Raw genomic sequence first — 111719 nt, 5'->3', positions numbered from 1 at the left:
AGTCAAGCAAAGAATTGAATTCCCTTTAAGCATTTCGAGTTCTCAGAATTTGAAACATTTGTATTTATGAAAATGCGTAAATCAAAACGATTCACACTCAACTTGAAGAGAATTTCATTTTATAGACTTTTGGCTGCAATATATTGTAAGTTAGGCATGATGTCAGGTGAGCACAGGTAAAAGATACAAATATAATAGAGGAAATTAAGTCAAGCTGGAAATTACTAATATTACAAAATAAATAATTATAAATTAAGTAAATAGTCATGATCTATAAAGGTAAACCTTTTAAATCTTATTGCCAACTTTGGAGTTCGAACCCGAAGCCTGCTTTCATTGATAAGCTCGTCGTCATTGCTCGCAAATATTTGTCAATAGATTAGGCATTGCCTCATTTTGACAATAGCTCAATGCAATCAACATTAGGAATCAAAATCACTTTGCTCATACGCAATTTTAATATATCGCCCAATTAAAGTTCAGTGTTTCAGTTGGCGGCAGGTGAACCGCAGGTGAGTCAGAGGCCCCGCAGCACATTAGTCAGCGGCCAAGTGCTTGCCAAATTCGTCAGTTCGAGGTGCATTTGAGAACTAGCTGGCTAAAGCTGTGCAGGTGCAAACGCCGTTAGTTGCTGGCCGGCTTTGGGGCGCGTCCAGGGACGCACCCCTGTCCGGGCTGACCTTGCTTGCTTTCCTTCTATCTAACTGTTTTCAAGGCCGTGGCATCATAGACTGCACACTTTGATGTTGCCAGGTCGCGTAATTTATGCCGCAGGGCTTACCTAATTTTCAATTTTCTCTCGACTTGTTCCGAGTCCCACGCATTTTTCGCAGCCCACCTTCTATTTTCGAGGCGTGTCGCAGGCGCAAATCTCCTCCTGCCGCACACCTCCTTCGGAAAAATGCGTGGGCTACACTTCGATTTTTGTTGCTCTGCCGCTTGTGTTGCTTGTGGGTGGATCAGGGGGGGGGGGGGGGGGGGGGGGTTGTTTGAGCGCTTAGCTGTATTTGCCTTTGCGTGGGATTTTCATTCATGAAAATATCTGTTTCGAGTCACACTTTTGCAGCTGTCGCCCGTCGCTGGGTACATAAAAAAGCACGTTGTGTATGTATGTATGTGCTCGTATGTCTACATATACATATACATATGTATATGTAATGCATGCACACATACGTACGAACACATGTATATAAGCATGGGCCCAAGTTTTGCCGCTCTGCCTTTCCTTTTCAAGGCAGCGCATGCGCCCTGAATAGCTGTGTGTGTGTGTGTGCGAGAGGGTGTGCGTGTGGTGGGCTAGGGGGTCTGTCGCTTGGGGCCGCTTTTGGAGAAATTTTCTGCACGCGCATAGGCATATCCTTGAAGTTCTCGGGCTTGGCCCTTGTTTCTTGCTGTTGTTGTTGCTGCCTTTTTGCAAATATCAGGGTCACGGTTATAAATTTAAACATTCTGCCAGTCTCCAAAAACGACCCTGCTGGCGACCATGTCCTTGTGAACATTGTGTGCGTGCTTGTGTGTGTGTGTGTGTGTGTGTGGGAGAGAGTTTGCTGAATGTTTCAACTTCATTGATGAGTTTTGGGCGCAGCACAAGTATTTTTCCCATGCCGTCTGCAAGCCGGGGCGGCTCAACATTAACGTAGTTGAGCTTCAGCTGCCCCCACCCACCGTCTCCAACTATTGTTGCTCCGATGGCTTCGCATTCATAAGCCTACTCACTGGAGTGTAGACTACATATATATGTATTGTATTTGCACATACTTTTGCACATAACTACATAGCATACATAAATTGTTTCCATATAACATCCCAGCGAGCACGCACACACACACACACCCATACATGCACACTCACCCGCACTGCATATTCAGAGTAATATATTAGGCAGCTAGTTTGCGCCGAACTCAATGAATCAACACACACATTCAACGCATACCAATGCACAAAAATATCAATGAACTTTACACAAACTTATGAGCGTGTGCTATGCGCACATGCGAGGTTTCTGCTGCTGTTGTGGGAGAGCCCGAGCAAGGCAAATGGAATGAGAGCGAGAGAGAGGCAGAGGCTGTAAGGTGAGCGAAGAGCAGAAGACAAATCACCAAAGAGGCAGGTTGGAATTTTGAAGAGGCTAAATTAAAAATGCTATAAAAGTAACTAATAAATATAATTTAATTTTAAAAATATTGATTTTTCAATTACTCAACTTTAAAAATAAATTTATAACCGATTTGGATCGCTTTCTCTTTGAATCAGCTCATCACAAGCGTCAACGCAAGGCAGATCCGATTTTCTAGCTAGCACATTGTGCAAACTCACCTCCTGTTACTCTCTCTCTGCCTCTCTCTCTCTCTCTGCTTTGTGTGTGTGTGTGGGTGCTGCCGCTGCAGGCGTCCGCTCACTTGTCGTGTTGCTGCCACAACAATGTTAACACATCAGGAAATTTGAAATGACTTTTGTAATTAAATTTATTAATATAATTGTCAATTTTAAGTATAGGTTATAAAATATTCCTTTAAAATGCAGCACTTGATGCATTTAACTACATTTTTCCACATGATAAAGCCCAAATCACCCATTATACATTACATTTTTTTGTCATGTCGCATTCAGTAGGTTTTTCGTACACGACATATCTGTTGGGGCTCGAAGCGTTCAGAGTTCCTTTTAACAGACTCGACAAATACACCCGCTTAACAGTTTGATAACAGCGCACGCTGAGCAAAACACCTCACTACAGAGTTTGAGAAATCATTTGCACAGTTTGAGATAACATGTGCGGCACAATGACCAACAAAATCGACCCGAGAAAGAGAGAGAGAGAGAGAGAGATAGACAGATAACAGTAGAGGAGAGCTTAACAGGAGCGCAACAGATTCATAACGTTTTGTGAGCTGTGAGTGTTTAACAGTCTGCTTGCTGCAATGGCCAACTGTAAACAATTTGTTCGTTTATTTTTTCATTCCTTCAGCGTATCTGTATCTTGTCGCTTGTAGCCCGCTCGTACGGTCTTCGGTGTTCGGTCAGTGCGCGTTTTTTAGGCTCTGTTTATTTCATTTGCTCAACACTCAACTTCGACATACACATACAGTTACAGCGATACATACACGGTAGTGATTTGGCGGGCTTGTGTGCGTGCGAATGGGGGCCTACAACAAAACATACAAAAAAGAATTGAAGTGCGATACAAAAGCGCAAAAAACACACAGTGTAAATAAAATTTCAAGCAACTTAAGCCAAATGAAAACAAAAATTAAACAAATGCAATTTTAGTATTAACAAACGCTCTTAGGAGAAACAGCAGAAAAGCGCTTGGGAAATTCTACACAAAACGTAGCTGGAAAAAGATTTCATTGTAAAAAATTGAAATTGTGTTTCGTTGCTTGCTTGCGTGCGTGTATGTGTGCGTGTGTGTGTGTATGTGAGAGCGAGAAGCACAACACAAAAAGGAAAGCAGAAGCAGCAGAAATACAAAAAATGTGCGCCAGGCAAATGAAGCAACAACAACAGCAGCAGATGATGTAAACTTTTGTTGTTGTAAAGTTGGTGAAAAACTTATCGACAAGGAGCAAAAGCAAAAAACTAGAAACGCTTTATTGAGTGTGTGTGTGTGTGAGCGAGTGAGTGCATTTGCCAAGAGCTTTTCAAGATGCCGGAAACGGAGTACGAGTGCTGCAGCAAAGAGTGGCTCCAATCGGAGCTGAGAGCCAACTGCGACGCCGCCAAGAAGCTGATCATACTCGACTGCCGCGGCTCTCAGGAGTACAGCGAGTCGCACATACGCAGCGCTGTTAACTTTAGCATACCCAGCATTATGCTGCGCCGTCTCGCCGCTGGCAAGATCGATTTGCCCTCCACAATCAAATCGCAAGAGCTTAAGGAGCGCATCCAAACGGGCTACAAGCTGAGCCTCTTTATACTCTACAACGATGTGGGCGTGCCCCAGCAGCAGCAGCAGCAGCCCCCTCAGGATGTGGCCGGAGCTCTTGCAATGTTCGGCAATGGAAACGATGCCACGATCAATGTGCTCCATCGCCGGCTCAAGCAGGACGGTTGTCGCGTCGTCTCGCTGCAGGGTAAGTTCCATAAATCAATCAAAACAAAAGAAATCGCACTGCTAAATTCCTGAGCATGAGCCTAGGCAAAAGTATTTCAGAAATTTACGCATACTTATACATACGCAAATAAATATACACAAATATTTCGCTCATTTGTTTTATTTTCGTTGTTGTTCGTTGCTCTGCGGCATTTTTAGCACGAAAAATAAGCGCACAATCAAAACAAAGTCTAAAAAACAATAATAAATAAATAAATATATGTATAAAACAAATCATAATAATGCATAAAGCATGCCATAAATAAACATTTGCTCGGCATTATGTATTATTATAAATGTTATTCTTAGTCGTCGCTACAGAAATAACAGGAAAGAATGTTGCAGTCAGAGTCCACCTGACTGTGATATACCCTGGAATTGCAATTCAAAATGCACTTGTTGACTCCAAAACTGTGCAATGACACTCAAACTGCGGGCATATATTTGTTATAGATTTATGGGATATATCGGAAAAAGTATAATCTAAAAGTATGCTCTATAATCTAACGGTAAACAGAGTAACGGGAAAATGCGAAGCTCTTAAATATTATACGTGAGAAGGAACTCGTCTATAAGGTGATAAGCGTAGCGCCGGGTTCTATAAATAAAAATAAAGGCATAGACCGACAGACAGTCCGATTAGTCTCTCTCTATATATATATATATGGAAGTATATATAGTTTAGAATGATCTTGCAAATGGCACGTTAGAAATATTTTCGTGGCGCCTATTAAACGATTTGATGCTTTGAACTTGTTTGGGTTTGGGTGGCTGAGCTCTACGGATGATACTTTGAATGATTTGAGTAGATTATCGCGAATTGATTATATTCGTATTATTCAAATGCTAGACGAAAGGTTAGTGGTTCGAGCCAATGTTTACTGAGATTACTGAAGATTTATAAGGCAAATGTATTCAGAAAACTTAATATCTTAGTTAAGATATCGCAACTTCAAAGACAACTGAATACTTGTTTTCATAATAAATTTAATTTAACACTTCAGCTTGTGCTTGTGCCTGTGTATATATTGTATGCCTATATAGATTTCGGAGGAATATATTATTATCTGACTAGTCTGTCTGTCTGTCTGTCTGTCTGTTTGTATGTCGTCTGACTCTGGCTTCATATTTATTTTTATCACTTCAATTTCCGTTCGCTTACAAGCGCCAAAATGTGTGTGCTTGTGTGTGTGTGTGTGTTGCTCCCCTTCCGTTGCCAGCTGTCTGTACACTGCCCCCCTCCTTCCCCCCTAGAGCACCCGCCCGGCTATTGTCAAAAAGCTTGCCGTAGCTGACGTACGCACGTTCCATTCAAAGTGTGCTAATATCGCAAATTGACAATAGGGCGTCAATAAATGGACCGGCTCTTTCGGTCGCCCTCATCGAAACTCCCGACACACGACGTCCGACGCCCGACTCCCGGCGGGCAGAGAGGTTGCTTTCTGTTTGTGCGTTTCATTTTGAAAATTGGGCAGAAATTAGCATAACATAAGGTCATCCAGAGGCCGTGACGTCAGGCCCTGTTGCTGCAGAAGCCTACCTGTGCAGCATACGCAGGTAATTTTCACGGCGCACAGAAACAGGGACAGACAAACAAACAGATCTATATTTTATATTTTACGACTGGAATTTGCTCGGGGCTTAGCAGAAAAACCCTCAGATGACATTTTGTCAGGCGGCTAGCCGTGAAAATTCTGGCACCTTTGTCGCCCATAAAAAGGATTCTTCAAGTGTGTCGCCCATTGTCGGGCTCTGCTAATGATCCCAGCCAGATAGCACTAAATGGTAAATGAATGCCTCTGAATGGTCCTCTGCGCTGCGAACAGCGGGCAGCTAATTCCATTTGTGCTGCCATTTTCATGCATTCATATTCTTGTGAATTGCCTTAGTTTTCATTTTATTTCATGGCCTGGCATGTATCAGCTTTTGTTTTTCGTCCGATAAGCGATTTGTATTGTAAACCATTATTCCCGTTCCCGTTCCCGTTCCCGGCTCCATTTGGCCAAGTCGAAAGTGGGCTTATCTTATCGTGCGAGGGGGTTGGGTCGCAACCGCAGTCGAATCCCCTTTTCTGTTCGTTGAATGCAAATGCCAAATGCCATTTATTCCGGTATCGGTAAATATATATATCGAAATGGGCGTTGATTAAAATATCAGTTGGATATATGCGTATATGTATTGATTGTGATAAGGAAACGAAGGAACTCAACTGAACTCAATTTAAGGTATATCATATATAGGCTTGTCAGCGCAGGGACCTTAAATAGGGAAATTTGTTCTAATTGCCCAACGACATTTGTATACTCTTTGCACAACTCATAGGCCTTTGTCTACACAAATTGAATAATATCCGGCAACAACAAATATGCGGCCATGACTTGTGGCCAAGTTGGCAAACTGTTAACCCGCCCTGTGTTTACCGTGCGGCAACAAAGTGATTCAATAGTTTCCCTTGCAGTTCATGCCGCTAATTAACCTTGAAATTCAATTAAAACGGGCAATTATGCGGCTCTGTGGTGTCTCTCGCTCGCACACTTCCTCACTCGCTCACTCGCTCTCGCCCTTTGACAGGATTGTGTGCGAGCCAAACTTCATTATGACAGCCGGATGCACTGAGCATAGATGCTGCTATTGCGAAATTCATTTTAATTTAATGCCACTTTGTATGCATTTCTCAGAATTAAAACAATTAAGATGGGGACCAAGTGTCACAGTTATGCGAAAGAGAGCCAATGCTTGCTTGAGTGGATGAGAGAGAGAGAGAGAGGGAGAGCAATTGCACACAGCCAGCACTTGTCAAGTTTCGTTAACTAAGCGCTTCCGTTGCATGAAATTTAATTCAATTATATTTAGCAATGTTTCAAACCCAACAATCAGTAGCATTTACGCTCCTTGACTCTTGTGCGCTCTCTCACTTGCGCTTGTGCTCTCTCCCGTTCTCCCTATGTTAGCCCTAGCGCACGTAAAGTCAACGAACGATGCGTTGCGGTCGTCTTTGCAGCCGCCGACGCTGACGCTGACGCTGACGCAGCCACCGCCGCCGCCGCTTTTATTGGGGAGTTGGAAGTTGAGTTAAAATTATAGACAGCAGCGGCGTCGGAGAACTTGTCTGACTCTTCTTCTTTCATTTTTATAGCCAGGCGGATACAAAGCTGCTCCACTGTTCAGAGTCTGCCTAGTCTGTCCGTCTGCTCGTCTGCCCGTCTGCTCGTCTGCCTGCGACGACTTCTCTCTGCAGCGTCGACCCTTTTATAGAAATTGAACTCGGCTGCTGCGCATGCGCAGCGACGTCGCGTCGTCGCCATAAAAACAACTCTGTGGTATGCATTTCCACGCGTCGTCGTCGCCGCCGCCGCCGCCGCATTCGCATTTTCCCCAACAAGCTCTCCAATACATTCATACATGCATATGCATGTAAGTGTACACACACACATGCACGCATCGATATGTATTTCTCTGCTTGCGGCTCATTGGAGAGTTGTTTGCCTCATTTGTGGACAAGTTGCTTTAATTTTGTTTTTGGGCCTAAGCAATTTTCACAAGTTTTCTACTAGTGGCGCGTTTTCTTGCTTTCCACACACAACACGTGGCATTTGACAGCCCAGCAATACATACAGCCTCCCGCACACACACACACACAAACACACACACACACATACATGCACTCTCTCCCGCAATCGTATTCGTATTTGTATTTCCAAGGCCGTCGCTTGCCTCATTACAATTTGATGATAGTTCATCAGAAGAAGCTGCACACGTCTCCCTTTGCCCCCCTCCCCGTCGCCGTCATCGCCCTCCCTCAAGCTGCCACAACAGCTTTCAACTGGTCTGCCTTCACCGAAAAACGCAAACTGCCAGCAAAGCAGATGCCTTTGGCGTTGGCTCATGTTGCTGTTGGGGCTTTGGGGCTGCGAACTTGCAGCAGGCATCTACATACGTATATCAATATACGTATTCACACAACCATTTATACTATATACATACATAACCTAAAAGTCGCTGGTAAAAATTTAAATTTGTTGCACTGTGTACTGAAAGAGATTGAACCCACTGTCAATTGGTGTAACAGAAAAAAGTCTCCAATGTACAAAAATAAATAACAGTTGTGCGATATCTGAGTAAAACTTACACACATTAAGTCGCATTAAACATGGTTGTTTTGGTTATTATTGATTTTTATTGCCCCGTTCTTCACTTCCACAACTCATAACATTGAAATATAGGTGACCATAATGTTGCCAAAAATAAAGAAGAAAAAGAAAAGCTCTTGATTTTGGACACTGTGTGCCGCTTTTTTTTTGTCGGTTTGTGTTGACACTAAAACACAAACAATAACAGCACAACCAAAAATAACTGCCCACATGCAAAATGGACGTGAACGTGTCCAGATGCAGACAGACAGACAGACGGACGGACCGACAGACAGACAGCATCTCTACGTTGGCGTCTTATTAAGCAATCACACACACACACATGCACATACCAATGAAGGCATGCCTGGCAAGCACTCGAAAAAGCATTTGACAACGTTTTGGAGACACGTTGGACAGCTGGAACGGAACAGTTGGTTAGGTTTGTTGGTCTGTTGGTCGAATTGGAGTCGGCCTACGGCCTGCTCGAAGACAAGAGACAAACATTTTTCTTGTTGTTATTGACGCCGGATTTGGGTCAAAGTTTGTGTGGGTTTTAATTAAGCAGCCGCCTAACGGCGAGACCCACATTGAGCCACCTGCGATGGCGGAGGCTGAGATCAACACACACACGCACACACACACACACACATATGCAGCGCAAATATGTGCAAAAATTGATGATCGACAACAACAACAACAACAACAAAAAAGATGATAAAGACGACAAGCGACTTCCGGTCAAAGCGTTGCGAGGGCGTTTCGTTGGTGTTTTGTGCTGCATACCTCGGCGTTCCTCACATGAATTCAACGGAAGTTTCCAGGGCGTGTGTTGCACAAAACATAAACCGAAAAGCGCAGAGACTGGAAAGAGTCAAAGAGTCGAAGAATCAGCGGCGCATTGCGAAATACAAACGATGACGATGACGACGACGACGACGTCGACGCCGACGCAAACGTCTTATACCCCAAACTCCTGCTTGCCTTGGCGGGGGAGCTGGACGCGTAAATTGTTGTATTCTTGGAATTAGCAAACAACAAAAATATCAAACAGCGACAAAGCAGAAAAAAAAGAAAAGAAGACAACGATTGAATTTTTTGCTTTGATTCCGTGGGGCGTAAAAGGAACAAAAAATATGCACATACACATGCACACATCTATACATACATACATACATACATAAGTAAAGGCGGCATCGAAATGAAATGGAGCTAAAAGCTGCTGTCGACGTCGTCGTCGACGTCCGCATTGCGCGCCTGCATGCATAAATCTACAGTAATAGCAACAACAACAACAGCAACAACATGAACGCATTTCATCAAAGTGCAAATTAGCAGCGTATTCCAAACGAGACAGCAGCGGCAGCAGCTACCAGAAGAAGCAGACAAACGGACAACAAGCGAGAAGAACGGACAAGGAGAGACAGACGGACAGACAGACAGGCGGACAGACAGAGTGAACGCAAGAGAGGAGCAGCACCCGACAATAATTCTGTTTGTCAGTTTTCTATGCATGTGTGCATGTGTGCATGTTGTGTGTGTGACTGGAAGGTTCATGTCTTCGCTTTAGGCGAGCAGCGAATGCAGTTTTGAGCTATTGTTGTTATGCGCAACATTAAATGAAAGAAGGTATAGGCTAGCTCAGTGTAGTGTGAGTGAGAATGTAACGGGAAGTGGAGTCAAGTGGGAAGGTGCTTTAATGTAGCGCGGATTAAAGCTGAATAACCTGAAATCTGCAAGAAAAAAAACAAAGAATATAATCAATGTCTTCAGCCAAAAGGCAGCATTTATTTCGATTGCTAACAATCTGCCCAAATTTAATCATTTCAATAATTGGAAATTCAAAAACGCAATTGATATTTTCTACGTTTGTGTGGTTTAATATTTTACCGTTCCATTCTCTTGTCCAATTGCTCCAATTTCGCTCGTAAATTCAGCTTGACGTACTTTCTATCTTTGAGCTTTTGCAGGACCTTTACTGCACATTCGTTTTCCCGGTTTTCATGTTTTTCATCTTTCTCGCATGCAATATTTATAAATGCCAGCCCTGCCCTGCCCTGCCTTGCCCCGCCCCCTTCCTACCACCTGTATTTTACGCCATTTCATTTCGAAATGGAATTCTGAGCACGTTGCCCATTGGCGGCGCATTCTGATTAACTGATAGGGAGCTGTTCTTCTTCTTGTTGTTGTTGCCAGGTCTTTTGTTATGTATTGACCATTGTCCTGCCTTAGCTGTAAACAATACAACTTTGTACCCAGCACTTGGTGTAATAACACGGTATATAAAGTTACCCACCTTTTTAATTATAATTGAAGATAACTTAATATATAAATTAGCTAGGTACATATATTGGAGTTGTAGTAGTATTTGTGCACACAGGATATTCTTTAAAGGATATCTGCTAGTCGATCAGCAACCACTTGTTACGCATTTGCTTCTTGCGCGTGGCGCTCTCTCCAACGGAAGTGTCCAACTGCGTCCAGTGCAAACAGAAAATCAATAAATTTGAAACCAAATGCAACTCCAACTCTATCAGTCTGTCTCTTTCTAACTTTCGCGCTGCACTTGTTGCATGCCCCGGCGGAGAGTAAATTCATCTGCACTTACTGTCCCAACACAGCGGCAGCAACAGGAAGCTGCACATTAAACTTGACCCCATTTTTGCGAAACTTCCAGACCAAACGGGAGGAAGTTCCCCAACTTCCCTGCAACAGCCGAAAATACTCTCAAATGTTTGCAGATACAGATTTACTGCTGTAAATAGATGTATGTATATTCAACAGTTACAGCTGTAAATATAATTACAGTTACAGATACATTTACAGTTACAGATACAGATACAGATACAAATATAAAGATACTGTAATTTCTCTCACAGATGGGAGCGCAGTTTCAATTATACCTCGTTTCTCTGCTCTTCTCTCCACGTTTTGATGTAATTTTGGGAGCCACTGTAAAATTGGTAGTGTATGTGTGTGTGTGTGTGAGGCTGACTGTGTGTATGTGTGTGAGCTTGTGGGTGTTTTGGGGTTAGACTCGACAAACAACGTTGCCAAATTTCATGAATTGCGTAGCCTAGCTAAATTATACATAATTAATTATTAATGTGCGGCAGCTTCTAGGAGGCAAACAAATAACGGATCTCTCCGGATACTTGGCTAATACCTTAAAAGCTGCGCGCGGCTTCTTGTTATTTATAGCTGGCCTAGAGAACGGGCAGGACTTACGTTTAGTCTGAGAGCCGCTGCTTATTTACATTTTGATTGAATAGCTTACGCAGTTTGATATTTTGCCAAGACAGCGACAAATTTGATTAAAAAAATGTATTTTTAATGGATTGTCTTTCGCTTAACTTACCTTTTTTAATGTAATTGATTATTTTGTGTCCTTCAAGGCATACATTTAAAATTCGCAACAAGTTTAAGCTACGTATACGTGATATAAGATGGCAAGTAAATGGAACTACGTATACGTAATATAAGGTCGCAAGTAAATGGAACTACGATAAGTCCGCTGCTTCTTCTTCCCGAGAAGTAAATTCAACATGCAAACGCTGCTTGCGTCGCCTTTCTCGCCGGTTCTCACACTCGTTTACTCGTCTGTCGATTAGCATGTGCAACAATGTAGAACGACCGCCTGGCTACTTAGTTAACCCGACTGACTAAATCGCACTGCTCAGCTGCCACTTGTCGCTTGTCGCATGTGGCTCTTAATGCGGAAGCCGTCGATGCAGCTATAGAATAGCTAAAAATTATGTCGCCCATCCGCTTAGTAGTTGCTCCCCCCCGCCATTTCGGTTGAATTCCCGCGCAAACTTGCTGTGCAAATTGCATCAAATTGACTAAAAATGTGGCAACGAATTCTATTCAATGCATGAATGGAATGGAAATGGAATGAAAAAAGAATTGAAACGGAATGAAAGAATCACCGAAAGGGTATGCTGGGCTTATATCCATATGAAGTAGCTATGTCTCTTCTAAGACATATATCTCTGCAAATTCAAATAGTTAATAATATTTAAATTTTATTATAGAATATGGCAGCATGGTCTTTATCGCATGAGAAAAGGTCTCCTTTTGTGTGCCGCTTAGAGTATCTCGCAGTCGCGTTAGTCAAGTTCTGGCTTGCTCGATTACAGCTATGTATGCATTTATTTTGTAACTCTGTGTCCGCGCGCGTGTGTGCGTGTGTGTGTGTGTGCAAGTCTTGTTTTCTGCTGTTTAACAAATAGTTGCGTGCTAAGCACGGCTGTTTCTATGTACGTACACATTCAGCTCTCTTTCGCTCTTGCGCTCGTTCTCTGTCTTGCTATTTCCGTTTCGTTCTTTCTTTCTTTCGCCATTGCGCATAGTTTTTCTACTTTCGCGGCGCATTCATTCATAAAAGCATTTGGCATTTTGGGCGACCAAGCTTGAAAGCAAGCGGCTTATGTAAAAGCAAACTCTTTCTTTCATTTTTTCAATTTATTTCGCGCGCTTCTGTGTGTGTGGGTGAGTGCTTGCATGTGTGTGTGTGTGTGTGTTTGTATAACAGGTGCACACGCCCCAAAGTCCAATAACTGCAGCAGCAGCAGCATAAATAGCTGTGAGCCGGTTCTTGTCTATGCTAAAATGTTACTCAACTCAGAGCTCAACTCTTCGCTCTCAATTCTCCGCTCTCAGCTCTTCTTGTTGTCCCTGCGCCTCTCTTCTCAACTTTCCATACAAAATATTTAATGCGCGTGGGCGTTGGTTTACTTAGAATTTTGGTTTATTGTTGTTGTTGTTGCTGTTGTTGTTGCATTCATTTTAAGCTACGTTCAGTTTCGGTTTTATGGCCGTAGGTGGTTGAAGCGGCTGTGGCTGTTCTCTTTGTTGTTGCTCTGCCGTTCGCGTGGGCGACGCTCTTGTCGGCAGCTTCTGCTGCCGCTGCCGCCGCAAGCTGCTGTTGTAACTGCGTTGTCGACGTCAAGTGCTCAGCCGCTGCACAGTGGGGCAAGTCCATAACAAAGCTATATTAACACTGCAGGTTCTTCGAGATGTGCTAGAAATGAATAATAAATGTATACTAAGATGCATTAAAATTCCAGGTAAAACTACACAAAAGCACAAATATATAGAAGGCAAATGACTAACAGGCAGATTTTGAAAAGTAGAAACCGCAAAACTGAAATAGCTGCAAGTCAATTAAAATTCCCATTTGAATTTAACCTATTTGCATTTTAGCGTTCTTCAATGTTATAAATTATGCATGCAAAATTGCGTTTTGTTATTTGTTATGATTTAGATGCACACACTTCTGGTATAATAACAGGCACGCACTATGAATTCCGCTAAATAAATTTCAAATAACATTTGATATGGGTTTTTTTCTTCGTTTAGCTGCGGATTTCATGCGCTTGTCCTGGGGATTTGTGTGGCCTGTTTTGCATTTTCGTATAAAACAAGGAGAGGGGAATTTAATATTACGCATACGCCATGTGTGTGGCCATGTTATTTTACTGTGCTCCGTCTTCCGTCTATGCGCTCACGCATCATCAGCACTCACTCCCCTCGCCACCCCCCCCACCCTGTGCATGCCCCATCCACCATTTTAGAAATGCAGTCATGTGTTGCACAATTGTCTGCGACGCGTACTATAAATACATATGCGTATACATACATATATCTAGCTGTATATAACTGGGTATATAGCACGTCTGGCTCCCAGCTCCATGAATGAAAAGACAACGACGACGACGACGGCAGTTCAATGCTATTTGTCAATGAGTCAGAGTCAGACGGAATGGCAGGCATTATATATACTTAAAATAAAAAACAACCCCACACAGATGCACATGTGTTTGTTGTATTTGTGTTCGCGTTACGAAAGCAATACAAAAAAATACAGAAAACAAAATGAATCAAAATATAAAAAGTAACAAAAAAAAAACATCCAACCCGACATGGCCCCATTTTGTTTACATTTCCACAGACGCCCCAAATTTTCCAGTTGTGGCTTCGCTTATTTTTGGAGCAACATTTTTTAGCTTCCCGCATAAACAAAGTGCAAGCGGAAAACGTTGGGGAGGCAAGAATCAAAAAAATTGTAGAAGAAGAAGAAGAGAACAAACAATATACTAGACGGGGGAAAAATGAAAGCGATTGCCAGCTAAAAGGCAAACATATTAATGACTACCACTTCCGCTTTTGATGTGAAATTATTTAATGCATTGCCCAAGATTCTTATTGGGTTGAGTTTGCTTTTTGACTCAAAAGTTGTTTAGTTTCCAGTTCTTTCTGGCATGTGAAAATAATGTCCTAAGAAATTGCCATTTAGCAAAGAGACCCAAAAGCTTCTTTTCGCCCACTGCCAGTTGACATTTTAAGGACTCGTGCAAAAAGGCAAGTTGATTGATTTCAACATGATTGATTGACCACGAGCCACAGCCCAAGCCCACATGTCAATGGAAAATGTCAGGCTTCTGGCTTCTGCAACTCCTTGAGCATCTTCTGGTGCCTGCTTGGACGGTTCCTAAGTTTCCAAATGTCAAAAGTGAACGCTGGCCTTTAAGGCTTTTTATGCTATTTAGAACTTTTAATTGAGCTGTGAAAAGTGTAAAGAAAAGAAAAGTTGTTCTTAAGTTTCAAAAACTTAAAAATTCATATATATCAACTTTTATAGTGTCTCTTTTTACGCAGATCTTCTATGCGATTCGCATAAGCTTAGTTATTTATAGAACAACGATTTGTCAATCTCGCAGTTGTTCTCCTTTGCTCTTTATATCTCTTAATCTTGTATATTGCCTTGTTTGAAACTATGTAACTCGCATAGAGGCGATTTTATATTTCCTTTGCAATTTAACTATCTAGCTCTTGCTCCCTCTCATGCCTTTCTATACAATTCTCATAAGCTCAGTTGGTTCATACAACGTTTTGGCTCCCTTCCATTTGTTCGCGTTTGCTCTTTATTTCTCTCTCACTCTCTCTCTACATTCTGTTAAACGCATTTCATTTCCTCGCAATAAAATTCTACAAGTGCAGCTATATTGCCTTATTTGACTACATGTCAACCGCTTAAAAATGTGTTATGTCTGTGTTATGTCCCCTTTGCATTCTAACTTGTCTCGTCTCTCTCTCTCTCTCTCTCTCTCTCTCTCTCTTTATTGCCTTTCTATGCGATTTTCATGATTTCGTACACCCAAGGCAGCGCCATTTTCCAGCGTTTACTGTAACCGAAAACAACTGTTGCGAATAGCTCAAAGGTCGTCATCTCTTATCGCACTCTGCAATTGTCTCTACTGCCAACCATTCATATCATTTGTCTAAATTCATAATGTATGTATGTGCGTATGTATGTATGTCTGTCTGTCTGTATGTATCTGTGGTTATCAAATCCACCACACCTGTGCCATTATTGCCTTAAAGTATTGCTACAAATGTGTGCGTGTGCGTGTGTGTGTGTGTTGTGCACACACCATATATGCACATATGTGTGTGTGTGTGTGTGTGTGTCGGGTTCTCTGTATTGTTTCATTGATGAGTTCACACAATAATCACAGCAACAATAACAATGACAAGAATCGCGTACAGTGGAAACGACCTTCAAAACGTGAAAAATGTAAACTTAAAAAAAAAGAACAACAAATACAGAGACAAATAACAAACAGAAAACGAAAACAATAAAAACAAAAAAAAAACAGCAACAAATGACACTAACAATTTGTGAGCCGAGCGAGAAGCGCAAACTACTTCAAATACATACATATCGCCTATTTATTGTCATTCCTATTGTGGTCTTTAAAACCGGATTTGAACTAAAGCTTTGCCCTCGCCCCGCAACTGGCCGCGGTCAGCTAAGCTTACAACTCCCTCTATGAGACACCTGGTTCCTCACACACACACACAGACACTCGCACGCACACACACACACTCGGAACAGCCACCCATGGCGAATGAGTTTGGGCTTTGGAATATTTGCAGCCACCGCCCACGGGATGTGCTTGTCATGCTAAGCGCAATATTTGGATTATTTATTTATTAAGGCAATAACAACAAAGCCGAAATAACATTATAAATAATACATGCAAGTTTTTACAACTGCCGCAAAAAGTCGTCGCATTTGTTCGCTTCAATACCCTGTCTGCAACAAATGTGTGAAGTAGGGCATGCCCGCCTGAGATCCCAAACGTGTTAAAACTTTGAATTGAATAGGATTTATGCGTGGCATTACACATCCGATTACAGGGTATCTGTGCGTGCTGCAGCCTCTACTTGGTTTTATCTGTTTCTGTGGGTTAACTTTTCCATTCATTGTTTTCGCCACAATTGCCATTGTCGCTTATTTGTTTTTTTTATAATTTTATCGCTTTTATTTTGTAAAATATTATTTTATATTGTCTTTTTGCCAGGCGCGCGGCTTATCTATCGCGCCTATTTGCCTGCGATGTGAGCGTGAGTTATAAAATAAATACATAATTTAACAAAGTGAACAAAACCATTTTTACCATTTTCGTACCGACTACGCAATGCCCTGTAAACAGTTGTTGAAGCTGCTGTTAATATTAAAAAAAGAAAAGAAAAAAATAAACTCCAATTTACTTTTTACTATTAACCAAAGCCAAACCATTTTTGTACTGACTACGCAATTCCCTGTAAACAGTTGTTGAAGTAGAGAATATTAAAGAAAGATAGATAACAGATTGATAAAATGGAAATGGGAATTTCAATTTCATTAAATCAAGCAAATTGTCCAAAAGAACAAATGGAACAAACCGAACCGAATGATATTTTAAAAGTGGGTTGGTTCTATATAAAAGGAACTTTCGAGGAAGACATCTTCAAAGCTTATCAAACAGCTGATTTATTATATTTGAGTATAAATCAAATTAGGCCCGTAACTAAATTGAATATTTTTTATAAAAATATTGAAAATGTTTGACAAACCAAGGCATAAATAGAAACCTTTATACATGATTGACAAAAAGCAGGTTTCTAAAAATAAAACTTAAGAGAGGAAAGCGATTCATCCAGATTGTAATATATACAATTTTTTGGTGGATTCGCTTTATTTTCGAGTAAAATTTAACAACTTTCTGATAGGTTTTTTTTTTTCAAATTTCTTTCGGAAGAGTTTGTTATTGTTGCGTAGATCCCAGGCAAACACTTGTGCGCAGGGTATTAAAACGTGAGTTAAGTAACTTTTAGCTCAATTTGCCGCTGCTTTAACTTGAGATACAGAAACGCACACACGGATACACACACACACACACACACACGCCCACGCCCACGTAATCATTGGAGCTGTCTATTCATTCCATTCACATTTACCTAGTTATTACTCCCCAATGCCGCCATTCCCCTGGCCATGAGAGCGGAAATGACGTAGGCGAGCTTCTGTCGCGCAAACACAGTTAGACAAGCGGTCGACTTGGTTTCCAGTTTGGCTGTGGCTGGGCTTCGTTTCGGACTACCCTTATGCGGGGCTAGGCTAGCTAACACATGTGTACAATTTGGGAGCTAGGCTAATTAATTTGCCGCACAATTGGCTCTGCGGTTGGGTTGCGCCCTCATCCCAGGCGGATGACGCACTGCACTCAAAGTGTGCCCTTTAGTGGAACGCCAATCCGTCGAACCGTGTCACCGGACACGTACGTCCGTCCGCCCACCCGTCCGTCCGTCCGTCCGTTTCGACTCTCATGGAGCAAAACAGGAAGCGCAACACGCGCAAAATTATGGCAAACAGCAAAACAACAAAGCGAAGAAACAATTGAATATCAAATAAATTTCTATTTATAAAATTTCTATTGTCAGCACATATTTTATGTGGAGTGGTCACAACATGTGTGCAGAAAGCACTCAACACGGCCAAACTGAAATATGGCAACGACATGCAAGCCGGCCAAGCAAACAACTGAATGCCCTTTCCAAGACTCCACATTCTAATAACATTTTGATCAGGTTTTAACCTCTCATTTTAGATATTTTGACTTCTGACACAAATATTTTCAATTTTTAATGGAGTTTGAACCCTAAATGCTCAGTGAGCCTTCAGCTGAACTGAAAGTGGCTCAGAGATATTTTCATTTTCGCAGCCACAATTGAATAAATAAAATTTAAATAACTAACTTTTTGATAATAGTAAGAGATAGTTTTTACGAAGAAGGTTCAAAATTGCACGTATTGCTTCTTGCATGTCAGTCGGTTTTTATTGCTTAGTGCTAGATATAGATATAGATATAGATATATAGATATAGATATAGATATAGATATAGATATAGATATAGATATAGATATAGATATAGATATAGATATAGATATAGATAGATATAGATATAGATATAGATATAGATATAGATATAGATATAGATATAGATATAGATATAGATATAGATATAGATATAGATATAGATATAGATATAGATATAGATATAGATATAGATATAGATATAGATATAGATATAGATATAGATATAGATATAGATATAGATATAGATATAGATATAGATATAGATATAGATATAGATATAGATATAGATATAGATATAGATATAGATATAGATATAGATATAGATATAGATATAGATATAGATATAGATATAGATATAGATATAGATACAGATATAGACATAGACAGATTCAGATACAGATACAAATTAAAAATCAGATATAGATACATAGATATTTTGCATCTAATAGTTGCGATGTTACAAAAGTATTTTTTGAATGGACAGATAAGTTCTATCTTCACTTCAAATATCTTCAAAATCATATCAAATCGAAGTTCTATATCGTAAAAATCATATCAAATCCAAGTTCTATATCGTAAAGCACCCATAGAAACAAGAGGTTGGAAATTAATCCATAAAAGCACATGTATGCCAAGGTTTACAAGGGTATTTCAACTTCGGCTTGGCGTGGCTAACGCTTTGCTATTTGCAACGGAAATTGCTATGAAATGCAGTTTTGAGTTTTGCCATGGCTCCGACCCGCCTGGAGCCGCAACTTGAAGTACTTTGGACATATTTGTGCGGGTGCCCGTGCCCTTTACGGCCCGCTCTCTCCTTCTCTCTGCTTTAGACCCGCATGTTTGGGCTATTTTTAAAGGCAACGCGGGCTACTTGATAGCGTATACAGCCCGTTGGCCCATTGGCTGATAGCTTTGTGGTTGTTATTTGCTGTGGCTTCTTTGCTGGTGCTCAATTTCAAATGCGGAATCGCATTTATAATGCGCCAAGTAGGAAATTGTAAGCTTCCGTTTTTTGTTATGACAATTCGCAGTCATCATATTGTGTGCCCAGCGCCAGCGAACAGCTTGCCGGCCTGCAAGCTCGTGCATAAATATAGAAAGAGCATTTCCGTTTTGCCGCGATTTTCCTTTACGTCGCGTCGCTTTGCGTCTCGTATGGCAGCCACTTCCGTTTCTAATTGGAATAAAAACAACGACGCCGACGACGCCCAATGAAAGTCGTATTTTATGAATGAGCCACTCGAACTGCAAGAATTTCACGCACGCTTCAGCGCACCCGCAGATGGGTCTAGTATTTGGTGTGGCAAAGGGGCAGATCTGAGGTACAATAGGTGTTGTCTTACCTTACCCATCGACCAAAAGGACACACTTGGCTAAGCATAACGAAATATTTTTCAAGCATACAAAAGCCAAACAAAACACGACACAAACGTTGCGCATAGTTCAAAAGCATACTAAAGTTGTTTCCATTTGTAGCTGTATCTATATTTTGCATATGTATCTAAAGTTTCATATTTATATTTCTCTCTCACTTTGGTTTCAGATGGCTTCTCCAGTTTTCGCCAAGCATTTCCGGAGTGGTGTGAGGACGATAACCAGGCGCACAACAAAGAAATGGAATCTAGTCGCAATGCACAGGCCGATCAACTGATGGGTCTTAGGTAAGTTTCAACTAAAGAATGGGTGCTTAGTTTAATTATTAAGAACATTTTCAAAAAAAGAAAAAACTAATAAGCATCAAAGTTAAAAGATTAATGATAAAATTAGTAACTAATTAAAATCAGCTAAGTCTTTGGTTTTTGCAAAGTTGAATACTATGTTAAAGAAAATTTTCGCATCTGCCGAAAAGCAAGTTATATGTCGGCTTCGCGCCCGATCTCTCTATATTTTCGTCTAACTTTGAATATTGATACACCAATAAGAAAGATCAATAAATATAATAATTATTTCATTTTATTATTCTGGTATTACCATATCCTAATTAATTTTTAATGATACAAGAAATATTCATTAAATAAAGGTTAAAATTCACCTTTCTCTGCGATTCTCATCAATTCAAGTAATGCCTACGGATCAAGCGGTTCAGAAAAAGAACTTACTAATAATAAACTTAAAATTGTTTTCAGATCGCTACGCATTTCCACGCCACATTCCGATTCGGCGTGCAGCAGCTCGGCCGAATCCTCGGACTGTGAGAGCACCACACACCATCATCATCATCACCATCATAATTTCAATGAAGCGCCCGTGGAGATAATACCCGGTCTCTTTCTAGGCAATGCCTCCCACAGCTGCGATTCGAATGCTTTGCAAAAGTACAACATTAAGGTAGGTTCAATAAAGCCCATCAGATCTAACATTTTAAGTAATTTTGATTTGCGTTTCAGTACGTGTTGAATGTGACACCAGATTTGCCGAATGAGTTTGAGGAATCGGGCATTATCAAGTATCTGCAAATACCTATAACCGATCACTATTCCCAGGATCTGGCCATGCATTTTCCAGCTGCCATACATTTTATAGGTGCGTACATAAATATGCATAAATTTTACGATTTTTTTATGCTTATAATTCCCAACTTGTTTACAGAGGAAGCGCGCTCTGCTAATTCGGCGGTGCTGGTCCACTGCCTGGCGGGTGTCTCACGCTCAGTAACGGTGACGCTCGCCTATTTGATGCACACGAGGGCGCTCAGTCTGAATGATGCCTTCATGCTGGTCCGCGCCCGCAAGCCGGACGTCTCGCCGAATTTCCACTTCATGCAGCAGCTGCAATCCTTTGAGAGCCAGCTCCGTCTGAGTCCCTGCGATGGCCAGGCCATGGATGAGGGCGGCAGCGTCAATATCATTGGACCAACCGCTGGCTGCTCCTCGGCCACGGCGCTGACTGCCAATCCCAGCCTGGTTGCACGCTGCGGTCGTGGCTCAAAGTTCTCATGCAATTGCATTGCCCCCGACTGCAAGTGCATGCAAACGGGCGGCTTTATGGCCGCGCATCTGGCCAAGGCGACCGGCGTCTCGCCCGATTCGGGCATTGAGTTCGATCGCTGGACGCCATCGTCGGATACGGGTCTCAAATGAGATCAGTGTGTGGGAAAGAGTTTTGTTCTGCCGCCCAGTCAATGTCAGGATTCAACAACAGCATCTGCGGCAGCGGCCAATTCGCCGCCACCCATGGGCCTGATATCCAGCAATGCGGACAACATGTCACCAGCCAGCACCACCAGTTCATCCACCTCGACTACGACCACAGCCGAGGCTGTTTCAGTTGTTGAGCTGGTGCCTGCCAGCGCTGTGGATTCCAACAGCGAGTAGCCGTAGTTTCTGGATGCGGACAAGTAGAAGCAAAACTCATTTTCCTACTTTGGTTGTCGAATACACACAGACCTAATAAAGAAAAGAAACACACACACTTATCTATGAAAAATAAAATATAATATAATTATAATAATAAAATATAATTTCTAGTTAATTTTGTAAGTCTAACAAAAAAGAAAAAAAGAAAGAAAGAAAACAAAACAAATACAAAAATGTTGAAAAGCTACAAAAATATGAAGAAAACGAAAAGATTTGAAAATCATTCACACTAAAATAACATATATAAAATATATTTATATATAATGTATACATACTTCTATATATTAAAAAAACCTTATGTACATGTTTGTATTTAACTCGTAAGCCAAGTCAAAACAAGTTGAATATAAAAAAAAAATAACTTAATCATAATAAAAAGAAGAACACGAAACGCGTTATTTATAAAGTTTAAACTTAAACAACAACAAAAATCTGTTTCTATGCGCATGGTTTTTTTTTTAAATTTTAAAACAAACGTATATAAATTACATAAATGTATAATTGTTATATACACGCAAATAAGAATACAATTTATAAAATATATTCTATAATACAAATACGGAAAGCAAGGTCAAATGTTACAAAAAAAAAAAAAAAAAAAAACAGAATTTGAATTTGGCAATGAATCGAAAAATTGCAAGCAAAAAATTAAACACTAAAATGAGAAATAAACTAAAAAGAAAACTAATATTTTTTTTTGCTAAAAGCAACAAATACCAAAAACAGCAACAACAACAAAATAGCAGCAACTTATTGTTGTTGGGCTTGGTTATTTTTGCTAAGGTTTTAGGGGCGGGATTTGGCAGCCCTCCACCCAAAAAAAGAAAACAAAAAAAAGTATTAACTGAATTAAAATAAGCTAAAGAGCCGCCAGGCAGGCCTAATTAACGGTGTGTGTGGCTCTTTTTTTTTTTTTTAATTTTCAACTAGCTTTTAAGAGTTTTTAAACAAGACAACAAATTGAAAATGATATTCTAAATACGCTGAAATGTGCAAAAGTCGAAGAACGAACTCAGAAGTCGAAAGGCAAAGGATTCTTATGTGCATGAACTATATGCTAGTTATATATGCCTATATAGCTAGTTATAGACAGTCTGGCAATGTTGGTACAAAATATGATCAGGTGGCGTCAACGCGAAGAACGGTTTACAAACATAATCCATAACACAAATAAATATTTATATATACGAACAATAAATATACACATGTGAAACACTCAAAGAAAAGAAAAAGATGGAAAAAAAAACCTGAAATATTTCGAGTAAAAAGGCTGTGCGCAATATATAAAACAAGACACAACACATATAAAATATATATGTGGTTTTAAAGGAAACAAATCCATTAAACTAAGTGCAAATGAAACGAAAAACTGTTTAGCCATATGCATATATGGCAAAAGATAGAGAATACAGCTAAAGTTCGGCCTATGCCGAGACAGGTTTTGTTACTTATAATTGGGTAATTGAAATTGAAATGATTGCGTACATGTTTGAAATGCCGAAAGAAACATAAAAATTCTTAAAAATAAAATGCGCATCAGTTGGCAAAAGAAAAAAAAAGTAAAGTATTGGTAAGTTCAGGAATCTGGCGAGCTGGAAACACCTCGAATCTGTTAAAGTTAATTCATATACGCTGGCACGCTTTTATGGAGAGCTGTCTGTTATGTTAAAGAGCTGTTAAGGAGCTGTTATGCTAACAGAGCAAGGACAAGGCGTTATATGATACATATGAAATATAGTTCTGTTTTAAAGGAACTATTTGAATTGTACTATTGATTCTGTGCAAATGCATGATCTATAGATCTGTAGATCTATAAGCGAACGAATTCAAAACATTCACTTAGCAGATTCCTTAGAAAGTTCATGACAAAACAGGCTGATATTTAAATTAAAAAAGTGAAGCATGTTAAAGTCCTTAAATGGACTTTGCAAAGGCAGCTAAGACGGAAAGAGTTCCTCCACTGTAAGTTGAAAGAGTGCACATAGTTTGCCGTATATAGCATACGATATTGGGACAAGGCCCAACAAAAATACATAAACCAATTTAATAATGAAATTTGCAATAATTTTTAAGCGCAATCCAAGCCATTTAATTGTTGAATGCCTCAGTCAGTAAATAAATAACAAAACAAAATAATGGCAAAAAAAAAAAAAAAACGAAAACAATTTAAAAAAAATACATTTTAAAGTCCCAAAAGGTTATTTTCTTGTGTCGACAATTTTGCAAAGTTAATAATTATTGATAAATATAATTAAATGTTTGCTGATTAAACGGCACTCACGATAAATAAAATAAATTTAAAAAAAAACACACACAAAAAAAATAAAAAAGAAATTATATATGCGACAAATATATAAAATCGAAATTGGCTGCCAGGCAGCGCGTTTGTTAAAGAGTTCTCCAAAAGTTTGAGGACTCGACAGCTGAGCGAGAGTTAGTTTTTAAAGTTATGAAACACACAATTTTACATATTGTACATCTGAGTGTTGAATTTTTCATCAATGTTTAGTATTTTGCGACAGTGCCAACATTTTAAAACAAATAACTATAAAAATCAATTCAAACTGTACCTTGAAAATGTCCACAAAAAAAAAAAGAAAAAAGCGAAAACAAAAAAGATATTTAAATTATAAATTTAAACGCAATATGGCGAAAATACCTTTCGAACATTTGTTGTAGTAAAAGAGCACAAACTATGAGTAAATGCCCGATAAATAGTCGAACAATAAATACGAAAGTCTCCACGTAATTAACCAAGAATCAAATCGAAAATAATCTAACTAGTTGTGTTTTGCACATTTTGTAAATTTTACAACACAATCCAATAACAAAACAAAATAAAAAAGAATCCGCGCAAATTTGCTAATTACGATATATATATGGGGATATATACAGACATATATATATATATATATATATATATATCTTTAACTATATATACACCATATACCTAATAAAACCGTTTATAAGCCCGCAGCTCAAGCGATGTTTTAATCAATTTAAATTTGAATTAATTTTTAAATCGATTTTTTATTTGTTCAACATTTAATATTTAAGGTATTTGCAATGGCTTTTATTAGTTTTCGAATGATATATTATAATACTTTAATATAAACTGAGTAGAAAATCATGTAGAAAACGGTTTTTGCAAATTACACATTAATACAAATTCACACTGTCAAAAAACATAGAATTTTGAAACGAACAGGGAACTCATAATTTGATATATACTTGATGTGACTTAGAAAAAGGAACAATACGTTGCGCGTTTCTATAAATGCCCAAACGATGATGACAAGCTAAAATTAACATTTTATTGTCTAAGCGTCGAGCTGACGATTGCCAGATCCTTCTTACAGGCCCTTGTTGAAGTAGACACGATTGGGCACTTTGTCCCCAGTACGCTGGACCATATCCTTATAGAGCTCCGGCTCAAAGGTGCGCATTGTGGAGGTGTTCAGACTGCATTGTTGCGGAAAAATCGCACAGGCCGTGGGCACCATGAAACAGAGGCTGCAATTGACAAAGCAACATTAGTTTGCACAACTTTAATTAAGGGCACGTCGTGCGAGTCACTTACAAGCAGCCCACCATGAGCGTTTGGAAGGGTGCATTGATCCATTTGATGCGCCTGTATGCGGGCAGCTTTTCCAGTCGCTGCATTATGACGGGCAGCAACAACATGCCCGGCGCTGCCATTGTGATTCTCGATATGGTCACCTCGCTGATGCCTTTAATGGCAGCCAGGCGACTCTGGCCGACAACCTCGCCGTCGGCATTCTTCACCTCAATGCCATTGATAATCTCGTTCTGGCGCATAAAGGGTATATTGACACAATTCGCTGCCGCCACAGCCGCAAAAGGCACATACCGCTGCAGAAACGGCGACGCATTCTTCGACCAGTAATTCTTGCATCCAATGGCGGCAACTAATGCCGCGGTCGTGGCCGAGACAAAGGACAGGCCCAGCTGCGTAACACTGGTGGGCGAGTTGGCATTACGATTCGTATAGTTGACGACCGCATTGAAGGACTGATTGAGGAACTGCCAGAGCACCACGGCGGACACGGTGCGATAGAAGGCCAACATGCCGCCCGTAATCAGCATGCCACCGGGTACCTAAACAAAAGAAACATCACAGCATCAGTTGGCAAAGAAACTTGCACAAATGACGTCAGCATTTGGCTATATATAACTGTAGAGAGAGACTGCAGCTGACTGACACGCGACTTGCCTGAAAACTCATCCGGCCGGCAAAGTTCTGCAGCTCCCCTGTATCCGGATGGAACGCCGAATAATACAGCTTCAAATTGTATTTCACTTCTTCGGGATTCAGATTATCCTTCTGTTTGCCAGCCCGATAGTTGTCCACCATTTGCTTGGCCTGCAGCAGGCGCTCGTTGGACACAACTACCGTGCGTGGATCCGTCATCCAGGCATAGTACTTAAAGCGACCCGTAAACGTCTGCAGATCGAACAACCGGTTCACATCGATAATTGCTGCAATAGGAAAGTGTTTACAAAGGCGGCTGAAGGTAATTTTCTTAGCCAAAAACTCACATAATTTCTCCGACATGTTGTTGGCCTTTTGAACTGCGTCGGATTTTTTTTAGTTACGTAACGATTTGATGCCCCAATTAAGGCTGTTATCCTATCTATATAGCTGCCGGCCAGAATACACTTCAGTTGTGTGTACTTAGGGCCGAGTCTTTGTGTCTGTGCGATAAATTGCGAGCAGGTGTTACGTTCTCACCTGGCTGCTCGAAATTCTACCGTCTAATGCAGTTCAATGCTGCAGTTGTTGTTGCTTTGGCGCAGCTCCAATAAATCACATAAATGTTGTTGTAGACGGCCAGCCGTTTGGCAACGAGATTGCGCATCTGGTGGACATTACACAATTGAGTAATTGCTCAGCTTCAACTCTGTTAAATACATATATGTATATGTATGTGTATATATACGCGCGCACACACACACACTAACCAATTAACCTTAATTCGCAGTCGCAATTTATTTTATTTGTATGCTATTATATTTATTTACTCTTTATCCAACGGTTAGCCGGATAATTATCGATAAGCTGCAATCGCGTCGTTTAAATAACAGCATTTTCTAACGGCAAGATTTTAGTGATATTTATACCATCTGACAGTTAATCTATTGTTTTGTATTTATATCATCTGCTTTATTCTGCAAGCTATGCATACATTTGCACGTATACAGGTACCTATTTTATTTATATTTGCAGTGATTGTTGTTTAATTGCCGCGGACAGCTGCCATGCACAACAAAAAATGTTTTGTTTTCAGATAAAAGGCTTAAAATTAGCAACACCGAATCAGCTGTGTGTATAGAGAATTTAATTATCGATTCATTGTTTGCTTATTTTTATATCGATTACGCACGATTTGGCCATTCACATTTTGCAGCCGCAAAGCGTCTCTGCAGCCCTGGCGCAATCGTGTTCATATTGTTGTTGTTGCCGTTCTTTTCACTTTCGTTGCGCATTTTGTACACAAATTTCGTGCTATTTAATAAATTTGCATTAATTAACGAAGCGCTTAAGCGCAATGTAGTGTTGTGTAAGATTAAAGTGCAAGCGTAGCGAAAATGAAGTCTAGTTGCAGCGGCAGCAGATAATAATAGCATCTAGGCAGCGGCACAACGCAAAGTAAGGAAGTGGCTGCAAACCGGAAAATAAAAACTGGTCCGGAGCCGAGGACACAGAGGTTCATTGCACTCCGACATGCGTATGCTGCAGCTGTTGTCGCTTTGGCTGCTCTGCAGTCATGCAACAGGCGCCAATATCCTGGCCGTGCTGCCCAGCGTCTGGAGATCACATTATCTATTCGGACGTCGTTTGATGCAGCAACTGGTGGCAGGTCCTCAAAATCACTCGGTAACGCTAATAAGCCCGCATGCAAGGGGTGAGGCAGATGTGGCGGCACCGCTCTACAAAATACGTGAGATACGCATCGAGGATCAGGATCTCATGCAGAACTGGCTGGACATGGGCATGAGCTTCGAGGCGGAACAGATGCACGCCCAAAGCGTCATGGAACGCTTCACCCGTATGATCTATGCGGGCACCACAAATGTGGATCTCCTGCTATCGGATGCACAGGTGCAGAAACTGCTCACCAGCGGCGAAAAATTCGATTTGCTAATTGTGGACTTGTTTCTAAGTGATGCATTGCTCGGGTAAGTTAGCAGCAGAGCAGGAGAAAATCGTACGGAGGAGAGAGTTTAATCTTTACTGTTCTTTTAGTTTTGCCTATTACTATGGTGTGCCCACCGTCGCCATCAGTCCCACCGGAGCCAATTCGTGGCTAAACAACATGTTTGGCAATCCCCAATCGGCCTCCCTAGACCCGAGCAACTTTTTACCATTTACGGAGCGCATGAGTACACGGCAGCGCATTGCTAACACACTGATGAGCACCTTTGAGCGTTTAACCTACAAGTGAGTGGACGGTTTGATTTATTCAAAAGCTGAACTCATATCCTCAATTTTCTTGCAGCTTTTTCCATCTGATCTCACAGCAATCGGTTTACTCCAGTCACTTTGAGGTGCTGGTGAATGAGCTACCGAATTACCGCGAATTGAGCAAGAACTTGAGCCTCGCACTGATCAACTCCCATCCCGCTATGGATTACCCTCGCGCCTACTTGCCAAATATGCTGGAAGTGGGCGGACTACATTTGCTGGACCCCCAACAGCTACAAGTGCCAAATGTAATTGAATGCGTTTCAAGACGGCGTTTCGAAACTAATCCCAGTTTTTATTTAGCATGTGCGTTCTTTTATGGAGGCCGCGCCTGGCGGCGTCATTTACATGAGTCTGGGTGCTGAAGTGCAGACAGCTCAGTTGCCCAGCGAGAAGTTGTCCACATTTCTGGACGTCTTTACGCATCTCAGGGAATTTCATTTTCTGCTTAAATGGGAGACTGAAGAGTTTATACAGCCGCTGCCCGATAATATTATGATAAACAGCTGGTGGCCACAGGAGGCCATACTGGGTAAGCTTAACCTTTTTATAGCCTTGTAATTTTGTCGCAAAGAACTCTTTGAATCTAAAAAAGCATATTCTGGTTCAGTATGAACAGCCTAGTCGGTCAGTCTGTTTATATGCAAACCAATTTCTCAGTTTTAATGGGGAGGCAGAACACAATATCATAGATGTAATATGCCAAAAATTAAGTTCTTTCACAAGAAGATTCTTAGTTGCTTAAGAGATTTTGATAAAGTTTAGCATTTGAAACCGTTACTCAAATGCCCATTGGAGTACCTAAGTGAAGAGAAAATATGTGTTCGTTATCCTTGACGTCTTTGCTATTGTCTCTGAAACTAACCCTTGGATTCGACAAGAACAGCTTGATAACCCAGTGGTGCTCAGTTTTCCCAGAAATCGGGTCGTATTTCTCATGAACGCAGGATTTTCACACAGGAGATGTTGGATTCTCTTTGTGTCCTCTTTATGTCCACAACTACGACAATATTCAGGCTAAGGAAGCTGCCTTCATTGTGCTACACGGTCGATTCTGCAGTGCCCCGTTATGGCCTCTGTTAATACCCGGAGTTCAGACCGTGCTTCTTACATTTGACGAAAAACTCATTAACCATATCATATAGCTATATATAAGGATTGTCGAGAAATAGTTTTTTTATAAGGATACCTCTTGGATGCTCAGCAGCTTTTTACGAGCTACACTATTCCCATAACATATCTGTAAACCCGTATCAAATTGGACTTCTATAAAACACGGCTCCAACAGGAAAAATCGGACGGAAATCAGCTTTTGTTTTTCTACAAGGATGTTAATCTTCATGTTATATTTGATGTCATCTCTTGAACTTATTTGCCTTGCAGCGCATCCGCAGGTTAAGCTATTCATCAGCAGCTGCGGCCAGCTGAGCGTTTGGGAGTCCATTGCGGGTGATACGCCCATCCTTGCCATACCCATATTGGCCGAGCAGGAGGTGCTGGCCAAGCGGCTGCAACAGAAGGGCGCAGCGCTAACAGTCGACTACGATGCTATTGCTTATGATGCACTGCTTCACAGCATCAGGCAACTAACGCTCAATACGAGCTATGTGCAGCATGTGGCCAGGCTGAAGGCGCGCTTAAACGTGGGCAACTCGGATGCTTCCGCCAGAGCGCTCAGCCACATTGAGCTGATATTGGGCACTGGAGGCGCGGATTTTCTAAAATCGCACGCAAACTCTCTTAACTTTTGGCGTGCTGAGGGCTTGGACGTGCTATTGCTCATTGGGCTGGGCATTTTTGGCATTCTGACGGTCCCGTTCGTGGCCACTTGCTGCATACTGCGCAGATCCTACTACAGCCAGGCGGCGCAGGATCAACAGCAGCAACCGTATCGCACCACGCTTAAGGCCATGGGTCGTATGCACAGCTACGGGGATCCCAGCAGCTGCACAACTGCCGGCACATCGGAGCCGTTGAGGAGGACGCGTTCGGCCCAATCGCTATCGGCACGCTCCAGTTGCTCCAGCTTCAGTTCGGCAACACCGTCAAGCAATACGTCGAGCAATTCGACAACCCCGCTCGACCTAACACCACCGCCGCCGTCGGACATAGTTGTGCCGTCCCTGAAGCTGTACATCAACCAGGGAGTTTATGCAACACGAAAGACATCACATGATGACAGGATGGAACAAGCGTTTTTATAGCCATGTGTATAGTTATTAGCATGGCATAACGATATATCTCTAGATTTCACACCTTATCACTATACAAACATATTTACTTATATATGCATATATAAGAAAAATATGTATTAATCTAATATCTCGTATATCTTATACTTTAAGAATGATTTTATGTATCTGTATTGGGTTGTGTTCCCAGATATTGTTTTTATGTTATATTACAAAGTTCACATACTTAGAACGTAGCCGTGATACGACTTTAGAAAATATTTTGTGTGTTTTTAAGGTATTAAGCGTGTTGTCCGACTATATTTAACAACAGTTAAAGCTAACGTTGTTACTTATTTTCTTATTGGTACGATTCTTAATGCAAAGGTTTACTAAATTTAAATATTTGTAATATTTTGGCTGAGCGATATTGTATATTTTTTTATAATTTTATAACTTAAGCTGGCTTCAAAATATTATACATATTTGCAAATGAAATGATGGTGTATGAAGGTGTATGTTCGATTTTTATGTGGAGAAATTTACTGATAAACGCAGATTGTAAACCGTTTGTTTTATAGCGTAAATCTTTTATTGAATATTTAAATATTTATGTTCCTGTTAAAGTTGCTGACAGTAGGTTAAAGTTTGGTTTTTGATTCCTGGAATAAATATTGAAATTGTGAAACATTCTGGCAACGCTGCGCCGCTAAGTAGGCAACGGCTTTTCATAAAATTGTTACTTTTTTTTGTAACTAGTTACTCAATATGATTGGTATTAAACTTTGCTTACACAAATTCAGTTCAAAGGCATGTTCAAGCTCTTTTTAGATGTTAGCTCTGATCATTATTTTCTAATTGTTTTCGGAACGAGAAATAATTGACAAAATAAACAAATTGTACGTGTTTCTTTTCAACCATATAATTGTATTTTAATATTTATGGTATTGAAAAACTTTTGCAGTTCTCATGGATGTAAATTTGTTGTTTTTGATCCAGAACAGGCCCGACTTTAATGGTTTAAATTTTGATAGGTGTACTAAAAATGTACAAGAAGCATTATAGAGTATTCTGCCCACAGTCTTCTTTTCCTTTTATAAAGTCATCTTTTCTAAGCTATTCAGCAATTTAGTCTTAGCATTTAGTCTTAGTTTTTTTTCGCTTTTGTACTTCTCTACTGGTGTGCCCTCATTCGGTTGGGCGGGAGGTGCCGGGAGGTCATATTCATGTTGAAAGTAGTTATATTTTTACCTATATCCCATACTGATTATAATATTAATATTTTGCAAGAGCTTTAAGTCGATTGAGATCAGATTTTGGCAATTTCCTGGAGCACGAGCAACAATATTATTATAAAAGCCCATTAAAAACGAATAACTCTTATAGGTAGCGCCTTGATTTACCGTATAAAACGAAATTATCATTATTTTTGCCTTTAATTGTTTTTTTTTTGTTAACTTTTGTTATTTCTCTTGTGCAACAAAGCAGAAAAAAGCCACACCCAGCGGATATTATTAAAACAAAAAAAAAAGGGAGAGACAAAACAGTTTTTGGTAGCATTCAAGTGTGAGTAACAGTTAATGTTAATTATGGGCGGCGATGCCAATGGAGGCGTGTCTAATTAGCTGCCACAGCGGCGGCGGCGTCTGTCGGCTCGCTTTGATGTGCATGACGGCGTGTGCACTTCATTTAAGCCGAGTGCGCCTCAAGTGTCTCTAAAGGATGTGAATGCCAAGCGATGCGATGCCAAGCGATGCGATGCGCTGCGATTCAACGGATGCAGCCAGCGGGCCCCAACTGGGAACGGGGTGCAAGGGGTAGCTGCGCTGGCACCTGTTTGCATTCAACATTCAAGCCACGCACAGAGATACACACACATACACACACAAACACACACACACAGTTGTAGAGAGAGGTTGCATATGCTGAAACAAAACCAGGAGCAGAAATACGGCTAGAAGTATGGGTTTTGGCAGTTGTTTGCCGTTGGCTCCGGCTGGGGAATGTGTGCGGCATAGAGCATAGAGCAGCTGGGGCAATTATTCAGTTGGCTTCTCCTTGTTGCATGTTAATAAAAGTGTAATTATGCAGCACGCTTATGTGGCTGGCATCTATGGCATAAAGGGCTGGCTGACTTTTCAACTGTAGCACAGAGTGCACTTTGTGCATTCACTTTTCCACTCCCGAAGCCTTTTTGATGCACATATTTTTGGTTAGACATGGGAAATTTGATATGTGCTGCATGGCACAGCTTCTCCCGGGCAGATTCCACAAACTAGGCGGCGTAATATAAATCTTCGTTGGAGATCAAACATGCAGCTCTCAACTTACGCTGTCAAGCCTATAATATTATATTGGCACTCTGAAGGTCGAACGGACGCACTTGCCAATGTGGCCAAAAGGCGTAGGCCGACGAAACGCCTGCCAGCCGGGAGCAGCAGGGATGTCATGGATGTCAACCAGAAAAGAAGCAGAGTCAAGTCTTGACTTTGACAGGCCAATGCATTGAAACGCAGCCGCAGCGAAGATACGGACATTTTGACATACCAAAGGTCTCGGGTTACCGCTGGGAACACAGATCGAAGCCGTGCCCAGGCCCAGGCCCAGGCCAGACCATTAGCGCGGCTGTCAGCTGCCGGCGTTGGTGACAAATGCAAGCGGGTAAGGATTGAAAGGGGCACACTGCATCAAAGGCCCATTGACAGCGGCAGTCCTCCCTTCCTCTCTGCCTCCCTTTCAGCTGCAACATGCGCAGCGGCTTGTGGCGCCTTTGAAGTGCAAGCTACAAAATTAATTGCATGCTATATGCGGCCGCAGAGGGTGCTGCTGCAGCGACTGTGCAACTTGAGAACTGTAAATCAACAATCATCATAACTATAACTTTTCGCCCCAGACATGGACAACACCGACCGGCTGTACCCTGCCGCACCGCCTGGGAATGCTGTCAACAACATGTTGCCAGTTCTGCTCGGCTCGCTTCATTCCCTTTCAACACTTTGTACTTGCAGCACTTGACTTTTGTCAGGCCAAATCCCATGCATATACAGTGAGTGGGCGTGTGTGGCCCCTTTGTGTGCAGTTTGCAATTTAATTACTTTTGAGTTATGCAACAAACAACGGCACAAAGTTGGCCAAATTCAGTGCAAACAGGACCCTGCAGGGCAGCAGGATAGCAGAACAGCAGGCAGTAGCCAGATTAAATGTGCCCGGATTCGAGTTAAAAATTCATAATTCCCAAAATTAAAGTTCATGTTGCGTTAACTTGAGCAGTGTGAGAACTGCAGATACATTTTGCGTATCTCTGTGTATCTGCAAAAACTTTGCCAGCTGTTGTTCACACACACACGCACACAAAAACAACAACAAAATTTGCATAAATGTCCACAAATTTTAAAAATATATACATACATGCATACAGACAAAGTGGCAGCTGTTGCAGCGGCAACAAAAAAGATACAACATACGTGTGTAAGAAGTTAACCTGAGAACAGCAGAAATCAAATTAAGCCAAGACTGAGAGTATTACACTAGAAACTACCCTGTACCCAGTACTAAAGCGACTTATATTGACTGACTGGCTGAGAGCTTGGCGATCTATGCACTGTCCAAGCCCTCACAGGCAGCAGGTGGACTTTCTTTTCTGTAGTTACTTTACTCTAGAATATGTTTTTGGGGCATGGTTTTTTGTATATATCCACCACTAAGCCACCCACATTTGCCGGGCACCTCACTTGAGCTGACAAAAATGGTTGAGAGTTTTCACTGATCTCAGCACAGCTCGGGTTAGAGGGTATCTTCTAGTCTTGCACTCCCCATCTAGAACAGCCCTTATTATGTATGTGTTTTTGTTGGAATTTATACGCTCTTTTAACAAACGCAGATCAAGTTGAGTTTACTTTTTTGGTAGTCTGCTGCGCTAAAAAAGAAGAAAAATGATTGTTAATTACAGCCCTTCTCTGCGATTCTCATGATTCACATGTATGCTTTAATTATAAATGCTTTAATGATAAGCCATAGAGAGCCACTATTGTAGTTTGTCTCTGCTCATACTCTTACTCTAGCCTACTCTTCCTTAGTCTCATCTCATTTTTTTCGCTTTCGTTTGTTCTTAGAATGGAGAGTTTCTTAAAAATCTCCGCAACGCTCCTACAAACGGATGGCAATAAAAAAAATCATGCGTGAGATTGTGAATATTCAGGTGAGTACACATTTACATATATAAAATCGGATTATTTGTTAGAGGGTGAATAATCGAAACAGATTTGAAATATCTGTCTGTTCTTTCCCATGGATAGATGCGTCTATACCTAGATTAAATTGTTATTTTATGGATGTGCCTACTCCTAATTAAAATAAAAAAAAATCTATCTTTTTTTACAAAAAGTCATTGCTTGCCAATCTACGTGATGAAATAACAAAATGTATTCAACCATAATCGATAGTTAATTATAAGTTATTAATTCCCATTTGCGGTCAGCTAATGCATTTGCCACGTGTGCCCAGCTAACGGTTAATGCCGCATCGAAAGACTTGGCCATGCGATGATCTTGCTTGATTAGCTTGATCGCTTGCGCCAACTGCCAGATCGTGTGTGTGTGTGTGTGTGTGTGTGTCCCGCCCCTTCCCCACTGCAGCACAGTTTAATGTGCATGTGCTCATTTTAGCTTGGCCCGAAGGCGTCTGTGGCCTGCACCTTTTGATGTGCCGCCATCCACATCGCCAACGCGGGAACAGTCGACTAGCTAGCTGAACTGGTCAGTCTGCCTGTCTGCCAGCCCGCCAGTCCCCCTGTCCCTCTGTCCGTCTGTCTTTGTGGATGTCCGCGCCACCCGTGCGAAAAGTTTGCTGTCGGCTCGCTCTTATCAACTGTCCAAAGCTTTTGCGCTCGTTCAAATCAATTTGAAGCGGTCGCCATCCGCGCACCACACACAAAGCCAGCGGGGGCAGTCGGCAAAGGGGGGGAGAGGGATTGCAGTGCGCATGCGCGGCGTTTAAAAGCAAACTCGAATGACTGACACATAGAGGGCGCTCGCGCGCCTTGCAAATGCGGGACATGAGATACTCGTGTATCTGAATGTTCATCTCTATCCGCGATCCGCCATCCGCCGTCCTCGAATCGCCAGCTGTTGTCGGCGGCCTTTTGGCCTGAGTTGCTGCCTTTGTTCTTTGCCGTCAGCGTTAAATGCTTTTTTTGCGGCTTTTATTAAATTATTATTTACTTTTATTACAAAGCGCGACGGCCGCATGGCAAATTGATGTGATATTTCAATTTGTGACGCTTGACGACGCTTCGTGCATTAATCTTTGATGTGCACATACCTACGTAGTTATACCATATATATATATATATATATACATCAAAATATTAATGCTTCAGTCGCTATACTTGAACTTCAAAGCATTCGGCCAACCCTTTGCTAATAAAATTGGTCCAAAAATAAAACAGAGACAGATGCAGATACAGATACAGATACAGATACAGATACAGATACAGATACAGATACACAGATACTTTTGGACAGAGAGAGAGAGAGAGACGTGGTCTCAACTTCAAAGCGTTTTTCAGCATTGTCTCGGATTGGGTGGGCGAAGGGGTTTCTTGCTCATAAACATAGGCAATTGAAATGCTTAGCAAGAGCGAGCGGGCCACAGATTTGCCAAGCTTTGCGTTTCGTTGTTGTTGTTGTTGTTGATTTTGTTGTACATAAATGTATTTGCTGCCTACTTAAGTTGGCAGCCCCGTTGACACACCCCGCGCCACGCCGTCACATTTTAATTGTTGTCAACCCACACGGAGATGGACACAAAGCAGCCGCACCCAAAAGCGTCGCCCCTCTCTGCCGGCCAGTCCCTCCATTCGGTTCGGGGCGGCTTTGGTTCGGTTTGGGTTCGGTTTGCGTCGCTCGACTCAGTCGGTACATGAAAAAGACATCAAAGCAAATCTTGACAGCATATATATGCCTGTTATCTGCATCTAACAGGCATACACAGAGAGGCATGCCACTGGGTGCGGGGTGAGGGGTTTGTGTGTTGCAACGGATGCAGGCCACCACCAGCCCCCCCCCCCCCTCTCTTCCTGTCCCTCTGTGGGTTGACTGCTCCTTGCGGAAACTCGTACACTTCCTGCTCTTCTACGGGTCTTGGCTCGACTCGGTTCGACTGCATTTTCCACTTTCAAGTTGCCTCTCCACTCATCCAAACAACAAAAACCTTCCTTCGTTAGCCAAACCAAATGCAACTCTCGAATAAGTGTGTGAAGCATGTCAAATTGCATACGTGTAGGCTGCTGGTAGGTTTTCATTTTGGTCACCCAGTTGGCCATAATGAAAGTCTTGCTGGTACTAATTTGATTTGTATTTTCAGTTTCTACCCAATCATGAAATCTGAACCCTTTGACGTTCGTCTAAAGAGTAAAGTAAAGCTCGCCGCAATTCATAAGCTGCCCGTCTCCAATTGAAATAGAATTTGATTATCGAATACTACAACAGAAATGAACGAAGATAGTATACCCTCACTGAACTAAGGCTTATACGTTGCACTTACAGAAATACTCTACTTTCCAGAGAGTGTTCTTATATACAGAGGAGACTCTCTACATCACGTTAAGGTTAGGTAAAATAGACGTCCCTTGAGGAACTTATTCACACCTAATCATTGGGAATGTGCAGACATGTCATATCGGCTATTAAACACCTTTAGAGTTGACACAGGCAAATATATCTTCATCGTTCAGCCAGAGTTTGTGCTTTGAATGGATTGCGAGACTGCGCATGCGTGAGCCTTGAGTTATGGCAATCAAATGGGCCCATGTGTGGCCAGCACCAGGGGCTAGTAAATCAAATTTTTGGCGTGCTGTGTAAACAATGTTATAAATCAGAAAGCCGCAAGACAACAGTCAGACAGGAGCATGAGCAGGGGCAGGGGCAGGGGCTGGGCAGAGGTATATATGCTGAGGCTGAGGGAAACGCCCACGCAGACAAGGAAAACGCAGGCGGATTGCAATGCGCCAGGATGCATATGACGCATAAGGCTATTAACATATGAGACAGGGGCACGGGCAGCGCCATGTGGAACATATGGAGCTGCAGTCGTGGGTGTGCTAAGTTAAGATTTACTGTGCCGACAAATAATTGCAATTGAGACAGCGACAAGCTGGTTGTTTAACTCCAGTCTTTGAGCACTTACCCAAAAGATATCTCAAGCTAGCTCAATTAATTTTCGACAATTGAAATCAGTCAAACTGAGGCGCAGCTATATATTTTAATACAACTTCAGGCTAACCCCACAGCACGTTTTATTTTAGACTCTTGCTCAGACGTTAAACAAAAAGCGCGCTTTGTTTTGGATTTTTTGTTGTCGCCGGCATACAAGAAAAAAATCTGTCTGGCTTTCATGGAGACGAATAAAAAAGAAAAACAACAAGACCAGCCGCAAAAGTCATTAACGCCCAGTCAAAAGCCCAAAAAAAATAACTTGTAGAGGGAACCAATTTGAAAACACAGAGGCTGCGGCCGAGGGGGATAAAAGGGGGCTAAATATATAATATCTGAGAAATTATATGCATTTCATATGACATTTAAAGCTCTGTGAATTCAAGAGGTATTACACACAAAATTATGTTAAAGCTGAAATAAGATCTATAAGCCAGAGCTGCCAAGCCAAAGAAGCATCTGGGTGGTTCAAGTCCCAAGGCTCTGTTTTATTAAGCCAGGTTTTGGCCCTATCATATCATTTTGAAATATTCATTCTATTTTAATTTTTAATTTACAATTGCCCGTTCTACTGAAAATATCGCAAATCATACATATTTTCATATAGAAATTGCGGGGCTATATTTGATTTTACACCCAAAATTGGCATTTTTGTTGTATTCATATTTTGGGAATTGAAAATATACTAAATTAAATTAAATTACAGTAAAAACTATATCAATGAAAAATAAAAGTATTCCCAATAAAATTGTTAAACGACTTGAAAAAGTTGAGTATAATTTATGAATACCGATAGCCTTGGCCAGGTTAACTGTGTGCTTAGCCTTACAGTACACGTCCAAAGTTATTCATTAGCACGTATTCAAAAGTGTACTCACAAATTATTAAAAAATAAGTTTCATAAGCAACGTGCCGGAATATACTATTCATATGGTCATATGCGAGGCATTGAAGTGTTGGCACTGTCTCGCCGTTTCTCAGTCGGTTCGGTTTGTCTTTGTGCCGCCCATTGCACAACAAATCAATTTTTTACGTTTAAGAAATTAAAATTTTTTATACATTTCGTTTTGTTTTTGTTAAATAATAAAATGTCGAAAGATGTGCCACAAAGAAAAACTTTGAGCACACTGAAAACGCAGCAGAAAATTGATTTTCGAGACTTGGGCCACGGACAGCTAGACAGCTGGATGAATGCTATGGGCTGGATAGATGAATATGGATGACTGGCTGGCTGGCTATACAGAGCTACACACACTCAACTGGGCGGGGGGCGCTTCTCTCTTGGATGGCGGCCGCCTCGAATGCTGCGTGTCCGCTGAGTGATGTGCGCATGGACAATGAAGCTATGACGGCATGAACAACAACTGAATGAGGCGGCAATCTCTGTGTTGTTGTTGTTCTTGTTGTTGTTGTTCGGTATGCCCCCGCTTAATCATGTCTACCTCTCCGGCTCGCTTTGGGTGTATGACACCGAATGAAAAGCGTCAAAGAGCCAGCCGACGCAGCACGACTCGGAGACGAATTGAAGACTCAAACAACTCTCCCCCCCCCTCTTTGCCCGTACCCGTGTCCATGCCAGTCTCCGACTCCCGCCGCAGCAGCGGCTTCAGCGTTTAATTAAAAGGCAAAGGCGGTGGCCAACGGTTGATCATTATCCATGACAGTCAGATAATGCCCGACTCCGGAGGCTGCCACATCGCTTGGAGATTGTGTGTTCGGGCTGCGTTTTTTGAAGTTTCAGTCTGGGCTGGAGTTTGAGTTTCAGTTTGAGTTTGAGTTTTCATTGGGTTGGGCATGGGGCACTCTGGCTGTGACTGTGGCAACGCCTTCCAGTGTTTGGTGTCCGCACTTTAAAAAATTATTTTTTATTTTCATTTTTTTTTCGTTTGGCCTTAGAGCTCTCGCTCTCTCTCTCTCTCTCTATCTCACTATAATTTACCGCGAAAATGTAGCATATATTTATTTGAATATGTGTTTCTTTTTTTTTGTTGGGGCTATCATAAAAATGCATAAATTATTTGTAGCTAGCGGTTGAATAGAGTAACAACTCGGAATGCTAGTTTTTGTGCAAGCAATATATATTACTTTTTAAAATTATATGGTTAAGTGTAGGGTAAATAAAGTTGGGGTAAAAACTTGAGGTGTGTGTGAGAAGTAGACAAAAAATTATATCTCCGGCCATCTCCGGAAATTATATAGCATATATTATATTATGTGTTTAGCATGGTTTTGCTTTATAGTAAGTTTTCCTGGAATATTATTTCAGTTGCTTGTTTTACATTTAGAAAAATATTTCTAAAAATCTGTCTATTAGTATATCATACAACTGCTGTGAGAACAATTTATATAAGTCTTTGAATTATATCTGATAACTTTTTGATTATTTATATGAACACCGATTTTTAATTATATATAGCCTAATTCAAAGAAGAATCGACTACGCATCTTGTACTCCGAAGAAAATATTTTGGTTAATCTGTAGACAGCTTTTTTCTGATATTCAATTAATTTCTAAGCTAATGAACACAAAGTATTTCATTTTATTTTTATTTATTTATTTTTCTGTATTAATTTCTAAGCAGAAAATGCTTTAGTATTTTTATTGGCCATAATTTTATTTATTGTTTTGAAAATATTATCATGTCGAACTTGCCACAGAGATTGCAAATCAAAACAAAAATTCCCCGTCATCTACACTTCATTGATTTCCTGCTCAACTGTTGCCCATAAATTTCAATTAGTTTGAATATTTTTTGTATATTTTCAATGTGAGCGCCGATCAACAATTCGTGCATTTTATTTATTTAGCTAAATGTTTCGAGGGTGCAGCCAAGCGAAGCAACAAACCAAAATTTAACAAATAACGAGAAAGTAAGAATATCTCCGAAGTTTAAATACCCTTACAGATATTTCCTTCCTGCAAATATGTGGGGAGAGTGGATCTCGAAGCCGACTTTGTAGTAATATTTTTGAAAACAGAATATTTTATATTATAAGACTTTACTATTCCACTGATATTTCCTATTGCAGCTATATGATATAGTGGTCCTATTATGATAAGATAGATAAATAGTTTTCCATACAAGTAGTGAAAATTCGGCCGATCTTTCCTATAGCAGCTATATTATATAGTTGTCTGATGTTGATAAGATTTTATATATATAGTGAAACTCAATTCTCGAGATAGGTAAGATATCTAAATAAACAAAGAAGTTTATCACACGAGAGCCTACTTTTGGGCCGATCGTTCCTATGACAGCTATATTATATAGTAGTCCGATCTGTCCGTTCCCACATATGTATGTTTGCAGACAGACGAACATGGATATATCAACCCGGCTCTGATGCAGTTGGAGATCTTTCCTTCTATGGGTAACACCCTTAATGACAAAAGTATAATAGCCTCTACAAGGGTATAAAAATAAAAACATTTTAAATAAATTATGAGTGGAGCGTAAATTAGATACGCAGATAAAATGGGATAGATTGCGCCACAGCGCCAGTTACAGGCCGTGCTGCTCATTAAAAATTATTCCCCAAAATTAAAAGCAACAACTGATCGTTGTTATAGGGGACCCTAAAAAACTATATATATATATATATGTATATAATTTTATAAGTTTTTCGACACTCGTAAAAATGTAAAATCGAAAATATAGAAACGATGTGCGCATTGCAACTATTAAATAAATTAACTTTGTTGTAAGTGCTGGCCATAAATATTTATGCATGTGCCTGGCCTGTCATAAAATTCCAAATTCAAATGAAGTTGTCGTCGGTCAGTTTGATAGGTGCGGGGCGAGGCGATAGACGATTGGGAAGGCGCCCAGTGTGTTTATAAACAAATTTTGAAAACAATTATGAATTATTTGGGCTCGTCCGGCTGTCCCACGACAGGAAATTATATTGCTGGGCCATAAAAGTGACAGGCGAGCCGAACCATTCATCGAATATCCAAAGATCTGTTAAGGCTGGCTGGCAGCAACATGTGCAACTTGCCCCGTTTGATGTCTGTGCCTCATTTTCCAAATGACTTTTACGCAGAAGTCGTTAAAAATCAACGAAAATTTCCAATTAATTTTGATAAACACGCCCCTCGCATCGCTTATGCATGTATATGCAACTCCTACCCCGAAAAAAAAAAAAACAAAATTGAGAAAAACAACTTACAAAAAAATTGTTGTTCGAGTTGTTCTATTGATTGCTTGGCAGAGAGCTGAGACCAATTGTTGCTTATTAGGCCGAAATCGTTAAAAATCTATCAACATTCACACACACACACAGGCCCAACCAACAAAAAACTGTCTACAAAATGAAGCCATTCAATAGGCTGGCACATTTTATGAGCTTTTTTCGGGCTGATTTTTGGCCACCTTTCTTTGATTTTATGATTTTCAGTTACAAGAGTTTCCAAGAGTCCGCCTCATGTCCGGAGGTTTATCAACAAGCGATTAGGCCACATAGAGCCTCCAAATTGCGGCCGGGATACTTTTATGGCGAGATTAACGATGCCAAAAACACGATGCCAGCAGATAAACTTTTGGTATTGAAAACAAGCGATTGCAGCGTAAGGGAATTCCTATTTTATGGCTTCAAACTCCAAAGCTAATTTGGTACTAAAGCTAAGGCTTAGAGGGTTTTACAACTAATTCAATGGGAAACTAATCTAAGAGGCTAATTAAAATCAAAAGAATCAAGCATCTCCTTCAATCATACCTAATTACTTTGGTGCTCAGATCTGTCTTAATATGCATCTATAAAATGAATTAGAAATCATATAATGGAGCTGTACAGATTTACGTGACGATTAAAACGTGTATATATCTGTGTAAGCTCAAGTCTAATTTTGAATTTGTAAAAATACATTTAAAGATTTCTGGTCATTCTAACCCCAGAATTATAAGCCTATAAAGCTTCCCAGTTAATTACGAATCGCCTTTCTATGCGATTTTCATTATCTCTAGCAGTATGCATTGCATGTTAGTTGATTTTTGAAAATCTCTTAGTCTTCGATTTGGTAAATCTTTCAACTGCTTTTTTCTCTCGCACCCTCCTCCCTATTTTCTCTTGTACCGAACCGTTCGCTCTCTCACGCTCTCTGTTTGCTGTTTCCCCTGCATAAGCCACGCCTTTCTATGCGATTTTCATGAATTTAAGTAAGCAGCTCAAACTTTAAGGTTCATATTCTGGGATATTAAAAAAGTTTTGTGCCTTCTTTATTTCTATAAGTTAACATTAGATATTTATGTGCATTGTACTGTGCATATATTTGCTTAACCTATACCATGATGGAAGGGATGCAGTTAATTTTTATTGGTTTTCCCAACGAATATCTCTTTCGAAAACTAATTATAAAATGCCATTTAGCCTAATGCAGTTCCATCAACAAGTAAGGCCCACAGAAGCTCATCACTGCAACGCATGTGTGACAGCCAAACCAACCAGCTTCCCGTGCCTGGTTGCAGCTACGGCCCATGTCAATTAGAGTGACAGTTGCCAGGGCCAGCACTCAGTCAGCGTCGGTAGTGTAGGGATTGTAGGGAGTGCTAAAACTGTAACGCAATGACCTATCCAGCTGCAGGTCTACTCATACATACACAACACGCCCACTTTTTGCGCCTGTTTTGGGTAATTACATTTGTGAGGCAGCAGGGGATGGGGAAAAATATGAAATGACGGCTGGCGACATATGACAGACGAGCATCGACAGAGGACTGAGGACAGACTGTTCCATCAGCTTTTGTCAAACGTATTGCGAAAATTGTGCGAAATTTAACAGAACGTACAAAACATAAATCAATAAGAGGCTGGCAGACAGAAAACAGAAAACGGGCCGGGAATGAGCAGGACAGGCATTGAACCGACATCAATCAAAAGCCTGTAGTTGGTTAAATGAGCGTAGGGAACAATCAAAAATTGCCAGCATCCCCTGTGGCTAGAGCTGCACAAAGGAGGGAGTGAGAGATTTCAAGTAGGGGGCCAAAATTATACAAAAGAACGCCATGAAATTAAGACGACTAGCGACGGATCATTGATGCTGCTGATGATCAGAATGATAATGATAATCATGATGCTGATGCTGATGATGATGACGCAAAAGAAGCCAGAACAAAGGAAACGAAACCAAAACCATAACCAAGACCAAGACCAAAGCCAAAAGAAAACCGAAAGAAACAGCAGTCAAAAGAAACCCTTCTACTGCCCTCTGGCTGTTAGAGGGGGGTGGGGCGGGGCTTACTCCTTTTGCGGGTCCCGCTGCGATCGCGTGTTCTTCTTCAATTACAGCGCCATTATACGAATGCGGAACGTTTACGGTGTCGGCGATGGTGCTGGAGCCGGTGCCGATGACGATGCCGATGCCGATGACGATGCCGGTGCCGATGCCCGGGCCCCAGGCTGTGGGATGGAGGCCTCTGGACGCACAAAGCCGCCGTCGCCGACGATTTCTGTTACCGGCAGCCTCTCCACTTGCCAAAGACAACACTTTTTTTTTTCATTTTCTCTTTTTTCTCAGTATTTTTTTTTTGTTTGTGGGCTTGCAGCGTAATTCAGGATTCTGGTTGCTCTGTTATTATCGTCGGGCTTGGGCCTTGGAGCTGGGGCAAGTTTTTGGCGGCTGCTGCTGGGTAATTGCCCCGATGTCGAGCACAGCGGGCGGCGGCATTAACAACAACAGCAACAACAACAACAATAAGAACAACAACTGAGCTCTTCTACTCAGAAGCCAAAAAACTGAAGGTCTGATCAGTGATCCTTCAAATTAAAAAACAATTAAATTTTAAAAAAATTCTTTGAAGTCCGAGTAAAATACATGTATTTATATTATGTATGTATTTATATTAAGTTAGACCATGAGACATTTTAACTGATATTTTGTATAGCCCCTGACTATATGTGTGTCTATATGAGATGTAATACAAACTATCAGCTAGGATATCTCATGTCAAACTTCAACTTGATTCATATATATTATATATATATATTTTGTCGTGACTGACTGAATGATTGTATTATAAAACAAGCTTGCAGGTGGCTTTGAAAAATTCATTGCCGATGGTTTTCACACTTCTCCTTTGAATCCCCGACCTGGGTGAAAATGGAGTTCAAGGCCGTATGGATATTTAAGTCACCGCCAATTAAACTTATGTATTATTATATTAAGATAATACATGTTTGGGAAAGGCAACAGTGCTGTACACTAAACAAAAACTTCCATTTAAATAGTGCTTTACTATGCGAATCTCATTCATTAAAGTAGCAAGTATTATATTAATCACCTTATCTATGCTGATACTTTTTTATCCTTCTCTATAATTAATTATTATCTTGCATTCTACCTCGCTCCTTATATTCCTTTCTCTTCCTCCTTTTCTTAGACAATATGTAATATATTTATATATTTAACAACAAATAATACTTTGTAAAACTTGTATAGGACTTGTATTTGGGTTTGATAAGTTCCTTATAAAAAAAAGAAAATGAACGGTGCAGAAATTAAGATTACTTGCATTTTAAATACCTTAATAAAACCTATTTGTGGCTACAGGGTATAAAACGCACTGCCACAGCCCAAAAGAGCATGTGAAACTCTTAATTGGCAGCTCTTAAATAAATAAATGTCAATGCCGAACATTGGACTGTTGTGTTTATGAATGTTAACAGGAACATTGCTAGTATGTTACGGTTAACAGACGCCGAGCCAGTCTTTCCGTATTGTATTAGCGCTTGTTTGGGCCAACAACAGCTGCGATTTCTGTAACAGTATTACAGAGCACCACGTTCCGTTTCCATGCGTTGCGCACTGTGCCAGCGACAACAGCAGAAGAGAGTCAATGGTATTTACTCGCTCTCTCTCTCACTCACAAACCACTTTTTGTTTTGGTAAGCGTCGAAGGCGCCGTTTAGTGTTTCGCGTTTTCAGTTCGTTTCTGTACGCCAGTCGAGTTGGTCGTGTTTGTCCGCTAGGTAGCGCGTTGTGCTTGTCGTCTTCTTCTAGAAAATACGCGCGGCAAATGTGCGTCCTTTACAAAACATAAATAAAAACAACAACTGACTGAAAAATTGTGTTCGTAGTGAATGAAGTTCGGCATGTTCAGTGTTTGCGAGATATATTAGGCTAAAATTTTTGCTATTTGTAGGGTGTGCAGCGAAAAAGCAAGTGCCGTTAAATACAAAACCGCCCCGCAACAACAACAACAACCGTTACACCCCAAAAATACGCTGTCAACATCGCAGTCGCTGTCGTTGTCGCGGTCGCCGTCGCAGTCAGCGTCGCTGTTCGCGTTTGGAAATACAAATCGTGTTTTGCGCTTTAGCATTTTGCAGTTGTTGTTGTTGTTTTGTTTTTGTTGTTGTTGCTGCTGCTCACTCGCCAAGTTATTTACGTCGCGTCGGGCAAACAACAACAGCAACAAAACAAAAATTTACAATTAAAATTACGCGCGCTACGTCAAAAAGTATCTGCGAGATACACACACCCAAACACACACCAAAAACAACAAAGAGCGAGGAGGAGAGAAAGAGAAGGAACAAGTCGCACAATATGCGCAAAATTCAACTAAAATGCAGCATATCCCGGCTGTAAAAAGTTTTACGATCCAACCTTAACGCAATTCCCCGACCCGCACAGCCCCGAAATAATGCCAGATACAAATTAAGGTCGCTACGTTGCGCCGTGGCACCTGAGAGCAAGTGTATTAGTCTCAGCAGCAGCAGCAGCAGCGGGAAAAACAACAACAAACAAGGATAACCCACCCACAAAGGCCGTAAAACATTTTGGCCAAAGCAACATTTACAGTTACAGTCGCTACAGGCTCGTAAATTGCCAGCAAAACAAAAAACAAAACAAAAAAAACAACAACAACAACAATTGTAGTTGCAACCATAAGAGGCAGCAACAGCAGCAGCAGAAGCAGAGATGGCGGGCAATATTGTCAAATGGTGGAAACACAAGATACTCGGCGGCTATAAACAATTCTCAGGTAAGCTAAACTTAACTTAATATTTGGGCTATCCGAGCAGACAATAAAAACAAACTTTAAGATACTTGTCATTTTGTTGTAAACATGCACATGAAAGTTAAAAAACTTAATATCATCAACTTTTAACTTCGCACAATTCGAATAAAAGCACACACAAAAATGTGCTAAAATGTTGCTTTGCTTCGTTTGACATTTATTAGAATCTTTTATTTTTATGCCTTAAGCTGTGTTGACACCTAACAAAAAATGAGCCATAAAGTTTATGCAAAAATTATTTACAGCCGTGCTGGCAACAATTAGTAAAAGAAAGAAACTCATTTGTTTTCTGCAGTCATTGCCAAGAAATTTCGAAAAAAAAGACTTAACCCAATGGAAAATAGTTGCCAGCACTTTTTTGTCTATGTTTTCTGACTATAAATATTATCTATCATAAAGAGATGTGTGCTTAAACACAAAATGTCTTTGCCCTTGTTTTAATCGATTTTGTCAAAATTTGCTATTCTCATTTTTTTTGTGTACTCAATTATTTTGTACTTTAAAGTTGATAAAAGCTTAAAATAAAAGACATTTCTAGATGCTTTGCAGAATGAATGAATAATAGGTGGAAACATTTGGTATTAAAAATAAATAAAATGTATGCTTACATCCATAATTTGTGACATATATCAGGCTTAGTCTTGTCTATAAATCCCATACGAAACTAAAAGGTTTCATTTAGGACAAGAAATTCTCAAAAATTCGATCAGATGTAGTCTAATGTTGTCTATTAAATAAATTTGAAGATTCATTCAGTCAAGGGCTTCTCCCACATCCTTTTCCAATAATTACACACACACACACAACAAGAACAACAACAAGAAAAGCAACGAGAATAACAACGGCAAATGGAAAATGTAGGCAATCGACAGAGCGTTGCGTTCTTTATCTGGAAGATACACAGAACGGGGCGGCGTTCGCTTGTGGTCGGTCGGTCGGTGGAGAAAAAAAGGCACACAAAAATAGAACGTAGAAAATCCAAAACAACAACAACAACAGCAAAAGCAACTCACAGAACATCAAAAGAAAACGACGCACGAAAAATAAATAGAAAATGGAAAAACCAAAGAGCATCGGCCAAGTGGCCAGGGTGAGCCGAGCGGCAGCTGGAGGAGAAGATACCAAAAAGGGAGCAGTCTCTGTGTATGTACTCGAAAAGCGATCGAATTCGTGATCAATAGAACAGGGGCAGAGACTCGACTCGATTCTACTCGATTCGACTCGACTTTGCCAACTTTCTGGACACACACACACAGATATAGACAAAAGCGTGTATCATAATCGTATATATGTATCCAAGCTGGGAAAGCGTTCCCAAGTGGCGGCCAATCTTGAGGGGCGACCTTTCTGCACAAACAAAACGTCGCGTTGAGAAACATCAATCAATCAATGTGTATCTTTTTTTTTTTTTGTTTTCCTTCTTCTCTTTATTTTTTGTGTCAGTTCGGTGGAAGCGTTTTGCTCCCATGGCGAGCAGAGCGGGCTGGGCAGGGAAGGGGAGAGGATTGGGAAGTCGGGTTACAATTACTGCATCAATTAAATGCCAGGGCAACACTTTGAACCCCAGCCAAGGATCGAGCGGGAACCCTGGCATACCACAAGCCCCCATACACTAATTGCTTGCAGATGCTGCCAGAGGGAGAGAGAGAGAGATCGAGGGAGAGAGCGAATTCAAAGGAAACCCAAAGGCACGCCGAAGCATGCAACTTCAAAGAAAGCAGCAGCAAAGGCACAAAATATAAAAAACTGAAAAGAAAACAACAAAACAACAACGAAAAAAAAGCCTAAAGAGAAGAGCAACAAAACACATTGAAATGCCGAACGAGCGAGCGAAAATTTCTTACCTGTTGCAGGTAAATGTAGATAGGCTGAGGTAGAGAGTTCGAGGTAGAGGCAGCTGCTGCTATGCCACAAAAACCTTTTAAAGCCCTCACGTTGATAAACAACAACAACAACAACAACAACAACAACAACAACGAGCAGTTGTCGGCGTCGTTGTTGTTATTGTTGAGTCGCCGCCACAAACAAAAATAATAATAACTGAGAGCGGCAAACGGCGTCGGCGCGTTGCAAGGCGGCGGAGTCCTCCATCTACAGCTCGCAGCTCCATCTTCAGCCGCAGCCGCAGCTCCAACCAGTTCCGCGCTTCCAACTATGCCAAACATCTCGGCGGCCATACACAAAAGCGGTTTAGAGCCGACGATCGACAGACAGACAGAGAGACAGATAAACAGACAGACAGACAAACAAGCGTACGTTGTTTTGTATCTTTCAGATACACACAACACGCGCGCCTGCATATATGTGTGTGTGCGTGTATGTGTGTGTGTGTGCCTGGGCATGGCCTGAGTTGAGTCGCGGGACAAGCTGCGCTTTGCGCACTGTTCAAAAGATGCGCTTTTTGCTTTAAGTTCGGCAGCACAGAGGCCATGCACTGTTGCACAGTGACACAAAAATGTAGTTTAAGGCGATTAATACTTTATGTATATAAATTGGAATCATTGTTTCATTTGTTCAATTATTATTGAAAATTTTACGAGTTCGAAGGGTTTAACTTTTAAAGTCAGTATTTGAATAATAACTAAACTGAGTGTGTAAATAGTATAATATTTAAAAATATATATATTATAATATAATTTTTTAAGAATTAATTGATCTTAACCAATCCTAAAAATAGTATTCTGTGATCTGCAATGAATACTTATGCTTTCCATGGAAGCCCTTTTTGTTTGTAGGCATCCAGTTTTTTGGTCCATTATAATGCATTTTTGAGCATGATTTTGCTTTATGATATTTCGTTTATGCCAGATTCCCGATAAAAGTCTAAGATATTCCAGCTTCTGCTTTTTTCAATGTTAAAATTTTATTTAGTTTTGCAAAAAATATATATGTCTTATTTGATCAAATTTAAATCTAGAAATGTGACATGACTTGCATTTAATTTTAACATCTTGAATTATATTTACAGAAAATAGAACCTCGAATATTTTTGTTGAACGATGCAAATTAAGCTACTTTGTACCACTGTGCGTGTGGTGCGAGTTTCGCAACTTTTGCCTCAGCTCTGGCTCTGTTGTTGTCGCTGTTGTTGTTGTTATTATTATCGTTGTTGTGAATTACGGTAGAAGGCAACAGGCGATTCCAATGGCAGTCAGGCAGCCAGGCAGGCACTCATGACAGGCTCAGGCTTCAGTCTTCGCGCAGTGGTGCATTTTTGGGCTGATCCTACCAGAGCGTAGCTCTCTTTAAGCAATTTTCGTAATATTAGCCAGGAAGTTGCCGTTGCCGTTGCCTTTGTCTTTGTCTTTGCTGTTGCCGTTGCCACTGCCTCTGCCTCTGTCTCTGTCTCTGCCTCTGACATGCCAGAGACCTTATAAGGCCTGGCTCGAGCAGCAAGCAGCGACTGCTGGACACCAGCTCCAACTGGTTTTGTTGTTGCGGCTGTGTCTTGGAGGCTGTGGCCAGGTCTTTTGGCCTGGGCCGCCAAAAACAATGCCGCCTGTGGCAAAGATAAAAAGCTGTTAGCTTGTAGCTTCTGCATTTTGCGGCCACAGAGATGGCCGGAGAGCCAGAGGAGAAGGCATGGGGGCCTTCTCAATCAGAAGATATATGTAATGACTTTTTGAGGTTTTTGTTTTGCTCGTCAGAGTTTGTTTGTTTGTTTGTGTTTGTTGATTTAGCAATTGGCTTCTTGGAAATGTGCCGACAGAGTTCAATGAGCAAACACTGTCAGAGACTGCGACGGAGACATTGACTCTGACTTTTGAGTCTTACTCGCACCCCAATATATAGCTTATATGTAAATTGTTAGTTCAAACATAAATGTTAGCTGAAAGCGACGAAAAATGTCGGCAACTATGCCAGTTACTTTCAATGAATATGATGGAAAAATCATGTCAGCCAGTCAACCAGTCAACCAGCTAAATGCTAAACTTGCCGCTAGCCCCACACCTCACCCCCGTTGCCTGCGAATTGTACGGTTCAACGGTGTCGGTGCGTCTGACGTCTGATTGATAAGCGCGCTACGCCTTATCTTAATAATATTTAATGCATGGCATGGCGCGGAGGCCGCTCCAAATGGAGTGTGTGCGTGTGTGTATGTGCGTGGAGTCTTAAGGAGCGCATAGTGAAAATGAAATTGAAAATAATACAAAACGCTTTGTCGGTCATTAGCTTTGAGTGGACGCCGACGCCGTTGTTGCTGCCGCTGCCGCTGCCGCATTTGGGGATCGTCGAATGGGGTCCGTTGATTGTGTCAAAGCGGAAAGCCGCCAAAAACGTTGAACCGCATTTGTGAAGCGGGAGAGAGTGGAAAATCTGTCAGCCCTGGCTTAAAGCTGTGCACAAAACCAAACGGCAGAAATGGTTGCTGTTTGTGCTTGTTTGCTTGTTTGATGCCATACCCTGTAAAAAACGTTGCAGAGAAGTAGTTGTCTTTTAGACCTAGCAAATGTTAAGTTTCATTTTCTTAAACTAAAACCTATAGGATATATTTTCTATCTGACCAATCAATCTATAAACCTATAAAAAATGTCAGATTTTCTATCTGATCAATCAATCTATAAACCTATAAAAAAATGTCAGATAATCTATCTAATCAATCAATCTATAAAATTCAACTAGATTTTTTTATTTATATTGTTTAATAAATTTATTATTATTTTTACAAAATTGGCCACTTCTTTAAGCAAATAACATTTGTTTTTGTGTTTTTATTATATATATTAACGATATCCAAGAAATAGTTGCTCATATTTAACATAAGCCCATTTTGCAGGGTATAAAACGATTCACTCTTCATTTTCCTTTTCAACTCAACAAAATGTGGCATCAAAAGTATTCGCCAGAGAGATAAAACTAAAAGCGTCCAACAAACCAAACCGACGACAACAAAAGCGCGCTACGTGCTTGTGTGTGTGCGGGTGTGTGTGTGTCTGTTTGTGTGTGTTTGTGTTTGTGTTTGTGTGCTATTTGGGCGTTTGTCTGTTTTCAGCATGCCTTTGTGTGTGTGTGTCAACGGCACACAGACACTTTCCGCTTTTGAAGTGGCTTTTAATTGATAAAAAGCAAAAAAAAAAAGCAGCTCAAATAAAATAAACCCATAGAAAAAACGGCATTACACATACGCCGTGGTGGCTGTGCAGCTGATAGCAAACGCATCAAGTGACACAGTCAGAGACAGGGACAGACAGCAACGGCAACGACATTGATATATTCCCACGCTGTTGATGCCCCGTGGATGAGTGGGTGGGTGGATGAGTGGGTGGGTGGTCGTCCCAGACCCACCGCGTTAAATGATAAAACGTGTTGCCGCGAGAGTATGGCGAACTGTTAGCGAAGGGTGTGGAAGGCGGCTTTCAGTTAAAATGCAAAACTGGCCAAGTAAATGCTGAGTGCTTTTTGGTAAAATGCTTGACAACAGATAATGGATAAGGGTATATGGATTGTCGGTAATGTAAATGCTATGCAATTGAATTCAACTAATTGTTAAAATGCCCTTAAAATGCCTGCATATGTCAAAAACAATCCAGCTTGGCTGAGATGTTGAGTGTATAGTTTAAAGACTATTTGATATTGTTTGGAGCTGTAAGGAATATCTTATCAGGTGCGACAGCTATTTGTAAAGTGTTTTTACAAATTTGGAAGATTTAGGCGAACATATATAAAGTAAGTTCTTCTTGCTTTAGCTGTCTAAAGAGTCGTCTCTTTATAATAGGGTCTTTGAAAATATAGTTTTTGGAATATAAATAAATTATATATAGTCTTCATTTGGAGATCAGTATATGTCTCTTTTAAGCCCGACTATGTTCTGGTTAAATAAATGGTTTAAATTTATATTATATATTATATTTTAACCAAAACCATCTCGACTGTAAAATTCTTATTAAAATCAAACTTTATGCTGGGAGTTTTAAATAACCCTAATTCTTAGTAAAATACAATACGAAATGTAACGCCTAGAACTTGTGCTTCTATCCATATATTTAAGGTCTAGTATTTTATATATCCCGAGATATAGTTTCTTACAACTCAAAAATCAGATTAATTGAATTTTGTCATCGCTTTAGCTGGAAGCCCTTTTGTAATTTGCAACATTTAATGTGCGCAACGCAATGTCTGGCTTTAGGTCCAGTTTCAGGCTATTTGGGGCCGCGCGGCGTATGCGTAACGAGCCGATGGAGTCCGCCATTGTTATTATGATTATTTGTAATGTATGTGACGTATTTTGTGGGACGGCATTGTTCAATGCTTTTAGCATTTTGCTCCTGCGAGCGGTTTATTGTTTTGCTGCTCTCTCTCTCCTGCCTCGATTTCTGTGCTGTGTCCCGTGTTAATCATGCTACATTGCAGGCATGCCACAATAATCATAAGAATCAACAACAACAACAAAAACAACAAAGACGAAAACAACAACAAAGACATCATTATTTTAGATATTTATGTATTTATGTGTGTTGACGTGGTCTGCGCTGGTTTCGCCCTGCTCTATTACCATGGCTCTTGATAAAAACTTAATGTAGCATGTTAACAAGCGAGCCGTTATGATTACACACACAAACACACACACACACACACGCACACACTCTGACAAAGGGGGTCCACGGCAAACCAACAATAATAATAGCAAATAGCAACTACAACAACGAAGCAATTCCAATATAAAAATTCTGCAGTCCAATTTACCATTTCAATGATGATGGCGTCGCCGACGACGACGTCGTCTCCAGCGAAGCCAAAGGCGCAAGCGGAGCAACCGACATACCCGGTCCCAGTGCCAGACCCAGACCCAGACCCATTACCATTCCCATTCGCATCAACATCCGCATCCGCAATCGCATCCGAATTCGTTATAGGTGCGCCGCCGTCGCTTCAGGAAATGAATAATCAATATTCAAAATTGAAATTCTCAACAAATTGGCAAAAGCGCCGCATTATGAAAGACATCATATTGGTGCTATTATGGGCTTTCAGTTCTAGGCAGAAGCGTGGTGAGCAAATAATTGGAAATGAATAATATTTGGGGTATTTAAACAAAGCTCACTTCAGATTGGGCTTCGAAATTGTTTGATTGTCGGGTAATATCATCAATTAATCCTTTAATTCATGGCATTTAACTTGGAGTAAAATAATGAAGCTTAAGCCTGAAGCTTAAAGCTTTAATGTGCTTTGAAAGCTGTCGACATTTACCTTTTTCATTATAGAAAAGAGTAAATAAAATAAAATAATGTTAAAATAGTTATAAAATACATCATATTATTGCTGTTGCGGGATCCTAGATCAAAGCGAGAACTAATGTTAATTTGGATATGGTGAAAATAAATTAAATTACTTTTAATAATTTAGATTTTTTAACTAAATATTTAAGCTTGAGCCTGAAACTGTTGTCTTGCACCTGACAAAGTAGTTCTTTATGACTTCCCTTTTCAGTAAAGAATCTAGTTGAACAAATTCTAGACTTTGCTCGAATATATGTATGTGTTAGGGAACTTAAAGAGCCCCTAGCATTACTAATAAAAACACATTAATGACATTTACACCATATTATACGCAATATGGCCATTGCCCCAAGCTCTGTGAGACTTTCATAAATAATTATTATGGCGTATAATTTATTGTACAACAAAAAACAATAACAATCATCATAATGATACGATACACACACACATGTACACACACACACGCTAGCACACACTCACACACACTGCATTACATTGATGTATTTGTAAAGTTGAAGCTGCTGTTTGGGGGCTGACGAAAAGTTTTAATCGCTTCGAGCTGAAAATGTTGTGTAGAGGAAAACTCCGTCAAGGGCTTTATCATACATTCAACTCGCTATCGGCGTGGAAAATCCAACAACGTCGTAAATTTGTAGCGCCAATTAATCATTTTTTGTTTTTGTTTTAAAAGCAATCTCCCGAGCAGCGTGTGGGAGAGGGCGTAAAAGTTTTAATGCATTGCCATTGCAGTGTATTAAATAATTGATGGTGTGTATCTGGCAGATACATTTTTTAAAAGCCAACATCAGTTGTCAATTTCAATTCATTTACGCTAAGAGAAATATCTCTAGCGAATGGGCAACAAGTGCAAAATGCGAAAGCGGGTCAGCCACAGTCAGCACAAAAAGCATTCGCACTCGTATCCAGGGTAATGAGCACGCGCATAGCTGTTGAATAGAGGAGCTGGGCTGCCGGACGTGGAGGAATGACAGCTCGTGCTTTTGAATTCATTAAAGGGTATATCATAAAACCGGTCACCGTGCAACGTATACAGGTCAGTGCGGCAAAAGGCAACAAAGATGCCAAGACCCAGGGCCAGAATGATAAGAATGCTTATCAAACAAAAAGGTCCGCGAGGGCCCCCACAAACTACAGAAGCCCAACGATTTTTATTGCTTTGACAAATGCTGAGGGTATATCCAGTGTGAGCGGGTTACGATGATATTTTCCAAGAATTTTGAGTGTTATTTATGTTTGTACAGTTAATTTGCATCCCATTGATGTCGCGCCCGCTCATTCACAGAAAATATGTTGAAAGACCCAAACAGCGCTGAGAGTCTGAGAAAAAGGTTGAAAATATATTTTATGCGTGCATAATTAATACTTGAGCACCAGAGGGCGAGAGTGAGAGGGAGAGAGAGAGAGAGGGAGAGAGAGAAAAGTGAGAAGTTGGGCTGTTAAGCGGCTTCAGGCTAAACGGAAATGCGGCATGAAAGATTCTTTGAATACCGAACCGAAGTCCGGGACTCACTCGAACCCAACCGAACTGAACCGTACTGGGCTAAGCTGAGAGTTGAGAGCTGAGAGCTGAATCGACATCTTTTTCATCGGTCGCCGGGCTTGGCCATTGTGTGTTCGGGCTAAGCTGGCATTAAATTTTCATGCTTTAAACAGCGGCTCGAAATAGGCTTAGGCCTGTGCGTGTGTGTGTGTGTGTGTGTGTAAGAGTGGACTTGGCCCGACCCGAATGGTTTTCACTTGAATTTCTGTCGGCGGCCATATAATTAAGGCGCACACCGGCAAAATATGAGTGCAACACTTTGAGCCACAGCGAAAGGAGAACCTGCAATTTGCCAGTGCCAAAGCCAGTGGTAGGCAGCAGGCACATCAGTGCCCGAGTCCGAACCGAAACCCCTGCACGATGCTCATTAAAAAGCAAGAAAACAAAAATAACATACATACGAGCATAAAGCTCAGCCAGGTTGGCTGCCTGCTGCCTTCAGCCTGCTGCCTGATGCCTTCCGCTGCAAACCTGACCAACAAATTGCGGCATGCTGCCCCCAAAAGTGCCACAGTTAATGGGCACCAAACAGCATCTCCCAGTTTTACTTCACAGTTGCCCGCTTTTCGCTTGCCGCTGCCCGTTCCCCTTATCCTTGCCCCTTTGCCCGAATCCTTGTGTCTGTGTTAATTTGATATGCTGCAGGCTGAAGGAGCCATCGCCATCTGTCAGTTGTAGTTGCAGCTGGAGTTGGACCCTAGCTGGCAGAGGGTAGCTTGACATATTGATGGATCTTTTAAAGGTGTCAAAAATACTTATGCATAAAAACTCAAGGAAATGTAAAAAGGAGTTTATTACACATAGCTTTAAATATTTACAATAATATTAAATAACTCCTATTTCCAAATCGATATGAATTTCCATTTGGCGCTCATAACAGTAAAGTTGTATGTTAAGTGAACAGAGCTCTTAAAATCGGACAACTTACAGCGCGTATGCTATGGAACTTATGTTATGTTATATTATATTATATTTAATTTTTTGTTTAGTCTCCGCCCCGCGATAAGTTTCGAAAACTTTCTGGGCCACCCATGTAATCAGATCTGTGAGTGCATTGCACTAAAACTTTACAAACACAAACATTACACACAAAATGCAATTTGTTTAATTAGTTTTCGTAGAAAGTTTTTCCCAGTCGAACTCCCTATTCCCCCATTATATATGTCTGCATTATGTCCTATGCGTTTCCGGTTTGAAATAGTTTAGTAACGCGCGCCGGCTGAGTGAGATACTCAGACACTTCGGACACATGGCCAATCGTCTCGCTTGGCATATTAACTGTCAGAAAATGAGGGAAAATTCCACGAAATTGGCGACCCGGGCCACATAATTCATTTTACGAGCGACTGCGAATGGCAACAACAACATTTTGACGTATATGAATTGATCATTATGTAAAATTATGATTTGTGGCGTTCAAATTACAAAATTTGTTACATATTCTTGCGCGTAGGAAGTCGCAGCTCGTACGCATGGCCTCCTCCCGGCCCTCCAATAGAAACCTCGCCCCCGCCCCGCCTCCGCCCCTGCCCAGTGCTGCCTGGTGCGCCAATTTCAGCCAACCACAAATCATTTTTCTTTTTCGTATATATATGTGTTCAGCGGGTTATATGACTCGTCGTCGCTTGGTGCGTTATAAAAATTGACTTTCCGCAAAACGATAAACGAGAATTATTGCGCCGCTTGGCGTGCCCGTAAAGGGGGGGGGGGGGGGGGGGGGGGGGGGGGAATATCACATATTTACGCATAATTTGCGTGGCCCTCATTCGGGCAAGGCAACATAAAAATAGTCTAGGGGTAGGCCAAAAATATTCAAGCCACATGCAATTTGTTGGCGGCATAGTGTGTGCTCGTGCTCCACAAAAAAAGCAAAACCACTTCCTTGAGGTGCTATAAAAAGCGGGCAGCTGTACGAGTACGAGCGGATGCCGGGAAGTAATGCCTAAGAGCTCTCCAAGTTGTAACTAGATACAATATTGACTAGTTTTTAAAATATACTAAACTTGAATTTAAACTGCAGAAAGTCAATTTAACAGTTTAACCATAGTTCCTTACCATACATCATATTTGTTTTATATCTATATATAGACAGATAATTTTGATAGTTAAAATCAGAATAAATTCTTAAATTTTGTTTACAAATTTCAAATTTTTTTCTAAAATTAATTTTTAAGTAAAATTTTTAAATCTTATATAGTTTCTACCTAACTAGACCCCTTAATAGTGGGTAATAGGTAGAAACCTCCTGCAGTTTATTTAGTTTTCGCTAGTCTCGAATAGTTTTTCCTTATAGCCACTAAACACTGTGGCAGCAACAGTTTTTATGGGTATTTGTGTGTGTTGTTTTTTTCAAGACAACTGCGCCTAATTATCAACTCGGGATGAGTCGACTTTTCGGCTGCAGAGATACGGATATTCATGGCAGCAGGCAGAGCCAAAGTCTCATCGTGAGTTCTAAGAAAACCTGACACATTGTTAGCAGCTATAAAAACGTCAGCAGGCAGACGGACAGACGGGCAGACGGACAGACAGGAGATAGAGGAGTACGCAGTCAGGACACATGGCGAGCAATCTTTCAGTATGGTTTTTGGGATTTTCGTGGCAACAAACAGCGTGACACATGCACAAAACTACGCGACTTCGTTGGCGACATGGCTAATGACGGGAAGCCGAAATGACGGCTGCGTCGTGTGTGTCTCTCTTCAGCTGTTGGCAGGGGGTATAACGACGACTACCCCTCGACTGCGGACTGTGCCACTGCGATGCAATTGATTTATATTGTATGTGTGCGTGTATTTGAGTGTGCGAGGCGCAGTTAAAACTTCCGCCTGCGTAGCTCATAAACCGCATGCACAGCTGCTCCAAATGCTGTGGTCCCTCTGTACGCTCCCCCTCTCTCAGTCTCCGCCTGCCTATAATACTCATCCATTAGAATTGCTCGCCTTTGATATCAACCAGAGCTGCTGGAGCCGTACTTCCGCTCACATCACTCATGGCCAGCACAATGCCCACCTGATAGGCAGGTGTTGTCCGTTATGTTCTGTACTCTGGACTCTGAGCTCTGGTCTGGCTCGGTCTCTGGCTCTGCCGCTTGCTTCGGACAATTCGAGGAAATGCTTTGGGTGTGGTCGCTGCTTGAGTTTTGTTTCTGTTTCTGTTTCGGTTTAGGTTTCTGCTGCCAGCGCACTAAATTTCAATTGCCTCCAACTGAAATGCTGGTTACGTTGTAAAGTTCTTATTAAGCTGATTTGCCGTCCAGTCGGCTGGGTCCGACTGAAGTCAGCAGCTAGAAAGAGACAGATAATTGGTTGGGTCGTTAAAGTTACTTTGATGTACATGTACAATACTTTAATGTCGCTTGATTGATTTGACGAGCCTGTTGTCATATGGCCAACTGAATAGAAAGACCAGCTTTTGTGACATATAAAAGGTAAAGGAAGGTGGAATAGATTCTAAGCCCTAAATCGAAATGTAATAATACAAATTGGTTATTTGATTGATCTTGTGTAAAGGTAACATTTGAAATATGCTGCATAACAGCTGCTCTACTTAACAGACAAATGTTGGGGAAAGGACGGTAAAGGTATAACAAATCTCAATATTAGCTCATTAATACCTCAATCTCATTTAAATAATAAAAATTAAAATAATTTAAGCTGCATAACTGCAATAAATAAAATACAAATAAAAATTAAATATATGAGAGTAAACTAACATAAATGAAATTTAAATTACCTGTTAATAAGATTTCTGATAATTGGAATATTCTTAAAAATATTTGTACCTAAGAAAACATTTGGTCAAAGCTCGCTAATGATTTAGATAAAGATTTCAAGATTCCTCTAATACACATTAGAAATCCTCGATAAATTGATTTTATTCCTTAAACTTTTCGTGCTTTGTGTTGTTAGCACTGATTGCAATACTTTGCATACAGTGAGAACTTCTTAAAGTGAATGCCATTGACAGACTTTGGCGCATTTGCTGCTGTCGCTTGCCACTTGCTGTCTGTCATTTGTAGAATTTATGACTTGTTGTCAATGAAATGCCACCCAGAGCGTTGCCATTGTTGACACCACACACACACACACACATTCACATGCACACACGCAGAGGCACACACACAGCGACATTGAGACATTGCCATCGCATAGCTGCGCATCTTTTGCTGCCATTTTCAATTTCATTTGTGCCACAATTTAAAATGCAAAACACATGGAACAAAGGGAGCCAACACCAGCACCTTCTTCCTCTTTCCTCGTGTTGTCAGCGCTGGTGTCGTCTCTTGGACTTTGACAAATGCCGCAGCGTTTAGCTAGGTGCTAATGGGGCGTTGGTGGTCGCTTGTCCAAACCTGGACGTGGACGCTGATCCGCAGAGTCGCCGCCGCTCGCGTTTATTGAAATTGATGAGCGGCCAAGTACGTGGCAGCTTAGCTTAAATCTACCCCGTCGTCGGGCCTATGCCACACAGTCAGGCTCTGTGCCAGTGCCTGACTCTGACATTGATTGATTGTTCGGGCAGCGTAATTTATATGATTGTATTAGGGAGTTAAGCGAGCGAGCTGATGGTTCAACTGGATAGGGCCGAGTGGCACACAGATCCCCTAGTTATTAATAGTAGTTGCCTGCCTCATTGTTATTTCAACAACAAATTTCGTCGAAAAATAGTTTTCGTTCATAAAATATGTGCGTTCGCATTTCATTTTTAATGATCCCAGCAGCAGCAGCAGCAGCAGCAGCTCCTCCCCCTTTACTTTCCCTACAGCTTAAGCGCTGAGCTACAACAGTTCAACAAGACCGTTAATAAAAAATAACAGTAATAAAATGTTATTTATGGAAAACCGTCGAAACGCATACACTTACAACAGCAACATACTCTTATCATATGCTGGACATGGCCAATATAAGTTCGAGTATGTTCAAATATGTTTCAATTATTGATTAAAATTAAATTGCATTCTCATTATCATTATCATTATCATTATCATTATCATTATCATTATCATTATCATTATCATTATCATTATCATTATCATTATCATTATCATTATCATTATCATTATCTTTATCTTTATCATTATCATTATCTTTATCATTATCATTATCATTATCATTATCATTATCATTATCATTATCATTATCATTATCATTATCATTATCATTATCATTATCATTATCATTATCATTATCATTATCATTATCATTATCATTATCATTATCATTATCATTATCATTATCATTATCATTATCATTATCATTATCATTATCATTATCATTATCATTATATTATCATTATCATTATCATTATCATTATCATTATCATTATCATTATAATTATCATTATCAATATCATTATCATTATCAGGTTCATTATCATTATCACTATCATTATTATTATCATTATCACTATCATTATCATTATCACTTATACATTATTATAAATATTATTCTTAATATCATTATTATTATTAATATTGCTATTATTATTAGGCAATTGATTTCATTTGCAGATTTAAAATTTATATAAAATAAGAAACATTTTACGTGAATTAAATACTTGATACAAAACTGTATTTGTATTAAATAAAAGAAATTGTAATTGTGCCTAGTAGCATTAAACAACAAAGTGCTGAGGGCCGAGGAAAGTGTATTATATATGTAGCATGTAAAAATGGTTACCAAAAATATTTCCCAATAGAATTTCATCGAGCTGCGAGCATTTTCCACAAAATTTGATACGGAAAATATGTTGCAGTTACCGATAACAAAACACGTACAGAAACCACAGCCAGCAGGAGCTGCTATCACCCTTCAGCACGCCTCGTACACCCCCCTGTCGGGAGCTCCACAGCAATCCTTGCAATTTGGTTTGCCGGCAAAATTTGCATTTTATTTATGGCTGACGTTTAGCGTGCGGTGCAGAAGGCGAATGTGGCAGTGGGGGGAGGCAGGGGCTTGCCGGGTAGATTTTCAATTTAGCAGCTGCTTTAAAAAGTGGCGCTCACATTTTTTTCGTTTATTTTTTTTTATTTATTTTTTATTTCTTATTTTTTTTGCTGCACTAACTTCATTAGGCGCGGAGCTGCAGACTCTTGAACTTCCCCGCTGGCAGTTCATCTGGGGTGCTGCCCCGTGGAACTGTGGCACCGGCGAAAGTTTAATGTCTTTTCTGGCTAATTGAGTAGCCGGACGGACAGCTGGCGGCAAGGCGGGCCAGGGCCGGGGCGACTTTAGGAGCGCACGTAAAAAGGCGCTGCCAAGTCATGCATCTAATTATGAAACAGCACTAAAAATAAACTTAAACTTCAAAGCTATTTACTGCATCGTGAGTGGTTTAGTACTCTATAGAAGAGATTGGCGGGGAGGTTTCACTGTCTGCCTCTGTGTTAGTGTCTGTGTCTGTGTCTGGGTCCGTCCTTAGCTGTGTCTGTGTGGTGTTAAACGCAATTAACGGTTACTTCAGCTGATATACGGTTTCTATACGCGGTCTGCCATTATAGAGCTGCAATGCCAATGGCCAAGGCAGCTATAAAGCATAAATATATATGTATATGTATATGTATGTATACACGTGTATAGGTATTTGTAGTTCCATTGAATGGGCTACAGTGCGAAAAAAATGACTGAAAAGTGAAGGGTTAAGTGAATGTAGTGAATGAAAGTTCATTATTTTATTTTACCTATTATGAGAACATATGCAGCATATTTAACTAAAGTAGAATCAATTTTAAAATTCGTTTTCTTTTTTTTTTTTAACAGTATTTAAATTAAATCTTTTTAATAAGTTTTATTTTCTGATCTGTGTGAATATCAAATTGGGATTTTAAGCAGCTACAGCTCCTTATACTTATATATATTATGTAACTAAAGCACGATCATTCGATCGACCAAGGACTCATTTTTAAATATATATGGAAAAAAAGAATGTGTAATTTAAGATATTACAGATAATGGTATAAAAATCGAATGTCTAAGAATTGAAGAAACAAACTTATCCCGGGCTAAGCTGGGTAATATCCGTAATCTCAATATTGTAATATAAATATTGAAATCTATTAGTATAGTGGATAATTTGTTATTCAGTTAATTTGTCTATTACTGAACCGTCAGTACCATCTTATATATATAAACTAGCTTCCTCTGTTGGACTTTATCTATTCATGAATCTTTAAGCCAAACGAGGCTACATTTTTAATGTGATTCTGTAGCTTTTCCCATTTTCCAATTCATCGTGCAGACGAAGTCATTAAATAACTGCTGCTCATTCCGATTGATTGAAATTTCTTCAATAATCTCTTTTAATTGCTTTTGGTGCAACTCTGCGTTAGTTAAAGCCAGAAACTAAAGCCTGGTCTCTTGCTAAGCCGGTTGGTTCATTGAATTAAGATAACGGACATGCACATCTACTTAGTAATAGTCCGGCGTCAATTGCTTCATTGCCTTTAAGCCAATCTACCTGTAAATACTTTACGAGCTGAGTTTTTCCTAACCCAAGCACTTTGCCGGCTCGCTGGGAGCAGCCTAACGGCAACTGCTGCCTCATCCTGCCCGGCCCTGGCGCCACGCAGGCATCCGTGGGTCCGTCCGTTCGTCCGTCCATTTGTCCATGTTGGGCCAAATGGCGGCCACATAGCGCCCATAAAATTATACATATAGCTGTGTCTCCATTGGGCAATCTGCACTACGTGGACCACAGTCAGAGGCGAACAGACACCAATGAAAAGTTGTTGCGGTTCTCTCTGCAGCTGTATCTGTATCTGTAGCTGTATCTGTGCCTGTGTGTAACTATTTCAAGCTGTTGCCCGGCAATTAAACTCTGTGTCTGCATTTTTTGTAAATTACCAATGCCATCAAATGAAATTAAAGCTGCCTTTACGGGCTCTACATAGAAGTGCACGGAGGGGTTGCGGTGAGGGGCGAGGTTCATGAGGGGCCAATCCATGGCTCGGATATTTCCGTGCACTTAAACACTTAACGCCATTGTTTATACACTTGAGTGCACTCGGTCTCGCCGCCTTTTGATGTGGTGTGAAAAGTCGCCGGGCAAACAACAAACACAACAAATACTTTGCAAACACACACACACACACAGAAAGTTTGAGACATTTTCTTTTTTAAGGAACACGCAGCAAATCGAAAAAACATATCCGTAGCAATGCTCATAAGTGTTCAACTAAATGGAAAAGCATTTCTTTTAAGCATTGGCAAAACAATAAAATAAAAGACGCTTATGCTCAAAGGAGATTCGAGTTTCTGCCACTTGCCCCATGCCACTTGCCACATGGCGTTTTGTGGTCCCTACACGTCTCGATTCCCAGCTTCGGCTGTCCATAATGAAGGTATTGTGATTGTGCGAAGCACAGGAGTTTTTCCGAGTGCCTCTTTGGGCGTGAAAACTGCCACTGAAGATTTCCGCTAAGGCGCACCGAAATGACACCGGCCCGGCTGCCTGGGAAGGGGCGTGTGGGCGTGGGCATTGTCATGGCCAATTTGAGGTAAGCAATTTTGGCGTTAACGAAAAGCTATAGAGATAGCTGTTGGAAATGCGTACTGTGTGTATGTATTAAGATGCATGCATCTGGCTAAGTGGCAAGGAAATAGATGCGTAGACGATGCCAGGCGACACAAATGTCGATATGAATTAGGTAATAGCGAACAGAAATTATAATAACTTAATGACAATTAGCTATAAGTAGGGTATAAAGTGTATTTGGTTTTGTATCTTGTTAATAGCTGAACATTACGAGGACCTCAGTATAAATACAAAAAATACCAAGACTTAAATCTTTTACAATTTAAAATATTCGTATAATAATTTATTTAATAAACAATTTATTTATTTCTTAGCAATTCATTTCCTTTCATAAAACTATTCTAAATGAGATTATCAAATTGGCTAAACTCGAAAAAACGTTTAGCCTAATTTTAAAAAGCCGCCGTTAAATAGATTTCTTATCCTTTCCCAATATTTTTGTTGTTTTCAAAGAAATGTTCATGTCTCCAATTTAACCCGAAAACTTAAGTAAAATGATTGGATATTTTTCTATAAACGTTTTCTGGCAACAGCCATTTCGACATTCTTGTCGGGTGTATCATAAAACTGGGTCAATTTAATGCCATTTTTGTGGCAACAACCATTTACTAAGCACCACGTTTACTTAGCTATGGCAGCAGTCGCGCCAAAAGTGAAATGCCAATGTAGCCAATTATGGCCGTATCCCCATACTTCTGCCCATGCCCTTAGATCTTGGTATTGCCGCAACCCTCATGCCACCTATCGGAAAGGTAGACGCCAACTGCTAACAATGCAAAGCCTCCAACACGGGCAACGGCTGTCACATTCTTTTTCCTCTTTTTATTTTTTTGTGCTTATTTTGCCTTTTGCTGTTATCTAGCTAGGATCCTGCATCCTGCAAGGTTCGCCCCAGGCAACAGCTGTCAACCAGGTTACGTGTGAGCAAAGCTCTGTGGAAGGGGCTTGGCTTGGGGTCTGGCATAAATTTAACCCACGCCACGACAAGAAAAAGACAACTGCATGGAAGACATGGCTCCAGACTCGGGCAACACATGTGTTGTAGCCTAATTCGATTTCAAAGCACACCGAATTAAGCTAGCTCCTGAGGTTTTCCTTTGAGAGTGAGAGAGAGAGAGAGGAGCAGCAGAACAAGAGAGCACCAAAAACAGAAAAAAGACAAACATAATACAGAAACGCAGCCACATCGATACGTGCCTGGCATTTGGCATCTCGGATTAATTTCATTTTGTATCTGGTATCTGGGTAACTGAGTTGGCGGGAGGAGGACGTTCCTCTGTTTGTGTTTGTTTTGGGCTCTCGGCGCTGCGAGCTGGTCGGTCTCTCAATCTTGGCGGGGTCGTGTGTAATGGCAGCATTAATTTGAATTGCATAATTTATTCCGCAGCAGAAGAAAAGAAATTAAGTCAATGGCCCAAGCAAAATAACATAAGCATGAATATCGATTACAGAGACAAGCTCAATGGGCAATGAGGTCCAAATGGCATTCCCCACTTAGAGAACTTAGAGTGCCAGGCCATGGCCCAGACATGTCAGACATTGTTATCAGACTGCGGAGACAACCCATTTAATTGGTAAAATTCAACACGTACGCACATTTGTATTCATTTTTGGTCTCATGTCTCTGGAAATTGGATTAAAGACATTAAAGACTCTCTTCTCGGCGTCTCTACGCCTCTGCGTGGCCATTGTCCAACGCATTTAGCACGGCATGCCAAAGAGAGAGCCAACCAAATGAAGTTGGTTAGTATGCCATATTCGTATGGAGTCGCTTTATTTACAACATTAGCGCATATTAGGCCTAATGGGCATAACATATGGCGTGGGCGGAGCGCTACATATACAGAAAAATGGGTCAGAGTCGGAGGCCAAATTGTTGTTAACGTTCTTGTGACAAGGCAAATGTGATCAAAAGTTATGCATGCGAATCTCAGGAATTACGAGTGCATATATTCGCACTTCTAATGTAAATGAAGAGTGCTAAACAAAGCGAAATATGTTCGTGTAATAGAGGAAAGAGTGCAGAGGAAAAATGCAAACAGGCGGAAAACAAAGAAAAACTTATGTCAGCTTGAGTTGAAAACTAAAAGCTGCAAAGAGATTTTAAAACGCAGTTAAGACATATGGCACATATGGCACATACATGTATATATGTGTGTGTGTGACATAGTGAAAAGGGCTCCAATTCCGGGCTAGAGTCATGCTTTAAGAAAGTTTTGATAGTTACAAGATGTTGGCCGTAAATTTGCTTGAGAATCAACTCCACTAGCCCTGATATTCTATATAACAAGAGGCCTTAAAAACGGTCTTTAAAGTATATTAAACAATAGTTTAATATTTTCTTAGCATAGCTCGTTATTTGTATAATCAAAATAGACTCCCATATCACAATCTCTCGGCATCATCGTAATCTAACTCATCCCTTAAATACCTGCCAGCTTTGCAATTTTCTTCCAGCCTTACAATCCTTTGTTTTTGTTTTTTTTTCTTTTCTCTTCCATTGAAATCCATTTAAGCATGGCACTGAGTAGATACCCCGTCTATATGAAATTCAAGCTGATTAAATAAACTGATTGATGGCATGCCTGATTGAAGATTTCATTTTCGGTTGTCATGGAATGCCGCCCAATACAATATCCACACTTGAAAACTAATGCAACCCTTCTCTTCTTCTATTTGCAGGTGTGTATCAGAGTGGCTTAAAGCTTATCCCTCTTTGGAAAGTGACTCAACCCTTAAAGATGTCTGCGACAGCGTCTAGGGTTTTTTCGGGGGTGTGTTGCACGCTTTTGACGCTTTAACAAACTGGCAGGCGACAGGAATCTCAGCTTGAGCGAACTCCGCTCAAGAATATTCTTAGCATTATAATCGCATTAAAGCGATAAATGACCGAAATCGATTGAAGTAAGCAGCAAGCAGTCGACAGCACTTTTGCCTATTTAGTTTTTCCACCAAAATCTGTGAGGGTGACTTTTGGCAGCCGCAAAAGCCACACCGAAAATAGTCACGTACGTGTTTTTAAAGCAACCCTTAGTCCGCCCACCCATCCCCAAATAGCTTAAACGCCCCCAAATTAGAAGAGCCGCAGTGCCAGACTGTCGGGAAATATGACAAGAGGCGAGAATTTGCTATCGCTGGCATTGCAGGCGGCGCTGGCTGCAGCGGAAATGGCCACGTTGAGCAACCCTCCAAAGGGGGTTGGATACGGATAACGGGCCCCTGCAGGGCGTTGCAGGCCGCAGTTTGGGGTTTGTCTTTAGACATTTTCCACTGGATTTTGCAGTTTATTGTGTGAGTCGATGACGCAATGCGTCTTTTTATTTTATTTTATTTTACTTTTTTCTTGGCTGCAAAGGGTTAAGGAAATGCGCCATAATTAAGCCCAGGCAGTAGAGAAACCTAGGCGCACAAACACAAACACACACACACACACTCCCCCTCTGGACATTTGGAAAGTTTCCTTCACACTCTATCAAGTTGCGACTTCCTTTTGCTTTTCAAAGTGCAAACAAAATTTATTTTCCATTTAGTTTTTATACAGCGCAAACAGCACAACACAACAAAGAACAGAATTTACAAAACACAAAAGTTGGCGAAAAGAAAAGCAGCTAAGGGCAGAACCCAACAAAGTTCAATCAAGTTAACTTTGTTGCCAATGCCAGCTACGAGCGACAAAAGCCAAGCAAAAGTGCCCGGGCCCGGGGGTCCGGATTGTAAGCAAAAGTTCAAAGCCAGCCGGCACTTTTGACTGAAAGTCGTGGCCGATTTGACCGTGCCAAGCCACTGAGCTTGCCCAATACGCCTGCCCGCAGTCCCATTCCCCGTCACAGTTACTGCCCCCAGGGTCTTATCACTCATCTCAGCAACTGGCCCAGGCTGCATGCCCGCAGCCAACCCACTTAGTTCAATCAAGTTTAAAGCTATGCAAGTTCGAGACACTTTAACGTGCCACACGGACCACGAGCCATGGCCAAGTAATGCGGTTTAGTGGGTGTCAATTTGTTAGGTTTGTCACGTTCTGCCTGACGACAAAGCAAATAGCTCATTTATGCTGTGAAACTATGAGAAAACTAAAACTAAAACTAAAATGAAATGGCAAAACAAAATCAAGCTGAAAGGTTTTTAAATGATGAATGTGGATCAGATCTAACTCTAACACTGTCCAGATAAACATAGAAGATAATTTATCTGTTGGGAATGTATACTCTAGCAAATAGTTGTTATTCTATGATAGATTAATCTGTTTCTAGCCGCATAAAATATCTAATAATTTAATTAGGAAAAGTATAACTCATATAAGAGAATATCCTCGACCTTATATGGGGCATATATGTTCTTGGTCTATGCAAAATATTCTCTCAGCTTTCATTAAGAAATGTTCATGCGTTTCGGCAATGGCATAAACTGTCTCTGTCTGGTTCTTTTCAAGGTATCAGTGATCCGTTTGCCGAAAACAGGCCCGAGCTATTAACTAAGAAGGGGGCCTATATAAACTCAGTTCGTTGTCCTGCTAAACCTTATATGCATTCTTGAGGTTTACCTCTTAATGAGCCTTAGGGCAAAGCACACATGAGAGATGCGTATTTGCTTTAAGCACTTACCGATAGTTTTGAGAGTTTACCTTTTGCTTTGGCAACTTATGGATAATTCAATGCGAAGCATTTCAAGTATTTCTTTCGGCAATCAGCTGCTCAAAGCGGCTGCTCAGCGGAATGTTAACTATCTGGCAAAGTCTTGAGAAAACAATTTCAGTCGCCCGCCCAATTCCACCCACTCGGCCTTTAAGTGCTTCATGCTACAGCCAAGAAGTAAATGTTGCAACTGTGTTGAAGTTTTATAATGAGCCAATCGGCAGCTTTGGTAAATGGGTCAAGTTGTGGTTGGTTACAATATGGCGCTGGATGGTAGCCAATGGACGGACCGAGGATTCGGAATTGATTATTGCTCTGGGAATATTTGCATAGCACTTTGGTGCGTCATGCGGTCGACGTGTTTTCTAGCCTGTGTCAGGCAATTATCAGCAGAAAGAAAATCAATTACCAGACTGCACTCAACGTGGAGAGCTAAACGACTTCCGCCAAAGAACTTGTCGGCGCCTTTATTGCTAGGCCACAGAGAAAGAAAGAAAGAGAGGGGCAGAGCGAGAGAGAGAGAGGGGGTTAATTGTAAACGCTGTTTGAAAGACGAGCGACCCTTTGCCTAAAACGGAAATCATGTTGTGAACGCGACCAGCAAAAACAACAACAACAAATAACTCATAAATATCCATCCAGACGGCGCGGACTTGGGCTGGGGCAAGACAAAAATATAATGACAAATCAGAAAAGCAACACAAGAGGAGGCAGCTGGACAGCAATCAGAAGAAGCTGATGAAGAGGCTGTTCCCTTGCATTCCCTTGGCGGCGCTGCTGAGTCAGAAAATAATGGAAAACAATTTGGTCTCGGACAGCGGGAAATGGCAAAAGGAAAGCGTCGAGCCACGATGCCAGCGAGACGCAGTCGCATATAAAAGAAAAGCTACGAGCAATAACAATTGAATTTTCAAACGCCGCTTATTGTTTTTCCGGCATAGCAGAAGAAATTGGCTGCGCCTTGTTAAAATGCAATCAAATTGAAGCCGAAGCCCGCTGAAGTCCGCTGTAGACGGACCACAAATATTTTTTGTGGCCTGCCTCAAATGCGGGCCAAGAGCTAACTGGCAGTTGGAGTAGCCAGCCGAAGCGAGTTTAATTTTGAATCCATTGGAGGCCACAACAATTCCCAAAAAACAGCAGCCACAAAACAACAAAAGCAGCAAACAACAAAGCGACTTGCACAGAAATCAACTAAGAATGCAGCTGCTAAAATTGGGTCTGTGCGACGAAGAGATACTCTTTTGAATAGCTTTCAAGAACAAAAGATAGTATCTCTCTTGTTTCACCTATGTTCCATCCTTATGAGTGGAATTTTCGAAATCTCGCATTTGTAAAAGCGGATCGATATAATATAATATATAATATATATAATTTAATCGAAAAGGAGGCGAATCTTATCAAAAGTGCTTGCTTTAGGATGGGAAAACGCGTGGAAAACTGTTGTGAGACACTTTTGCATTTTTCAATCGATCGATTAATACCTTTTTTTTACTCTCACTTTCTCTCGCTCAGCCTCCCCTCTGATTCAACTTACGGTTTATTCTGTGACTGTGACTATAATTGAGCCTTTAACAAAGTACAGGGTATACGGGCTCACACATGTACAAAACACGATCTCTTCGTCGGCACTCGAGTGCAACGTGGCATGGAGCTGGCATTGGGCACGGCTGTGTGAGGCTTGGCTGCCTCTTGGCTACTGGTTTTGCCGACAAGCCACAAAAAAACTTTACTCGCCAAACAGTAGCCCCGTTGTCAGAGCCCCAAATCCCCATGCCCGCTCCAGTTCCCATTCCCGCGCCCGTTCCCATCGTGATCCACTGCCTGTACACATGTGTGTGTACAGCTTGTCGCATGTGTGCCCCGGGTCTGGCTCCAAAGTTTTGTACGTAAATCTCGGGGCTTTTTAAATACGTGCTACGTGCAGCGAGTGCGACTGGAGAACATGGGGAACGTGCTGCGTGTTGAGTATTTGTTAAAAAAAAAAATAAAAGGCAGAGAGAAAAACAAAATAAAATAAAAATTTTTGCCAAGAAGTTGCCGACGCGTCGTCGGTTGACTTTGTCATATGAAAAGTAAACAAACGGCAGGCAAAAGGCTACAAAATCAGCCCAGCAGTCAAGAGAGAGAAAGGGAGAGAGAGAGAGCGAAAAAGAGAGAGGGAGAGAGAAACAATTTGATGTGATATGCAGGGGCGTAGTTTGAGTTAGGTAAAGTTGGAATTGAGGCAAAATCTCTTGCTGTGTCTGAACAGAAAACATTAAGTATACGCCCCTTGAATCCACGTGAAGTTAGAGGGGCAGCAAATGTGCGTTATGTGTAACCCATTGCAACAAATAAATAATAACTATATGTTAAAATGTAAAACTAATTCCTCAGTGTAGTCTCTAGATAGACGAATTTAATTAAAAATTTAAATTTTCAACTATTTGATTTCTGTGCTTAAATACGATTGAAGTATTTATAAGAATATCGAATATCCTCTTCAACTGCTTAGCACTAAAATTTAAATATAAATGTAGTTTCTCATAGAAAAGTAATAATTCTATAAATTGAGATTTTTTACGAATCAAATTTACTCTGAAAGCGTTCAAGTGTTCGAGTGATTACTGTACATGCTTTTAGGCAAGTTTATGCTTACAATCTGTTACCTTCTATAGAATCTTAAATCCCTTGAATCCCGCTTTTTGCTACCGCCACTGCATTGCTGACTTTGTCATATAGTTTCTCAGACAAACTTCATATTAACTCCTTGTGAGAAGCCAGCACGTAACTTCTCAAGCTTCTACTTGACGCAACCCCAGCTCCTCTAGGCCACATCCATATATATGCCGGGCACAGTCGAAAAACAGTTAATTACAGGCAAGTAGCTTACGGAAAAATGGCGACAATGGAGCCGGAGCAATAAAACTATTTTATGGCCAAAGTTTTTGGCCCGCCGGTGCAGAAGTTTATTTAATAAAAGTTGCTGGCGAGAGTGCTTTAAGAAATCAAATATGTATAGATATAGGGAGGTGTAACAAATGTGGCAAATGCAATCAGCTTATGCAAATCTTGTTGATTTTAAAATAATGAAAGGGGCGTGTCCCCAGCCCCCAGCCATCGCATGAATAATAAACGTGCCAACCGATTGCAGTAAGCAACTGCTCCAACTGCTAATGTAATTGCAATTCGAGCCAAACATAAAAACACGCTCAAGACAAAGCCCAACACAAGCAAATGCGAAAGGATAATGCCAGGAGACTACGCATATTTTCATAAAATATTTAGCCAAATGGTCGCCAGGTTTTGTTTTCGGCTCACAGACATTCGGACGTTGACGCAGTTTGCGCAAAAACATTCGGCTCACTTTTGTAGCATTTGCTTGTGTGCTTGAGGTAATTGCGCAAACAAATCTCCGACTATGGAAGAAGACGCAAATTGGGGAAACTGCGAACACTCAAGTGTTGCTTGCAAAGTATTAACACAAATAACAACAATAAATCGAAAATTTATATGAATTAGAAATTGAATAAAAGTAAATTCATTTCTTGAGAAAATAACACACAAAGTAATTCTTAGCTTTGGAGCATGTTAAGTTAGAACTTTTTCGAATGGCTGCCAAATGTGTTAGACAGCTGAACATACTCTATTTGCAAGCAGGTCTAACTTACTATAATTTGTATTATATTACTTTTATAAGTCTAGGATATAGTAACAAAATTAACCTATTCAACCTAACTATTTTTAATCCCTCTTTTAAAGCAAAATTCATAGGATCAAGTAGCTAAAGTCTTCCTAATTGACATGTATCTTCTAGAATAGTATATGCAAATTAAGTATCTTTCATTTTAAAGCTTTCGCCAATGCTGTTATCTTTTTGAGAATAATTTTTATTTGTTAAGTGTTGGTAGGAGGCGACACAGGGTATTCCCTAGTCGATCACTATCGACTAGAGCATTCTTCATTTCATTTTATTAATGAGTTATTAATAGAATGTGTTTACAAAGAATTAAAATGTAATGCAAACACTTGTTTATATCAAACACACGCTTCCAAAACAAAGCATTCGCCGAATTGCGAATTGATTGAGCCAGACAGAGAGCGAGAGAGAGGGAGAGATAGCTAGATAGAGAGAGAGAGAGGCAGAGTGTGGGATAGCCAGCATGCACTTGAGCTGCATTTCAGCTGACAGCAAACAACAACAACAACTTAGACAACAACAACAACGACAACAGCGAGGGAAAACAAGAAAACTGAATGAACTGTCTGCGTGGGCAATTCAGTTGTTGTTTGTTGTTGTCGTTTGTTGTTGTTGTTGTTGTTGCCTCTCTCTTTGGCAAATGAATGAGCAATTTATGCGTGTGACGCATTTCTGCTCTCAAAGTCAAAGCCGAAAAGTAAAAACAAAAACAAATTATAAATCTTCAAAGCATTCTTGGCCAAAACAGTTTGGTTGTTTTGGTTTTCTTTTTTATTTTGGCAACAATAGGAAGACAGCTAACTTAAAGAGGAAGCTGCACGCTCGGATAAAGTGTGCGGGCCGGGGTGAAGGACGGGCGGGTGGGCCTTAGCCAAGTAGTTGGCAGATAAAAGCCGCTATAAAAACTGTCAAATAAACATCAAAGCGGATGCGCAACGCTTGACATGCTAAAATATGCTTTATAGTCATGCGTAGCTGTGTGGGTAATCTCTGTGTATGTGTGTCTGTGTGTGTGCGGGAGGGGTGGGGGCATGTTAATGGTCGTCGGGTGACAGTCGTCGGGAGGTGCCTACAGAAGTGGGGCGGCGGGGTCGACAGTAATGTGCCATGTTTATATGTGGGGCGTTGCCAATGCTAAAGTAATAGCACATGCCATAACATAACACAAAACATTGATGGCTGCGAATGATAAAGAGACTGAGTTGGCCCAGTCCCCGCAGCACTCGAGCCAGAGGCGTAGCGCAACAGGGGTGGGGGCAGCCACACAGTGTGGGCAGGATGTAAGTTAATTAAAGTCAAGCATTTTACATGCAGACGCTATCAATTTCGAAAAAATATAAAATTAAATCAAAAATATATAAAAATCATCAAGTAGCAATTAATATATGGAAATAGAAAGGGCAGAAAGGAATATGCCCCATAAAAGCCTATTGAAATAATATCTAATTATAAGTACATATATATATATAGCGCCTGGGCTAATAAAATGTATATAATGTATTCTTAAGGTGCCTAGCTTAATGCTTTTACACATGCACATATTTTTGCTGCTCTGCTGCTACGAAATGCTTGTCACATCGTGTCAAAATGAATTTCAATTTCACACTTCCACTTGACAAAACAAAACCCACCGACGCCCCATCAATCCCTCTGGCAACGCGCCGCTGGCCGCGACATTTGCTCTAGGGTCTGACGGGAGGGCGTGATGGCGCGCCCACGCGGCTGTGCGTCTCCCAGTTGCCGCCCAGCAGCCAACTCCTCCGCCTCCTCGAGGAGCTCCTACTCCTCCCGCACTTGGCAGCTCCTTTGGCACATTAGAAAACGTGACAAAAATTTCATATTGATGTCTTATTTTTTTTTTTTTTTTGTTTTTATTCCTTTTTTTGTGCTTTTTTGATGATGCTGCTAAAGGCAATACATAAAATTTTCACACACAGCTACAAAAAGAAAAAAAATGAAGAGAAAGAGAAAAAATGTGTGAATTAGGCGCAAAAGTTGAAAGCAGCGAATAATTCTGTTGTAGATACTCGTATATTTTATTATAGCGTACCGAATGCTTTTGAAGTGTCGGCAAGAATGCGTGGGCAGGGCACCTACACACACAAACACACACACGCACACACACAGACAGGCATATAAGAGGGTCTGTGGGTGGGTATTCACATAAAGTATATGTATATGGATCGCAAAAACAATTTTGGAGTGCATATGTCACAGCGACAGCTCCCGACGTCTGCGGAATGCAGCAAACGACACGCTTCAAGCTCATAATTTGTAGGGTCTTCTTTTTTTTTTATGGCGAGACTGGGCAGATATTTCTTACTCTCCGAGTGCCTCACCTTCTAGCTTGTGTGCGATGCGAGCGCATTGTGCGTTACATTTTTTACACTTCCTTTCTGAACTGAATTATTCATACAAATTTGTATCTTTTATCGCTGGGCGGCAGCTATGCCATTGCAGGTGGCCATAAAGAGCTGCGGAAAGATGCGAGCATATTTGTAATAATAGCAGAGCATAAAATTCGAGATATTTTGTCGCGCGCTGCTGGCTCAAATTTCAGTTGCGGCTTTGGCTTAACTCTCTGCGTCTCCCTCACTCTATCTCACTCTCCCTCTCTCTCTCTCGCTGTTTAGGCAGCCACTTTTTACATGGCCATAAAAGGGCCAACAGACAACAACAATAAAAACAGCACAATAATTTACGTAAATGCCTAGGCATATACGTTTAACTATATGAATATATATGTATGCATACTTGTATGTATATGAAAATTTATGATATGTACTCGTATATGGATCTATTTCGAGGTTCATGCGACAGGTTGTCATTGTAGGCGCCCATATGAAGACTGGTGCCGTTAAAGAAAGTGCTGATTAACATTTAGAAAATATGAAAAGCCACATTTGAAACGTGCCATTAATTAATTTAGGTTAGTTCGGTAAGACTTTGAAAAGAAATGCATGGACAATCGCATATATATATCCATGTTTTAGTCCAAGTCTGAGAGCAAACGGTTCAGTAAATATATGAACTTCTTAAAAGAGAGCTGTTAATAAAGTTTGAAAAAGTGAAGAAGAATATATACATATATATAAATCTAAATTCCATAAAAATAAAAACAATATATGCTTACATAATTTAGATTCGGTTTCGGCCAACAAAGATATTTCAAGTATTTAATATTAATTACCGGAAGTCTGTCTGTAATGGATTAATTTGTACGAAATGTGCTTCCGTCTCTTTGTTTAAGCTACCCTCGCAAGCATCTTTCCGCAGACTTAGACAAACAATATGCTTACATTCATTTCTACATATCTTATCAAGTCTCTTGGCTGTCTCTGTCGCCGTTGTCTGTCTAAGTTGTTGTTGCTGGAAATTGTTACTGATATAAAGTACATGCATATTTACACAATTCGTCGCAGCTTCTACGCTTTAGCAATCAAATTACAAAAGCAGCAACAACAGCGCAAAAACTGGAACATTGTTTGATTGACATTTGATTGACAAAATGCCTGACGAACTGATAAAATGCCAAGCGCAAACGGCCAAATGGCGCCAAGCAAAATTAAAAAACAGCAAATAACAACAAAAATTTGCCTACGATAGAAAATTAACGCCTTTAATTTAATGACTGACAGCAGCAGCAACTGCCCCCAACAACAACATCTGCCCATTGGCTTTAATACGGCGCGCCGAAAGCCAACCACAACAACAATTATAACAACAACAACAACAACAACAACAATTACAACAACCTTCACTCATTATGCCGCTCATTCATTTTTATTGTTGTTGTTGCTCTTGTGGCAAGTTTAAGCGCGCTGTTTGTAATTAATTTCCGTTTGTGTGTAGCCGCAACAAACTTTGGCGCAAAACTTAAATAAACCGCAGCAGGAGAGGCCCCAAAAGCCGCCTTCCAACCAGCCCAGCCCAGCCAGCACAAGCACACACAATACTCAAATACACACACTCGCATACAAAATGCAATGATACAGCAAGAATAAAAGAAAATCTCATCGATATATTGAAACGTGCATACACTTACAAAAAGAATGTGAAAGTCGCTTCCTTTAAATTTGCATACGATTCTTAAATATGTAGGATGGCCGAAAAACTCACCAAGAAATGTTATTAGATGCTAATTAGAGACTAATTTGTAAACGTAAAAAAATTAAATAAACTAACTCACAAAGTTTCTATGATATTAAAATCAAGGAATAATATTCAATACAGAAGTTGAATTTTTTATGTTCTCGAACAATTCAACAAATATGTAAAAAGGAAAAAACAAGAATACAAATCAAATTAGATAAATGCAGTAAAAAGTGGGTAAAGTTGAGAAAAAATACATAAATGAAATTTATAGAGTTCCTGAAAAGATTGGCGAGAGTTACAGGACTTAAAGAATTGTATTGTTTTAATTGAAAGAAATAAAAATTAATAAATATCCTGTGAAAATATTCGCCAACAAGTTTCAGAAAATCCAATATTTGAGCAGAACCTAGTTCTTACCAGTGAAAAGGCATTCAAAATTTTAAGCTTATTTACATACTATGAGTATAATTGACCTATCCTGCTTTTAAATATTAAACAATTTGCCAAGCAATTATCTTGGCTAATTGGTATAAAACTGGTTAAGAGGAAAGTTACAATGCAATTTCTTTCAGAAGCTCGTAATTAGTTCAAGTGAGTTTTGGCTAATTGCAAGTCCAATGTTAAAATTTAGCGACCTTTGTAAGTTGTGTTGTAAAACAACAGATACACACACACATGCACACATTTGTATATATGTATGTGCATATGTATCTATAGGTAGTTTGTACAGTTTATATGGCCAGCAAACCCGTTTCGGAACACGTTGTGCGGCAAGATGAAGGCCTCCATAAGCGACACGCGCTGAGCCCAAACAGAGCTCAGCTCTTGGCTTGTAGAAGAGTGCCGAGAGAGGGGGGAGAGGGGGAGGAAGAGTGGAGGAGATTGTTGGCTAGGGATTGTATACTATATCATATAAAAGGCACGCTCGATCTGGCCGGCGACGACGACGACGACGTTGTTGATGTCGGCATTTGTTTCACTTGATTTGTAACATTAACATTAAAGCAAAGTTTTCAAAATGCCGACAGACGACGTCGGCGACGACGACGCGGCGTCGCTTTCAATCTTGGCTAAAATGCAACCGACCCCCAACCACAACAGCAACAACAACAACTGCAAATCGCTCACATATTTAATGGTACCCTTGGGGGAACGCCAACATCGGCGCACGGATGACGTCGCCGTGAACTTCATGCGCTGATAAGAACTGAGACGCCAGCGATGAGGAGGCGACTGCGACAGCGACAGCGACTGCGATGTCGACTTCATCGTGTAACTGTTTTCCCATCGATTATCGGCGTTTAATTAAACCTGCCCCATTCCACGGCGCAGCGATAGTTGCTACTGGTATTTAGCAAGCGTTTCCGATAGCGCAGCGTAACAAAAACAACAGACAGAGAGGGAGACAGGGGGAGGGGGGGGGGGCATAAAAATATGGTAACAAAAAATTGAGGCAGATTTCTTTGGCTGATAGTGAACTATTTTTTGTGCGCCTTTTGATTTTTGCCGGCCTTTGCGCCGTCACCAGCCACGATAAGTGCCTTGCCAAATTGTGGTTGTAAATTATCAAGAGCCCCAAAGAAAAAAACAAAACACCAAAAAAACGACCAAAACGAAAACGAAAAAATAATAATAAAGGCAACACTTGATTCGAGTTTATTGTGTGCCGGCTAAAGCAACAAAAAAAGCCTAAAAGGGGCTAAAAGCGCTATCAAAGTCTATAGGTTGTTAGCCATTAAGTGATCGGACAGTGATCGGCCAGTGATCAGCAAAAGAACAGGCCGCAATCACAATAGAATGCAATTAAAACATTGCATTAGTCATTCAACGGCAATTGACTGATCTGTGCAGCAAGTCATATTTATTTTATTGATCTACTTTTACTTAAAGCATTCGTTTTTAAAAAGCTATCTTTTGCTCACAATTAGCGAGCTGCAGTGTTGGGTAACGCCCAGTAAAAACTTCATCAAGCTAGATAGATCAAGATTTACCAAAGCTTTCGCCAATAAGTCATACTTATGTTATTAGCTCGAACACACTTAAAGCTTTTGTATGCTATACAACTTGCTGTGAGTTGCAGTATTGGTTAACAAACAAAAAAAACTTCAATAAAAGTTCGACAAAGAGCAAAAGAAAATAATAAATAGTAAACAAAGCTTTGGGCAATAATTCATACTTATTTAACTAACAACAAACTCACTTAAAACTTATGCATGCTTTACAGTTGAATAGTAAGTTACTGTTACAAATGGTGGCCAGTTCCAGTGTTGGGTAACAAACATACTAAACTTCACTAAACTTCTAAATAGTTGTCAATACATCATACTTATTTCATTCTCTCAAACTCACTTAAAGGCGTTTCAGTGTTGGGTAACTAACATAAAAGGTTGTTAGTAGTTTAATTTTCAAAATAAATCAATTATTGTTAATAAACTTAGTGTGCAGCTTTCAACACTAATTAAAATGTATTTCATACTTGCTTTGCTTGAAGTGTTTGAAGTGTTGGCTAACAAATGTGCGTTAAATAGTGTTAAAAAATTAAAACGTAAACAGTGTTGCGTTGGCAAGGTTGATTAATGTTTTTTGTTGGCTATTTTTTTTCGTGACTTCTTGAACCATTCAATATTTACATCACTTTTATCGGCATTTGAGAGTTTTACATGGTACTTAAACTATAGTATCATATTTCCCAGGCATTTATGTTTAGCGTTTGATTAGTTTATGCCGTTTTTAATATACATTTTAATTAACTCGATTTAGTAGCCATATAAATAAGTCTTAAATATTTATAAACGAGAGGATTGCAACGCTTGAATGTAATGCCACCTGTTCTCCATACGACTTCATATTGGATTTCATGTTAGTTTTTTGTTTTATTACAGCGATTTATAATATTTAAGTTTGAGCATTTAACAAATTATGCGCATTTTTGATTTGCACTATAAAAGCCAAAGGCAAACGCCCAAAACCCACTCACACATGCCAATTAATTATGCAAATCCTCTGACCACATTGAAAACTAATCTACAGCATCTGGATTGTTTTTTTTTTTCTCTTTTCTTTTTTTTCTTTGTTTTTCACTCTCGATAAGAAAATATGTTAATGAGAATTTATGAGCACACAGTGCCTAAACGTACCCAAAAATGCTTTGCAGTTTCACTTCTCTCCCCCTCCCCGCCTCTCTTTCTCTGTGTGGTGTGCCTTTAATTGAGTCGAGCGCTGAGGCACATTACTCATACGCCACGTACGCCGCAAACAACTTTTTGATAGATAAGCCTCGAGCCGTGACGTTCATTTATCATACGAAATTCATGAGGCTGCTGCGTCAAATTTCAACATAGACCTCGCTGACCTCTCAGGTACGCCTGTCCAAAACTTCACATAGATATATATACCCCACGGTCTATTAGGCAATGTGCGTGTTGTGGTCATCTAATGGACTCGATTCGAGCGTCCAGAGTGCTCCCAGGTCCGTTTCGGCTGTTCATTTTCATTTGCTGGCTTTTCAGCATTTGCTTAATGTATAAATTCAATTCAATGATAGATATATCAGATATGCATGGGCTTTATGGTTCACTTTGTTTTACATTAGGAAAATGTAAAAGAAACCCATGCTAAGGCTCTTCTTTGATACGTAAACCAAGAGCTCGTAAGTCTTGAAAGAATATGTGAATACCAACTTCAGAAAACCTCATTTGCTGGCAGATGAAGGTCCAAGTTAATTGTCTTCTTAAGTCGATACTTGAAAAATTGTATTTGTAGTTTATATAGAGTATTTGAAATTTCTCATGCCGCCTGTTGCCGTTCCAATTGATTTTGCGCCTGTAAGTACATACGATATGTATCTTTCAGAGTGGCTTAGGCCAAAGTTAATTTGCAAGGCGGCATGTTTCATATCAGACGCCGAAATGCTTTCAAGATGACTCAACAACAACATGTTTCTTGTGCTAGTTGTTGTTGTTGTTGTTGTTGTTGTTGTTGTTGTTGTTAGACGTTGGTCGAACCACTTGAGAGAAAAACATGTTCTTTTTGGTTTATCTTGGCGCCACGATCGTCGGCACCGGGCGCGGTATTTGCTCAAAAAACACAAAAGGCGATAATTAAACGCAAAACAAAGCTGGCCGAGAACAGACACTGAGAGACCCAAAGGCAGAAACGGAGGCCGAACGCGAAGACGAAGGCGAAGACTCGCACGGCAAGCACATCAAGTGGTCGGCCTTTAATTAGAAAAGGTGTAGAGCCCAACAAAAGCACACACACACACACACATCGAGACACACACTCACACACAGCTCGAGCCAAAGTTGCCTTTTTTGGGCGCGCAAAGTGCATAAAAAATGACGACAGCTAATGAATGTCGGACGGAATCTGAATCCGACTCCGATGTTGGCTTGGCGACTCCGTGAAGCCGCGGCTCTGCTGCCAGCTGCTCGCCAGCAATTTATTAGACAGATGATGTGCCAACAAGGCAAAGTTTTCAAAAAACGAAAAAAAAAATAATAATAATAAAAACGAAAAAAGATATAAACTAAAGATAAACTTCATAATTGTGTCTGTGTGGCCAAGAAAAACAAAAGTTGTTCTTGTTGTTGCAGTTGCTGTGGCTGTGGCTCTAGCCGTATCTCGCATGTAAGTGTTAATGAAGTTAAGTGTTTCTGACGCGAACGACTAACAGCAACAAAAAACAACAAAAACAACAATTAATGAGAAGTCGCATACCAGACAAAAATAAAACAACAACAACAACAACAACTACGACGAGGGCGAAACGCACAAAAATGTTCGGGCCACATGATTAAGATCAACAATAGCACAAAAAAATAATACGAAAAAAAAACTGAAATAAAACCACAGAGCAGAGCACAGCGCATAGGCCAAAGACCAGCGAGTATCTTGCGGATAGCTCAAGGCAAACTAACTACAAGTTGCTGTCGGCTGCCAAGTGAAACTTAAGTCCAAGTTAATTGAAAGCTGACAGATTTCCTCGAAAAAGGCAGTATCTGACAGACTGAAAGGGCACTTGATTAAATGTGAATTTTAAATGGCCAACACTTCATGAATAATTGTTATAAACTATCTGAAAGATACTGCAAAAGTAATACAAAATAATGTTATCTCTTGCCTTTGTATTTAGGCAGAGTATTTTATCATTGGTTATTGGGAAAAGGTTTTTGATAATTGTCGTTTAAGGATTAATTTGATATGTAGATCAGATACACGTCCTACATGAGAACTTATTGGTCTATGGATAAAGCTTTGTCTTAACAAAGTAGAAGCTTCTGCTTGAAGTCTTATTTAGTAGCCAGAGTTTGCCAAAGCTCGTAATCGTATCTTGGCTCTTCACATTTACATATTTTCAATTTATTATAAATTGATTTTAATTCATTCACATATATTTTTGTTTTTTAAAGCTAGATTTTTACTTTGCATATTTAGAGTAGATTTTCTTTATTTAATAAACGCGGCCTAAGGATCGTTTCTTGGTTGATAAAAGATTGGAATGCGTGTTTCTATTAAAGAACGTCTTGTAGCTTAGCTAAGAACCAAAGTGCATTTCATATTTAGAGCCAGATAGCCCAGAATTCCATATTTTACACATAAATAAAATCAGGTCAGCAGGTGATTCGGCAAACAATGCAATCCACTTTTCGAGTCGAGCTCCCTGCACCAACAATAGTTTGCCGAGCAACAACTCATTTTCTCCGGCACTTTGGCTAATTGTCTTCAATTGTCGTCGACTCTCGGCTGGGAAATAACAAAGCATCTAGCTGGGACTCGTCTGCATAATGCTTATGCAATTAAAAATCGTGTCCTGCCGCAGAGCCCGCACTCCAAAGAGTGTAATGAGAAAATGGGTCAGCTTTGCGGGCGCGCGGCGAGAACTGGCAATTTGTGTTCCATTTAATTAATTAAAAGGGGTAGAAGTGAGGCAGGGCAGAGGTAAAACTAAAGCAGAACCCAAGCGTAGACTGCGAAGAGCAGGATAAGCGCGGCTCAGGTTTTTCTGCTGCGGCTTACGCGGCGTATGAGTAATGAAATGGCCAACACTTTTGACTGGCCCGAGACCCGGCACTTTTGTGGGCCGCGTCTTTCTGGATATTGCTTTAGACCTTTCAATAGAAAACCAAATACTTTTCGGACGACTGGCGACGACGGCGGCGACTTTTACTGAGCTGACGACATCATTAATTAGGAATTCTCTCGGCGCAGTCGCCTTTCAAGTGTTTGTCTGGCTGCTGCGCCTGGTCGCCATCGCTTTGTGTTGGCGTTGAGGCATAAAAGTTTCTTAGTTGTTATTTTTATTTTTTAATGCGTTTTTGTGCAAATTGCAAATAAATTGCTAGCAGCCGCCGCCACAGTGGCAGCCGCAGCCGCAGACAAAGTCAAAGGCAAAATGTGCCGCCAAAAGAAAAATGCCCAACTGCCAAGCAGGCAGGGGCTACAGGACGGGGGCACAGCTTAGATATACAGTCAAGAGAGTGAGTGAGGGGAAAGGGGGGGGGGGGGTTGGGGTTGGACTTTAGATAAGCAACAACAATGTGCAACTGTTGGATGCGACGTCAATTTCATGCCACTTTGCATTTTAATTAAAATGTATCTATATCGGGTTCTCAACGTCTCTCTTCCCTTCTATGCTTCTCGCCCACAGTTCAGGAATGCACCACAGACTCAGAGGAGCTGATGTATCATCAGGTGCGCGCCTCATCCTCGTGCAGTGCGCCGCCAGATTTGTTGCTGGTCAGCGAACGTGACAATAATATACAACTGAGAACGCCTGTGGTTAATATAATCACAACGCCGCCCGGCAATGCATCTGGCGCGGCCGCAGCCAAACAGCAGCCGCACCAGCAACAGCATCTGCCACTCCAGCAGCAGCAGCAGCAGCAGCATCATCATCATCATCATGTGACCCGACATCAGCAGCAGCAGCAGCAGCAGCTGCAGCAGGACATGAGCAGCAGCGGCAGCCACAGCAAACACTTGCGCATCAGCAGCAGCTCCAATGGCAAGCATGGCAAATATGTAAATATGCCACAGCAGCCCGAGGAGGATGTGGTAGATGCGGCAGCGGCCATGCCTACGCCACATGCAACGCATCCGCAATATTCGCGACATTTGCATCACCACAGCAAGGAAGAGCGCATCCGTCTGGAGGTGAGTTCAAAGGTTGCCTGATTGAATCCAATTGTGTTTAAATGTTGAGCTTTTAAATATATGTATGTAAGGCAGGATATATTAGAAATCAAACGCCAATTTAATTCGCTTATACAAAATTATATTTAATATAAAGTGCTAGTCAACCGAAGAGAAAATGTCCGGAGAATATTGAACAGAATTTTGGCTTAAAGACGCAGCTAGCACATACGTGTTTTGTTAACTTGTACTAGAACCAGGCAAAACACTTTAACAAGATATTGAACAAGCTTTTGATATTAATTTGAATATTATTAAAAATGAGTTAATTAGTTTCTTGTAGACATTGAGTTTCTCATAAAATAAATTGATTCATGTTTGTTTACAAAACTCACGTCCAATAAAACAATCAATTTTATGAGATACATATAACTTTGAAGCTAAAATTGGTTCCAATTACAAATGTTAATTATTAAATATAGAGTTTATTTGTCTATAATATATGCGTACATTTTACAGCATTTGCAGCTTGTTGGTTCTGCAATCGAATTTCTGATTTGTTAAACAAATTGCTTAGTTTTTTTTTTTTTGCCAGGCTCTATATTATTTAAATTATGTTTGGTTTTTCATTTTCAATTGACCCCCAACCAGGTGCAAATGCGGTTTGTGTGCTTGAATTGCGCTTCAGTTCTTTTGCTGCTGCTGGTCAAGTTTAATCAACTGGATGTTGTTGTTGTACTCGTTCTTGTTGTTGGTTTGTTTGTTGTTGCTGCTGTTGCCATATTTCATGACCCACTGGGCAGCAGCGCATAAACTCAACTTTTAAATGTGCTTTTAATTAAAATTTCAATGGTTTGCGAAACAAAAACCGACAACAACAACAGCAAAGGCAGCTAAACATTTGCTTTGGGTGAGAATGTTTAATTAACACAATGTAGCCGGCAATTTTCAATTACCACCCACTGTAAGAGACATTCGCCTGTCTGCAGCCCAAAAAAATATCAAAACATTAAAATTCAATAAAACCCATTAAAAGCGCAGAAAATACAACAACAAACCAACAAAAAAGAAAACAAAAACACAGCAAGAAAACTCGCTGCGAAAGCACTTAAAGGCAATTAAAAATCTTCAAGCCAAGTAGCTAGAAATTATATTTATTTCTCGCTCTCGCACGAGCACGACTCCCGCTCTGTTTCAAGTGGATGGGGAGGGGGTCGGGGGCAGCGCGGAAGTGTGGCTGGTTGTCGCTGCCGGCACTTTATCAATGGCCAAAAGTGTGAGGGGGAGGGAGGGCGGCGCTGCTCTGCTCTGTTTCATTTCATTGTTTTTTCTTATTATGTTGCAGTTTCTGGCGCAGCGTGCGAGAAATTAAATATTTAGTCAAATTATGGCCACAATTTTCGAATCTGCTTGCAGACATTATTGTTTTTGTTGCTGTTACTGTTACTTTGTAATTGCTCCGCTTGTGTTTGCGGCTGTGCCTCACACACACACCCACTCGTGCTGAGAGTTCCCCACTGGGTTAGCAAAAAGTGCTGCATACTTTTCGGCGCGCGCTCTAAATTGCTTGTTAGTTGTTCGTGTTTCTACGCGGCGCTGTGTGCTTAAATGCTACAGTAGGTTTTTTATTTCTTTTATTTTCATTTTTGCACTTTAAACAAAGTTAAGTATTCCACTCTATTTGCATTTTTAGCACTCGCTCAGCTTGCAATATTTGTAAATAGCTTCAAAGTTATGTGCAGCTTAAATGGCTCTGAAAAACTTTTAGTTGTGAATTATCTCACATAAGTTCAATTTCGTTGAAGCAGCTGCTTCACAAAAATATTTCAAGAGTTTTTAATCGGGTAGGTTTAGGTAGTTCACATTAAATCAATTTTTAACGTATTATTCGTCTAAAATAATTATAATTATAATATTTAAGCTTTTATTTAGGATTAAAAATTGACATCCTTGTTCATTTAATGTATCTGAAAAATCATTGAAATAACTTCAACTTTAACTGACATCGACTTTTTGTTGTCTATCCAATATTTTGATGCGAATAGGAATTCACCTGCGATGTATCCGTGGAGGGTGGCAAATCGTCGCAGCCGCTGCAATTTTCATTCACATTCTATGATCTGGATGGGCATCATGGCAAAATAACAAAGGACGACATTGTGGGCATTGTGTATACCATATACGAGTCCATTGGCAAGTCCGTGGTGGTGCCCCACTGTGGCAGCAAGACAATTAACGTGCGCCTCACCGTCAGTCCGGAAGGCAAATCGAAATCGCAGGCGGCGGCAGCTGCTGCGGCGGCGGCGGCAGCAGCAACATCCACATGCATCAACAACAACAGCAGCAACAACAACAACAACAGCAGCAGCAGCAAACTGAAGAAGCTGCCCACGGGGCTGGCGGCCATGTCAAAAACAGTGAATGGCGTGGCGCTAACAACATCCGGCGGCGCACGCCGCCAGCATCGGCATCGACCACGCAAACTGATTAAGTCCGATGACGAGGACGATGACAGCAACAGCGACAAGGAGAAGGAGCTGGCAACAGCTGCTGCTGCTGCCGCTTCTGCTGTTGCTGCTACTGCTGTCAATGCCGAACACCAGCCCAGTGGCAGTGGCAGTGGCAAGCAGCCAAAGCCCAGATATCTGAGGAACAATACTAAATTGGAGCAGTGCTGCAGCGGACAGGCACAGCCGGCAGAGCAGCACACGCCGGACAATGGCCACAATACCTGCGAGAATATGCTGAATCTCAAATGCTGCAGCGGTGCCTCCAACAAGGAGGCAGTCGATGTCGTTGACTGTCCACAGCGCTCGCAGCGACACCAACACCACAGCCACGATGTCTACATGAAACAGGCCACACAGCGCGTCAAAATGCTGCGCAAGGCGAGAAAACAAAAGGTAAGCACAAGCTTCACAAATGCAAATCAAATGCCTTAACTACTGAAGCAGACAATGACTGGACTTGCTATTTTACCGATTCACTGACCAAATGATATTTGACAGGTGGAATTAGGAAATATGCTATAAGAACTTAATTTGAAGTATTAGCAAGCGTAAGATAGGAGATAGATAGATAAACAGCATAAACAGGCATAATATGACGTATTCTTTCAAATAAGCATCGCCTTCCTATGCGATTCTCATGACTTCAAGTAACCCTCAGTAACAAAAATGAGGGATTAAGATCAGATAAAAGTTAGAGAGTAACATAGATACAAAAGATAAATTCAGAGCAAATGGAACTAAGAGGTTCAATGGCAAATCAGCTTAGACATAGATGTGGATCCTTGTAAAAACTTGAACGTAGTCGAGGTACAGAATGACAAGCAGAATTTTAAATGACAAAATCAAAAGGTCGTTAGTTAAGCAAAAAAACAGAGTCAGTTGAAATCTCAGAAAATGTCGCTCTTTTTATTTCTTATGCATTATATTGACTATTTATTTGCATAGCATTTCTTAAAAATATAATTTCATTATCTTAATTTTAATTTGTTTGTACTGTTCTTTTCGTTTTTGGTTGACTCGCTCATTACGCACGATTGCATCACTTCGCCCATCCGCGACCCTCCGTGCAGTACCAGGATCACTGCCTCGAAACGCGTCAGCGCAGCCTGTCCGTGGGCAACGACTCCTGCTGGCAGAATCGCCACATGCAACAGCAGCAGCAGCAGCAACAACAACAGCAGCAGCAACAGCAGCAGCTGGCCAGTTCGACTCATGGCCAGGCTCAGAAGAGCGCCTCGTCCTCGCCACCTTTGGGCGATGTGATGCTCGATGGCGTCCAATTGCGCCAGCCACGCCCACAATCGCTGCTGACCCAGCGCAAGTCCGCCGAGTGCTGGAAGTCGGCGCTGAATCGCAACGATTTGATAAGCATCATCAGGGAGAGCATGGAAAAGAATCGCTTGTGTTTTCAGCTAAATGGGTAAGAGCCAAGCAAGAAGAGGGGGGACACGGCTAAAAGCAAGGGAAAGGAAAGCAATTATAGAAATAGATCATAGATGCACTATGGAAACAGACTCTTGATTTAATATAAACTCGAAGGAACTAGACGGAAGTAACAATTAAAGATCTCAGCCAAAACAATTCACATTCAGCGTGCCTTGGGTAAAGTGGAAAGTCTTGAGTCAAGTGCAGAAGGAAGTCATTTTCAATTTCAAGAAATTTATAAATATATATTTTGTTGTAATCTTATTATGGCTTATACCCTTTCGTTAAGATATTTGAAATAGCTTTAGTCTGGGATTAGAATCTAGTTCAGTTGCCTGAAAGATTAGTTTCTTTATTCATAAACTATAAATTTGAGTACTTTTACTTATGAACTGACGTCAATAGATAATATTAGACAAAGGGAAATCCCCATAAATGACAATAAAATAGAACCTTTAATTTAATTAATTTTATTTTACAATATTTTCCTGTGAAGTAAAGCAAATCTTGCTTGAATCAAGTTTTAAAGTTTTCAGTTTCTTAGTTTTCTTTAATTCATTTTCACAAACTCTTTTAATTTGTAGACAACAACTGCCCAGCTTACATTAAGTTTATTGCGAATTAACTCTCACATTAAGTTTATTGCGAATTAACTCTCACAGCATCGCTAATTAAAACCTTGTTCCTTTTGTTGTGTTTTGCAGAAAACCCCAAGCAAATGTGAGTCCCATACGGCAACCGGCAGTACAACAACAACAACTACAACAGCAACGCCAACGCTGCAATACCGGATCGAAAATTCCGACGCTAATTGCGAACCACAGTCCGCAGAGCGCCCAGTCGCCGCTCAGCTGCAGTCCGCCCACGCAGCAAACGCCGCTGGCCAATCATATCGAGGCCGGACACGATACGGTCAACAGCAGTCTCTATCATCCGCAGCCGCATATACCCATCTACCATCAGCAGCTGGCCATTAATCCGGCCGTAGTGGCCGCCCAGCACAGCCACAACAGCGCCCACAACAAGCTGAATCTGTGCGGCTACGATTCGTTTCTGCATGCCACGATTTGTGGCGGAGGCGCCGCCGCCCACTCGCCGCCAGCCACGCCCAGCAATGTGGCCACCGTACAGCCCATACCCAAGAAGAGCAGCAGTCACAGCAAGCAGCAGCAGCAGCAGCAGCAGCAGCAACAGCAGCAGCAGCGCAGCAGCAAGGATTACAAGAACTATGGCAATCTCATCTATGCCAAGCTCAGTGAGCAGCTGCAGCAGAGGGAGCGGGAGCAGCGACGTCAGCAGCGACACAAGCTGCAGCAGCAGCCGCCACAACAGAAGCCCACGCGGGATTCGTGTCGTCCGACTACAGCTACGTCCAGCTCCAGTTCGGCGGGTTCAAAGATCTATGGCGATGCCTTGGAGTGTGCACATCTGCTGGCCAGCGAGGAGGAGGAGCTGCCGGCCAGTCCAATGCTGACCAGCACCCCCAGCAAGGTCGTCTCCACGGACACACTGATCGATCTGAACGACGAGGTGGGCGAGGCTGTTGCCGAGGTCGCCGCCGTGACAACAGCCAAGGATGCCGACGAGCCGTCGGCCCAGCTGGCCGCAGACGTGGATCTGGACACGAGCGCCTCCAGCTCCATGATACATCGCTATGTGCACGAGCACATACATCATCACTATCATCACTTCAAGGAGCAGAACGATATCTAAGGACTAGAAACCATAAATGTTGCTTATGTTTCTTATGATTAAAGTAGCGCAATTTGTAATTTAATTAGCATTTTACTAAAACCCAAGATGATATTATTTCTGCTTCAACGAGGGATTCAAGTTAATAGAGAGGATCCCAGACTCAAACATAAAATCGAATCTGAACTCCATGTCCAAACACTTAATTTATAATCCCCTAGAGCTAATGTTAAGATTTTGTGCGCCTCCGCCTTAGCAAGAATTGAAAATTGAAACATTTAAAAGCCATCGATTGCTTCGCTTATGCAAAAAACAGCCTAGCAACATATCATTGCAGTACTATGTGTATAAACAAAGCAAATTAACATAAACAAATGAAGAAAAAAACAACTATTGTTTAGTGCAAATTATTCACTGAAAACTAAAAAGAAACACAAAAAAAAAAAAAACAAAAACATTTGTTGTCTATTATATGAAAATTTTATGCGCCGCTTTTATGTGTATAGAGAGCCACATTTGTCTATAAATATTATTATTATTATTATTATTATAATTATTATTATTATGGCCTCCATTTAGGTTAGCTATCGACACGTTTATTTATGTACTTTTAAAATAATATTTAATTTGTGAAAGCAACAACAACCCAACAAGACACGCAACAATGCAACAAAAAACCATAAATTATAGTTCAATTATCATTATTTTTTTATTATTATTATCATTAATATTATTATATTTTTTTTGAAACGTTTCATCAATCAATCAATCGACAAACAAGCACAACAACAACAATGCATTTAACTCTTATTTAAATAAAAAAGACTGATTTCCAATTAAACAATATTATCTGCATATAAATAAATAAATACATATATATATATATATATATAAACACACATATAATAGAAAATTTATGAGAAATACTAAATAAATTATTGAATTGCTAAAATTATGAAAAAAAAAACTATTGCATATTATTTAAATGGTTTGAATAAACTACAAGCTCTCACTAAAGTTGATCAGAATTATATAAATTAATATATATTCCTAATAGATCTGATTAAAAACATATCTATTTTAACTTAAAGCTAATTTGCTTTGCCTAAGAAACTTTTTAATGGAGTACGATTACTTCAAACTTCTTTTGTTATATATTTTCGAAATTCTGAATTCTGCCCGTTGTTTCTGAAAATATTGAAAGCTCTAGATATTTTCACACACAAAATGCGGGCTACAATCGATCTCTGCCCCAAATTGCAATCTACCAAATATGGTTAGATAATTGCCATGGGCCAAAACAAAGTTATTTATAGATGGCAGCTAGATCTCTTTAATACATTGACATTGATGCGTTTCAGGCTTGGTGTCTAGCCAACCTGTTAAACTTAAACTGCTCTAAATGTAAGGTAATGACCTTCTATAGAAGCCCTCCTCAATTTGTTTCTTACATCCTTGATAGCATACCGCTTGAGCGTGTTAATAGTACTTCTAATGAAGTTAATGATCTAGGTGTCATCCTTGATCATAAACTTAAATTCGACTCTCGTGTTAATACCGTGGTCAATAAGGCCAGAATAGTTATGGGTTTCATCAAGCGATGGTCAAAGGAGTCTGACGATCCGTACACGACAAAAACACTTTATATATCTTTGGTACGACCTATTCTTGAGTATGCCTCATGTATCTGGTCACCACATCAGGACAGAATTGAATCCGTTCAGAAACAATTCTTGTTGTTTGCCCTTAGTGGTTTAAATTGGGATCCTCGTGTGCGGTTACCGTCATACTCCAGTACACTTCTGATGATTAACCTTCCTTCTTTAATTACTCGTAGAACCATGCTGGGTGTAATATTTATTCATAAATTAATTACTGGTGAAATCGACTCTTCTGTGTTGATTAGCCAATTAAATTTCTCTATCCCTACTAGACTAACACGTAATTTTGTACCTTTATCGCTTCAATTTTGCTCAACTAATTATGCCTTGCATGAACCGTTCAGGGTTCTCTGTGATGACTATAACAAGCATTACAGAGTATTCTGCTCGGAAGCTTCTCTTCCTCGTATAAAGTCTTCTATTCTAAACTATTTAGCAAGTAGATAGTCCTATTTTTATTTGTAATTGTATTTGTACGCGTACTCGTTGTTTGTATCGACTTTTTTTTTTTTCTTCATATTTACTTTGCATTTCGTGTCGTACGTTTACGACTGCGCCCCTCGGTCGGTTGGGCGGGAGGTGGAATGCAGTACGTTGCATCGGGATTCGCGTTCAAAAAAAAAAAAAAAAAAAAAAAAAAAAATAGGTTTTGTATATTAAGCCCAGGAAAATATGGTTGAGTTCGGGTTTCCGTTTATATTAAAGAATAGATTGAGACTTCGTGATTCGGTTCGGCGTGAAACCGAGTTGTAGACTTGGTTCTATGCAATTTTTACAAACTAATTGAAATTATGAATTAATTTTCTAAATTTGTTTATCACAAAAAAAACGCCCTTTTTTCGCTGCCAAAAGTCAAATATAGTTTCATAACTTGCTAATCTATTTAAAAAATCAGCTGCACTTTGACCTGGCAAAGAGGGAAGTTTTGAAATTTCTTCAATAGAAAATACACTTTCTTTACTTTTCATGCGTATAATAGAAATGTTGCCTCGGCTGAATACTAATTAATATGTAAGCTAAAAAACATTAGTGAGAGCGAAACGGAGCTGAGAAAAAAATGTAAATTGTGAGAAGACTTGTGTACTAAGACCAGAAATTGTGTATTGTTTGGTTGGCGTGCGCGCCTCGGCCAAAGTCTAATAATAAATCGTCGTGCGCCAAGTGACAAGAGATGAAGATTGAGATCCAACAGAGCCACAACCACAACCACAACCACAATCAGAACAAGAACCAGCACCAGAGACAGTCGAAATTTGTTTGCTGCTCAGTGAATTTTCAAACGTTGCGCATTACGCAAACAGGCGCAGCAAATTCTTGACTGATTCTCGTGTAGATCGAGTCCGAGGATGAGTCCGCCCACAGCCTGTGCCTTCTGTCAATCGCATGCGACACAATTGTGCGCCGGCTGCCGCAGCGTCGTCTACTGCAGCCGGGAGCACCAGAAGGAGCACTGGAAGCGTGGCCATAAACGGGAGTGCAAGTGCTTCGAGCTGAGCTCCAATGAGACGCTGGGCAGGCATTTGCGCGCCACGCGGGACATCAAAATGGGCGAGCAGATCATGCGGGAGCCGCCGCTCGTGGTGGGCCCCAAGGTGGCCTCGGTGCCGCTCTGCCTGGGCTGTCACAAGAACCTGCTGCCGCCGACGAAGCCGGCCCAGAACTATCACAAATGCAGCGCCTGCACCTGGCCGCTGTGCAGCGCCGAGTGCGAGCAATCTCCCTACCATCTGGCCGAGTGCCGGCTGATGGCTGGGAGTAACTTTGAGTGCAAGATCAACTACAAGGCGGCGGAGCAGGAGCACAAGGAGTCCGCCTATTGTGTGATCATGCTGTTGCGCTGCGTGCAACTTAAGCTGGAGAGCCCGGCGGCATTTTCCCGGCTCTACGAGCTGGAGGATCATCTGAAGGAACGCCTGGAGACGCCGCTCTACCAAGTGCTGCGCGCCAATCTGATCACATTCATTAAGACCGTGCTGGGCCTGAACAACTGCTCCGAGCTGGAAATCCTGCGCATTGCCGCCATCCTGGACACCAACGCCTTCGAGCTGAGGCAGCTCGACGGCTGCGTAAAAGTGCGTGGCCTGTATCCGGGCGCGGCCATGTTCGCCCACGATTGCGTGCCCAATATGCGGCATCGCTTCGATGACGACATGAACATCGTGTTCCTGGCCAAGCGGCCAATTGCCAAGGGTGAAGTCCTCAGCATATCCTACACCCAGCCATTGCGAAGCACCATCCAGCGACGGGTGCATCTGAAGCAGGTCAAGTGCTTCGATTGCGCCTGTGCCAGGTGCGAGGATCCCACCGAGCTGGGCACCTTTGCGGGCGCCCACGTGTGCGGCAAGTGCAAAGTGGGCAAGGTGGGCTATTATATAATTAACTCTAATTATATTTTATTAATCCATATTTGTCGCTCAGATCATCTCAATGGATCCTTTACAACTGGCTGCCAACTGGAAATGCGAGGTGTGCAATTTGAAGAGGAGCGCCAAGGAATTCCTGACCCAGGATGCGAAAATAGAGCAGGAGCTGGAGTCGCTGGACAAGACAACGCCGCTGAGCCTGGAGGATTTCCTCTATCGCCATCGCGTTGAGCTGCACGAGACGAATACGCACATTCTCCAGGCCAAGTACGCCTTGACCCAGCTTTATGGCCATGCGCCGGGATTCGCCATGGATGGTGAGACATAATTGAATGTTGTAAAATCTACTGAAATGTGAATCCCTTAGAGCTGAGTGAGAAGTCTCTAAAGCGCAAAGTGGAACTCTGCGAGGAGCTGTTGGAGATTTCGAATCTCTTCGATGGCGGCTGGAGCATATTTCGCGGCAATTTGCTGATCGAGTTGCAGGAGACGGTTCTGGCACAGGCCCTGAGCTTGGAGAACGCCAGCGAGTGCAAAGCTAAGCTTAAACAAGCTGCCGAGCTCCTGCAGGAGATATCAAACATTATGAACAATGAACCGGAGATGCAGCAATTGCTGGAGGAGCGAAGACAAATGTTGGATGCGGCATTGGCACGCTTTGCAGTTGGTGCTGAATAACTAGATAATTAACACAACATGTTTTATTAAAACCCTTTAATAACATTAGTTTCATAACCGCGAACAAAGGGTTGATTCTCATTTTTGAATCTTTAAGATGGTTAGCAACGCGACTATTGTGAACTAGCAGCATTGCTGAGTGCGGCTGATCTACCGACCGCCACATATTATCGAAATACATCCAGTCGGGCGGTTAATCGTCTGGCCGCCACATATAATCGATATACGATGAGTCTTTATTTTGCATTCATCACTTAAAAGAATTTCACGTGTTGCACGTGCTTCTAAAATTTTTATTGATATTGTGTGCTTAAAGCAATTAAATGAGTGTGGCTATAGCAGAAAATCAACCCGAGCTCACGGAGAGTGTTGCGGAAAGTACGGAAAAGTCTGATCAGGCAGATCAGCAAGAGGCGGCAAGTACAAAAAGTGCAGAGGTGGAAAAAGCCGGCAGTGAGTTTGCTTATTTGGAACGCAATGAATTTACATCGGAAATCTATAAAATTGAAGTGAAGAACATGGGTTATTTTGGCATTGGGGTAAGTTATTGCAGAATAATAAGAGATTAGCTTATTAACTTGCCGCTGCAGGAATTTAAGAAGCTGCTCAAAAACACACTGAAGTTGGACATGACCAAAATCAAGTCACCCACACGCAAGGAATTTGCTTTTGTGTGCTTTCGCAGCCAAGCAGACCAGCAGCGCGCCCTAGAAACGCTTAATGGCTACAAGTGGAAGGGAAGGATCCTTAAGGCCATGGCAGCCAAAGCGTCCGCTGATCCACTGCACAAACGACGCGGCGAAGAGGATGCCGGTGAAATCAAACCAAAGCGACAGCGCACTGCCGTTGAGGCCACGTGCCCGTTAGCTGAAATGCCCTACGAAAAACAGCTGGAACAAAAGACGGAGGAGATGGCAACGTTGCTCAAGAAATACACACAGGAACTCCGTCGTCTGAATGCTGACGCGAAACCGCATCTGGATAAGTTTCAATTTAAAAGTGTTTTGCCCTCACCCACTGTCAATGGCTATCGGAATAAAAACGAGTTCACTGTGGGCAAAAACCTGGATGGAGAGATTGTAGTTGGTTTCCGTTTGGGCAGCTACAGCGACGGTTCCGTGGAAGTAGCCGAGGTGCAGCAGTTGCCACATTTGCCAGCGCAGGCTAAATGGGCGGCGCAAAGCTTCCAGCAGCTGGTCAGGCAGTCAAAGTTCCAGCCCTTCAATCCTGTCGGTAACGTGGGCCACTTTCGACAGTTGATGGTGCGCAGCTCCACCGCAACAGGCGAACTAATGTTGGTAGCTGGCATATACTCATCCAATTTGAGCGAAACTGAGCAGCAAGAGCTGCAGAATGAGCTAAGAACTTTTTACGGGCAGCCGGAGCAGAATACTACACACAAATGCACTTCGCTTTACTATCAGGATGTCAAGCATCGCGAGGCGGGCCAAATGGTCAATCCTGTCACACATCTCTCCGGCAGCACACACATTACGGACACCATACAGGGGCTGCAGTTTCGCGTCAGCCCCTTGGCCTTCTTTCAAATCAATACAGCCGGTGCAAATGTTCTTTACCAGCAGGCGATAGACTTGGCCGCACCCAGCCGGGACACTACAATGCTGGACATTTGCTGCGGCACTGGGACCATTGCCTTGGCCTTTGCCAAGCACTGCAAACAGGTGCTGGGCGTAGAAATTGTACCAGATGCCATCAAAGATGCGGAATACAATGCACAAACCAATGACATTAAGAATTGCAAGTTCTTTGCGGGCAATGCTGATGACTTCATAAAAAGCATGGTGCGGGAGGCTCTGTATGGACAGGAGCCAGGCAAGCCAGTGGATTTAATAGCTGTAGTGGATCCTCCGCGTGCTGGACTGCGTAAGTTTAAAATAATAGAAAATTTGCTAAAATTAATATTTCTTTCATTCTATTACAGATAATCGTTCCATAGCCGCCATACGATCGGCGAGTGCCATCAACCGTCTGGTCTATGTCTCCTGCAACCCCAACAGTGCCAAGCGTAATTTCATAGAGCTAGCTAGACCGGAGTCCAAGCAGTACAAAGGGGAGCCCTTTTATCCCAAGACAGCCGTAGCTGTCGACATGTTTCCACACACAACGCACACGGAGCTGGTCATTTTGTTTGAGCGTGAAACCAAGTCAACAGCAGCTGAGTCTTTGAAAGGAGAGGCCACAGCGGAGGCAACAAAAGAAACCAATGAATCTGTGGTGACATCAGCAACGTGATGCTGACGGTACAGTTGCTCAATTAATATATGACCACAATACATTATCACTGATAATCACTTTATTGCAGGCCTCTCTCGCCTAGCGCTCCTCTCTCTCTCGCTGCTGCTTATCACGAGGTTGACATCCATCATCGGCTCTTTGTGCGACTGCGGCTGCGAGTTTTATTGTTTTAAATTGATTTAATTGTATTTACGTTGTTCCGGCGTCTGGTACGACAAAGTGACTTCCTGTTTAATAGTTTAAGAACTGCGCTGAACACTTTTCTCAGTTCACGTCAGTTCTTGGCGGGAGCTTGATAAGAAGTGATTGCAAAAAAAGTGCTAAGCGCGTGCCTCCACAAGCTGCAACTCTAAAATCCGACAAAGACTTTAAAGTGTTAAAAACAACCTCCAACTTCCAAGGCCAACATTAATTAGAGGCTCGACGATTTGTAGTGGTCCCCACGCAAGAATGTCTGAACAGGTATGCTATTTTATATTTACAATAAAATAGACTGTTTGTTTTTGTATATACAAAATGTGCATATATGTTCTCTATTTATTTGTTGTCGTCAATGGCGGCTAAGCAGAATGAGAAACGAATCAGAATCCGCACCTTTGTTATTTAACTATGTATTGCCAGGTAAATTGAGTATATTTAATCAGCATTAGCTGTATTATTGCCAATACTAGGTCTTGACTATGTCCATGAGTACGTCTTTCTCAAAGATGGCTTCAAGCCAATCTGGTACATGACATACATTTATCGTCAACTAAACTAGTTTGTACTTCTAGGTCGAACCTTTAGAATGAAATAGTTGCATCTTAAAGGCATATATATATGCATCCTTTATACAACTGCTAGGCAGGCGGGGTGAATAAATTGACCTTTTGAGTAGCATTCCAAAGTAGATTTAATTTGAAAGAGAATATGGGGTTCCTTAAAGGTCAATTTTGCTGTTCATCCATCTGTCCGTTCACGCTACCTATCGTCCGTCTGGGTAAATTTTCTTAGTCAGAAAAGGTGTTAAGATTATCTTCCAGAGTTTTAAGTGCTTGCTGAAGGAATTTAGAGTTGACGAGCTGCTTTAATTTTGAAAATATTTTCAAATATTTTGGCGATTGCCGAATCGAAAAAATCGACATCTATTAACAAATTAAGCTGGGTAATCTTTTTTCGGTTGTTATTGGATGGTGAACGGGTATTACGCAGTCGGTTGCACCCGATAGATATTTATTCCATTTACGTATGCGTTCAGCAGCTGTTTATTGTTTTGCTTTGTAACAAGCCGTTATCTAAAAGCTTTCGAAAATGTAAACAAATAAATATTTTATTAATGCAAGAATATAACAAAATAACTTCTGAACGTGCCTGACAACATGTTGATGCAAACAAATGTCCTCATACGTAGTTTTGAAATAAACTGGCGCACGTAGTAAATATGTCGTGTGTGGCACTTGTGTATGTATGTTTATGTGTGCTCACATACATATCTACATGCACAGTTGAGAGAGCTGAATAAGCGCTGCAAAGTGAACTTTGGACTTTAATGGGGTGTTTGTCTACACAATGATTTAAAAACAAAGCAAATAATGCAAAGACAGCAATAAAATGAAATGAAAACAGAACAAGTTAAGCACAAATACAAATAACTCAAATCAAAAACGATCAAAAGCTGCTTCGATGCGAGTCACACGCAAAGAAATGGGAACAAAACAAGGAAAACAGAACAAAAACAACATTAAACATACATGTGTACATGCAAAAGTTATCTACATACACATGTATGTCTATATTTATGTTTTGGGGCGTGCCTGGCAACATACGCACATATTCGTTTATAAACTTATGATTACGATCGTTGCCCACATAGAGAGCAGACCTTGGCCGCAGAGCTTTGAATTCAAAGCAATTTGCGCACGGAAAAGCTCTCGTGTCGAATAAAGCGCTTGTTCGCAGTTGGTTGCCTTATCAACAACGACGTAAACAAACAACAAGGAAAACAATGACCACACAACCGACGTGAACCGGTTTGCGAGAGCCACACAAGGAGAGCAAAAGCTTTTGAATGCTCAAAATCTCATTTGGGGAGGAGGGCTCGACCACGCCAGAAACATTGACGACGCCCCACACAAGCAAAACTTTACACGTGCTCTGCGGCAGCGACGCCGACGTCTGCACACGACTAACACGTTTCTGTTTGGAGCAATGCATGCTTGGAGATTGGGCTGCTGTCTGCTCTCTGCCTCTCTATCTGTCGCTCCCGCATTTCGTTTATTGTTGCTGTTGTTTCGTTCGAAGCGTGCTTTTGAGCAGTTTTGTAGTGCAAAATAAGGCTGTTAACCAATATTTGTACGTTTCACGTATACTCTATAAGCAATTGAGGCTGCACCCTGATAATCTGTGGCTAGCATGACGCGTTGAACCTCGGTAGCTTTTTGCCCTTTTATTTAGAAGTACATTCCGGCGCAGATATTGCTTATCACTTTTTGTCAAGCTGGGAGGACTTTGTTCTCAGCTACTCAAAAATGCATTAAAAAATTTTCTGTTTTTTTTTTTAATGATTGATGTGAAGCAATTAAGGCGTACCATATGTCCCCTTGTTATTCAAATAATACTTTTGTTTTTATTTTTATTGGAAATCGTGTGTGCTTTCTTTTCCTTTATATCTCTCTTTGTTTGTTTGTATATTAAACTTATCTTCTAATTTTTAAGAGCATTGTAAAGTCAGCTAGGGCATACGCGCATACACGTTTTATGAAGTGTTTTTGTTTTTGCCGACTGCTGAGGCCAACAACATTTTTAAAAAGCCATAGCAGCAACTGTACCCCCGAGTCGAAATTCAAAACAAACCCAACGCCAACGTTCATGTCGTCGCCGTCGGCACATACACAATGAAAACTGGCAGCAAAAGCTCTGCGCCGCACGAGCTGTTTACGATAAAAAGAATTCGTTTAAAATGCGCGCACAACAAAAGCGCTTGGAACAGTTGCGACTGCAACGTCGGTGCGACGACGACGGAACGTCTAGAGCGTCCTAGCTTCAAACAACACACAAAAGGATACCAAAAAATATATAAAAAACTACAATCAACAAAAAACAATTAAAAGAATTTTTCAAATACCCCAGTACAAAATGCTAGCCTAGCTAAACAACAAAATTGCGCATACGCCGCGTAGTGCAAAAAATACAATACAAAGCAAATCCAACTGTGATATACAACTTTTAAGTTCTTCGTCAAATTATTCGTTGGGACCCCAACTAACTGTGTTATTGCCCCCAGCCAGCACATAAAACATGTCCGTTCCAATGTTATTAACGCCGTTGGAACCCCAGACGCCAGATGAGCACATGCAAAATGTAATTATAAGTAATTTATTTATTTTAAACCTAAGCCAGAGAGCGCAATGGGATTGGGATGGACATTGACGTCAAGTGTGCATTTTGCGATTGCCTTTGTTTTGACATTTTGGTTAAATTGAAGGTTAAAATTTTGTTGTCATATGCAAATGTCTGACATGTCGCCTTTGCTTTTTGTCGAGCCAAAATACTCTTCTGTTTTAGTAAAATCAATAAGCGCTAAAATGATGTAGTATGAGTCGCTTAACATTGCGAAGAAATAGTAATTGATAGTGTCTTAAAATATGAGCTTAAAAAGAATCATAGAATCGCCCAGCTTGATTTATAACCCACTTGAAACTATAGTAGGCTTCACTTGCTGCTAAATATATTTGATATCTTTTACATATATTGCGCACATAAACAGGAAATTGATATATGCAATTGGCAGCTGAGTCATCTGCAAATTTAACCCCTACGATATCCGCCCCTCATTTTCCTGAGCGCCTCCTCGTCGAGTTGCGTGTAAAAGCTTTGCTAATAGTGCCGCATGTTGCAAAGCAGGCCGTCACGTGTCCATGCCGCAGCAGTTGCTGTTGCTATCGGGTTTCAGAGTATTCGGGGAAACTTGACTGCAGAAGTGGCTCTCAATGTACTTCGATAAGATTGCGATTTATTAGATTTACAGGCCTAATCTAAACACTTAATTTACCAGGCACTTGATTCTTATCAATGCAAAAAAAAGAAGAACGATGCTTAAAGTACTATTAACCCTTGAAAATAGAAACAGCTAAGCAGATTATAAGGAACTAGCCATATTTCATGCATGTAAATAGCCCAAAAGAGAAAGCTTTTGACATGAAATTTCCCATAACAAAAAACATATGAGTGCCAAAGCTCGACAGCGCGAGAGCGAGAGGAAGCGGGAGAGCACATGCTATACAATTCTGTTGCCAACACGTGCCACAGCAATAAAGACGAAAAATAATGTAATTAGCTTGTAAATTACAGTCAAAAAAAAAAAAACAATTTGAATCGAATAGTATTTCATATTTCCCTCCCTCTCTCTCTCTCTCTCTCTCTGTCTGTCTTGTTTGCATTCTGTTCGCATTGCTGTGTGGTAGATAAGGCGTTGCCAAATGCTATTTGGTATATTTAAACGTTGGCAAGGTTCCGCTAATTGTGCCAAGACCGTAACGGGACTGAGGTGAGGAAAAATCACAAAGAACATGCGGAAAACTATGCATAACTATAGGCCATATACTATGGCACGACGTACATATACTTGGCATAGTAAATGCCAAACCTCACAATTTTCATCTCGAACTCTTCTGCCTAAATTTCGTTTAGCTGTTGTTGTTGCTTTTTGTTTTCTACGTAGATTTGCGTATTTCGCCAAAGCATTCGCTGCTGTCGGCCCGTTTCGAGCTCTTTCATCGCGTGGGCGCTCAGTTCTGGTGAAACTGTAATAAATAAAAATAAAAAAAAAGTTGATCAAAACAAATCGCAACCTTAACACGTGATCCAAATCAGTGCGAGCAAAAACAGCCTTTAAATTATTGTCACATTTATGAGTTTAGCCGCCTTAATATTGCATAAATTTTGAATTTTTACCGTATTGGTTGCTGGGTGACAGCGGCCAGGTTGCTTAACAACAGCGCCGGTGACGTCATGAAGCGCTGCTTGCAGCTACAGCCACAACTACGTCACTTGCGTGCGCAGCGCGCGCGTTTTCATACGCAGGTAAATCGCGCGTTATAACGCGTTTAAAAACGCACGCGTATTTTTAGCGATAAATGGCGTTTCTTCTAAATGCAAATTGCAGCTGTTGATAAATCATTTTTGTTTATATGGAAATCGGTATTTCAAGCGAAGTTTGACATTGACTTCTTACATTTGAAAATTTAAATTATATTCTCTGATGTCTCTTATAATATAAACTCATAATTTTTTAAAATTGTATAGACTAGACACGTTGTAAATGGGTTTATGCTTGATTTACGCACACGTGTCTGTCGTTTGCTAAATAGAAATGTCTGCGCTTATAAATCATACAAAGTAAAATGCCTAGAATATTTAGAATCCGTATATATGTATGTATGTACCTATGGATCGGGGTTCATTTGATTAACCAGCTGAACTTGTGGCCGATTAAGAGCTGTATAAACATGCGCCTAATCTCTATCTCGCTGATCTCTTAGGGGGCAACACGTGATTTTGTTTGCACTTGCGCCAAAGTCACGAGCTGTTTCAACAGCGGGCGACTTAAAACGCTTCTGATAACCTGCGATCTATTTTCATAGAGTCTAACTGATTTCGCTGCTAGCAGAGCTTCCTTATCAGGGGGAGAGCGAGAGTCTTCACATCATATTTGAGCCACTGCCCGCCGCTTTTCGCAGTCAGTTTCAGTGTGGATTTCATAGTTGTCGCCATGCTTGGTTCCCTATTAATCCTTGGCATTGTCGCCTCATCTGTCTTGCAGTGTGTTTCGTATGCGGATGCTGCGGCTGCCATCGCTGCCTCAAACTATGCTACTGGCAACGAGCTCATCGAGGCGGCCCCCTCCACTAGCTGCAAGCCCACTCTGAGGCAGTTCAATGTACGGCTGCAGGCGCCTCTGGCGCCCGAGGAGCAACTGGCTCTAACAGGCGACGCCAAGGCGCTAGGCGAGTGGCAGCTGTCGCGCTGCGTGCCCCTGGATCGATTGGATGACCTCACCTGGCAGACCAACGTGCGGCTACAGTCGTGCCGCCAGCTGGAGTATCGATACTTCGTGTACGTGGAGAATGCGGCCGGCTACAAGCAAATACGTCGCTGGGAGACGCACTTCAAGCCGCGCGTGCTGCACGCCAGCATGGAGGAGCAGTGCCACAGTCCGCTGGATGTGTTTGGATTGGCCAATGTGGATGAGTCGACGGCTCAGGTGCATCGCGGCTGGTTGAACCATGAGGCTATTGTGCAGCTTAAATTTAATGGCGAGAAGATGTTCCAAGTCCATGACATCGAGACCTTTGATCCGCAGCACGTGCAGCTCAAAATTGTGCCCGTCGAGGAGTCTCCTGGACTCGTTGTGGAATACACCAAGCATCTTTATGGCCAGAGTCAGCTGCAGCTGCAGCCGGCGCATGGCGTATCCTATACCAAAGGCGACATTGTCATCTTTCATATCACCCTGCCGCTGGATCGCATGATGCACCAGAGTTTCCGCCTGGAGTGCTATGGCCTGCAACACGAGCTCCTTGGCACCGCCAGCCTGAGTGCTGCCCAGCTAACGGGCAGCGAGGGACTGCTCCAGCTACACATCAAGTCCGCCCAACGGGCTGACGAGACGCTGGCCCGCTTGAGGCTGCCCTACGTGCTGGTCCAGCCCTACCAGTACTCACCGCTGGACTTCAAGAACACCTATGCGCACTACTGGCCGCGCAGCTGGCCCAACCTGGATGTTGGGCATCGCGGCAACGGCAAGAGCTACATTGCCGAAGCGCCGCTGGAGCGTGAGAACACGATTGCATCGTTCCTGACCGCACATGCACATCATGCGGATATGGTTGAGTTGGATGTGCACTTGACGGCCGATGGGATACCCGTGATCTATCACGATTTTGGGCTGCGCACCGCGCCGCCGGGAAAGGTGATCGAGAAGCCCGATCAGCTGGAGTATGTGCTGATCAAGGACATCAACTATGAACTGCTCAAGCGGCTGCGCATCTTCTCGGTGATCAATGGCAAAGTACAGGAATATCCCGCACACAATGCCGAGCCACGTGTCGAGCATCGCATCTTTCCCAGACTGGTGGAGGTGCTGCAGCAGCTGCCCAAATCGCTGGGCATCGATGTGGAGATCAAGTGGCCACAGCGGCGACAGGGCGGCGGCTCTGAGGCGGAGCAGACCATTGATAAGAATTTCTTTGCCGATCGTGTGCTGCACGAGGTCATTCAATACGGCTGCGGACGTCCCCTGATCTTCTCCAGCTTCGATGCGGACATGTGCACCATGCTGCGCTTCAAGCAGAACCTCTTCCCGGTCATGTTCCTCACACAGGGCGAGACCAAGAAATGGCAGCCTTTCAGCGATCTACGCACGCGCAACTTCGTGGCCGCCGTTAACAACGCGCAGGCCTTCGAGCTGGCGGGCACTGCGCCCCATGCGGAGGATTTCCTGGGCGATAATGCGGCCCACATGCTGCAGCAGGCGCGCGACCTGGGACAGATTGCCGTCATCTGGGGCGACGACTGCAATTCAAAGGAGCGCGTCAAGTATTTCACAGAGATTGGAGCGACGGCCACATGCTACGATCGCAGCGATCTCTATATGCCCGAGAAGAAGCAGCGATCGTTCTTCAATTCCAGCGCGCTGCTCGCCGAGTTCGAGGCTCAATGCAGGATGTAAGGGGAGGGAGGGCCGAGTGAGGGAATGGGTCCGTCAGGCGGGTAATCGTAGTCTAAGCACTGGGCTGAGCTCACATCCAAAAAAGAGATTCAAGCTTAAAATATGTAAATAATTTGTACTCTTGCCCAAAATGTAAATAACTAAAAAACAAAACGTAGCAATTAACAAATTGATATTTTCTAATAATCTATGCCAATGTGAACTCAGCTTAAGTCCAATTGAAGCTATATTTGTATTTTGATTTAAGCTTATAAATTGTTTTTATATTTATTAATACTATTATATATTCAAATTGGAAGCGTAGCAGAAAATTTTACAGAAAAGGCGTGCTCAGGGATGGAAAAAATAATAGATGTATAGTAAAAATTCTATAAAATGTAAACCCAAATTAACTTTCAACTAAACCTAGTAGGTCAAGTGATAACCAGTTACCGATCTTTTATCGCTAATACTCTATTTATTTTTGCACTTTGTTCTGCAAATAAATATAAAGAATGTTGATACAAAAATAAAACTAAAAGACAATGACAAGAGAGCAGAGAAAAATGCTTAAAAAAATAACTTAAAAATAAAAAAAACAAAAAAAAAAATACCTCTTACAACATGATTATGTGCAAAAGCGTCTGCAGATTTGTATTTTATTAAAAGTACAATAATTTTTCAAGCGTGTTTTATATAAATTCACAGCTATTTACAATATTTTATGAAGAGAAAAAGATTTAAGTATAAGCACAAGCAACAAAAAATAAATAAATTAATGTGTTTTCAAATACGGAATGTTAAAAGATTAAAAAAACCATGGTATAATATGCAAACAGCTCTAAAAGAAACTCGAAAGAAGAACTTTTGGCACATCGAAGATTTAATACCCTGCTAGGAGGAGCAAAACTTTATTTCCAATAGATGGTGGATCCAAAAGTAGTCCAATGATAGATGAGGAGAACAATGAGTAATGAGCTCGCTCTGAAGAACAAACAAGTTTTCCATGTTTGGTATTTTCATGTATTTAATATGTAAAATTCACCATAAAACACGTAAATGCCAGGTCTGGCCAAGAAAACCTGAAAAAAATATGTTTCTTCAAGAATGCAGATATTGCCGGATCATTCCTATGCACTATATATTATATGGTGGTATGTGAAACGTGCAAAAAAGAAAGCGATGACACTGATCAAACATATATGTGTATACACATTTGATAACAAATAGATAATACCCTCTGTCAGGGTATATAAATACCACCAAAGAATATTTAGAGCAACAAGAATATCTTTCAAAACAATTCAATTGAAGTACAATAAAATATTACCATAAAAATACAAATCATTTTTACTCAAAGCACATGAAGCGAGAGAACGAAGGAGAGAGAGAGAGAAGGAGAGAGAGTGAGAGAGAGAGAGAAGAAAGAGTGAGAGAATCCACATACCACACAGTCATTTACAACATTCGATATGCCATTATTTAATAGTCTCTGACGAATTCGTAGATCCATAACAAACTCGAGAAGAAACATCAGAAATAAAATGAAACAATTCGGCTACGACTTAATATTCGTTGGTCAATTATGGAGCGGGTCATTTGCATGAAGATGGAGGCAATGTTGACAGCTTATCGCAGCCTGAGGCCCAGATGGTATCTATTTTTGTGGTTGATGTGTGCCTCAGCTGTGGTCTTGGGCCACGCTTGGAGATGCTCGTACAAAGAGTTTCCAGTGGACGACGAACGGGTGAATGGGTCTCGATCTTCAGCCAGATAAGCAAATTAATGTTCATGTTACAAATTTCGTGTATCTGTATCTGTGTATACATATAACATGTAGATAAAGGGCACTTGGTGGATCTTCGCCTCGTATCCTCAGTCAACCAACAGATGCATGTTTGAAGAGCGTAAGTCTCTGAACTGCTAAGATTTACTCGACGTAACTTCTAATTGCTTGGTTTTGTTGCAGTGGATCTGTACTGGAGCCGCATCACGTTGACGGACTACGACAACTTTGCCGTGGAGCTGCATTGCTCGTTGCCCTGGTTTCGCCCGCAAAAGGTGATTTATACGCGTGCCAAGGAGCCCAGCGCACAGGTGCTCGATCAGGTGGAAAACTATCTGAACAGCGTGGATTTATCCTGGCGAGATTTCCATCTGGTGAATAAGTCGAGTTGCCTGAATCTCACAGGCGAGCCCATTCAGCGCTGGCATCTGTCCAAGTACATGCATTTGGACTATAATCCGCATTATGTGAAGCCCCTGGTAATTGACAAGAACATCTGAGCAGCTCTCTCGAACTTTCTTCAACATCTGGCAATTTGCATAAATGCCAATTTTACGGGGCCAACCCGATTAGTTTGTGGCGACTTATTAATCAAGCCCAGAGAGCCCACAACTAACGTGTATGTACACTGAGCGAAAAATAAAGGAACTTACGAAAAAGAGAAATGTTTATACGAGTGCTTGGAATGTGGTAAGTGATAAATAGGAAAACCAATTTTTTTTATGTTATACGATATTTATAAAAGAAATATTAAGAAAAAGAAGAAATCAGAAACAGGTTGCAGTTGGGTTCAATATACTGCGAAATACCCGTTCACAGTCAGAAAATAACCGAAAACTGGCTATCCGTGAATTAATTATGCGATTTTTGGTTTTATTTCCGATTTTTTTTTACTTTATTCGATTTTAAGAAGTGATCTTCTATATTCTTAATATAATCTTAACACTTTTATGGACCTGGGTATATCTATAGTATAAAGTTTAATATTAAGTCAAACTTGGGGAAAGAAGTGTAGACGGACAACCCGAATATATTAATTTCATTTTTTATTTACTATCTACTTGTATCTACTGTGCTGTAAGGTTATCTAAAAGCCTGCTGAGCTTGGCTGCGATCAATATTGTTTTGTTGTGGGCCATCATTTCTCTCAGTGCAATTACAGCTGATTTACAGCCACAAAACTATGCGGAACATTTGGAAGTTCTTTCATTTGAACGTCTGTTAGTGCCCGGTTAAGAACTCATCCAAAAAGAAGAAGAGAGTCTCCGAGCGGGTTCGTCATAGCCAACGCTTCGCGCCGTCCGCGTTTCGTGGTAAAAGAAAACAAGTTTCTTTATTCGAGGCGAGATGATGCTGCCGCTTGATTTGGAGAAGACGAAAAATGTATCGAGTGCTAAAATCAATTAGCATACTCTATAAGATCGCTTTGTTGTGGCCATTGTTTTGCAAAGCGGCAGCCACAGTCAGTCCCACACTGAATGGAACGTCTGTCTTCGGTCGAGCGCAGCTGCAGGCGCAGGCCTTCAAGCCTTTTGATGCTGAGCGGCACGCACAGCTAACCGGACGTAGTTTTCTCTGCTTGCCCTTTTTTCGTGTATTCAATCTGGAGCTGCGGCCGGGCCAGCAGCTGGCAGCGGATGAGGAGATCGCCGTCAGCGGGGATCATCGTGCGCTAGGCGCCTGGAGCATTGCCAAGGCGCTGCCATTGCGTGCCCAGAACAAGCAGCGCAGCAGGTGGTATCTGCGCCGTTGGATATGCGCCAGTCATCGTGTCTATTATCGCTATCTCGTCTACACGTTGGACGCAGCCGGCGAGCGTGTGTTGCGTCGCTGGGAGGGGCAGCAGGTGCCGCGCATGCTGCAGACCTTTGAGATCTATCGCTCCCCGGGCGTGGACATTTTCGGCGAGGCCTATCCGCGCTCGGTGGGCGGCGGGCACTTGCTGGAGCCTGGCTGGCTGCAGCGCGAATATGTCATTGAGCTGAAGTTCGTTTGGGAGCAGCACTTACAAATCGCCGGGCTGAACAACCAGGAGAAGTTGCGCCTGAAGCTCCGATCGCTCAGTGTGCTGGACAACGCGCTGATTGAGGTTTCGCGCTATGCCTACAATCGTTCCTCCTTCCGGCCGCAGAGTCGGCTGGGCGTCCGGTATGCCGCCGGCGCCATAATCATCTATCGCATCAGCCAAGCGCTGGATGTGTCCAATGCCTTACGCCTAGACATATACGGCCTGGATGGCGGGCAGCTGCCTTTGTGCGAGGCCTATATAATGCCCGAGCAGCTGCGCGGCAGTCGCGGCATTCTGAAGCTGCCCATACAGGGTCAGGTCACACAGCAGGTCATAGGTCAGCTGACGCTGCCCTACTTGGTGGTGCGGCCCATGCCCAATGCAGCTGCCAGCAATTTGCGTGTCAGCTTTCAACGCTACTGGCCCAGCAATTGGCCCACCCTGGACGTGGGTAATCGTGGCCTGGGTACCAGTTTTTACCAAACCAGCAATCAGCTGGTGGAGAACACCATCGAGAGCTACCTGGCCGTACCCAGGGCCAAAGGCGACATGGTGCACCTGGACGTGCAATTGACCAGAGACTATGTGCCTATCGTTTGGCGTGGCTTTGGCTTCTTTACCACCAAGCAGGCAACCACACAACCCATAGTGGATCGCTTCGATTTACGCCATGTGCTCATCCGGCAGCTGAGCTACGCCGAGCTGAAGGCCAGCCGTGTTTTCATACTGAAGAGGTGGTCCCTTCAGGAGTACACGCACTTGAACGTGCGTAATGTGAGCCAGCCACAGCGACTTTTTCCAAAATTGAATGAAGTATACGAGGCGCTGCCCAAGACTCTGGGCCTGATCGTGGAGATCAAGTGGCCGCAGCTCATGGCATCGGGCGTAATGGAGTCCACGCAGTCACTCAACAAGAACGTGTTTGTGGACAGGATTATAGAGGTCACGGCGCGTTATGGCTGCGGACGCCCGTTGATCTTTGCCAGCTTTGATGCGGATATATGCACCATGATACGGCTGAAGCAGACAGCCTTTCCGGTTATGCTCATGACCACGGGCCGCACGGACATCTGGGATGCCTATATGGACCTGAGAACCCAGACTTTTTTGCAAGCCATCAACTTTGCCGAAAGTGCCGAGCTGCTCGGCACGGCGACGCATGTCCAAAATTTTCAGCACAATCAGCAGCTGGTGGATCTGGGCCTGGATCTGCAGCAGGTCGTCTTTATCTGGGGCAGCGATCTGCAGGATGTACAGGAACTGGAACAGTTTCGTGCCAGCGACGTGACTGGCCTGATCTACGATCGCATCGACCGTGTGGGTCCCGCCCAATGGAAGCGTGCGCCCTTCTTCCAGGCGCCGCAGTTGCTCGAGGTGTTCGGCGGCCAATGCGTGGCCATTGGCAACTCGACGACGGTGCCGGGCGCCAAGCCAACGAAGCCCACGATCTGGCCCAAAATGCGAAAATGAGTAAGTTTCCAGTGATAAATCTTATGTGCGTATCATATGGGAGAATACTTCTTAAAACACGGGGACTGTTAATTAGAAGATTTTAATCTATAACAAAATTGCGGAAAAATTTCAAAAATAATTCTGTTAAATACGGACATAAGGGAACATCTATTAGAAGTATACCTAATATCAGTCCGCTCTGTTAAGGACTTTGATACCTTTCATTTAAATTAAAATGAAACAAAAAACAACAGCTATCTCCGACACACCGAAGTCTAAATACCCTGAAGATATAGCTAAAAACAGTTGTCGTAAGCAAAAGCTTTATTTTCAGCCGATTTCTTAGCATGCCGATATGATATGGGAATAAGCATGAATATAATATGGTTTCTATGGAAAACGACAGACAGACCTGGCTATATCGACTCGGTTAATGTCACCGATCAAGAATATATACTTTATGTGTCTCCATTTCGTGACAAATTTATAATAATACTATATAAATAGGAAGAGCTGCCTTTGCCTAGCCTACCTCTTGACTATATCATTGATAAATAATTAAAAATAATAATTAATAACACACGCTCGAATTCGAAACATGAACAAAATAAGGATAAATTCTGCGAATTGTAAGTGGTGAAACAAAATATCTTTAAGGAATGTTTTTTTTAGCTATAAATTGATCTCAATATGGTATAAATTGGTTGAGTAAAACTTAAGTAAATGTTATTAAATATACTTTATTTATACAAATATTAATGAGTGTTAATTGCAAAACGCGCACCAGGTAGTCGTACTCCTCCATTAAACCCACTAAAAATAGACACTAAACAAGCATTCAGAGGGATCCAACAAGTAGAGAGAGAGGGGGAGAGTGGAGCAAGGGAGAGCGGAGCGTTGGGACTTCTCTATCCGGATTAGAAATTGGAGCAGTGGGATGCACTGTAGACCTCCATGAATTCACCCGAAATACAGGCACTGCCCACGCCCATGCTCATGGGCTGGCAGATGCCCGGCACTTTGCTGGTTATCTCAATGGTGCACGCCCCGTGTCCATGTCCATGTGGATGCTTGTGCTGCTGCCCGGCGGGAGGCAGTTTGATAAAGGACGCCTTATTGTTGACACGGGGCTTCTGGACGGGCTCGTCGGCGAACTGCAGCCAGGGAGGCGGCAGTGAATGATGCACGCGGGTGGGCTCGACGTTGTCGTCCTGGTCCACATCTAGCGGCAGCTCGACGGCCTCCACTTCGACGTCATCATCGACCAACGGAAAGGGCGTGTAGTGCGTCTTGGCCTTACTGCTCGCCGGTTCGCTGGTGGCGACGCTCAGCAGCTGGGGCGCCAGCTCCAAGGCGTTGGCAATCAGAAGGGTTGTCGCACAGCAGAGCAGCAACTGCAATGAGGCCATGCTAGTGTAGCTGCTGGTTGTTGATGATCCTTTGCTCCTTTTTGCTGCTGCTGCTGCTCCTCAAAGCTGCGGGCCTTCTGCTGTTCCGGATGGGAATGATGCTTGCCAGGCACAGGGCCTCGGCTTTTATAGGCTGCCACAATGCTGCAATTGCGCCTGGTCAGCTTAGCTGGACAGTCAATGAACCCCGGGCGCCATGTCCACAATTGAAATTGAAAAGAAGCCACTCAAGTAAAAGACACACACACACTCGTACTAAAGTCGTAATTAATTATAGTTGAGTATACGTCCTGTAACCCGGCAGGCAACTACAATGGGAAGGACAATGACAAGAACTTGGACTCCTTGTGGTGCTTCTCGGAGAAGGCAGCAGCCGAGATGATGAGAAAATTGGAAATCTATTCCGATGCCTTTTCCCATTCGCAGCGTTCTATTTGATTTCATTTGTGCCGCTGCTGTTGCCGCTGCCGCTGCCACTGCCATTGCCGCCTTCCTTTTGTATTTCCGGCAATTATTTTCGACGATGTGCCAATATCGCAAACGACAGCAGCCGGCGGCAGGAGACGCGCTAACGACTTCATAAGCAGTGCCAGCCATCTGATTTCCATTTGGTTTCAATTCGAATGTACATATATAACCTAAAAATTGTGCTGCTCAGGCTGGGGCGGAAGTGATGCTGACGCCATTTTTAAAAATGGCGCACACGTGTGCGACGTGTTTATGGCAGCTTTCCGTTCCAAATGACATGACAGCCAGCCTAACAAGCCTAGTCAATGTCAATAAACAGACAGGCGAGCTGCCATAGGGAATATTCTTATGCAAACAGGGCTGGGCACGAAGTCTCGGCATTCAAATTACTATGAAAAGGTAAGCTTTTTGCACAAACATGAGAATTCACAAGTCACAATTCTGGCGAAATGCAAGCAAAGCAGCTTATTAACTTGTGTTTGGCGGTTGTAAAAGTTTATAAGCTGGGGTTTTAGTGTTTATAGTTGAAATGAATCACTATACTTTGAACCATAATAAAAATAAGAATAATAATAATAATTTTTTTTATTATTATGATGATTCTTGTTATTATTATTATTATTATTATTGTTATTATTATTATTATTATTATTATTATTATTTTTATTATTATTTTTATTATTATTATTATTATTATTATTATTATTGTTATTATAATTATTATGATTCATAGTTCACGGTTTCATTTCACTGTCCCCCTGAATAAATTCAGAGAAATGTTTAAGTATTATATATTT

General features: G+C 41.4%; 10 protein-coding genes and 1 long non-coding RNA gene across 13 annotated transcripts; 8 read left to right on the top strand and 3 right to left on the bottom strand.

The window, feature by feature from the left end:
- Window positions 1–3214: 3214 nt before the first annotated feature.
- On the top strand, window positions 3215–21885 carry LOC115771575 (dual specificity protein phosphatase Mpk3). The gene is made up of 5 exons (XM_030717329.1): window positions 3215–4073; window positions 19974–20091; window positions 20557–20758; window positions 20818–20953; window positions 21020–21885. The coding sequence occupies exons 1-5, from the start codon at window positions 3647–3649 to the stop codon at window positions 21508–21510; spliced, it is 1374 nt and encodes a 457-aa protein (XP_030573189.1). The 5' UTR covers window positions 3215–3646; the 3' UTR covers window positions 21511–21885.
- A 2950-nt stretch (window positions 21886–24835) lies between these two features.
- On the bottom strand, window positions 24836–27113 carry LOC115771564 (sideroflexin-2). Its single transcript, XM_030717315.1, has 4 exons — window positions 26347–27113; window positions 26021–26286; window positions 25367–25905; window positions 24836–25299 (listed from the first exon to the last, which is right to left on the bottom strand). Exons 1-4 carry the CDS (start codon window positions 26360–26362, stop codon window positions 25140–25142), a joined length of 981 nt encoding a protein of 326 aa, XP_030573175.1. The 5' UTR covers window positions 26363–27113; the 3' UTR covers window positions 24836–25139.
- A 158-nt stretch (window positions 27114–27271) lies between these two features.
- On the top strand, window positions 27272–31242 carry LOC115771563 (UDP-glucuronosyltransferase). Its single transcript, XM_030717314.1, has 5 exons — window positions 27272–27987; window positions 28055–28249; window positions 28308–28521; window positions 28577–28805; window positions 29657–31242. The coding sequence occupies exons 1-5, from the start codon at window positions 27533–27535 to the stop codon at window positions 30475–30477; spliced, it is 1914 nt and encodes a 637-aa protein (XP_030573174.1). The 5' UTR covers window positions 27272–27532; the 3' UTR covers window positions 30478–31242.
- A 15284-nt stretch (window positions 31243–46526) lies between these two features.
- LOC115771565 (protein naked cuticle) lies at window positions 46527–89575 on the top strand. Its single transcript, XM_030717316.1, has 6 exons — window positions 46527–46636; window positions 83043–83221; window positions 83267–83548; window positions 85573–86430; window positions 87108–87457; window positions 88167–89575. The coding sequence occupies exons 1-6, from the start codon at window positions 46573–46575 to the stop codon at window positions 89173–89175; spliced, it is 2742 nt and encodes a 913-aa protein (XP_030573176.1). The 5' UTR covers window positions 46527–46572; the 3' UTR covers window positions 89176–89575.
- On the bottom strand, window positions 73844–76485 carry LOC115771567. Its single transcript, XR_004018964.1, has 3 exons — window positions 76344–76485; window positions 74349–74772; window positions 73844–74235 (listed from the first exon to the last, which is right to left on the bottom strand). It is a non-coding gene; the product is annotated as an uncharacterized LOC115771567 (long non-coding RNA).
- A 2560-nt stretch (window positions 89576–92135) lies between the features above and the next one.
- Window positions 92136–93896, top strand: LOC115771492 (SET domain-containing protein SmydA-8). Its single transcript, XM_030717215.1, has 3 exons — window positions 92136–93175; window positions 93234–93495; window positions 93546–93896. Exons 1-3 carry the CDS (start codon window positions 92162–92164, stop codon window positions 93854–93856), a joined length of 1587 nt encoding a protein of 528 aa, XP_030573075.1. The 5' UTR covers window positions 92136–92161; the 3' UTR covers window positions 93857–93896.
- Window positions 93897–94124: 228 nt separating this feature from the next.
- On the top strand, window positions 94125–96262 carry LOC115771586 (tRNA (uracil-5-)-methyltransferase homolog A). Its single transcript, XM_030717349.1, has 4 exons — window positions 94125–94395; window positions 94447–95740; window positions 95799–96117; window positions 96180–96262. Exons 1-3 carry the CDS (start codon window positions 94180–94182, stop codon window positions 96107–96109), a joined length of 1821 nt encoding a protein of 606 aa, XP_030573209.1. The 5' UTR covers window positions 94125–94179; the 3' UTR covers window positions 96110–96117; window positions 96180–96262.
- On the top strand, window positions 96232–104925 carry LOC115771585 (glycerophosphocholine phosphodiesterase GPCPD1). Of its 3 annotated transcripts, none has more exons than XM_030717348.1 (2): window positions 96232–96574; window positions 101913–104923. In XM_030717348.1, exons 1-2 carry the CDS (start codon window positions 96563–96565, stop codon window positions 103818–103820), a joined length of 1920 nt encoding a protein of 639 aa, XP_030573208.1. In that variant the 5' UTR covers window positions 96232–96562; the 3' UTR covers window positions 103821–104923. The 3 variants fall into 3 exon arrangements, with proteins under 3 accessions (XP_030573208.1, XP_030573207.1, XP_030573206.1); XM_030717347.1 differs by lacking the exon at window positions 96232–96574 and adding an exon at window positions 99096–99451; XM_030717346.1 differs by lacking the exon at window positions 96232–96574 and adding an exon at window positions 101083–101173 and having other exon boundaries at window positions 101913–104925.
- Window positions 104926–105363: 438 nt separating this feature from the next.
- LOC115771587 lies at window positions 105364–106246 on the top strand. Its single transcript, XM_030717350.1, has 3 exons — window positions 105364–105546; window positions 105640–105706; window positions 105769–106246. The coding sequence occupies exons 1-3, from the start codon at window positions 105385–105387 to the stop codon at window positions 106083–106085; spliced, it is 546 nt and encodes a 181-aa protein (XP_030573210.1). The 5' UTR covers window positions 105364–105384; the 3' UTR covers window positions 106086–106246.
- A 720-nt stretch (window positions 106247–106966) lies between these two features.
- LOC115771386 (glycerophosphocholine phosphodiesterase GPCPD1) lies at window positions 106967–109127 on the top strand. The gene has a single exon (XM_030717071.1). The coding sequence runs from the start codon at window positions 106967–106969 to the stop codon at window positions 109061–109063; it is 2097 nt and encodes a 698-aa protein (XP_030572931.1). The 3' UTR covers window positions 109064–109127.
- A 656-nt stretch (window positions 109128–109783) lies between these two features.
- LOC115771533 lies at window positions 109784–110522 on the bottom strand. The gene has a single exon (XM_030717271.1). It carries the CDS (start codon window positions 110452–110454, stop codon window positions 109963–109965), a length of 492 nt encoding a protein of 163 aa, XP_030573131.1. The 5' UTR covers window positions 110455–110522; the 3' UTR covers window positions 109784–109962.
- Window positions 110523–111719: the final 1197 nt, after the last annotated feature.

The sequence above is a fragment of the Drosophila novamexicana genome, unplaced genomic scaffold (genome assembly GCF_003285875.2).
Source record: "Drosophila novamexicana strain 15010-1031.04,08,12 unplaced genomic scaffold, DnovRS2.1 tig00000072-arrow-arrow-pilon, whole genome shotgun sequence".
Taxonomy (NCBI): domain Eukaryota; kingdom Metazoa; phylum Arthropoda; class Insecta; order Diptera; family Drosophilidae; genus Drosophila; species Drosophila novamexicana.
This window is presented reverse-complemented; position numbering and strand designations above follow the sequence as displayed.

Coding starts and splice junctions, on each gene's coding strand:
- LOC115771575 (XM_030717329.1), top strand. CDS start 3,647: ATGCCGGAAACGGAGTACGAGTGCTGCAGCAAAGAGTGGCTCCAATCG. Junction 20,092..20,556: donor GATCAACTGATGGGTCTTAG/GTAAGTTTCAAC, acceptor AATTGTTTTCAG/ATCGCTACGCATTTCCACGC. Junction 20,954..21,019: donor AGCTGCCATACATTTTATAG/GTGCGTACATAA, acceptor ACTTGTTTACAG/AGGAAGCGCGCTCTGCTAAT.
- LOC115771564 (XM_030717315.1), bottom strand. Junction 25,906..26,020: donor CCGGCCGGATGAGTTTTCAG/GCAAGTCGCGTG, acceptor TCTTTTGTTTAG/GTACCCGGTGGCATGCTGAT. Junction 25,300..25,366: donor ACGCTCATGGTGGGCTGCTT/GTAAGTGACTCG, acceptor TGTCAATTGCAG/CCTCTGTTTCATGGTGCCCA.
- LOC115771563 (XM_030717314.1), top strand. CDS start 27,533: ATGCGTATGCTGCAGCTGTTGTCGCTTTGGCTGCTCTGCAGTCATGCA. Junction 27,988..28,054: donor CTAAGTGATGCATTGCTCGG/GTAAGTTAGCAG, acceptor CTGTTCTTTTAG/TTTTGCCTATTACTATGGTG. Junction 28,806..29,656: donor GCCACAGGAGGCCATACTGG/GTAAGCTTAACC, acceptor TTTGCCTTGCAG/CGCATCCGCAGGTTAAGCTA.
- LOC115771565 (XM_030717316.1), top strand. CDS start 46,573: ATGGCGGGCAATATTGTCAAATGGTGGAAACACAAGATACTCGGCGGC. Junction 46,637..83,042: donor CGGCTATAAACAATTCTCAG/GTAAGCTAAACT, acceptor TCTCGCCCACAG/TTCAGGAATGCACCACAGAC. Junction 86,431..87,107: donor GCAAGGCGAGAAAACAAAAG/GTAAGCACAAGC, acceptor CCCTCCGTGCAG/TACCAGGATCACTGCCTCGA.
- LOC115771492 (XM_030717215.1), top strand. CDS start 92,162: ATGAGTCCGCCCACAGCCTGTGCCTTCTGTCAATCGCATGCGACACAA. Junction 93,176..93,233: donor GCAAGTGCAAAGTGGGCAAG/GTGGGCTATTAT, acceptor TTTGTCGCTCAG/ATCATCTCAATGGATCCTTT. Junction 93,496..93,545: donor GCCGGGATTCGCCATGGATG/GTGAGACATAAT, acceptor TGAATCCCTTAG/AGCTGAGTGAGAAGTCTCTA.
- LOC115771586 (XM_030717349.1), top strand. CDS start 94,180: ATGAGTGTGGCTATAGCAGAAAATCAACCCGAGCTCACGGAGAGTGTT. Junction 94,396..94,446: donor TGGGTTATTTTGGCATTGGG/GTAAGTTATTGC, acceptor TTGCCGCTGCAG/GAATTTAAGAAGCTGCTCAA. Junction 95,741..95,798: donor TCCTCCGCGTGCTGGACTGC/GTAAGTTTAAAA, acceptor ATTCTATTACAG/ATAATCGTTCCATAGCCGCC.
- LOC115771585 (XM_030717346.1), top strand. CDS start 101,102: ATGAAGCGCTGCTTGCAGCTACAGCCACAACTACGTCACTTGCGTGCG. Junction 101,174..101,912: donor GCGCGCGTTTTCATACGCAG/GTAAATCGCGCG, acceptor TCTGTCTTGCAG/TGTGTTTCGTATGCGGATGC.
- LOC115771587 (XM_030717350.1), top strand. CDS start 105,385: ATGGAGCGGGTCATTTGCATGAAGATGGAGGCAATGTTGACAGCTTAT. Junction 105,547..105,639: donor TTCCAGTGGACGACGAACGG/GTGAATGGGTCT, acceptor TATAACATGTAG/ATAAAGGGCACTTGGTGGAT. Junction 105,707..105,768: donor CAGATGCATGTTTGAAGAGC/GTAAGTCTCTGA, acceptor GTTTTGTTGCAG/TGGATCTGTACTGGAGCCGC.
- LOC115771386 (XM_030717071.1), top strand. CDS start 106,967: ATGTATCGAGTGCTAAAATCAATTAGCATACTCTATAAGATCGCTTTG.
- LOC115771533 (XM_030717271.1), bottom strand. CDS start 110,454: ATGGCCTCATTGCAGTTGCTGCTCTGCTGTGCGACAACCCTTCTGATT.